We start from the raw sequence: 144,179 nt of genomic DNA on the forward strand, positions 1-144,179 counted from the left end.
CTCAACTGATGCACAAGTTCAAAACCTCTGAAAACATGAGAAAACAGGCAAACAAATCTCCCCCCAAAATAAAAAATCTCCAACAAAGAATCCCACTGATAGCAAGATGGACAAAACCCCAGAGAAAGATTATTAAATATTGATTATTAAAATGTTCAGTGAACCAAAAGAAGATCTAAGGAGGGAATTAAGAGAGCAATTGCAGGAGATGAAAGACCACTTTAATAAAGAAATAGAAATGGTGAAAAGAAACCAAGCAGAACTCCTAGAAATGAAAGAAACAATCAATAAAATTAAAAACTCATTTGAAGGCATAGCAAACAGACTGAATAGAATCTCATCCCTTGAACACAGAACTTTAGGTCTTGAAGACAGGCTATCTGACCTTTACTTCACAGAAGGAAATAAAGGAAAAAAAAATGTATAGAACATGACCAGAATATATAAGAACTCTGAGACAACTTTGAAAAACCAAATCTGAGAATCATTGGGATAAAAGAGAACATCAAAATGCAAACTAAGGGCCTAACGAACATTATTAATGAGATAGTTACAAAAAACTTTTCTACATCAGAAATGATTTAAAAATGATAAATCTATATTTAGGAGACTTACAAGACCCCAAATATACCTACTCAAATATAAAGTTCACCAGGACATATCATAAACAAAATTCTTAACATAGAAAATAAGAAAAGAATATTAAAAGCCACAAGAAACAAACATCGGATCACATTTAAAAGGAAATCAATAAGGCTTATTTCTAATTTATCAGCTCAGACCCTAACATCAAGGAGGCCTTGGAATGAGACATTCCAAGCCTTAAAAGAAAACAACTGTTAGCCAAGGTTACTATAACCATCAAAACTCGATTTCAAATTCAAGGTGGAAATAAAAAATAAAATAATAAAAATAAAGAATCCATGAGCACTAAATCAGCACTAAAAGACTACTCAATGATAAACGGCACACCAAGGAAATAAAAAACAATGCCCAAAGGTCCCAAACAGAAGTTCAATAGAAGAATAATCCACTAAATGAGAATCAAGATAGGATAAAATATAGCAAAAAAAATCAAAATGGCAGAAAACCACAAATACATATTCATACTAATGCTGAATGTTAATGGTCCCAACTCCTCAAATTAAAGACACAGATTAGCAGAATGAATTAAAAAACAAAATCCAATAACATGCTGTTTATAAGACTCATCTTATAGGGAAAGACATCCACCGGCTGAGGTAAAAGGATGGAAAATAATATTCCATGCATATGGTCCAAGAAAACAAAAAGGAGTAGCTATTCTCATATCTGACAAAGTAGATTTCAAGCAAAAAAATAATCAGAAAAGTAAAAGAAGGTCATTACATCCTAGATAAGGGAACAATTCAATAATAAGATATAAAAACATTTATGCCCCAAATGTCAATTCACCCAATTGCGTGGGAAAATACTCCATGAGATTAAATCCCACACAGACATCCAACACAATAATACTGGGTGATTTCAATACACCATTATTACAAATAGAAAAGTCATCAAAACATAAAATTAACAATGATATCTCCATCCTAAACAGTGCAATAAACCAAATGAACCTCAGAAATATCCAGAGACTATTCCATCCCAAAATATTGAATTTAATTTCTTCTTAGCTGCACATTGAACTTTTCTCAAAATAGATCATATTTTAGGCCACAAAGTAAATCTTAGCAAATACAAAAAAAAATACATGTAATACCATGTATCCTATCAGATCATAATGAAATGAAGCTAGAAATCAATATCAAGAAAAATAATAGAAACCACATAAACACATGGAAATTATAATACTCTATTAAATGAAGAATGGATCAAAAAAGAAATGAGAATAGCAAACAAGAAATTCTTAGAAACAAATGAGAGGAGAGATAAAAACATATCAAAATCTTTGGGACAGCATGAAAGCAGTTCTAAGAGGAAAATTTATAGCATGAATGAATATTTCACAAAATTAGAGAGATCCCAAATAAATAAGCATATGCTTCACCTCAATGCCTTAGAAAAAGAAGAACAAACTAATCTCCAAGACCATAGAAGGCAGGAAATCATTAAGATCAGAGCCAAAATCAATGAAATTGAGATGAAAAAACAATACACAGCATCAATGCAAAGGAGAGTTGGTTCTTTGAAAAGATAAATGAAAGAAAAAGTGAGAAGAAACAAATCTCTACAGATCCTTCTAAAATTCAGAGGATTAACAGAACCTATTTTGAAAATTTATACTCCAATGAGATGAAAAATCTGGAATACACTGACAAATTTCTACACATATAGGTTCTGGTCAAATTGAACCAGGAAGATATTATAAAACCTAAGCATACCAATAGTAATTAATAAAATTAGAACAGTAATTAAAAGTCTTCCAGAGTCATAAAGGCCATTTATAACAAACCCAAAGCCAATATCATACTAACTGGAGAAAAAGTAAAAGCATTTCCTCTAAAATCAGGAACAAGATAAGGCATCCATTCTTGCCACTCCTATTCAATATAGTCCTCAAATCATTAGCCATAGAGATCAGGCAAAAAAAAAATTATAGGAATACAAATAGGAAAAAAAGAAGTCAAACTCTATTTGCCAACAATGTGATCCTTTATCTAAAAGACCAAAAAAACTCCATCAGAAGACTTATAAATGAGTTTAGCAGAATAGCAGGATACAAGATCAGCACCCATTAAATCAATAATTTTCCTACACTCCTACATTATTCAGCCAAGGAAGAAATCAGGAAAACTATCCCATTTACAATAACCTCAAAAAAATTAAATACTTTGGAATTAATCTACCCAAAGAGGTAGAAAGGCTATACAATGAAAATTATAGAACACTGAAGAGGGGACCTTAGGAAATAGAAAGATATCCCATGTTCTTGGATAGGCAGACTTAACATTGTCAAAATGGCCATATTATCAAAAGCAATATATATATTCAATGCAATCCGCATCCAACTACCAGTAACAATCTTTACAGAATCAGAAAAAAAATTCTTAAATTTATTTTGAAGAAAAAGAGACCCAGAATAGCCAGAGTATTACTAAAAAAAGAAAAACAGGAGGCAATCAAAATACCTGATCTGAAATTATGCTACAGAGCTGCAGTAACAAAACAGCATGGTATGTCCATCAAAAGAGACACAAAGACCAAAGGAACAGAATAGAAGACATAGAGACAAATCCACATACCTATAACCATCCAATATTTGACAAAGTTGCCAAAAATATATCTTCAAGAAAATACAGGCTTTTTAACAAATGATGCTGGGAAAACTATTTAGCCATATGTAGAAAAATGAAATGAGACAACTCTCTCTCACCTTGCACAAAACTCAAATTGAAATGAATCAAAAACTTAGGAATGAGACCTGAAACTGTATAAGTGCTGAAGAAAACATAGGTCAACACTTGATTATAGGTACTGGCACCAACTTATTTAACAAGACCCAAAAAGCACAAGAAATAAAATCAAGTGATTTTATTTTATTAAGTTTATTTGGCATCTCAATAAGTGAGATGCCATCAAACTAAAAACCTTCTCCATAGCAAAGGAAATAATTAAAGTGTGAAGAGAGAGCCTACAGAATGGGAGAACATATAGGGCAGATATTCCTCTGAAAGGGGATTGATATTCAGAATACACAAAGAACTCAAAAAACTTAACTCAAAAAATCTAATCAATGAATGAGAAAAAAACTAAACAGAAACTTCTCAAAAAAAGAAGCACAAATGTCCAACAAATATATGAAAAAAAATGTTCAAAAATCTCTAGCAATCAGGAAAATGTAAATCAAAACTGCCATCTGAGTTTCTCTCACTCCAATCAAAATGTCAATGATCAAGAATACAACAAAAATAAATGCTGGAGAGGTTGTTGGGGAAAAGATACACTTGCAAATTGTTGGTGAAATTACAGACTAGTACAATCACTCTGGAAACCAGTATGGAGATTCCTCAAAAAACTAGGGATGGAACCATCATATGACCCAGTTGTCCCAGTCCTTGGTATTTTCCCAAAACATCTAACACGGCATACTACAGAGATACGGCCACATCAATGTTTACAGCAATGCAATTCATAATAGCTAAATTATGAAATCAACCTAGATGCCTATCAACAGATGAATGGATTGATAATTGTAGTATATGTGTGTGCATATATATATGTGTGTATATATATTACATATATGTATACATGCACACACACACATACAATGTAGTTCTACTCAGCCATAAAAAAAAAAGAATGAAATTACGGCATTTGCAAGTAAGTGGATGGAAATGGAAAACCTCATACTCAACAGATTTTTTTTCCTCATATGTGGAAGCTAGAATAAAATAAAGGTGGAGGGAAGGATAAGATAATATAAAAAACCAATCAAATATAAATTAGTAGAAAAACAAAAGGAAGTCTAATAGAGTAGAGGAAGGAGAATGGGATAGGGGAGGGAGGATGGGAAGAAAAGTGGAGGAGGGTTCATTAACTGAAATCCATTTCCATGCATGTGTGAGTTTGTCAAAATGAATCCAATTACTATGTATAACTATAAGCTCTAATGAAAAGTAAAAATAAAATAAAACAAGCCTTTTGTGCTGGAGATGCAGCTCAGTGGTAGAGCACTTGACTAACATGCCTGAGGTCCTGGGTTCAACCCCCAAACACCACCACCAAAAAAAAATGTGCTGGAGATGCAGCTCAGTGGTAGAGCACTTGACTAACATGCCTGAGGTCCTGGGTTTAACCCCCAAACACCACCACCAAAAAAAAAAGTGGGGGACTTTTGATTTTATTGGCTATATTCTTGATTTTGAAAACTTATATATATATATATATAGAAAACATATATATATATATATATATATATATATATATATATAAAATTGCATCTGATATGTCTTGCTTAAACTGAAAAAAAAAAAGTTTAGCTCTTGAAAAAGAGATCATATCATGAAAGAGAGGTAGGTATACTTATATCATACATCAGCCCCCAGGACTCAGTGATAACACAATGCTTAGTCTTGTATTGAGTATCCCACAACTTGGAGTATATCATTTTCAGTAAATTACCAAGGACATAAGTTTCCAAGGAAATAGCAAAAGTAGACACTCTTAAGAACATAGCATATTTTACAAACATTATGAAGCATCAAAGGTCATCACCTTAGCAAAACAAAATAAATTGGCTTCGATGTTCCTTAAATATGAAAATAAATAGATCCAAATGAAAAGAAAGATTCAATAGAAACAGCCTAACTAATAAGAAATGGCACAGAAATAAAGTAGAGGTTTCAAAATTAAAATGCATTTGGGATAGACTGAATCAAGGTGATGTTCAAATTAAATTAACATAGCCATGCACAAATGAGATAGGGAGATTTTCTAAGATAGATATTCATGAAAAAATACATTATATTTGAACGAGACCAATATCTCACATTATAATACATGCTTTCCTTTCCAAAGACTCATATACTGAGTATGTCATTTTTAGGGTCATAACATCTTTTCTCTATCTCATTCAAACATCTTCTTATATGTCACTTTCACTGACCACTCTATTTTGTAACCTTCCCCTGCCTTAGTTTTCACCATTGCACTTCTTACCATCTAACATATTTTGACTTGTTTAATTTTTGTTTTTTATCATTAGGATGCAAACTAGAGTTTGTATGTATTTTGTTCACTGATGTATTCCCAAGAGTCTAGAACAGTGCTGGGCACATAGGAGATTCACTGTGAACAAATGAACAAACAAATGAACCCATCAATCCAGTCATCCATACAGGGAGGGAGCAGATTGTATTACTATGTTTTTTTACTTTAAAGAGAAGAAGAATCACAGAGAAATTTTTGAAAAATAATTTGTTCTAAATATGAAGGATGGCAAAATTGTTGCCTCTCTGAAAATGAAAATCTTTAAAATCACTTGTCTATAAACTCATTTTTAGAAATTAAAATCACTAATAAAATATCTTGCAGCAGACCTGCTATCATAAACAGAGTGTTAGTACAGGACTGACATTACTGTTTTATAACTTAGGAGCCTCAATTCATTGCTCTCAGTGTACATCAAAAAATATAAAATAGGCATCTTAAAACAGACATTAGTATGGCTGTAATAAAAGACGGTTCTCATGTTAGATATTCATAACTTTTAATATTTATTAAATCTGAACACAAGCAACCAATGAAGAGCAAAAGCACATGGGAAAAACTTACTCAGCTGCAGTAAAAATGTGGGTAGAATTAACACATATGGCATTGATGGGACTATCATGACCCTTCATCTCTCCAACTGGCACAAAAGTATCCATGTTCCAGAGCTTCAAAATGCCCCCTCTGCAGCCACTGAGCAAAAGTGGGTGGCCTGGCACCACTCCCAGGGCACAGACCCAATCTTTATGAGCATTAGGAACTTGCTGAAAGGAAAAAGACAAATAAGGAGCTTAAGGGGCCCCTTCCAAACTGACATTTTCATACCAAAATAAGTTATACTTTTATTAATAAAACTCAATATTTACAATGCTAAGTGGTGTGAAAATTATAAAAGTCCATTTTCTAGGTAGTCACTGAGTGATGTAAAGAAATGAATTTGTAATTTGCTCCCAAATTTGCTCACTAATCTCCATAATTATTATCAGTATTGAAGACTTATAATGTTAATAATCTGTTGATTCTAAAAAAAAAAAAAACTCAGAATGCTTACAGGATTTTTCAAACATCACATCCTTCTCATGAGCAGTAAGTATCTCTTCTTTCTCCAAATTTATTATGTATCTAATAAAATGAGCTTGAAAACTACAATGTCCTATGTAGATTACAAGACCTACTTCATAAAAACATTGGTTCAAACCTTGGGTGGAGAATGTAGAGGCCTCAAGTTTTTTGCTGAAGATCATATGCAATCTACATATTTCATAATGAATAAATAACACTTACAAAAACAAGACTATATAGCCACAGTCTATGCATAAATATATTTATATGCACAATATGAAAATCAGAACCATGAATGTATATCTATAAAAGAAAAGCTTCTAATGCAGTATGTGCATCTGTTGTCAAGTTTTTCTATTAATATTCATGCTACTTGTTCTTTTTGTCTTCATCTGCTGGTTGCAAGCAAGAAAGTGCTAGCAACTGTAATGCATACATGTGTGTGTGTGCGTGAGCATATATATGGCATAAATATGTAAGGAAAAGCCTGAAATTGTAAACAACTTCATCTAATTTCTTCCTCTGTTAGAAAGATGCATAAATATTTGAATTTAACTGACAACAAACTATCCATTCTGTGGGAAATGAGAGCACCACTACTCCTGGATGCATGAGAATACTCCTATAGTTGAGAAATCATGGGTATTACTCTTAACCTTAACTAAACATGCTACTGTGGAATATATGTAGAAAAAGCAAAACAAAATGAGAAACTGCAACTGCTCTACTCCAGGGATTATTATATTTAACATATATGATGTATGTAGGGCAATTCCAGATCTTTCAACTCTTACCAGTATCTGATCTCTTATTTAGCAGGTATTAAGTGTTGAGTGATGCCCTTCTACCAATTAGTAACTGTGGTACTTGACAATAAACCATTTTTTAAGAGGGAGTCCTGATTAATGTTATTGTTAAACAATAAAAATCTATATAGAAGCTCTTTGAATTCTTATAATAGAGTACTGGGGGGTTTTGAAATGCTTACTTCACACCGTGAAAAAGTTCAGCATTACCTGAAGAAGGTCTTTTTGAGCTAAGTCCCATTTCTTGATTCCATTATCTCTGGACCCACTAAATAGATTATCCCCTTGAATGGTTAGCGCTTCTATGCCATCATAATGAGGGGGTTCAAAATTGTGTGTGGGACTCACAGTTCCAAGAGCCCCCTCAGTTACATCAAACATCTATTTTTAAAAGAAAGGCAGATAGAAAGCAGTTATTCCATTTAAGTTTTAAATAAGTATACGTGCACATTTATAGAAACACATATACATACACAAATCATACATAGTTTGTTGTAATATTTTACTAAGTTAAATGAATTAATCTGATATGAATGACTGAGGGTGAACTCAGCCTTATTCACACCAGTTTGGCCTGTATGTCACATGCTTTCAAAAAAAGCCAACCAGATTTTTTCACGTATAAGTAAACCACTTGAATCAAATGTATGAAATATGATGTCAAGAGCTATGTAATGTTTTGAACAACTAATAATAATAAAATAAATAAATAAATAAATAAATATTAAAATTCAAAAAAATAAAAATAAATGTATAAGTAAATAAATGACAAGTTCAGTAATTTAAAATACTACATTCAATCCAGTTGAAATTCAAAAAGCCATATGGCTGTTATTTAACCAATATTAGGTGATCTGCAGTCCTGGGGGCCATCTCTAGTTCCCCAAAGCTGCTGTTCAAAACCTCTGTGCTTTTCTGAGTTGCCTTTATCTCTTCTAGCAATGGCAGAGGCCTTCCTAAGAAGACTTGCATGATCCAAAACACTCTGGATTCTTCCCTCCGTGCTGTTTCTCTTCATCTTCACACATGCTCCTGCCCTTCCTTCTCCATCAGAGGCTGGCATGTGCTTACTGCTTTCCAAGGCTCACTTCTAGGCTCTGACTGGAACTCCTACCACTGTATCAATGGCCTCTCCTTCATCACTCTTTCCCTCTCAGCCCATTTCCTATGCACAGAGCTTTGAGCTACTCTCTCCCTTGGCTGTGTCATCAATGAGAATTCTTGGAATATCTGCTTCTACTTGAATGGCTCCCAAAACTACATCTTAGTCATTGCTTATCTGGAACTATGACTCGCTTTCTAATGGCCCCTTGGCTGCATATGGATGTCCTCTGTTGGGATCTCAAACCCAACACTTCTAGATAGAAACTATTTATCTATTAACATCTTATCTGTTAATTACATAAAATTCTAAAGGCTATAAATGTTCTACATAAAAGATGTTAATAATGAATTTAATTATTCATTGGAAGACTAAGCTAAAAGATCTTTGAAATCTCTCCCAATCTATATCCTATGAAAAATGAAGATATATGATTAAATAATAGTGAAATCAGTGACTGTGAATGAGGAAAAAATAGGAAGAAAAAAGCAAAGCCTAGAAAAAGGAAACAAGAAAATTTGTCAAGAGAAGGGAAGGGGGTCCTATAGGGCTGGGGATATAGCTCAGTTAGTAGAGTGCTTGCCTCACATGCACAAGGCTCTGGGTTTAATCCCCACCACCACAAAACAAACAAACAAACAAAGAGAGAAGGGGTTTCTACGTGAATTGGAGTACTTCAAACCTATCATTTAACTGGCAAATAAAGGGGTTGGGAATTTAGCTCAGTGGCAGAGCATACACCTGGCATGTGCAAGCCCTGAGTTTAGTCCTCGGCCCTGAAAAAAAGAGAAAAAAAATAGGAAAATATACTTCAGCAACACTCTAATACATACTTTGATGTAATGATCCTTAGAGCCAGTGATGATTAGATCTTGTCCACTGGAAATCTGTTCTACAGTAAGGCACATAACAGGGCCTAGGTGTCCTGTTAACTTTCCTGTAGACTGAAACCTTTAAAAAGAAAGAAAAATGATTTTATTTGAAAATATTTCTTAGCATGATGAGGCTAAGCCTCAACATAAATAACCTACATTTTCTCATAAAATTGTTCACTAATTTCCTTCCTTTCCTTCTTTTCTTCAATATGGGGAACTGAACCCAGGGCTTCTCACAAGTACTTTTCCACTAAGCTGCAACCCCAGCCCTTTTTATTTTTTTTTACTTTGAGACAGGATCTCACTACATTGCCTAGCCCACCTCAAATTTTTTGATCCTTTTGCCTCAGCCTGCCAAGTAACTGGGATTCCAAGTAAGTACCACCACACCTGGCCAAATAAATTTTCTTCTTGGTTTTAGTTCCATCTAAATGAAACTCTGTTCAAATCAGAAAAAAAAAAAAAAAAGCCAAACTAGAATATTCTATGATAGAAGTGGGAGAGTCCTATGCTAGCTATTTGAGAGTTGATTAATGTCATTTAGATAGTAAATAAAAAAGCAGAAAAATTTTGAAAGTTTGCTTAAGGTTGATTTGAACTCCCTCTAGGTAAATTTTAATCTGTTAAAAATCTGAACAGGTTATAGACATATAATTAATATTTTTAGGTACAATTTATATTTGAATAAAATAATACCAGCAATATAATCATGAAACCAGAAAGAATTAGGAGAAATTGAAATATTTTATTACATATATATACACATTTTCACATATACACATATATGCATACATATTATATATACATACATATATGTACATACATACAGACATATATACCAATGGACACACATATATGTATGTATGTGTATGTCAGAAAATAGATGGTCCACTTCAATTATTATAAAAATATGAAAATCACCAGGACAGATATCTGGCTAGTAGAAAAATATGTGATATAAACTGTCAGAGGGTGATAATGACCCTGTTTCACAGTCCTATCTCAAGTCAACCTTCTGGAACACAGGGACGTCTTTCTGTAGGAAGAGAAGCACTCTGTATTTCTGAATTGTGAGCCTCACTCTAGTATCCTGTCACAGTCTGTAAATAGCTTTATCCTTCATCACAACACAAACTCCAAGACAGTAGAACCCACAGTTGTCTTGCTCAGTATTTACTCCAAGGACCTACCATACTGTTGGTGCAATGCCTGCCATAATTAGTGTTGAATAAATATTTGTAAAGTAATAAATAAATGCACCCAGGTTGGGGATGTAGCTCAGCAGTAAAGCATCTGCCTAGCATACACAAGGCCCTGTGTTTATCCCCAGCACCACCAGAAAGAAAGGAAGAAAGAAATGAATGAAGGAAGGAAGGGAAGAGGGAAGGAGGGAGAGATGGAGCGGCGGAAGGAGGGAGGAGGAAGCAGAGCACCCCTCACAGATTTGGCATAAATAAATTAATGTTTGGTGGATAAGTGAATGAATAAAACAGGAGGACATGGTTTACAAGAAAGGAAGGATGAAAGGAATGAAGGAAGGAGGGGAGGAAGGGGTGGAGGGAGGGAAGGAGGAAGGAAGGAAGGGAGGGAGGAAGAGAAGAAGAAATAGGTTCCTTTCCTGCCAAAATTTCAAAAACTAGAAAAGAAGCTAAAACAAGCCCACAACTAATGGATAAAAGCTCACACATCATGGCAAATAAAAATTAAGTGGAAGACAAATGCCTTACATTTCAATTTATCATTTGTTTTCTTTTAAATCACTTTGTCTTCTTAACATTTTATCTTTCTATAATTTATTATTTTATATTCACAAAACCCATGAGAATTTATGATCCAAGTTATTAAATTGTATAAAATAAAAAAGTTGATATAAAGAATGTTTAATTCATGTTGCAAAAATAATTATTTCAAAGGTTCTGGTGGAACTTGGATGAGAATCCTCTCCTCAATTTAAACAGCTCAATTTAAAGACAAGTATCAAAAGACTGTAAAATAATTCTATCTTCCTCTCTAACATTTTTCCCAGTATGGAGACTTAAAAAAAAAAAAAGAAAGAAAGAAAGAAAGAAAACTGAGTTTGTAAATGAGGACAGAAGAGATATCTAAGACTGCTGTGCTGAATAAAAAAAAAAATGTATTATTTTACATTGTCTTAGGATATAAAATTAGATTTCACAAGTATAGTATTATTAATGTGTGAGGTTGCATGTGCCATATGCAAGAAGTGTGGTTTTGTTCGTTTGTTCATTTATTTGTTTTTTAATTCTACCTTTTAAGATCCCACATTCTGACAGCATTTCCAGAAGCTGCATAGAGGAATGTGCCAGATGGATTTAGTGCAATTTGATTGATCTGGTTCTCCCCAGAAGGAATAGCCACTGTCCGGCTGGTACTTGCAGAACAAGCATCTCCAAGGGTAACTTGACCTGACGACCTTAACACACACAAAAAAAACCAAAGATAGTCATGTTTCCAGACATGAGTTTGGCTTACAATTTCTTGAATTCCTAAGGAAATGGCTGTGGGCAAAGAGAACAAGGTGCTTTTCTCACTGTATGCATGATGCCTAACACAGCACCCCTCACAGTTTTGGTACAAATAAATTAATGTTTAGTGAGTAGTGAGTAAATGAACGAATGAAACAGGAGGACATGGTTTACAACTTTCACTTTAATGCCCATTATAACACTAGACAGTCTAAGTCCTGAGATAGGGATGACTATAAAATCATTCAGAAAAGACAAATGACATAATGCATAAAAATAATTCATTTGTCTGCAGGTTCCAGAAGTTGTCTGTGAACTAGTCTTACCAAATTTCTTTTGTGTGTAAAAGTTGCCATTTTGGATTAAAGGCACTGGGATCTTTTTAATTATTTGAGTTTTGCTTACTTTAATTCAATCATATATAGAGTATATGTGCTAAAAAATCAAAATTTGTTTCTATCTCTCCAGATAATTTCTAGATATTAATTTTTTTTTAAATTTTGAAACATTTTCTCAGCTAAATGCTAAATTAAGTTATAAACAATCTTTTCAAATATGAGTTTAGTGATTCAACTGTATTGGTAAGTTTTTAGCTTAAGAAATAGTGTTATTTTTCTATAAAACTTTCCTCAAGAGACTTGTATTCAGCACATAAAATAATTAGTAGTTCTCAAATTATAAATTAGCACCTAAAAGTTAATAAAATCTACTTACAAACTAGTAAAAATTAACCTTTCCAATGCTCCCTTCTCCTTTAAGCAATTGCAGAGGTAGCCTTAGTTTTAATTATGTAAAATAGTTCAATCTTAGGGCAAAATATCATTATCCAACACAAACTGCAGTTATAAAATTTGTACTAATACCAAAGTATGGGTGAGCTCATTTTCCAAGGATTAATATTTATTTGAAGTGAGTAATATAAATTATTCAATTTCATCAAGTAGTAAATAGTATGAAATGTAATTTCTTACTATTTGGAAGGGAAAAAACATGAAATATGTATTTGGTTATAAATAAATATTTTATCCTTTCCTGTTTAAAACCAGGATCTTATATTTTGTCAATCTATTTTCCCCTTATTTATATGTACTTTAATTATGAAAACTTTAACTTTCTCTGAGGAGTTGATAGATACATACAATTAAAATGCATTCATAGCCTTAAATTTTCTTGTCTTTTGTAAAAAAGAAAATAACTACTGCCCCTTAAGCTATTTTTAAGTTACTTACGTCAGTGTTCGGATGCACTTTGCTGAATCTCTGATATCCCACACCTTAATATAAGATGTTGACACAGTGAAGACCAAACTGGTATAATTACAGTATTTTACAGATACAACATTGTTGGGATGACCCCCAAGTGACATTATCTCTTGCCCAGTGACCAGATTCCATACTTTACAAGTACGATCTAAAACAAATAAAAAGAGGAAATACTGTTAATATGAACTACTTTAGGTTCTCTTAACAATAAAAATTATTTAAACAATTTCTCTTCTACAAGAAGAAGATGGGAAAGGAAATCTAATTATTCAATTAAACTGCAACAGGCATCCTAACTTCAATGTTAACCTTCTGTAGCAGTTTTATAGCAAGGTAGGTACAATAGATCAGATCAGAGTTTGGAACGTCCTGTTGTATGCATTACATGGTATTAAAAATATTTATGTAAAAATTTTAAATACCCATATTTAAATATTTTTAAATAGTCATAAGCACAATCTGAGTTGAGCTTCAGATTGCCCCTGAATTTAAAATTGCCATCTCCAACCAATATCTTCAAATCATACTGCTTTCTTTACTCTTACTGATCTTTCATATGCACATACCTTTCTTTTCCAGGCACTAGTGGATTTTATTTTTATTTTGACCCCAAAACATAATCCCAGAACTATTCCCCCTTGTTTTGCTGACATATTGAATATATAATTATCCTGGAGAGTTAAATTTAAGTCATCAGAAAAGTGTGATACTTTCAAATAACAGATTTTTTAACTGTAAAATTTCTTGCCATTATTTTCAATTCCTAAGTTCTAGCTAGATCCATATGCTTCCCTTATAGACAATGAACAATAATGTCTGCATGTTAAACTGAATCATGGAATGTCTCTAAATGCTAAGGAACTCTTACTGGCCCACCACACTCCTTGCACATGCTTCCTTTTTATCTCCCCTTTCTCACTGTCCACCACTTTTCTTATTTATATTCTACTTTCAACACTAAATTGGGACTAGGTTGCCAAACACAGCCCACTTCAACTGCTATGTCTGTGCTAATGTTGCCTTGTAATCTTAATTATCCTTCCTTCTATGCCAATATCCAAAGCATCCTATACATTTCATCCTAAATGCTTCTGGTCAAAGCCTTCCTTGGTTCTCATACCTAGGCATAATCTCCCCTTTCCTGAAACCCCAAAACATGGTCTGTAAGAGCATTTATAGCTAATGTCTAGTTGCTTGGAATTATACCAAATGGGTCAAAAGTGCAGAATGAGAGAGGAGTAGACCAGGTTTCTAATCCTGTTTTTTTTTTCCACTTTCTAGCTATATTTACACAGGAAAATAATTTAATCTCTTGAATCCTGAATTTCTTCATCTATAACATGAAGATATAATATGTATCCATTCAGGTGGCGAGAAATAAATGAGATATATTTATATAGTGGCTCACAGCCTCTGATAATATAGCTAGTATTCAAGAAATGATAGTTGCTATTGTCTTATTTCTTTTACCCCACTAGATATTTTAATGGCCTTTTATAAATGTGTATATTAACCTGCATTACAAAACCCAGAACCACCCAAACAATGAAGGGAGATGCATTCTCTCACCACCGGATTCCCAAACATCAACAGAGGTGTTATTCCTTCCCAATTATGCAATGGTTTTATATTTTATGTATTTGATGGTTGAACAGGATTGTCAGATCTTACTAGTCTGAAACATTTCGATATTTTTAGAGCCTGTTAAAAACTAAACCATTAAAAAAAACTATTAAATATCCACACTAAATAACTACTAGCACCTTTTGATCCAGTGAAGAGGAGATCATCAGTAGAATCCACACAGAGCACAGCTTTTGTATGCCCTTCAGCTATGTGAATACACTGAAGTGGAGATGCTCTGATTCCTTTCGAAGCAGGAAATGGGTTGATTATGCCCCTGAGTTTGGGGAAAAAACATACAAAGATTCACTTCAAGAGCTCTATCTCATGAGACTAAGTTATTTTTCCTTATTTTAAGAAGCCTTTATAAGGAATTAGTAATAAAATCTAGACTGCTTCCTTGCTTGTTTATAAGCAAAAAAATGAGGTGGAGAGGGGGGATAATACTAGTACTAATAGCAACTAATCAGGCTTCTGCTAGCAGCTGTGTTCTGCAAACAGCAAAGCCCATGATATATCTGGATTTTCTCATTAACAATTTCATCTCTGCAAAGTTTAAGGAAGCAATACTGGGAGCTGTTTGAGTGTATTTAGTTGTGACAAATAAGGAAGACTTAGAAATGAAGAATAACTCAAAGACGTGACTCAAGGTCATGTGGGAGAGTAATTCTAGGTCAAAAGGAGCATGCTGAAGAAAGAATAATACACAGTATGTCACCTTACATTAAGAAAGAAGTTTTCAAACAAAAACTGAGGGAAAAAGAGGAATGTCTGCATGAACAGAAATTGAAGGGAGGAGAATTCAAAAGATCAGAAAATTATGTAAGAAAATAATTCTAATAAGCTCAACACTTTTAAAATGAGAATTGTAAATAACAGTGAAGCTTTTTAGGGAGTTTCTCATAAGTTTAATATTTCTGGAGTTTCTCCTTTATGCCACTGGCTAAGCACTATGGAAATAAAAAGATTTATCAAAACACTTTTCCTATCTTAAAGAAGTTAAGCTAATCTGAGAATAAATTAAGATGTGATAAATCTATCAAATACTTAGCTCAGAGCAAGAAGAAAAATTGATAAAATATGTTCATTTAAAGCAGATGGTATAATATTAGGACAAATACAGATATAAAGAAAAACTTTAATTTCCATGTTCCTGAAAGAGAAAAATCTTCCAAGAGGTATAGAACAAAAGTGATTAAAAAGCAATGTAAGCCGAATACAAGAGAAAAACTGACAATGCAGATGTACTCAAAGAGTTCAGATATTTATGTTTTTAAATTACTATGTCATAAGGTTTTGAAATTATATGCCTTTGTGGAGGGAAAATCATTGTCAGTGTGCTTAGAAATCCCAAAGATTGATAAAGAAAACAAAACATATACACTTGATTATCCAAAAGAAGGTGGGAAAACAGGTTTCAGATACTATACATGGGTGAAATTTCTTGAAGAGTCTCACAAATGAAAATAGAAAATGAACCATTATATAAACACTTAAAAATAAATGTTCATCAATAAAAGAGAACATGAGCTCACAAATCTCCTGGGGGGAAATTCTTTGTAGGGTTAATAGGTGGCACACCAAGTCAGTGTCATATTTATTATGTATGTGGACTCCAAATAAAGCCATTTATCCAGGCTTTTAAGCAGTATCCCTGGTGACAAGGTAATCATGGAACTGAACTACTAAGGTAGTTCCAAGGACTGAAGAGTCACACTAAAGAGTCAATCTCAGAGATCTTTGGTACCTCATCAATCTTTCCCTAGCCATAAAGACAGAAATGGCTTATTAAATTGATGTATTAAAAAGCTGGGAGCTGCGGTTGGGCTCAGTGGTAGAGTGCTTGCCTCACACACATGTGAGGTACTGGGTTCAGTCCTCAGCACCACATAAAAACAAATAAAGATATATAAAAAGAAACAGAGCAACAATGCATTGCTATGCCTAATTGTGTTAATAATGCCTGAGCCAAAATAAAACTCATTTTTTAAAAAGGCTATTAGTATATTGTATTGCTTGGAAAAAAATCACTGAAAGAATTCATTTTTTTATGAACCTCCTTAGCAATAAAATAATCACTATATAAAATGTAAGCATAAAATTTAAGTCAAAGATAGAATAGAATGATATAAGTAGGAAAGACAATCATAGTAACTTAGGTTTAAACACCTAAATGGTTATATTTGTTGAATAAAAGATCAAAGAATTAACAATATGTGGTTCCCCTACCAACACTATCAATGATTCATTCAACAGAAGTAACTATTTCAGAAGAATGTAAGAGACCTAAGGTATTTCACCTAGGCCACATTTAGAATGAGGTTTAGTCTTAGATGCCACATTTTAAGAAGAACAAGAAAAAAAATGGGACTTTTCCAAAACAATAGAAGTACAAGAAAGACTTTATTACTTACAGAACGGGTGACGAAACTAGAACTATTAAACTAATAAAGAACATTTACTGAAGAGAGGATACAGTGGCACTGCAGAAAGACTAAACAGCAGCCACATACATATAAAAGTATTAAATTTGGTATAACTTAAGAGAGCTGATGAAAGACTAATGAGTAGAGATGTAAAGGAGATGAATTTGAGATCAGCTAAAAAAATACCTTATTTTTTAAGGACTAGCTATAATGATTTCAAAAGTGAAAGGACTGTCTTATCACTGGAAATACTACCAAGAAATGTCATCTCTGGGCATGTATTTTATGAAATCCAATGCAATTACTTGAATACATATGTCAGTTTCAGATTCTTGAAATTAATGCTCAGTAAATGTTTGTAATCTGACAATTTAAAGAGATTAAACCTGAAATGGCAGTGAAGTTTCCTCAAGAGTCTAAATCTGCTATTATGAAATCTTGCTGATGTCAAGTTCATAGCTACAAGCTGAAGCCATCAAACTTCAAATACTGAGAAGGTATAATTATAATGAAGAGTAGGCTACTATTGTTACTTCTCAAACAGCAAAGACTCATGTATATAAATCAAAAGATGATTATAAAGAAAAATTTATAGCATATTACCAACTTTATCCCCTAATGATATAACATCCAATAGAAATCTGTCACATCAAAGATCATACTGGGAAAGTACTCTAAATATTTGCCTCCTGGAAAGAAGGATGTCTCTTTTTCATTCTTAAGTATTTTAATATCATTGACTATTTAGTCTTCTAAAGAAAATTAATCCTGATATTAATAATTAATAACAGCACTTTATTAATTAGAAACTTTAATATTCTCAAATATTCAGAATATTAGGGTTAATAACATATATATATATATATATATATATATATATATATCCCTAAAACAAATACAATAGAAAAGCTCTGTGCAGTGGCTCATGCCTGTAATCTCAGCTAATCAGGAGGATGAGGCAGGAGGATCACAAGTTCAAGGTGAAACTCGGCAACTTAGTGAGACCCTGTCTCAAGATAAAACTAAAAAGGACTGGAGATGTGGCTCAGTGGTAAAGTGCCCCTAAATTCAATCCTCAGTAACACAAAGAAACAAACAAAAAGATAATAGAAAACAATACAGGCACTGGAAGAATATATCCACAGTATTTCTATTAGAATTAATCCATTCAAATTCTTAATATGAAAAATAAACATTAAAGTAATTCATTAAGTTAAGGTTAAATATTGCAAGTTTGTTCACGACACCTGATCTGAAGGGGAAAGGAAGCATTTATTTTTGTTCTATTCAAATCTGTAAAGTCTTATAATACTGTGGAATATTGATTTCCTCTCCCTTCCCCTGCCTACCTTTTGGAGGATCTGTTGATGATCAGCAAAATGGCAATAAAACAAGGGATACAAGTGGAACAAGGGAAGAGACAAAAGGACAAGTGGGGAGAGGAAATGAGAGAAAGAGAGAAAGAATTAAGACCTCCCAAAATCCATAACATGAAAAAATTCAAGTTATTTTAGAAACTACATCTATCAGTAAGGAAAAAAAAAAATTTTTTCAATAAAACCTCCTTTAGTTTCAAGTTTTTGTTCTTAATTTTTGGCACAATAGTATGTTTTTTCCACCTAGTATTCCTTTATCCTGTGACCTTTTTGTTTAAATTTGCTAAACCAATAAGAAAAAATATTTGATCCATACCACACACTGGGAAGCATTAGAACTAATCACTGAGGAGCAAACCTTCTTGACAATAATAACCATAAAGCTTTATTTCTTTTAAAAAACATTTCTACTACAGACATAAAACACACAAAAAAATACCACAACTTTTTAAGCTATCATATAAAAAGAGCTGGCCACTACTTTAAGGTATCATTGCAAAAAAAATACATTAAAAGTAATACATCTAAAAATATTAGTGCATTTACATGGTTTACAACAAGTCATGCATGCAACAAAAATGAGACTTGCTTAGGATTTCTAGGAAGGCATTTTAGAACATCAGTGAAATGCCAGAATGTAGGAAAGACAGAAAGAAAGTACCTGTGTACCTCCGACAGAGAGGAGTCACTTTCATCAGACCTATAGTGAAAGAGTTAGAATTATGAGCAGAAAGAATACGGATGTCAACAGTTAAAGACATTGACACTGGACTGAAAATCAACAGCACAAATAACAGACACAGCAAATGCTTCCTTTGGTGGCCTGCTCTTCTATTTGTCTGGATATCAGCAAGTTTAAAATATAGATAAGTCAGGCAAGAAACCTGACTCATGTTTTCTACCAACACTTAGGCAGGGAAGAAACTTTCTATTAATGATCCACAGAATCTATCCTCACTTCTAAAATTTAGGCCCAAGACAGGAATAATAACAAGTACGTGAATTAGGTTACTTCCAGGTTTATTCCATTTAACATGATTAGTACTTACAAAAAATTTTTCCATTTCAGTAGATTTAGACTCTTATGTGGAAGTTTCACAAATGCACTGTATGTTTCCATAAAAATTAAGTCAAAATTCTAATAATCCTTGGTTTTAACTCACCTCAAAAACACTGAGTTCCTTTGAGCAAGGAGACTCTCTAATAATTAGGGGACTTTAGTGGAATTTTAGAATTAGGCAAGCCACTACTGAAGGTCCTATCCAGAAGCCTTCAAGACTAGAGGTGAGTTCAGTCTTTATGAAAATCTAATATATTGTATAAGAGACTTTGGGACAACAAAGACAGGGGAGTGCTGGTGTGGAATGTGGTCAGATACAGCCTGTGGGATGCACATCTCACCGGGGAAGTGAAATGCTCTCAAAAAGAGCCCTGGGGAGAATGAGATGAAAGGTAGGAGTTTCTGAAATGCAAAAAGGATCAGTTATCCTAAGTTTTAGCTAATGGAATTATTTATAGTTCATACAATATTTAGTAAAAAATATAAAACTATGATTAGATTATCAAGGTCATCAAGACTGACAGAAAAATTTGTAACTCCTGTGAATGCATGGCAGATAAAACTTAGCAACTTCACCTAACTAGTGAAAACTGACTTCCCAAAGATTCCCAATGTTCTGTTTTCCTCAATAACTGAGAGAAATGATTTAACAATATTTTTTAAGTGTTGCTTAATAACACATAACATATTTACCTCTCTAGACTCTTTCTCATTTAAAGGACATGTCATTTACTGGTTTAACTATATAAAATATAATAATGAATACATAAAATTAAATGTATCCATAAATTAAGCAGATTAAAATTTTACTCAAAATGATGGATTGTTTAAGTATATAGAGCCATTTTAGCATAATCTAAACATGCCATAAAGATCTTAAATGACATCCTATATCTTTCAGAGACCTGTGATATGCAGAGGGATAATAGCATAGAAGGATAAATGTCAAGCACATACAGTCACGATGCTGTTATTCAAAATCCAAGCCGACAAGTCAGAGTTAATAAATGCCTCACAGCAATATTGTTAGTACTGAATTCTTGCAAGAGATTATGGTTCAGTGTAGGGAGACTTTCTCTTATCTAATTTAATGAAAGTAACATTTTCCACATCCTCTCCTTCCCCACAACCTCCTTCCAGTCCTCCTCCCCTACCTCCTCCAAGGTTCTCTTTTATCCAAGAAAACAAGTACTGAAGTTTTGTGGTGAATTTGTCTAGAATCACCAAATGATAGTAACAGGTTACACATATAAGAATGGTTTTTCAAGTTGTTGTATCTACCAAAGGTAAAAATCATGCCTATTTTCCATTCAGGAGACCAGGATTGGAAGCTTTTGTGGGCACAAAGAAGCTGAAGAATCCCAAGAAATTTAAACTTCAAATAGTCTCAGAGGTTTTTCATTTCTAATTTACTTGCAAAAGAAAAGGCAAGATAGTGTCAAAGTATAGCAATGCAAATCTACAACAGGGAATAATGTTCAGCAGGAAAATAATTTTCGCTCATTTAGATTATATGGTTCTTTCCCATTGGAAAAAATACATGTAATATGGCAAGAGTTCACAAGTCAGACACCATCTCCCACACAGAGATGTTTTTGCAGACTGTACTGAAAGATTCAAAAACTTGTATAAATAGTTGGGGCTCTTTTCCATAATGACTTACTTATCCTGCTGAACTGAGGTGTTTCCCTGAGAAACAGTAAGACGATTAAAGACATTCAGTTCATTACGGGGCCGGCTTGGTGGGGAAGAAGGAGGTGAGAGACTAGCTTCTGAAGTTCCAGAATCTGAGCTACAAGAAAAAAGAACATTAAACAGATGGCTTTAATTGGTTATGATTTGTTAGGAAAGTTATAGGAAACATGCGGGGTTTTTTTTAAAGCTTTTCATTAGAAAATTCCTTCTTTTCTTCCTCTCATTCACTTTTTTTTTTTTTGTAAAATAAAATGCATACTGAACAATTTAATTAAAATTTTTTAAAAAATTGTTACATTGGTTTTGTTACATGGACCACAAGGTGGCACTAATGAAAAGTTCTGCCTGCTGAAATCTGAAGTCCATAGCCATAAAGCAAGCCAAATTTAAAATCATCTGATTTTAGAGTTGAGACAAATTGCTCACTTTTTAGATAAGAAAACAGAGAGCTAGGGAACAATTTGCCTAGTTAGATGTTTCATTTGTTTATTTCAAAATTGTTTATTAACTCCAATTACCCATTTTCCAAATATTCTTGAGACATTTGATTCAATAGAATCAGGCAAATTGCAACTTTAAAAATATAGGAAGTTAGGACGATAAGAAGGAGAATTTCTATGACATTCAAGTCAGCTATATCAGTGTCAAAATAGAGAGTGTTTCTTAGCGCAAGGGAGAGGGGGTACTATAAGATTGTCCACTTAGATATAGAAAATGCATGAACACTTCTTTTCACATTTATTTTTATGATAAAGAAATTCAGAAAATGTATTTTATTAATATTTTAGTGTAGACTGGCATTGAGGCTCTCCCTCAACAACATGTCTGAGAGCTATCTGTCACACACAGAAAGTTAGATCATTTGAGGAAGGTGTGGCAAGGTAACCCTGGCTCTAATCCACTCAATTAATGCATGATATGGTGTTGCAATTTATAAATGCCCAGTTAAGTGCGTCATCAGATTGTATCATATAGTACTAAGTAAACTAAGCCTTCAAAAAACAAACTAACTAAACAAATGAGGATAATTCAATTTAAACATGAGAAAACAGCAAGATAATGGCACAAATAACACACCCTGTGATTAATACTAGTTTTTTACCAGCCACTCTAAAGAGGTAGTCAAGGTCTGTTTTATCAAATGATAGTCAAAATAATTTTAAATTTTTCTAGAACACTATTTGAAATATACATTTAATATGCCTCAGCCCACATGCATAAGAACTCTTTCAATGATAATACAAAAGTAACTGAAAAATCAGTTAGTGGACATGAAAGGGAATAAGTGCTAAGTATATGAACAGTTAAGTGGGCCAAAAAGTCACACAAGCTGACTTGATTGTCTTGATTGGTCAAATCGATCATAACCACAGAGCCAACCTAAATCTAGAAAATAAACACAGTACTGTCCTTCAGAATCTGGTTCAGCAGATGTATTGTACAGTCTTCTACATAAAATGCATTAATCACTTACTGTTTTTGTTCCTTGGACTTTGATTTTTCTGCTTTTTCATATGCCTTTCTCCGTGTTACAGGGGAAGGCTCTGGTAATTTCTTTTCTGACAGAGATGACTGTCTAGAACTAAAATAGGAAAAGATTCTTTAACTATCTTCTGTTATTTTAAATATATATATATAATAATAATTTTAAATATATAATAATTATTTATTATATATAATAATAATATATAATATATAATAATAATTTATTATATATAATAATTATTTTAAATATATATAAATATATAATAATAATTTTAGATTGATTGGTAGACAATCTAAAATTTTTAATAGATTATTACTTGAACACGAAAAACTAAACTAGAATAGGAAAATATTACATGAGTTATTTTTGATTGATGGAAGTTTCACAACTAGAAATTTTGAATTGGTAATCTTATTAAATATGTTCAAACCTATTATCATTACATGTCAACATCAACACTATACTGCTAAATAACTATAATAAACATTTTAAGTGTAAATGCCAAAGTTTTATTGTCAATTGCTTCAGCTGAAGGAAAATTATGTTTATAAAAGTTTTGTAAGAACAAGAATAATAGACTATCAGAATATGAGAAACAATGAGATTTAATAAATTAATATTTAGTCACAAAACAGTAATTCAGATAGACACAAAAATAATGACAATGATTTTACCAAACTAGTAATTAGGTATTAATTAGTAGTTATGTATATTTTAGTAATAAAATATCCTTCTCATAAGTTTTAAATGTTGAATGATTGCCATGTAATTAAATATTCAGGATTATGACTTTTATGTATGGTAGTAATGATTTTTATGTATGGTGACAAAAATTTATTCTTGGCTAGTTATATTAATAAGAAAAAATAAATAAACTAAGAATTTTCAGACCCCCAGAATGGGCTTACATGATTCTTATTTAAAAGTGATAAGTAAATATATTAAACTTTATATGTCTTGACTTTTCAAATCATTTTAGAAATTCTGTGTCATGTAAATCAAAAGGATTATAAAATAATTATTTTACTTCATGAAAGAATGTCATGCAGGAATGGCTTACAAGAGTTACTACACCAAGTAACTGGCAATTCTAAAATTTGTAAAGAATTTCAGATTTACACATATAAATTTCTGAATTTATGAAAACTTAAATCATATGAAGATAGAGTTCAAAATATATTTTCTACTATCTGTCTTAAAGGGTACATTTTTAAAATGAAAAACAAAAAAAAGTCAAAAGAAGGTATTACCTGAATCTGGATTCCAGGCCACAGATTTAATCTTGATGTTCCAAAACTCTCTACTCAACTGACAGACTAAATGATGAACACACGCAAGCCCTAAAACTTGTGCTTAGTTCTATATCACTATCTTCGCCAAAAACATTTCTTCTATTCTCTTCTTACCACAAATGCATTGAAGCCATAGCTATACTGGTTAGCACTATTCAACAGTTAATTACATTAGCCACCTCAAGCACATGCAAGAAAGTTCTGTCATCACTAAAATTAATTTTGGAACTAAAAGCACATGGGATTACTAAGTGGATGATAATGGAAATATCTTCATCAAATGAAGAATCTTATCGGAAACATATATTCAATTGTGGAAAGTTTGTGATTTTGTTTTATTTGCAGTCATACAGTATGTACCATTTTTGTGAGGGCAATATTCCTCAGTGCAGAGGTGGGTATTCCATAAACTGCTTTCTAGATTGTATGTGAGGATTATTTTGAAAATATTATTTAAAATCTTTACAAGTGAATGATCTAATTTTAATATAACTACCATAACATATACACAAGGTACATCCACATACTAACCTGTGTAGGGAAATATTTCTTTGTTCTCAAACTATTAATGAAAATATTCTGAGCAAAAAGACTTGTTTTGAGTAGAAAACTTTATTCCTAATATCATAGACAAGAGAGAGAATATTTTTCTTCAAATGTTTAATAACTCCAATAAAAATAACTTGTGCATACACTCATCCAAGAAATGAAATGTGCTTCAAGGTAAAGAATTAGAAAAGCTAAAAATGTAGTAAGTTTGCAATTCATATTTCTTTTTTTTTTTCTTTAAAATGGTCAGCAAAGATTTACCACCCTGACCAGGCTTGAAGAACTAGGAGATAGGTAATTCAGAGAAAATGTGGGTCTTTAAGTTTTTGTTTATATATGTTGGGTTCAAAGGTATAACTTTATCCCACTTTAGGTGTTTATATGTGAACTTTGTCTATAATTCATGACTTGACCTTTGTTAAAACTGTAACCCCTAAAATGACCCTACAGCTTAGTGATAAGGCAAAGCAATTCCACAAAGAACATCTCATCTTAAATTATTTGACCATAAAAAGATCAGGGGAAACAATACCTAACAGAAATGACTTTGAAGATCAAAGATCTTGTTTATACAAGATTTTTAAAAATAGAAATAGAAATAAGAAATTAGCAACATGCATATTAAAAAAAATAAATAAATAAAAGCTAGAAGAAAAGAAGTTAGTGTAGCTGGGCCAAACTTACATGCTGCCTATCTTAGAAGGTAAGCCAGATGGGGGAAGAAGCTCTTTATCCCTAGCAGAAGTACCACTGGTCTCTGTATTCATTCCAATCTCTTGCCCTTCTGCAACAGGTGTAAGAGGGCCAGGCAAGGAGGCATCTCCTGCACTAGTGTCTGAAGCTAGTTCACTGCTATCTGCATACAGCAATTCCATCTGAGTGGTGGTTCTCCTTCGGGCCTAGTTAGAGAATGGAAGGAAAAGCAATCAGGAGCAAACTTCTGCACAGAACTTGATTAGAGAACAGAGATTTATATTAGTTTGAAATAGGCAAAAACATTTAGCCTGTATTTCCCTGACAAGGGTGTCAAACAAAGCAAGTGAAATAAGTGACAAGCAGAGCTCTAGCCAGATAAGCTCTATGGAAGCCACAATAATTGCCTACATGTGCATTGTGCTTATGTGCAAGGCATAATTCTAAGTATATTGTCAAATTAACACATAGATGATAGGTCATGTCATCATCCCTATTCACAAATGAAGAAACTAAGATACAAAGAGACTAAATAATTTTCCCAGGGCCATGCAGATAGTAAGTGGCAAAGGCCAGACAATCTGCCTCCATTTATCACAAGTGGCCAGCTTCCTCAATATAAATTGGAAAGAGAAAGGAAGGAAGGAAATGGTGGGGAAGAAAGGAAGGAATAAATTAAGACAGAAGATAATTAATTTTAGGGATGCTCAACTAAATTCTCATTTTTCTCATACTTAAAAGATTTCTTAAATATACATTTTTAATATTTGTTTTCAATTTTTCTGACCCTTCTCTTCTTTCTAATGCCATAAATCTATGTTTCATATGTCTACTGGCTAATTCAATACCAGTCAGCACTAGCTTTAAGCAGCTTGGTGAAGTAGGTAAGTCATTTTCCTAGAATTCAGACTCGCTATAAGCATTCCTTTCCTTACTTTTTTTTTTTTTTTGGTGGGGGAGTACCAGGGATTGAACTCAGGGGCACTCAACCACTGGACAGCCCTATTTTACATTTTATTTAGAGACAGTCTCACTGAGTCGCTTAGCGCCTCAATATTGCTGAGGCTGGTTTTGAACTTACAATCCTCCTGTCTCAGCTATTGGGATTACAGGCATGAGCTACCAAGCCCAGGCCTTTCCTTACTTTTAAAAACCAAATAAACAGGGTTACCACTCAGAGTTGGTTTTGATATCCCTGAGATATTAACAGATAAACAAAAGGTCTACCAGATTTTATAACTCCAGAGGATAGGTACTTGTACCCCTGCACTTAGCACAGTGGTATAGACTTACATGATCGACTTTATTTTTTCAATGAGTGAAAAAAAATTATAGGATACCATTTTAGTATTTTGCAATTCAAAAGAAGTAGCAGGGAGCACTTGAGAAATGTTTAGAAAAGAGAAAGCCCTGCAGCCCTGATTTACACTCAATTCTCTCCACAACCAGGGACCCAGGGAAGATAGGAATCTTTGGGGGGTAATTTCCAACCACAGTGGTTCTTTCTGGAGAGAACCTTTAGGCTATCACTTCACATCTCTCTCTGACAACTCACAAGGACATAAGGAATGAGGCTTCCCCAGGACCTAAAAGTTACTTTATGAGATTCTCTTTCCTACTTAGAAATGGATCCAAGTCATATTGAGAATGTTTGCTTTGAGTTTTGGTAACCTGGTTGGTCAGTTTAATAAAACACAAACCATATGTCATCAAGTCAGTAGCTCAAGAAGCTACAGGAGTTTGGAGACATATTTTCATTAGTTTTTCTCAGTATTTTAAAAATAAGGAAATTCTCCATGAAAATCCATATTTAGGATTTCTTTTGAGAAAATAGGATCTGGTAAAATTAGTTCCATATTCCCAGATGGCAAAAATAAGCAAGATTTTATGGTGACTATCTTCTTTATGTAGGCAATTACAATGAACCCCTGGAACACACTATTTTACAACCTACCAATTATTCATTTACACTACCTGATTAACAATAGTTGGCCTTAAATCTATGCATTTGCATAGTATTATTCTTCCAGGTTGTGATTCTATGCATTTGTTCAACAAATACTTAAACACTATAAGAATTTTTTGTTTTCAAATGCCTTGAGATCATTAGTTAATTTATTTAGTATCAAATACAACCATTCACAATCTGAAATGTATCATGGTTTCTTACATATTTAACAGTATGTATGATTTATATTTTTTTAAAACACAATAAATACGCATTATAGATGCATAAGTTTTAAAACACTATAATTAAGGGTCAACATTATATAAGCTACCTCAAGACACCAATTAAATAAAATAAATAACACTTAAGAATATATGAAAATGCTGAAATTTCAAAATTCATCAATGATAATGATTTTAAACCTCCAATCTAAATGATTTACCTTGAAAGCCCCTACCTTGTATGTTGGTTTACATTTAGTTAACCAGTGGCTTAAGAATCGGTCTCCATAACCCATATCCAGTGGAAAATGTGCAAGAATAAAATAAAGCTCAAATTTTTTTTTTAAGATTGATGTGATTTTTTTAATACCTTACCTTTATTTTATTTATTTTTATGTGGTACTGAGGATCGAACCCAGAACCTTGCACATGCTAGGTAAGCACTCTACTGCTGAGCCACAGCCACAGCCCCTAAAGCTCAAATTTCAACAAACAAAACTGTTTCAAAATAATTATTTTTCAATTATCACTTACAGATATTATCACTTACAGATAAGTGATAATTTAAAAAAAAAACTAAACTAAATTCCTTACAAATGAGAGCGTGTTGGTAAAAGTATGCCTACTGGCTACTCTATGAAGAGCAAAATCTATAGCCTAAGATAACAATACCTGGTATTTTCAATTCTCCTTACCTTGTTCTTAGGTTTCACTTCACCACAAAGCTTCATAAGGTCTGAAGAGAGTGTGCTGTATGCAAATAAGGAATTAGCCACAGGATTAAGTGAGAACATAGTATAGAAAACTACATGTCTTTTATGATTATGAAAAATATATATCTATAGAAAACAGAAAACATTTAAAGTAAAAATGAATTTATTTTAAAAAGTCATTTTTCTTCCTTAAATATCCCACTACTTTTATTTTAAAATTTGTGAGGGTTAAGGATGACTTAGTTTGGTTTCTATATCATTGTTGGTGGTGGTTGTTTATTTTCCGGTTGGGGGGGTTGTTTTGTTTTTTAGTACTAGAAATTAAACACAGAGCCTCATGCATGCTTAGCAAGAGCTCCACCACTGAGTTATACGTCTATAGCCCCCATAATTACTGTTTCTAGTGCTATTCATCATAAAATTCAAAAAGTTTTATGTTTTATGATAATTGTTTAACACAAGATAAAAAATACTAAAAATATAGAAACAAGTCAAATCTATTCAGTCTCCTTAGGCTCTCTTACCTTCCTTCTGATCCTGGGCTGTTTAAAGGTGCATCCTCATCAGTACTATCCTCTACATTTTCTAAAAAAAAAAAAGAAAAAAGAAAAGTCCCCAAATGAAATGTTATCTAGATTAATTGATGTCCACAGTCCCTATTCTATATAAATATAAGCTCAATGTCTCAAGATGGGCACTTTGGTTTTAGTAGCTGAATCAAAATAGATAGAATTATGGACATATTCCTAAGAAACTCCTTATGTATGCCCTATAATGAGGAAAAACATGTTCAAAGTAAGAAAACCATACATTTGAATAATGAAACGTGGAAAAATATTGGACGGGAATTAGACCATATATTTATCTGAGGATATATAATTATATATATTTCTTTCAGAGTCATCTATTCTGCGTCAACCAAACACAAAAATCCACTGATTAATAATACAAGGTTAAGGTAGGCATGGTGGCACATACCTGTAATACCAGCAACTCAGGAGACTAATACAGGAGGATTACAAGGTAAAGCCAGCCTCACAAACTTAGTAAGGCCCTAGGCAAATTAGTGAGACCCTTCCCAAAATAAAAAATTAAAAACCAAAAAAGACCTAGGGATGTAGCTCAGTGGTAAAGCACACCCAGGTTCAATCCCCAGTATGAAAAAAAAATTTAAAAACAGAAGTTAAATAAATGCTATATGAGTTAGCTTTAATGAACTGAGTCCATTATTAACACTACATAAATGTAAATATACTTCTTATATTTTATCAGTTATGCCATCCTGTTTTTTAGTTTCTAGGTATTGAACCCAGGAATGCCCTACCTCTGAGGTATATTCCCAGCCCATTTAAAATTTTATTTTTGAAACAGGGCCTCTCTAAATTGTAGAGGCTGGCTTCAAACTTATAGTCCTTATAGACTCAGCCTCCCAAGTCATTGAGATTTCAGGTGTGCACTGCCACACCCTGAAGTTATGGGACCTTACTTAAATATTTTTCATTTAAAATTGTGTTTAATTTTTGCCTTCATGTAGAATAGAGTGTATGAAGATATTCAGAAGTCACAAACCAGCATGCAGTTCATTCACATGTACACAGAAGACAAAAAAAATAGCTGTGCATGCAACGGTTCTATAAACTAATACAAATAAACCACTGCTATTTCAGAACAACTGCAGCAGACTAGACAAAAAAAGGGAAAATCAAATATTTAAAACTAGTAGGAAACCAGTAAATAAAACAGCCACAGAAAGTAAACTAGCTAAAATATCAAAAAGCCCCTAATGTAAGTGCAGGTTTTAAAAACACATATATTATAAAATTATTCCATAAACTAAAGACAGTATTGTAAGCAACATATATTTTAATTAAAAATACATAGGAGTCACTTTCTTTTAATTTCTAATTATGTATCACACAGGTGGACTGTGACACCTGAGTCAACTATTTTCTGTCTCTCCACTGATACTCTCTTCCTTCCTGGTTTAGCAGACACCTTTGGAGAAGTTCAGTAATAATTGATAGCGGTATCTAAAATGAAACCACATAAAGGGCCCACACAAAGAGAGTTTACTTTCTGAAGTAAGAAAAGAGTGGTCTTGCAGGCAATGTGTATTTCAAAACCTGTCACTCAATGAAGGCTCAAGGACTTCTTTCAAAGACAGGATAATTGAGTGTTAAGGTGATTGAATGAGTAGATAATATAGAAAAAGAGGTCCCAAAGAAATGAGAAGCCTAGCCTCTGTTTTCCCGGGTATAATAGCAAGCTACAATTTGCTTGCCTTTTTCTTTCAGAGAGTGATGGAACCAAACAGAATGCAAACATCATGGGAGTGTTTGGTGAAAACCACTTCACCCCTGATTGTGCATGTACACCCTAGAGACAATTATGTCTTGACATAAACAACCTGGACAAAGAGATCCCCACCCATAGTCACAAAGAGAGGAGTCATCAGGACTAAAAATGGTCTGAAGCACTGAGTTATCTGAGCAGCAGGACACACCATCGCCTTTCTACTGCACTTCCAACTCTGAACTTAACCCTAACCCATAGCCAGCAGCTTTGCTCATCATCATAAACCTAAAGTCAGACAAAACTCCCACCTGTCCTAAGATTTATCAGTATCAGGGTAAAATTTCACAAACATCACTGGAAATAACCAAGCAGGATTTTTTTTTTTATTTCATTCTTTTTTTTTAAAGTTTTTTTTTTTAAATAAAAGATCTATATTTATAGTAAAACGTAGTTATGGAAAAAAGTCTATACAGCAACCCTGAGACTGCTACCTTTAGAAACACCTGTTTACAAGACTGCACTTGGGGTGACATTTGAAAACAGTTCTCAGAAAATCCCCAACAATGCTAAATAAACAAAGGCTGTTCACTATGCCTGAACTGTGCAAACAGCATGGCTGATGCTGAACACCTGCTTTCCTTCTGGAGGTTTGAATTCTAGGATGTGTTAGATAATACCAGAGATTAGAGGGTACTTTTAGATTAGATTAGAGGGTACATTACTAACAGCACTCTGGTGCTGAATGTCTAATGGACTTCCCTGGCATGACACACAGCTGCATTTTTGTTCCTTGGGGCTGGAGTCTGAGTGATGTCTCATGGGAGAGAGCATAAGGCAGCCTGCACATGGATCCCTATAGACCCATCTGTGTCTTTTCCCTTTTCCAGCTGTGCATCCTTACCACAATTGCTCTCCCAAATTTTAGTCACAAATACAACTACATGCTGAGTCTCATGAATCTTCTAACAAATCTCCAGAGACAGAAGTGACCTGTGGACCCTTATACAGGTTGGGTGGTAGTGGGTGGGAAATAAATGTTCTTCAAAGGCCCCTAAAATATTAGCCTAATAGTGTGGGGTGTTGGCTATGGTTCAGCCTAAAGTTGCATCATTACATGCCACATACTTGTTGCTCAAAAGCAACAATCTGTTTGTAGGCCTCATCTACATAATATCATGGCTATCTCTTCATGCTTGTGCTACCCCTCTTCCTGGAGTGACACTTCAATATTGTCTTTTGCCTGGATAACTTATTTTCTTCCTTTATGTTTCATCTGAAATGTCACCTCCTCCAGAAAGTCTTCATCAACACTGTCATTCTTTATGGATGGTCCCACTCTGTGCTCCCATAATTCCTCATATGTATCTCAACCACTGTCCTCACTGCAATGTGTCATAATTTGCTGATGGTCTGTCACTCTTAGCAGGGCATCAGGTCCATCAGATCAAGGTTAGTGTTTCACTCAGATCTCTGAGTCTAGCATCCAGTCCAAGGCTTGAGGTACAATTGGAGAGCTAAGTAAAGGCTAAGTAAGAGCTAAGTAAAGAGCTAAATAAAGTGTTGTTTTTTTTAAAAGCAAAGTATCAATGACTGTGACAACTTTCTTTTCTCTTTCTTCGCTTTTCCTTCAGATCCCCTAATCTAGATTATATCCTCAATCTCTTGACTCTGCCATGAGTCACAGGTTATATCAGCTGAATGGGTTTGCACTTGGTGCTTCTGACCCCTCTTCCAAGTATAATTAAAAGTGAGTCAAAGAAAAGCATTAGAAACAGAACAAGAAGAAAAGAGAAAGAAGAGCAAGAAATGAGAGAAGGAGGAAGAAGAGGAGAAAGGAAGGACAGGAGAGGAGAAGAAAGAGGGGATGAAATCACCTTTATTAACATATAGAATGGCAAGAATGCTGGATTTAATGCCAGGAACCTGAGTGGCCCAATATGGTTCTTTTAATCACTCCTAATTGGACCTTGTTGGTCTTGTCCCAATCCTTGTCATAGCTTGAGTAGCTTAAAATAATAGCTTTCCATACATATTATATTATGCAGTTGATCTTACTGATCTCAAGGAATATTATTTATATATTAACATGCTGTATATAAATCAAATATATATTTGTGACTTCATTTAAAATAAATACAGATTCATAGACTATGTTTATTCTAACAACATAGGGATGTAATGACATTTAATATTTCAGTTACTTTCTTCTCCTTTAAGTATCAACATTTAGAAAACATATAACAGTTATGTAATTAGGAAAAGATTATGATCAGATTTTTAAATAATTTTAAGCAAATAAAAACTACCCCAAATAATCATTCAGACACATCACCAGTAATAAAATTTCCCCAATATTCCTGGTCCTACATATATGTCATTAAAAGGAGGCACAGATGTTACCATCAGGTGGGCACAACTGTTGTGGATGTTAGAGAGGAAGGAGAAAAGGTTAAAAACCTCTGTACTCAATGATCTCTATTGCACATTCTAACTTGAAAATGTCCTTATGATTATAAATATGGCATCACCTTGCTGAAATAAAGTCTTTGATAGCTTTATTCACTTTTTAATATTAAAAATATGTGACTAATTGTACAAAAATAAAGAATAGATAAGAACATAGCAAATATATACCAAAGATTTATGCAAAACAAAGTTATTTGTGATGTTAAAACAATAGATGCATGTTAACAGGTACACTTAAAATTTTAAAAGAAACATATATGTCATGTTTTCCTACAAGAAAGAGAAAGCACTCAGAGGGTTTCTGAAACTGGAGCTATAAATGGAGCTCAAATAATAAAAGAGACAATTAACTAAAGCATACTTCTTTGAACATTTAAGAGTTTTAAAATCAGGAATGTTTAATAAAGACAAAAGACTTAGTATGTTTGTGGTCAAGGAAACATTTCAAAAATGATCATGCAACAACAACTTGACTGCCAATAAAAACTTCAAGATGTACCACAATTAGTGTACATGAACAATTAGTAATTCATGCAGCTGTAGGGTACATAGAAAGCTAAACATACTTACCTAATGGTACGCTATCTAGATCTGTGCAAATAACAGCAAAAAGGAAACAAAAAGCAATACTCCAATCAAAACAGATCCAGTGTTAAGAACGCTCACATAAAACAAGATTATGTACCATTTATAAGATATATAGAATAGATGCCATAGCAAACACTTACGAATTTATTTTTAGGGCAGTTAGATGCAGAATAAAGTAATGAAACTTAGTTAATCTTTTAAGTAATTTAAATAACCAATTCCAAAAGTTGGTTGGTGTTTTTATCCATAAAAACTAATTACATAATAAAGTTAGATAAGTCTTTTTAAGTTGACAATCACTTCTTCGAACAACAATAATTACTTCCCCCCAAATTTATACACACATGCAAATTAAAGACAGAATAGTTATTCAGAGCATAAGTATAGCATCTATTCAGTCAAGCCATAGAGGAAAGAGATAGAGTAGAGCATGTTCAAAGAGCAAAGCTACCATGCAACCATTCAATTAAAATGTAGTCCAAATTACCTTGTAAAGCATGGCCTAGTAAAGCATCTAGCTCAGGATTTAATTCTGCTTTCTCTTTCAACATATGAAATAAGAGCTGGTTTTGTGTAGCACTGGTTATTTCAGTTTGTTTGAGTTGACCTTCAAGAACTTTAATTTGAGCCTCTTTCTGGGCAGCCTGAAGACCCTGCAACAACAACAAATGATCTTGACTCACACAAAACAGAATCTACCAGTAAGGATCAGCAAATGCTTACGATACATAGACTTTGACATCAGACAGATTTGGGCAAGTTTACCTGTCCAGGAGACTGATTCTCAGTCTCCTCATGCATAAAATTATGTGAATAATACCTACTTCCTGGCACATTTTCAAGAGTAAGTGAGAGAACATAACATAAAGGGTCTAAAACAGTCCCAGTCAAAAACAAGCAAGTCAGAAGTCATAATCATCTTTACTGGTAACAAATTAGACAAGCTCTATATGACTGTTTCTTCTGTCTGAGTTTTGTTCTAGCTATAAAGAATCAATACTAAGCCAGTTATGATACCAAATTTGTTCACTCTGAGAACTTTTTTCTTGTGATAAAGTAAAATCGGAGTTATATCTTCTCTAATTTGTTTATCTGTTCTAAAAGACAAATATAATAGACAACAAGCTAATAAAATCGATCTAAGTATTCCTTACTTTTCTTAACTCTAAAAAAAGATTTACAAAATGCTTCCTATGCAACAACATGTAACAACATATCCCAATATTATGCATAATTATAAGTCACCAATACTTTTCTTTAAAAACAATGTTCTTTATTACAAAGAGAAGAGTTACTGGAGAGATAAACAACACTACAATGAATGGGTCAAAACTTACGTTTCAGTAATAGGGTAGCTAAATCTTACCTTATTGATGCCCATTGACAGGAAGTGATCTAGCAGGTATCGGGCTTCTGTAAGTGTGCAAGCATTAATGACTGCAGTGACATCCAAAGTCTCACCTTCTTCCTACATCAAACCAGCATATTCTGATTATGATTTTGACCTGAATCTTGTATATAAACATAAGGCAAAACCCTACTGTATTAGTTTGATAGTATTAGATTAGCCAGTGAGACTCCTCAGAAAAATATAACATTTGATCCCTTCACCAAGAAATATATTATCTATCTGAAAAAAGACACATGTGAGTGGTTAAGAATTCAAGGCAGGATATTATAAAAGATATATGCATTGCACAAACAAGAAACCATATCACAAAATCAGCAGAGAAATTGGGAGAGCAAGCAAGGAGTTGTTTACATGTAAAATCTGAAAATTAGATTAAACCAATAAATAGGAAATTCCTTCCTTTAAAAATTCAAAGTGCTTTTAAAGATAAATATAGTTCATCAAGCCATCTGACATCTTTTAAATTACCTTTGCTTCTTCCATCTGCATGATGTTGGCTTGACAATCAGAAATACTGTCATTGATATAATCTATGTTAGCAGTCAGTGATTCCATCTCTTCATTGATGTTAACCACATTTTTATCACCCTCTCCATTCTCCTTGACTATCTTTTCTCTTCTTTTTGAAAGTTTCTCTCGTCTTTTTGTGAGTTCTTCCCGTTGCTATTGAAAAAACAGGTTGGATTTTAAGAAATAACATTTATTTACTCATACACAGGACAATCAAAACAAAAACAAAAACTTAAATATACCCAAGGGAACAAATCTGGAAGAGTAAAATTAACAGTTGGCTAAGGGGAGCATGTCTAGTTTCTACTTTCTGTACCTTGAGGAGTCTGTCCATGTCGGCCTCCATGTTGGAAATAGTCATTTTCTGCATGATGATGTCAGTGACCCTGCGCTCTAAGAGCTGCCACTTCATGCGAGCTGTCTTAGAAGTAAACACTCGGCCAGTCAGTCCTTTCCTCAGATATTTTTTTCTATAATCATATAAAAACAGACAAATATAATTACTATGCATTTACATGACTGTGCATCTGCCAATAATAAGACTTGTTTAATTTATGCACAGTATTCAGTATTAACGCCCAAAAAGTTTATATAAGGAGCAAAAGAAGAATCATTTGGACCTGGTTCCATTTGTTGTGGGTGCTGGTAAGGCCTGGACTCTTGCCACAGGAATTCTCATTTTCTGCTGGGTGCCTGCCCTTGATGGATCTGCTTCCACAGCAGCTGCACTGGAACCTGCATCCTGAACAGGGGCATCAGATGAGCTAAGCTTCCGAGTGACTTTCCCAGCCACTTTATCTGACATGGGCCTCACTTGCCGACGAAGAGCTGTAACCTGAAATGGCAGAAGAGTTGTCTCAGTCTCTCAGTCTATAGAAAAACATCATTTATCTCAAGGTCAAAATGTTTCCTCCAAATGGTCAATTTGCTTACTGTACCTCTTCAGTTTTGCGGCGAAGAACCACCTCCTGGTTTCTTTTTTGGGCTTCCAGAAGTCTAAGTTGGTGCTATAAAATAATATTGAATGAACTGAAATATTAAACCAAAATATATGATACTTCCTATTCCCATACTGACATATTTCTCATGTCTCTGGAAACCTCCAGAGTTATTAGCACAATCTAAGTTAATAACCTTGTATCCATTACTACAGATATGGCTTTTTTATTTCAACAAACATAAACACATAGTGATATAGCCATCGCTGCCTAAAAACTGAAGTTATCTCTGTACCACTCACTTCTGTTTAACAAACACTATAGTGTTTGCAATATGCATGTACTTTTCTAAATGCTTTATTTACACCTCACCATTTTTGTAAGACATTTTGTTTGAATTGCTGGCTGAGGCATGAGCAGGAAGAAACAACTTATAATATTTGTAAAAGAGTCATCTTACTATACATATAATGATTATAAATTTTTAAATATAGTGAGACATTAATCATATTGGCATTTTATAGTAATTTTGCAATTTTATTATTATGAGTAAAATAAGTGAACAATAAACATGTTTTAAGTACTTTAGGTAATAAAGATAATTAGCAATGTGTTTCTAGGTACTTTAGACAATAAAGGTAACTAATTATAGATTAAGCTATTCTATATATAATTTAGGAAAGAATTCTGGCCCTAAAAAAGAACATAGATACCAGTTCTGGTTCTATCATTTATTCAACTCTGTGATCACTGGCAAAGCTTAGGAATTGGACTTGATTAAATGCATCCCTTCTAACACTTATAATCTCTTCTATAACAAACCCCCTCATGTTTATATCTCAATTCCAAACAGATCATTCACTTCATGTTTATGTATATGTTTTTCTCCTCAGAGGAGAATTCTTTGAGAAAAAGGATTCTATCTCATCACTACGACATTCACCTTGCCTACCATAATAACTGACATAGAAGCAAAGTTTTTAAATATTTTTAGAGCTGGGGATGTGGCTCAGTGGTAGATCGCTTGCCTAGCATGTGCAAGCTCTGGTTTCAATCAGTATTACAGAAAAAATTTTTTAAATGTATAAACTATCAAAAGCTAAAATTAACATATAGTTTGGAACTTATTTCTACATTAAATTTTTCCCTATTAAAAACCAAATCTCAAGACTATTCATATTTTTGCATTTTTACATAGACTATAACACTTGGATCTTTCTAAATGATGAAAGATGAAGATGATAAGGCATAATTTAGAAAGTGGTTCAACATGCACACAAAGCAACAAATAAGTAGGAGAGGAAGTCTATGTGATTAGCCAGCCTCATTTCTTTATAACAGAATACAGACATCATATTGTAATGGTTACTTCAAATTTTCCATCCCAGGAGATAACTGTTTGATATTTATACTTCATCTCAAATGAATTGATAATATATTGATAATTCATCTCAAATGAATTAGTAATAAAGAGATAGATGGCATATCTTGTAAGAAAATTATTATTGTCATCTGGAAGTTTTCAATAAAACCAAAATAAATAGCTAAAAAGTTGGAAACAACTCAAATGTCCAACAACTGGTGAATGGATGGAAAAAAAATGTACTATATCCGTATAGCCATGAAAAGGAATTTGAAGTATAGCTACATGCTACAACACGATGAACCTTGAAAATATCATGCTAAGTGAAATAAACCAGACACAAAAGACCACGTATGGAGCTGGAGAGGTAGCTCTACAGTAGAGCACCTGCCTAACATGGGTGAGGCCCAGGATTCAATCCTCACTTCCGGAAGAAAGGGGGAGGGTTACATATGGTAGGATTCCATTTATATGAAATATGCAGAATAGGCAAATTCATAAAGATAAAAAGTAAATTAGTGGTTGTCAGGGCCTAAGGGCAATGAGGAGTGACTGCTAATGGATATGGGATTTCTTTCTGAAGTAACAAAATGTCCTGGAATTAGTGGTAATTACTGTACAATTTTGTGAATATACTAAAAACTTGAATTGTACACTTTCAAATGATTTTTATGATATGTGAATTATATCTCTAAGTAAATTGTAGAAAAAAATAGACAATATGTTAGAATATACTTTTACTTGATTTCAGTAGGAACAAATTCTATTAACAAAATCTAAAGTGCCCAGGAATTGAGTCTGACAAATACAATGATTATTAAAATGTTGCTATACTGGGGAAAAAAGGAAATAAATATAGCCATAAATATGAGTCGTCTGACTAAAATATCAACTTTTCTATGTCATAACTCTTTCCACTCTATCTTCTTAAGTTTTCTCTTTCAATACTAAAATAGGTTTCCATTTTCTAAATATGCTGTATAACCTTATTTGTTTCCCAGGGAGGATTCAAATAAAAGCAAGAATAAAGGAGCAATGGGAAGGGGCTCTTCTTGTAAGAAAAAAAAATCATAAATATAATTTTTTATTCTAAAGAAATAATGATATTACCAAAGGTTTGAAAAGAAGAAGAAAGAATCAACCATGATCTATAAACGTAACACAACTACAGTTAGAATGTTGATATGTATCCTACAAATTTTTTCCCTCATTGCAATCAAGCATATATATGTATATATTAAATACTGTATTACACTTAATATTAAATTATAATCTTCTTTCCTATAACTATATTGTTTCCAAATCCTGATTTTTAATGGATGAATAATAATCCGTTAAACATCTATTAATCATTCCCTCCATTGCGAAGCAAACATTGCTGTTTTAACTTTTTTCACAATTGCAAATAATTCTAAAGTGAAGGCTTTAACAAATGTTTATTTTTCTGACTTTAGATATCTTTTTGTAATCTGAATTCATGAGAGTAGAATTCTTGAGTCAAAGTTTATGAAAATTTTTACAGTTCACAGGAGAGCCTGTTTTGGTGAGAAATGGTTATTATTCCAGAAACACATGCAGAATCACTGGTGACCAGACTGTCCTTAGAACATCCTGAAATTGCTAACCTATGTAATATTGAAACCAGCTCTTTGATCTTTTCCTGGAGATAACCTGTCATTCTTTGCCATTTACTTTTCTTTTTTAAATATTTTTTAGATGTTGATGAACCTTTATTTTATTCATTTATTCATATGCAGCACTGAGAATCAAACCCAGTGCCTCATACATGCTAAGCAAGTGCTCTAACAGTGAGCCACAACCCCAGCCCTGCCATTTACTTCTATCTCAACATTATCTCATTCTATAAGAAATAATCCTCAAATAAAACTTATAATATTTTTCATAAGTTTTTGTATTGAATTATTATAATACACATATGATAATAAATGTAATTTTACAAAGTGAATGTTTAGTGTTTTTAATCTACACTTACTAAAGTTAGAAATATTTCTTCTATTAAACAATCTTGTTCAACACAGAATATTCTTATATATTAACAGTTAAAGTTGACTCACATCTCTTTTACGTTGATCCTTTTTCAATTGAGCAATCTCTCTGTTTCTTCTAGATTCTGTCAGCCTGGCTTTCTCTTGTTCTTCTTTCATTTGTTTCATTAGGCGAACCTAAAATTAGGGATATACATCTCTTGGAATTATTCTCTCACGACATTCACTAAATCAATACATGTATGGAAATAAGTTCCCAAAATTCTGAATACACAACATGGAAACACATGGGTTTATGCTTCACACTTAAGAAAGTCAGTTCTTATTTTTGTAGGATAAATACATTTCTAAACATTCCTGCCAAGTTGCTTAGTGCTCTATGCTTTCCATATTCAATGTTCAGTTGTTCTGTAACCTAACTGAGATGTTGATACTTATTCTCAGTAGACAAGTAACCGTGAACAAGTTACTTTAATTTTCTCATCTATGAAGTGGAAATACTACTTCATAAGAACTGGACTAATGTGAGAATTCAATGAGTTAATAGTTGGTGATGTTCATAAGAGGGTCTAGTGAATAAGTAACACCTAAAATTTTTCAGCTATTGTTGTTGGTATTACCAACTGTACAACATTATGATCTAACTACTTCCTAAATAATTTTAATGTGAACTATTTTAAGGAAACTACACTGATTTTCAGACCAGACTTTATGAATAATCAATCCTATAAACCAAACAGATGAAAGATCAGGATTCACAGTCCCTTTGGTCAGGTGAAGAAAATGTGTACTTTTCCATATATGAGACTCATGAACATCAAATTCAAGACAGTTGTTTTCTCTTGGGCAATGGGGAACATGATTAGGAAGGGATGAACAAGAGGCATGTTGTCTATCTGTTCAAATATTTTGAACTAGATTATAGATATCATGTTTAATATTTTGAACTAGATAGTGGATATCATGTTTATTATGGTATTAAGTTTTCTGCATGTCTGAAATATTTTGCTTTTTGTTTACCTCGTACAAGAGGTTTATGAGAAATATGCAAAGTCTGCAAAGCTATGTTGACCCACATGATTTTCAGTTACTCTGGAGAAGGCTTTGATGAGGTACAACTATTGAAAACAAATTCTAATTGCTAAAGGAAAGTGCAACATTTGTAAGATTGGTTTACTTTTTATTGAATATGAAAAGAACCACAACAATTTCTTTGTCCCAAGTGACATAAGCATCCTTAAGATCAAACTTTAATGGAAAACATAATCAATACCTTTGTTTTTTTCATTTCCATCACATCCTGTTGCAATTTCTTCAACTGCTTTTCATACTGAGACTGATTTTTAAGCAACCTTGCATGTTCTTTTTGAGCTGTCTGAAGTCTCTGCAGTTCTTTATTCATAGCTTGTAGTTTCTTTTCATATTCAGACTTAACTTTTTTTGCCTTTTCTTCTGAGTAAGATTCCACTGAGCCTAAATCACCAAAGGATATTTGTATTTGTTTTTGTGAGTCATGCTTTATTTCAGACTTACAACTTATAACCCTAGGGAAGAGTTACCTCCCAAACACCCACATCTCAAGAAAACAGGGCATTTTCTATCGTCTACTTTTTTTTTAATCTACTCAATCTGTTTAACAATTATTGAAATAATATTTTTAAATTTCTCAATATTGAATCAAGATATTAAAATAATTTACCACACTTTGAATAAAATAATTAAACACCCTATGCAGATATCATCATGAAAAATAAAAATAAATAACAGTTTTTAACATAATGAGAAACATAACAAAGAAATGGTTGTAGGTAAAATACAATTTTTAAGTTAAAAAAATACAAATTTGACTTGCAAAAAATACAACAAACTTTGACTTGCACAAACTTTGACTTGTGAATTATAATTTTTTCTTCTAAAGTATAAGACTATAAATAACCATTCTGATGATTTTCTTTTTTCATCTGCATCAAATATACTTCTTACCTAAGTTTTGAAGTACTTGGTCTCTTTCAAGCTGAGTATCCCGGATTTTATGTTGTAGCATCATTAGCTTCTCTTCATACTGCCTTTTTAGCGTCTGCAGTCTTTTCTGGCTATTTTCTAGCTCATCAATCAGTTTTTGCTTAATTGCAATTTCACATGTAATGTTTGCTAAGTCTGCTTGATAATTGGCTATTTAAAAAAAGAAGAAAATAAAAATACTGGGAATAGGAAAAAATATAATTCTACCTATCAAACAAGAATGTAAAAACCATCATCTACTTGTAGGAATTCATTTGGCAGCTATAAGGAAATTTCTTAAATTAACCAAAATCTAAAAATGCGGAAGAAAGGGCTGAGGTTGTGGCTCAGAGGTACAGCGCTTGCCTAGCATGTGTGAGGCACTGGGTTCAATCCTCAGCACCACATAAAATAAAAAATAAAAATATGTGTCCACCTGTAACTAACAAATAAATATTAAAAAAATAAAAAGGCGAACAAGATAGTGTATTCATATTGGTCAGGACAATAGATACTATCTATACTAAAGAATAGAAGACACAATGACCAAATCCAATCAGGAAAGGAACTCATTTGCTCAGCCTTGGAGTGTGTATGTAGGTCAGCAGTCATAAAAGCCGCTTTCATCTAGGATGAAATAGAGACTGGGAAGAGTTTTCTATCCTAATTTAAATAACTACCCAAACAGAATTGCTGCCCTCGTACTAAAGGGCAAGTACCTTTTTCATCTGATTCAGAATCTGATTCATCAGAGCTTTCACCCCCTTCAATGTCATCTTCCTCCTCTTCCTCCTCCTCTTCCTCATCCTCATGATCACTCACTTCTTGACTCTCTTCCTGAAATGTGATTTGTGACCATTAAAAGTACAACACTGGCATAGCAAACTGATTGCCTCATTAATAGAAACGGCTTGAATACAATGTACAGAAGCACAAAAAAAAAAAAAGTCACTTTCATCAGCTCAAAAACCATCCCAAGATTTAAAAGTTATTATATAATAATTTTGTCTTTAATCAAGAAGTACTTTATCTCTCATAGTTTTCTATCTCCACACACATAGAATACTTTCACAACAGGCCAGGTTGAGAGTTGTCAATGACTTAGAACTCACACTTCTAAAGAAAAAAAGTCCTCAACACATGACAACCACTTCCTTTTCTACACACAAATAAGTATCAGCAACAAGAACAACCTCATCTGGGTATTACAATTTACAAGTTAATTCTTCCAAACTTACTACTTCTAAATCATTGCTTTCTCTTTCTGAAACACCCTTCTCTTCTTTCTTCTCCTGATCAGTGTCTGTGTTATCTTCTTTACCAGCCACACTAAAAAAAGGAACATTAGGGTGTAGTGTTAAAGTTCAAAACAAAATTGTTCACTTTTTCTCTCAATTTTTTTAATTATCATTTGTGAAAATGCACTAAAAAAGTTGGTCATTTGACTTAGCAAAGCTATCCTGTCTAATGCTTCAGAGAAAACTAGAAATCACTATTCACATCATTACAGGAGAGCTCATTTTCTAGAAACATTGATAAACAGATTATATCCTAAAGTATAAGATCTTATGAGATACTAAAATCTAGTCATAATAACTACCTATTAACTATAATGAACAAGGCAATTTAAATTCACAAGAAAGCAAAACACACATTTTGTTTTCTGGTCTGAATATATAAAACTTTTTCCCCCAAAATACAAAGCTATGAAAACTACACTTTTGTCAATGTCCTAATAAATTTGAGAATAAATTTAAAGACTTAAAATAAGTTTGTTGACAGTGTGTTAGTCTATGCTAGCTATATCCATCAGAGTATTCAGGTCTTTTAGGTCATTTCCACAGGACAGGGCTGTTATCACAGAATGGTTCTTTGCATATCAAAACTAGTTCGGGTTTCCGCAACAAGATTCCACATACAATAGGAAGCCCTCATTTTTCAGTGATCTAGTACCTACAGCCATTACTACACAATAGTGTCACATAATGTTTATAGCTGAACTAATTCAGTGGTCCTAGGAGAAGATATAAGACTGTGTTGAGCAAAGTTTTGCACATCCAAACTACTCTGATACTTTTTAGGGTTAGCAACCATGATCAAGTATGGATAGAAGTTATACTTCAGTTCACTAGACTTATACATTTAATCAAGTTAAATAATATTAAGAAAATGAACAGTAAATGAATTTATATGGTTGCTTCTACAGTAACAGTTTTAAATCATTAAGAATAAAGAGAATACTTGCATAAGCCAGTGTTCTCCAAATAATATTCCTCTAAAAAGAGCTTTTAAATTTTATCAGAATAGCTTCATAACAGCTTAATTTTTTTCAGATATTGTGCTAGATTGAATAATTTCCCTGCTACATGTACTGATTTTTGGACTATAGGCAAAACAAAAACAGTTTCATTTAGACCCTGTTATTATTTATTTAATTCAAAAGCTTAACCCTAGGTTCTTATCCCACAGATATTTCTGTACTCAGAACCATAGAAATATAAATATTTTCACCTTATAAATACTTTTCTGAGTTCATCATATATGTTCACTTGTGTGAGTTTTTTATTTGATGTCTTTCTTTCCCAATAGAATGACAGTCTCATGAAGGCAAAGAGGATGTGTGGCTCAGCTCTATATTCCCAGTACCCAGAAAGAGCACACAATAAATGTACTGAAGTATTGCTAAATAAGTCAATCCCTATGACTTTTCATGAGCACCTCTGTTTTAATAAGCCTATGTGTCTCACACTCTAGTTAAGTTGGAATAGAATGGTAAGGTTTGAAAACTGCACTTAGATGCATGGAAGACAGCACATCTCTGGAGTAAGAAAAAAAGTGCCAGTAAGAATAGCAGAAAAGGAATCTTAACTAGAGTCAAGTAAGTTGTTCACGGGTTTTGCTGAGTGTTATTAGAGAAAAATGAATTTGAAGAAACTTAGAAATCACCCAGAAAGAACCTTTCTGTCAAACAAGAAACAATTTTATGTGATATATTGAATACCTCTTTAGGTTGCTTATAATATACTAGGACTGCTGGTTACCACCATCATGCAGTTCAAGCTAAAAATCTAAAAGGAAATCACCCACCCCTCCATCCAACCATATTAAAAAGTCAGCAAAGTGGACTCAAATACTGTCATACTTGAAGTTTGTGACCAAGGCTTAGAGCTAGCAAAGGAGAACATGTTAGTAAGACATATGCCTCAGGTCTCCCTACCCCACCCCATGCAATATCACTATATCACCCACAACAATTGCAGCTTACAATTTTTCTTATTGTTGGTTCCTTCATTAGTTCAAGATCCATCCCAAAACCCTGTTTGCTCAGTTTGTAACCATAGGACCATTTTATTCCAAATATTTGATTGAATACACACTCCTGCTCTCCCCAAGTCACCAATATCCTGCTTAATAACTGTTATCTTTCACATATATATTAAATAATGAATTATAAGTTGTTTATGCCATTCTGATGCAGAAAAAAGAGCTGTCCTGATTTTACATGATTAATTCACCATTACAAATCACTTTGAAGAATTCAGGTTTTAAAATATAAGTTTTTCCTCATTTCCGTTTCAGAAGTTTTGTCGCTGATATACAGAAATGCCTTTGATTTATGTGTGTTGATTTTATATCCTGCCACTTTGCTGAATTCATTTATTAGTTCTAGTAGTTTTTTTGTAGACCCTTTTGGGTCTTCTAGGTATAGAATCATGTCATCTGCAAATAGTGATAATTTAAGTTCTTCCTTTCCTATTTTGATGCCTTTAATTTCTTTCGTCTGTCTAATTGCTCTGGCCAGTGTTTCGAGAACTATATTGAATAGAAGTGGTGATAGAGGGCATCCCTGTCTTGTTCCAGATTTTAGGGGGAATGCCTTCAATTTTTCTCCATTCAGAATGATGCTAGCCTGAGGCTTAGCATAGATAGCTTTTACAATGTCGAGGTAAGTTCCTGTTATCCCTAGTTTTTCTAATGTTTTGAACATAAAGGGATGCTGTACTTTGTCGAATGCTTTTTCTGCATCTATTGAGATGATCATATGGTTCGTATTTTTAAGTCTATTGATGTGGTGAATAACATTTATTGATTTCCGTATATTGAACCAGCCTTGCATCCCAGGGATGAATCCTACTTGATCATGGTGCACAATTTTTTTGATGTGCCTTTGTATCCGATTCGCCAGAATTTTATTGAGGATTTTTGCATCTAGGTTCATCAGAGATATTGGTCTGTAGTTTTCTTTCTTTGAGGTGTCTTTGTCTGGTTTCGGAATTTCGGTTTGGGAGTTCATAACCAACTTGAATCTAATGTATGAAATATGATATGTCAAGAGCTTTATAATGTTTTGAACAACCAATAAAAAAATAAAAAAAATAAAAGAAAAAAAAAGAAAAAAAATAAAATCATTCTGCTGGAATAAAATAAAATAAAATATAAGTTGATACTTAAAATTATTATACTCAAATATTCAAGTTTTTCTCAACAAATTTGCACTTCACATAGAATCAGAATCTTGGGAGCTAGAAGTAAAATTAGTAATGAACCCATTCATTTGGTAAATAAAAAAGAAACTGTGGCCTGGGGAGGTTAATGCCCTACAGGAAACTAAAACCAAGTGTTCTGACTCCCAGGCCAGTATTCTAGAAGCTTTCACTCAAAGCTCAGCTCACAGACCTGAAGCACGTGCATCACTAAGACCTTTTTAATATGCTGAATACAAGGCTCCACCTCAATCTTACTGAGTCAGAATCTTTATTTTTTTATCAAAATCCCCAGAGATATGTATTTATGGTTGAGAAATACTGTCTACCAAACTGCATAGCTTTTGATATCCTTCAAGGATCACATTAAAGTTGCAAGTAAACTATTTGCTAAGTACGTTTAAAGGATATTTTCAAGGTGGTAAAATGCTTCCACACATAACTTTAATGTTGCATCTTATTTCACCTTTTAAAAATAAAAGAAATTTCACAATTTTAATACTTTTATTTAATTCTAATGATAAATGTTATCCTAAATATATAATAATTCAGTGAGTTCTAGTGTGATCTACAGTCAATTAGAATTACATTCTAATTGTAGAAAACTTAAAGAAATTATAGACTAATGAAATATAAATTTAGAAATTTTAGAATACTTATAATGTATAGAATATAATTATGGAATATATATTATAAAATAATTTCAAGAAAATAAAGTTTTTAAGATAGGGATAGTTAGGGTGAAATATTCATTTAGTTGCACAGTAAAAATTCTCAAGTTCTTATCTTAAATAAGAAATAAATTTCTAAAGTGGTGTTTCTAAAATAATTAAATATTATTTTGAAAGTAGTTTATTTTCTTAATCAATTTGGATATATAACCTGGAGATCTGTTTAGAAAATCTACGAAGATAAGTACTAATAAGAAGTAAAATACTACTTGATCCTTATTTAAGTAATCATAATTCAAATTTTCATAATCCAACTTCAAGTAATCATAATCATAATGCAAATTTTCATTAAAGTTCAGCAATAAGCTTCTCCCTTTCTCAGATTCCGAACAGAAATAAGGAATCTATCCTGATTTTGATACTCACTTCCTAATACATTTTAAAAGCAAATTTTTGTTTTCTAGTTCAACCTTAAGAAAACCTCACAAATCTTATCTATAGTAAGGCCACAGTTTCCTTTTGCTTTTGTTGTCATGTTTTCTAACAGATTACACCAAATAAGGAAGAAAAGAGAAAGAGGACCACCCATGTGCATCGAAGTGCTACACCAAAAATTCCTGCCCAATCAATAATTACCACTCTGCTCACACGTTTCTGAAAGATACAAAATTACTGGCTTTTTTAAAAAAATAAATCCAGTGGTAGGGTATTGCTCATTTTTGTACTATAAAAGTTAAGTCATCATCATAATTATGACAGTTTATTCTAAAAATCCATAAAATTACCTGGATTTTAATTTAAGTAACTAGTGAAGTTTTTATTCTTAAAAATGTACCTTAAAAATGTTTTGGGTACCTTTGTTGTTTCTGTAAAAATCATCAATATTTTTAGGAGTATACAATTAATCTAGTCTGAAGCAATCTACAAATCTATAACACATTTCCTTGTTAATGGCAACTAAGTATTTAAACAACATTTTAATAAAAAACCTGGGAAATATTCCAACCTTCTTTCTTCTCGATTGCTTTCCTCAAGTTTCTGTAGCCTTCAAAATCACGAGGCACAGTATTGGAAGGCCAAGCCAATGAAGGACAAACCAGACAGTAAAAAGCGAAAGTGATAAGAAGGTAAAAATGATACATGAGCTTGAAGACTTTAAAATAAATTTTAAAAGATATCATCAAAGGACAATACACAGTAAAAAGGCAATACATTTTGTATGAATAAAAAATAAGCAGAAAATCAAGTAGCATTTTATCTAGGAAGAATAAACAGAGACTATCAGTTGAAATTATTCAGTAGTAAAATGTACAGTCTCAATTTATCTAAATTGATAAGTAGTATGAGTATGTAGATGCCGTTGCTTTTAAATTTTGAAATGGATCAATTTTCTCAATTTCCCCCCACAAAAAAAGCCCACTTTCAATGAGATAGTCTCTTTCTTTTAAATCTTTACAAAAGACCATTTAATGGCATCATTAAAAATCTTCACAAAGTAATGCCTTTATACCAGAATATGAAAATACTAATACTACATACTAGAATGCTACTTTTAAAAACTTGTTTTTTGTTTTAATATACTACATGTGAACATCACTAAATCTAAATTTTAAAATTCTCTATCAAAATTATACATGAAATGGTATACAGGCAAATGAATATGGTTGTTATGATATCAGTGAAAAACTATAATTTTATTAATTGAAAATAAAGTCTCATAACATTGGGATTAAGGATTTTACTGTACTATCATAAACTACCTACCAAAAGGGCATACCTAAGGCAAAGTGGAAATAAAATGGAAACTATAGTGCTTTCCATTAGTAAGTTTTTTAAGCAAAATGTATAAGAAAAAACATAAATTTGTAGATATAGACTTTGAAATATAACTCAAGGAATATTTCATACACAATCTTGCAGGGAAGGCACTATACTCAATGGAATATACTATATTTCATTATTTGTCATGTAGACAAAAAGTAGGTGCTAGGCTCTATTTAAGAATATAGCAATCTGAATGTAGTGCATTTCTGCCCAGAATTCCAAAATGATTCTTTGTTATCATCAATATTTAAAAATGAAGAGATTGAGCTTGGGGTAGGTATGATTTATTTCATTAAGCCAGTTCTTCTCATTTAAATTTTATCCTGTGTATGCTTGCATTTAATTTTTAATTTTTTGGTCTGTGATTTTTTTTTAACAATCAACATATACTGCTACTACAAGATAAGACTAGCAATCTTTCTAAAAGGAAAAGAAAAAAGTCTAGAATGATATTAACCAGGGATCAAATGGTTGAGTAGAACAGTTAGAAAAAGGAAAGTAAGCCATCATATAAGAAATCTGTGTGCTTTTAGAGTTTCAACCCAACACCACTAAATATGAATATAGTGCAGTCTGAAGGATGAGAGAAGTTTTCATTTTATTGCAAGTCATTTAAAGCTAGATATCCAAAAACATGGAACTAAATGTGTGAATGGTAATTTTTTATATACACAAAATTTTAAGTCTAAACTAGGCTTATACTGATGATAATGAGCTACAATGGCTAAAAAGATATGGTTCTCTAATTATAAGCCCAAATTTCCTACTCCAATATAAAGAATTTTTGTTTACCTTACAAAAGAGAACTATATTAAAATGTATAGACTGCATGAACCAAAAAGCAGATCAATTTTAAATGTCTCTCCAATTTGGCCTTTAAAAAACATTGCAATCAATATTTCAAAAAGACAGTGAAGAGGCAGAGATAAACTGATAATCCAACACCTTCTCCATATCTTAGAGGAGTTCAGTTTCTATTTTATTTGGTGCAAATACAATGCTGAAAGAGAAATTTTGCCAACAATTCTAACATTTACACAAGTGAAAAATGGGTAACATTGTCTATGCAATCATTCAGAGGCAAATAACCTAGTTAACAGCGCATCTATGAGCCTTGTTAGTCCCCTGTTTTTTTCTACATAAACCCCTGGTTTCTTTTTAGGTCCACAAAAACAAGGCCAAAGAATTAGAAGTGCACTTAAAACCCCACATATTAACTATCAGTTTCAGCTCTGGTAAGAATGATAACAGAAGAGGATATCTGCCTTTGTGTAGATCAATTAATTTTTGGCATCCTCCTTGAATACAAATTCAGCTTCTCACATAAAAATGCCACTCTTCCTACTAACTTTTACATTGTCAGAGAACTCGCAGCTACTAAAACCAAACCAGCAACACAAAACAGTAAATTCAAAGACAAGAACTTCTAAACAACATGCAGATCCAATGGTAAGCAGCTGTGACAGCCATGACAGCTCAGAACTGTCTATGCCAAAGCTCAAGCCCCAGACAGGTTTAGGAATTCTCAGCTGAAGGAGGATTAAAACATCCTCCCTACTTTGCTTGGTTTTCTTCTTCACTAGGCTCCACTGTCTGAAATTTCACTGGATTAATGTGTCCTCTCTTATCAACCATTTTCCCAGTATGAATTCTTTTAGTCAGCTTTGCTCCTGGGTTTGAATTCAAGGAGATGAGAAGAGAAAACCAGATGATTTTGAAATGTGGAGCACTTCTGGATAGGGCAGAATGATGTGAGAACTAGTGTGCACAAGAGAATGGACTGAGGCAGCAAGGGTACATAGGGAATCAGGAAAAATGAACAAGTAAAGCAGAAATTCACATTTTTCCCCCAAAGGCTGGCCTATACCCAAGACAGGGAAAGATTTTTTTTCTATTTTTGCTTTTTCCTGCTCCCATCTGAATTGCTCTTACCACACTACAAATTGGTCAAAAATTATTTCATACGAATATACCGAATACCATGCATTTATAAAAATTAGTCCCAACTTCTGAACAATTAATTTATCATTAAACTATCTGTGCAAATTGAAGCAGAGCCCAAATTTTGCAGTGTACTCTTTTGTAGACAAAATGGATGAACATGAGGTCTACAATGCAAATGATCCCAAATCAATAAATCCATGCAGGATCTATGGCCTCCAAGAAGCTCCAGAGGAAGACTAAACACTAGCTTTAGCACAGCTGCAATTATTCTGAACACTCTGGGGCTCTTGGCTCATTGTGTGTTTGTTTTGTTTCAATCCTTTGGCTAAAATGAGAGCTGATCAATGTTTTAAAATAGGAATTTATGTTACATACATCTAAAAGTTACTGAGATCTAAGAGTGATGAATGAAATGCTTTATCAACCTGAGTAAAATAATTGGTTTTCATTTTCAATCCATAACATTTGTCTACAGTGTAGTAAGACAACTTTCATTAAATTCTATAAATTTGTATATGTAATAATATGAATTCATAAAATTTATCTCCAGATAAATCTTCTATTTTCACAAATTATAAGAGTGTCACACTTATGTAAACATGGTCTATAAAGCACTCGGTAAGATAATAAATTTTAGGAAATATTAATTTGCTTTTCTCATTTTAAGTTTTCTTATCTGGCTTATTCTTTTGACTCACAAACATTTTATCTCCAATTATACCCCTATTTGTTAGGAAATAACTTATTTTCCTCATTTAGGTTTTATATTTAAATCCAGTCCTTCAGTGAGTTTATAATTATCAACACCTACTGTTTTCTTTATCATAAGAATTATTTTTACAAACTAACATACTTACTGAATTGTAATTGTTCAGCTTGAAGTAACTGCTATTTAATTTAAATTTTGCTTACCTTACAATGGATAGGAGTTCCAAAATAAAGAAACAAGGACATATCTTATTACTAAAGTATTTTCCCATTAGTAAAGTTTATCAGTCAAAAGTGCTTATTCCCATGCTTTATCACAAAACAACCTTAACCAGAGATATTGATTTTGAGTACATATCACCCACTATAAAAATATAAAAACCAGCATTTTTATTGGGATTCCTGTTTTTCACTATTCATAGTCACAAGCTATTAAAGCAATATCTCTTAACTTCAAAGGAAAAGGCTCATGACCTTGAAAAGTACACACTTGTTCAAACTTACTTACTTATTATTCATAAATACAAACTACCTTGGGTTTAAAAACAAGTCAAACCTTTTGACATTTTGACCACCTACAGATTGGATTTTACAAGTAAATGAAAAGTCATATGCCTAAGTCTCATGTTCATTCAAGTAGAATATTGAGTAACACTAGTTTCAATAATCCTATGATCATTATTACAGTTTTAATTGCCTTCCACAAGGGGAGAAGTAATCATTATATATTTCTTAATTCTGCCATAATCAGTCATCCATGAAAAGCACCTATTAAGCCATTAGTATCTTAAGATTCAATGCCTCCTAACCATAAAAGTGCAACTCCTTGCATTAATTATTTTAATCATTCTTTTTTAATACAAAAACAAAGCAGACTTAATCTGAAGAGTTTAAACTTCCTATAACTTTGTTCAAAGAAGAAATGCCTGGGTGCCTAAATAAAATTTCTAAATAAACTGAGCAAAGCAACAAATAGAATTGTATCAATGATAATTCTATAAAGCTCTCCCCCGTAAAAAAACATGTGGCAAATGAAATGGTCTTCGCCTGCTTTTGAATATCTAGCCCAAAATGATTAAATGTGACTGGCATGTTCAAAATATATTCACATTATTATCCATATTGACTGCACTATAGAATCAATGTGTGAACATATAAAAGAATTTGTGAGTACTATGAGAATTTAACCATTCACACACTATGAGTAGTCAAATTTTTATTTTATTCCTCTTCTTTACATGCAGTTGATTTCAGAGAGAAATGTCATGATGCAAAGAAGAAAAGGCCTAGAACAGTGGTGAAAAGCTGAGTAACTCCTTGTTGGAAGATTCAGACAGCCTGATATAGCATGGATAATGTTCACATGATCAAATTAGAAGCCCTGCAGAAAATACTTAAAAGACCAAATGACATTAAATGACATTTTGATGGATTAGTTTAGCCTTTAGTTAAACTAATCTAGACAGATATTAGAATATCCATGAGACTACTTAATTGTATTAGGAAACGGGGAAAAAAATGAAACACTGAATTGTAATGGTACAGTGAGCTTTGCAGAAAAGCAAAATGAATGGAATGCAAAAGCAGCTATTTGAAAATAAAAAAATTCTAATAGTAACATTATCTTGTCACAGTCTAAATAAAAATTCATTAACATACTGTTAAAATTAAATTTATTTTCCTTACATATAAGTAGAGATAATCCATTAATAAGTGTATAATTATCATTGTCAGCTAATTTAAATTGTTTCTTTAATATGGGAAAATACTTACTGTGTATACTCATTGCAATCACAAATTAAAATATCCTGAAAAGAAAAACAGGTATTCACATAACAGTGATTTTATAATACTACCTTTTTTTCTTCCTCTTTTCTTTCCTTTTCAGCTTCTCCAAATCTTTCTTAGCTAGATCTATAATTTCAATAGTTTCTTTGTCTGAAGATAATATAGTGGGAGAGAAAGCTGATGATCCACTGAAATATGGAGATCTTGATGTGGCTCTTGTCAAGTTTTTTCGAAGGTTCTCATTCACTGCTTCACTTTCTAATAATTTTGCCCTAACAAAAATATACTTAAATAAGGAACATGTTTTATTATAGTAAAACATATATAACATAAAATGTACCACCCCAACCATTTCTAAGTGTGCAGTTCTGCAACACCAAGCACATCCCTACCGTATGCAACTGTGGCCACCAACCAGCTCCAGAACTTTTTCATCCTCTCATACCAAAACTCTGTACCCATCAAACATTAACTCTCTCTTTCCCACCTTCTCTAGCCCCTGGCAACCAACCATTTACTTTTTTTCTATAAATTTGACTGCTTTAGAAATAAATAGGGAAAATTTTAAATAAGTTGTTTTGCATGCTAAAAATAATTCTGAAATTAATTTCAACATTGCTATAAGGTTGTTGAAGGTTTAGTTTTACAAAATAATTGTGCTTACAAATATTAATACTTAAGACATTTTAAAATTCCAACTGAATAAGTATAAATATCAATCTCAAATCACACTCTTCAGTGCTCAAAATAACTCTATACTTTCAGAAGCCAGTGGTAATTACTTGAATTCTGGCTTTACAAACTCATTATTTAAATTTAAAATATAGAAGCAGCATGGACCCCACAGTCTCAGTTGCTCATTCATCATATAATAATAGCACTTCCAAAACCTTACAAAGAATATTCAGTCAAATTTGCCCCTAACTGGTAGACTGACATCTGGTTCTGAATGTGGCGTGGGAAAAATGGTATCTCCAAGGAAACCCGAGTTTGATAATTGAAAACATGCTTTTGTCTGCTCAGGCATCCTAGTAACAACGGGAGTAATATACATACTGGCAGCAGTAAGTGAAAACACAGAATAATAAGATCCTAAAAGATCCTGAACTCTTAAAAAAAAGGATTCAGAGAGAACTCTAAGCCAATACCTTTACATGTATTGATTTAAACCATCAAGAACACAATTGTCTACTTCAATACAATAGAATTTCAAGGTTAATTTGGCACAATAGTGAGAAGAACATACTGCCTACCCCTGCCTTAACGCTATATTATTAAGCACATTTGCTTTACTCATATTTTTTTCAGAAGAAAATGCAAGATTATTTGCAATCTTTAAGCTCTGAAAGGAACAGTCAGCTCAGTGTTCTTTCACTACTAAAATTATTTATGATATTCTTGAAACCAGCTAGAAACAGAGTATACATATATCAGTGAACATATGTTTCACATCATTGTCCCACACATTTTTTAAGAACATTTTTTTGTTGTTTAATATATCTGGTGTCATGTAGGAGTAGAACAACAATTTTAGCATATTTAAGTGGTTAAATAGTGGTAGGGGTATAACCCAGTGGTACAGTGTGTGCTTAGCATGCATAAGGCCCTGGTTTCTATCCAGGACCAAAAAAAAAAAAAAAAGTTTTTAATTAAATTTTAAAATAAATGGTTAAATATCTATATATAAAGATTTCAAAGTTATTTTGAAGAAAATTCTGAATATAATACTGTTAATATTTTTTAATCAAGAAAGCAAGTACAAAAAATGTGCTGTGAATGGATAATTATGATTGTAATGCATTCCACTATTGTCTTGTATGTAATAAAAAAAAAAGACTCAGGTTAACTTTGGAAAAGCAAAATCAAGATTTATGATTATCAAACAACAGAAAACTACAAGCAATATTTTATGCTTTCCTAGATTTTCAATGTAGCACAAGGCCTGGATCCATATTAATGAATGCTAAGAATGAAAAACAATAAATCAGCAAAAAAATAATGACTTGTATATGAATTGTTTTGATTATTATGTGATGAAAGATGACTTGTGTTTTGTTGGGTTTTGCCTGATTTTAAAAGCTTGCATTGGTAGGGGCATATTCAATGCTTCTTTGGTTCTGGTGCTGCTGATAAACACTGAAAATGTTAGGGCTCACTTCCATAAACCCCAGACTACATTAACAGAAGCCACTTTTTGTACAGGCTATAGAGGGAACATATCTCTCTCTTTCCCCCTCCTTTTTCTTTCTCTCTCTTCCCACTCAGCTACCCTCACACTTGTTGCTTCCCACATTTCCTTTAATAGGAGATTAGACAATGATTCATGAGAGGAAGTAGACAGACATCCTTGAAAAGGGGCAGACAGGGTTTGCATCTCAGCTGCACTCCCTGGATCTTGGGCCATCAGTCTCTAAAAGCCCCTCTCTCCCCTTGATAAAATGGAGATAAAGGTAGATACTTTTCCTAGGATTGTTATGAGAATCTATGACATAATGAATCTAAAACTAGCCTTACTAATACTCTATTTAACAAATAATAAGAATTTATCAAAACTTTGGAAACAGTAATGATTTAGTAATAGGGGACTTAAAAACTCAATCACTATCACATGATAGTACTATATGGAGCCACATAAAAACAATTTCAGGAAAATAATTAATAACATTTGCTCATAATATCGTATCACATTTAAAAAAACAGAATAACACAGAGTAGCATATAAATTCTGACATTAATTTTATTAAAATATTGAAAAACTACTGAAGATATATACCAAAATATTAACATTAGTTCTTGGAATGGTGAGAATATGAGTAATTTTATCTTTTTATATTTTCCTACAGGTTCAAAAATCTCTACAAAAAATTTAATAACTCAAAAATACAAGGATTTAAAAAATAACATGATAGGCTGGGGCTGGGGCTCAGTAGTATAGTGCTCACCTAGCACACGCAAGGCCCTGGGTTTGATCTTCAGTGCCACATAAAAAATAAATAAATAAAATCAAGGTATTGTGTCCAACTATGACAAATAAATAAATAAATAACATGACATGACATGACATGGAAACTTATTTATAGATAACTACTATTATTTTATGATACAATGATAAGACTTAAAATAGAAATATTCCCAAGGGGCAATAGATCAATATAAATTTTCATGAAGTTTAAGCAGCTGTGAATAAAAGTCTTCATGAGACCAAGTTTTTGACAGAAATACGGATTGAAGTAGAATTTAGAAGGCAAAAACAGAATGTGAGAACTTGGACCTGAACAATAATAAAATTAGACCTTTACAATACCTTTCAATTTAAAAACCTTTAGATGTTTTTCTTTGATTTGAGCCCATAATAATTCTGTGAGGATAGCAGGTATTATGTCATTATTACAGATGAACAAAGTAAAGTGCAGAGATGTTAGGTAACTTGGCCAAGGTCATACACCTTATTAATAAATAAAATCTTAAATTTTAATCCAGGTAATCCAATTTGAATTCAAGTTTAACTTAAGCTTATCCCATATGTAAATTATTTTACATAGTAAATTATAATGCTGGGATTCTAGAAGATTACTCTCCAGGGTTGGGACACATCTAATTAAAGAGCCATCAAAGTTGGAAACCTGAAACAAGGTATTAACCTATACCAGGAAAGATCTGATCAACCCTTGAACTCAGGGCTCATGAGTCACATCTGTTCTCAAAATGGATTAAGAACTGGATTTAAAATCTTGAAGAAGGAAGAGGCTATATGCTGCTTTCAGCCACTAAAAGGAGTAGAAATGACTCAGGCAGTTTTCGAGGAAATAGAGATACTAGTCATGTCATTTGTTCAATAATGAGATCAAGCCTAGTACAACCTTAGAATAACAGGGTGGAGAAGAAGAAATAGACTACAAGAAGCAGAACATGCAATCAGCCCTAACAACTGTCCAGCACCAAGGAAACAAAGAGCTAAGGAGAAGCACTGATGGAAGAGGATCTTCAGAAATTTACAAAGATACCAGTTGTGTTTCAAGGAATGGTAAAGATAGGGTCTTCAAAATGAAAAAATGTTGGTCAAAGAATGAATTTTGAGCAGTAGCTATGGAAAAGCACAGTCAATGAAAGGTAGAAAATGCCAAGTCCAGTTTAACTTCTGAGCAGGACACAAGGCCCCAAAGTCCTCTGCCAAACAGAAAGTAAAAATTATATATATACACTCACACACATAAAATAAAAGTTATATTTATTTGAATAACTATCTATTGCCACATTAGGATATCTTCTCGTTTGGTTTTGATTTTTAAAACATTTAGGGGATCTGTCGTGCCCTATGGAGCCAGAAACAGAGGAGGCAATATTTATCACAATACCTCTAGAATAGCAAGAAGAAGAGAGGGGAAAGAGAAGACAAATGCAAGATGGGGACAAGTTAGGGCAGCTGCAAAAGATGATCTCCTCCTACCTGGTTACTTGATATGTAACCAAGGGAGATTTGAACTTAGATGCTTCCACATGGAGCTGACTAGAGTTTTACTTCAAGGGAAAATAGTTCAGTCATCAGGGCAAACCATGGAACCTAAAATCTTATGGAAAAATAATTAATTAATGTCCCTGACCTCCTTTTCCACCCTTATTTCCCCAATCTGGGTTTCTGGTCTTCTCAACATTCCCACACCATGCTTGGGTATCTTTTTTCTAAATTCTGTCATTCTATTTACTATGTGTTACTATTAGTATATGATGCCCTACCTAAACTGTTTATGTCATGGCATGGCATTGGTATATATATGTGAGCATGTACTCTACAACGCATGACATGTGAATGAATGTACCAAAGAGAAGCAGGCATAATTGATAGACAGGTAATGATTCACTCATATAAGAATGGCTAAAGAAGAGGGAACAAGACTAATAGAAAATTCAAAAATCTGGAGGTGACTTTGTAGACACTGATATTATGGAGAAAGAAGCATAGTCAGGAAAGACACCAAAGACAGCTTTATCAACATCTTTTATGCCTGTACTATATATCAGGTTAGGTAAGCAACCAGTGAAGGGAATAACAATAAGAATAGGAGGATAATATGGGAAGAGAGATGAGGACAGTAGCTTGAAATATGACATTGTGGGAAAGGCAAGTACCTAGTCCTCTAAGGTTAATATGTCCAAAGGGCTGAAATTTACCATGAACAGCTGCTGTACAATAAGCCAACAAATAGATATACCATAATATTGTAAAATCCAGTACCAACATGTGCATTATGCTTAGAAAAACTATACCTGAGATCTTCAATTTCTTTGATATAGCTATGAATCATATTACTGATCTCTTCATTTCCTTCACCTGCAAAATAAAATATGAAATTAAAATTTTATTTTAAATAAAGTTGTTTTTTTTTTTTCTGGTCAACAAAACAGGAGGGAAAAAAAGTTTGACGATAAAGCAACAGTAATGTAAAGCACAATTCTAAAGCAAATTTTCTATCCTAATTTAGATGAGCAGACCATAAGATAACATGATGCAAAGGACATATTTTGTTTGTAGAAGAATTTATTATTTTTTAAAATGAGGTATTTAACTTAAAATCACAGATTAGATACACACCATTTGGTATTTCTACTTCAACTACTCTAGGTAATTAACACAATGTTCCCTGCCATCCAGAAGTTAATCCCTCATTCATCCCTCTACACGCAAAGGCATACCTGCTCTGGCAAGAACTTGGTTGGCCTGATCACTAACAAGCTGTGTGATTCTTGACCTTAATGCATCAACCGTCTCTTGCATGGCTTTTATTCTTACACGCAGGTTGTTATTTTCAGTCTGTAGCATAGCATTCTCATGAAACATGTCATTGATGCTTTCCACACCCTCCTCGTCAATTATCCTTTTACCCTGGGAAAAAATATACATTTTCTTGTTTGTTGAGGAGCCTTAAATACACAAGAGTTTTGTTTAACTCCAGAACTGTACAATTCTATAACCAAGAGCTCTTTATCTTAGCAGCCCCAAGGCAAAAGATCCTTTCCCCTCTGCTACAACCCTTCATGGTGCATTAGTCACACACACACACACAAAAAAAAAAAAAAAAAACTGATTGGATAAGAAGTATTTTGAACAAATGGTTGGTTAGATTAGACCGAACATCATTAATACCAACCACAAGGAAAAGTAGCGAGTCCTACTTCTAGATACCTCCACTGTGAATCCAGAGTCATATCACAAAAAGCAAACCATCACAAAATGGCGTCCCTGTATACACACAAGCCAGCCCCAGATGTATCACAAAATGGAAGAACCCCATTTGCTTACCGTCTTATATTCCATGAGCTCCATCTGAAGTCGTGTGATCTCACTACGGAGAGCATTGATTTGCTGACTAGCTCTGTCCTGATTAACCATCACCTTGTTCTTGATATTTCTAGCCCGATTGGCATATTTCAGAGTGTTTAAGGTTTCCATAAAATCTCTGTCTGAAGGGCTGACACATGCTATCATGATTGTTTGACTGAAAGTTACAAATAGTAATTAGGTTTACATATAAAAGCAAATAAAATGCTGATATATTTATTTTTAAATAGTTTCTTTTCTTTGAAATACTAAAGGATTGATGCTACTAACTTAAAAATAAAATCAAGTTTAAAAGCCCCCATGCTTTAAAGCCATATTTAATCTTTAAAGGAAAAGATTTTGGTTTTTAGGTAATACTGGGGAAAATTAATTTGTATTATTCTTCTTTGACCCACATGCTTTGAGAAAGTACAAACACATGCATTTGTTTCTCACTTCTGTACAGAAACTTTCAGAAGCAATACGGGCAATAAGCTAACATTAATCTATCTACAAATATTAATAAGTTGAATATCAAAATAATTTTATTAATATGTCAATATTTTTGAAATTTCTTCCTTTTATTTGATCACTGATATCTTGACTTTTGAGTCAGCAAATAATTTTACACAACATTTAATCACACAAAAAGATAATATTATATCCTTATGTTTCACAGTATAATATATCTTTTGTGATTGAATGATCAAAGTTCCATAGTTTCCAACCAGATTATATTAGGGGAAAAAATGGAAAATATTACACTAGAAACATTAGTTTATGGTCATGATAAATTGCTTAGCTAACCAAAACATGGTCTAGTGAAATGCTTAGCCTGCCACAGCTATTTTTTCTGTCAATGAAACAAAAGGAGGTTCTGTTAGGCACTTGTATTTTCTAACTAAACAATGGATAGGAACTGTAGTTAAAGATCTAATTCACCTGTCCTGGTAGAAATCAGTGCCTTTCAATTCTAATCTGTAGCCTCCTAATATACAACACAATATTTGTACCATATTAGGTCATTAATAATTGTGGTGTGCATGTCTACCTAATATTTATTGCAGATAAGTTAGATGAAATAACTCCTGCCTCTCTCTCTTCTGATGAAGATAAAGTAATCAAATAAAAGGGAGGTTTTATGGATGTTAATTAGAACTCAAAGTATGGTTCCTAGTCCAGTGCCATTCTGCTATTTATTATTTTTCCACAATAAATACAGAAATTAAGAATAAGCATTTTAGAAACTTAACACTTGAACTTTCTGTAATCAATCCTGTAATCAATGAACTCATCTCACTGAATAGAGTGCAAACCAGTTTAAGTGTTTTCAAACTCACATGGTGAGTCATAAATGGGGTAAACAGTGCAGTCATGCACAATATTTATTAATCCACCACTAAATGGGGAGGGGTGAGGGACTTGCCCTTCACAAATATTTTGAGAAGCACTAAGATCTTGAAAAGTTTGATAAGAATGACAAAAATCAGGAATGTGAGGAACTGGCTAAAATCAATTGTATAGGGAAAAGTTGATATATTAAGCAAAACCAAAAGACACAAATTTCAAAACTGATTTTATTTAGGAAAAACTCAAAGAAAACTTTAAAGCTATTTATTTCTAAAGTTCAAACAATAATTTCAATTTTGTTTTAAAGGAAATGATATCATTTAAACATGCTATATTATATATGTCATATATTAATTTATAGTACACATCTGGAAGAAAATATATCACAATGTTAGCAGTGGTTACTTCTAGGCAACAGAAATATAGCTGATTTTTATCCATAATTTATATTTTTCTGTATATTCTAGAATCTTTGGTATAAACTTGTAATGCTAAACATTATAAATATGTAAAAGTCACTGGTGTTTAAAAAAATTGTAAGACACATAATTATTAACATAAATATATGAAGCTTATTTCCAATAAAAACACCTTGATTAAAATTTTCTTTTATTTGTATAAGCTTTAAAAAATGAAGATATTTTGCTTTCTGAAATTTAAATTAAGCACAATGCTTTTCAACTAGAAATTCAATCCTACCATTTTAAAGCAGAAATTGAGGCACACTAAAAGTAAAATTAGAAGGGTTCATCTCCCCAGACACATTACCATTCATTAAGGAAACAGGTGACGTCTGAGACTATTTGGCTATAGCCTGTCTAAAACTCAACAGGAATTCAAGATCTGCAGTAAAAAAATTTTAGAGTGCTTAAAGAGCAAGCAACCTTTCAAAGGAAGCAAAGTACTCAAAAGTATATATACTTGGAAAGTCATTTAACATCTCTGCTTTTTTTTTAAGTTAAGAAATAAATACAACAAATTACCACAATTTTTAAAAACTAGAAAAATGTGCATTTGGTTTAAAACAAAAATTTCTGTATAGTTATAATAAAAAATTTTGATCAGATTAATACTGAAATTCGGACTGAAAATGTACAACACTAAAAAGAAATATGCAACATGGATGCAAAACTGTGTCCACACATAGGATATACTATAAAAGAAATGACTTAAGACAATGCCAATATTACATAAAAGGAAAAAAATATAAAAATGCTGTTTATTTCTATAAAAACCTTTTTTCTAAAACAAACTGATCTCAAATCAAATACATTTAACATTATCCAAAATTCTTTGAATAATCGTTGTTCATAAAGAAAGTTTGAAGTTTAATTACCAGATTATTGTAGAGTATCTAATGATTTTTTTTCAGTAACTGAATCATTAGACCATCAAAACCACTGTAAAGGGCTGGGGATGTGGCTCAAGTGGTAGAGTGCTCGCCTGGCATGCGGGGCGCTGGGTTCAATCCTCAGCACCACATAAAAATAAAATAAAGATGTTGTGTCCACCAAAAAGTAAAAAATTAATATTTAAAAAAAATTCTCTCTCTCTCTCTCTCTCTCTCTCTCTCTTAAAAAAAAAAAAAACACTGTAAAATAGATTTGCTGTGCTTGTTTATCATTGCCTGAATTATACTATGATTGCCTTAAATGCAAAAATATTTCCAGTTGGGAAGTCAAAGTGTTGACATTTACAAGTGGAATGCTTTACCAAAAGGATGTGCTTAGTTAATGAACCATGTCAGAATGCAAAGGATTGGAAAGTTGAGAACCAGTAAACAATTCTATATTTCCTACAGTGGACATTTAAAAATTTTTTTCTGTATATAAAAAAAGTTTGAGTTTTGAGGAGATTCTTCAATAATATGTTCAACAAAAATACTCAAGAGTATTTAAAGATAACACTTAATTTTTAAACAAAATTTTATTTATTTTATTTACCATCTACTGTGTGCTAGGTACTTAAAACAGAAACAATGGTATAGTAGAAACAGCTCATATTGTAAACTTTGCTTACAAATTAAATGACTGATAAATTACTCAACCTCTCTGGATTTTAATTTCCTTATCTATAAATAGGAATAATAATCCCTTAAGGAATGTTATAAGGCTTATATGAAATAATAACATAATGACTCTCGCTTGTTACTTAACTACTAGTTTATTGTCCTGTTAATTTGCTTTATAATAAAAGAAGTTATTATAAATCACATTATAGATTTACTAAAAAATAACAAATAATTAAAATTTAGTAATATAGAAGATAGTCATTTATGCATACCTATTACCCCCAAGAGAATCCTGCAATAATCTTGTCAGCTTAGAATCTCTATAAGGGACATGGGTGGCCCTCTTGCTCTTGTCTCCCAATGCACTTATTACATTGCCAAGTGCCAACTAAAAGAGAAAGGAGAAAATCACATATGTTTACTAATTATAACACTTTTAAATAAAGAATGACTATAGAAAATAAAATGGAGACATGACAAATATGAGAACATCTGTTTTACATTTGTATTTTCAAGTACATATAAAGTAAACTTCAAAGTTTTCTATATTAAGTACTAATCACTGATAATATTCAAAATATATAAGTATTACTTTTCATATACATATAAATATTACCATAAAATATTAATTCATGTTGTAAATTCTTCTCAACTCAATTAAGAAACAAAATGTTTAGTTAGTAAACAGTCCTGTGAAACTTTCTTGTTGCAATATAGACTCCTTATGTGGCTAAAATATACTTTAACTACAATAAAAGTATCAGTATGATTTTTCTGAATTAGAAATTCATGTAAAAGTAAAACTACCCTTAGAAATAACAATGAAACTATATGCTATGCATTCATTTTTTAAAAAATAATATGAATAATGAGTCAAATTGCTGAAGTCTACAGTTACTCCTGCCACCCATACTGTTTTTCCTACTGTCTATGAGCTAGCATTTACAGGATAAGCATTATCTAAACCTGGCCACACTAGCCTTCAGTAATACAAATATCTATAACTATGTCGTTGCTATGACCAAAACATACAGTGAGGGGCATCAGGATTGTACTGTGTCTTGATCCTCCTTTTCTAGACAGGCTAGTTATAGTCTTAAGCACTGGTCACAATGAAACTATCAGATATGTCTCAACATGCCTCAACAGCCTAAACAGGAAAGCAGAGCAATGACTTTATCTTTCCCTGACAACCCACATGTAAATACCAACATAATTTTATCTCCTAAGAAATTTAAAACAATACACAAAGTCCAGGATCCAGGTCATGCCCTTTTACACAACATGCAAATATATGGTGGAGTATCATGGTATTGGGAGGGCTGCAGTGCCCCAACACCAGGGTCACATTGATATATGAGCAAAATGTTGAGCAAAGATTAAAAAAGGATGGGGGACATATTTTTGGAGACCCCACATCCAGGGTAGAAGAGAAGCAAAGCAGAAAGCACACAACCTGATGTTGTCAGCACCACAGAAATTTAGTGATGCTATTAGTTTTATGCAGGAACAAATGTCCAATTTTATAATGAAGACAATAAAGAAAAAATTTAGTAAGCAAAATTTGCTCTAAAATATTTTCTTCCACATAATGGAAGTCTTAAACCAACTCAAGCACAAGTGTTTTCCAATCAACATACCACTAGGTGGCATGGCATTAAAGTTAATTTCTAATATAATTATAAAAATTTCATTTTGAAAAAAAAAATCATTACTAAAATCATTTGACTCTAATTCTCAAAACCAATAAAATAACTGTCATTAAATGTTAGCAAAAAGCTTCTTTGAGTTTCATAAAATATCTAACATTTTTACTTTAAACATAGAAAAAAATTTAAATTATATGTGTGTGTGTATATATATATATGTTATATATATATATATATATATATATATATATATATATATATATATGTAAACACACCTTCTTCACATATTGTAAAATTTAACAACTAAATTTACACACATAAAGAAAACCTGCAATGTGAGGGGAAAAGGGGAAAAGTCTACATGTGATGTCAAAGATTCACTGAATCACTAATAAATTACTGCAACTTTTATTTCTCAGTTGTGTGCATGAAAAGATCTCCATAAGAGGGTATTATATATTGTAAAAAAAGGAAAGGACAAGAGTAAAGCCCTGATATATTCCAGGCACACAGCTTTATTCTTACAAGTCCACAGTTGATAGAAATGCCTTCTTTTGCCCTCTCGCCTGTAGCTCCAGTTCGCTTCAGTCTTTCTGATCCTGCCAGATCAACAAAATGGAATTTTGCAGTCAAAGTTTCAAATTCATTCATCTGTGATGATTCAGAAATCATCTTATTATCAGTTGCATTTTCCTGCAAGTAAGGTAAACAGTGAAAGTATTTTTATTAACATGACTATCCTCTAATTTCTCCTTGTCCTTATCCCATATACCTATATAAGCACAACCGAAAAAGAAGGCATGAAGCCAAATGAAAATAAATGCAAATGTGTCTGCTGGAAATTTGAAACCTAATATTGGAAAGAACTTACTTTCCAAATAGGTAAAACTCCAATATCAACATCTAAGGCTTTGCTTATGTTGAAGAAAGGAAACCTACAGCACATGGTTCTCAAAGCCAAAGTGTCTTGGGTAACTGCACTCATTACTCCATGCCCACATACTCTACTGAGATTCATGCAATGTTTAAATTATCAGAAAATAATTTTGAAAGTTTAAGAAATGAAAACTATCAAAACTCACAGCATCTAATTGAGGACACATTCTGGTTTGACACACATGAATGGTAAAAATGGCATGTGAACGAGAACTCTGAACATTCATCTGGGTGCTGGCTGTAGTGCGGGATAAAGCACCCAACTTCAGACACTGCATCATCTGGAAAAGAAAAGAAAGCTTCACCTGAGCTATATTTAAACACAATGCAGAGCAATTTTACATCTGAGCTAAAGGTTAAACCCCATTAACATTAAGGAATGTAAAAGATGCAGTTTTTCATATTTTCATTTTAGTTTCAGGCACTTTTTGAGCTGAACTTCTCAGAATAATGGTGTATTATTTTTTAAACAGAAGAAAACACTGAGATTCCATTGTTTGTCATTTGCTGACTTTTGCAGCTTCCATTCCAAAATGGTTACAGAAGAATACTTTGGCACAAAGTGAGCAATAACTTGAATTTACTCAATCTCTTCTTGTCTTCTGTTGAAATTTTTTTATGGATTTTGTAATTTTTCTTAAGTTTTCCTTTAGGAGTCAAGTCGCACTCTTATCTATATATGTTACACCAAAAGGTACAAATGGATTGTGGTCTCATCCTTCATCATCAATTGTTTAACCCTATCTGTGAAAGAAAACTATACATACAGTGCCTTGATGCTTTTGAAGTCATAAAGTCACTGCCTATATTATAACATTGACATTTTTATAGTATGTCCTGCTTTAAAAATATAAGGAAAAAAGATAAGATTTTAACTCCATACATATAAGGACACAAGTTTCAAATCTTTATCTTATGCAGGCTAAATAAAACAAACCAAAAGGGCTATATTTCAGCTACAACATAAACGTCACCTCTGATTCTGTATTCACAGTACGTGTTGTGACTCCCACAGTATAAATTCCTCCAGTCGAATCTTCATGAATTCTTATATTTGATTTTTTATTTTTTGCATCAATGTCACGAGTGGTATCAAACAAGTCAAGGACCTCTTCATTATAGAGCTATCATGAAGAAATATTAGAAGTTTGATTTTGGTAGAAATTGTTCCATGAGTGTCATAACATACACTCCATAATGTATGAACATAAGGAAGAACACTTTTTCTTTTTTCACTATTACCTACCTTTCTTTTGGTAGAAACACATACATGTATTCTCTATGGTTTTTAATTAAATTGGGGTGTCCATTAAAACTAGCAGTAAGATAAATGATATTAACTTGAATTAAGTTTTCTACTTTGTACTTAATACAGCTGAACAACATGTTCCACTGAGCAAAATGATTAGCTTATGGATCAGGTGATTTAGACCAAAACACACTCGACCAAGGACTCAGAATTATAATGCCAGGTTCAGTTCACTACACTGTTGCTCAAATCCTACATATTCTTCTGTCAAGCCCCTCACTGTCTTAAATTAATCAAAACTTGCCCCAACCTTAGGACTGAATTGACGCATCTGTCTTTGCAGAGACCAGCCTCTGCAGCCAGATTAGTGCTACTGCTGTAATCCTATTATTTTTCACATGCTCCCCCTCCCTTTTGGTCTTAGTTACTGAGTTTCCAACACTTTGTGATCCTTTCTAAATTATCACAGTAATTTTCATTTATATTTATCCTTGATAAAGAAAGATTCTGAAATAAACAATATTAATTGTACTCTTACGCTATGTGCATTGTTAAAGTGTTCATTATCTTAAATGCTAATATCATTGCCTATAAGTAAGGTGTACTTATTGCCAACTATCTAATATTAACTTACTTGAACAACATTTACTGGTACTATCTACAAAGCACTGTACTAGAAGCCAACAATATAAAGTCATACGGCTATGGCCTTAAGAATAAAATTTAAAGGAAATCAGTGACACAATTAGATTATTACCTCTAAGAATTGGGCATTCACTTTGAAGTCTGGAGGCGGAAGCCCATTTTTAATTGCTGTATGTTTTTTTTCTTCAATACTCTTGAAAAGATGTTTCACAGCACGAGAAATAATACCCTGTTCTCCTTCAGTGATGTTAACATCAAATCCTGTTCCCATTGTGTATGTTTTGCCAGCTCCAGTCTGAACAAAAGAAAAGAGAAAAATGTTCAACCTCAACATAACCTCAAGAAACAAAAATGAAAGTACAATTTAATTGACATTTCTGAAAAGGTACAACTCCTATGAAATTAACATGGAACTTACTTGTCCATAAGCAAAAACTGTAGCATTGTATCCTTCAAAACAACCTTCAATTAGTTTTTCAATACATTGAATGTAGATCTGCTCTTGCTGAGAGTCAATGTCAAACACATAGTCAAAAGTAAAAGCCTTATCCTTCCCTAGGAAGACCTGAGGTTCTCCTGGTGTGACAGATGTACAAATATGGCATCCTTCAATCTTTTCTTTGGCAAGCTGTGGTCTTATTCTGTGAAAAGCAATGAGTAAAAATAAAATTTAAAAAAGAAATCTTCAAATAATATGACTTAAAAACTCTTGGCCAAATCTTTTTTTAAAAAACTAATGTAATTATCCTCTGCTCGTTTAAGTGAAAAGTTTAAGTAAATTTTGAATTACTCTGAATAAATTTTAGTATATGAGATTACTTATTTAACAATTCCAATGAATTGCTTAACAATCACCAAAAGTCATGAAGAGTATAAAATTCATCTTAAATACTTATTCAGGTAAATAATTTTCCTTGATTTCTGTAAGCAATAGACAACTTGGTCAAATAAAATCTGCTACCAAAATGTTATTTTTGTAATTTTTTTTAATATATTTATTTTTAGTTGTGGATGAACCTTTATTTATTTACTTTTATGTGGTGCTGAGAATCGAACCCAGTGCCTCACATATGCTAGGCAAGTATTTACCAATGAGCCACAGCCCCAACCCCTGTTTTTGTTATTTTTATTTTAGGCTTCCTCTCTTTATTTCCAGTGATCATCATAAGCAAAAATGAAATTATTAAGAACATATTTATCTTGATACTCTGATGACCTTGACTCAGCTTTTTGCAAACTCTTTATCAGTGATTTCCAAGCTTATTTGACCATTATCTACCCTCAGCTTAACATGTTTAAGTACATGCTCATAATTTAAATATGCATATCCATTCATATACATATGTATGTACATCTGTATTTATTAGTTTTATATATATATATCTCCAGAATTTTATTAAAAAATAAATTAAAAATAAATACAAATAGAAGTTCTATTATTTTCTCTACAAAACCCAGTAATTTATCATGAGTTCTCCTCCCTTTACTTGGAAGACCATAGTACCACAGTCACCCCATATCCAAGGTACTGCTCCAAACTCCAGTACCTTTCTGTTCTGTCTTCTCTTTCTAACTTCAGGCCTATTTACAAAGGAAAGTAAATACAGTGATATGTTCGTAACAGCACAGACCAAAATCTGTCCCTATTCTATTCACTCTATAAACAGGACTATACTGGGCATGGATCATACTGGACATGCACACCAACAACTTACTAGACTTTTTAAAGAGATTCCTATTCGTTGTGGAGAAAAAGAGGCAGTTTAAAAATGGTAAATACAGAAAACCAAAGATGGAAAATATAAAATAATAAAGACAGTGTAAGGAATGGACTTTAAAGAAATCTATTCCCACATACTTGGGTTTTTTGTCTTTCATTTTATGGGCTTTTTTTTTTTTTTAATAAAACTCATGTCTATAGGGGAAGAATGAGTTCATCCACTTCGTAAAGATAAAGTCAAGCCTAAATCCAGATCTTTTGACTTTAAACTCTTTCCAGTTTATTGAAATGAAAGCCCAATAAACAGACAGGAAATAATTCTGAAAAATAAGTGAACTTCTGCAACCCTAGTAATCCATACTCCTAGAATTCCATACTCCCAAAAAATGTAAATAAAATAATGTTTTTATTTCAGCAAGGATTCCCTTTCTTCTGTGACATTGGTGTTTTTCTTTGACAAAGTCTTCAGCTGTGTTTGCTTTAATGTAGCATAATAATCAACATGGAGTGAGCCAGGTACTGTGGAAAGAGCAATGGAGTAGCCATCAGAAGGCTTGAAATGTATTACTTAATGTCACTCACAGACATCATGTGATCCTCTCTTAGAGCAACAATTTCTTCACTTCTGGGGGGAAACTATAATTTCTTCCAAGATTCCTGCTAGATCTAACACTAAGTGTAGGATACTGCATATAAAAAAGAAAAAGAAGGAAACAATATTTTTGTACTGTTGTAAAATGATAGTATAAAAAAATGAAACAATTCCTCATAATAAACTATGTTCTTACACTATATAAACAGCCCACAGCAGTAATGGCTTTAGCTTTTTGGCATCACATATTCTGGATAAGTGGTGTTTTTAAAAATTAATATTCTCTTCTTTCTAACTTTATTTTATCCAGTTATGCAGAACAAACGATATCAAAACCTTAATTCTTGCCAGACACAGTGGCATAAGCCATAATCCCAGCAGCTCAGAAAGCTGAGACAGGAGGATTATGAGTTCAAAGCCAGCCTCAGCAAAAGCAAGGGGCTAAACAACTCAGTGAGACCCTATCTCTAAATAAAATACTAAGTAGGGCTGGGGATGTGGCTAAGTGGGCAAATGTCCCTGAGTTCAATCCCTGGTACCACCCTCCCTCCCTTCCCCCCCAAAAAAGAAAAACAATTCTCTTTGGGAGAATGACCATCTTTATTGTTGCCAATCCCAAAATAACACAACCAATAACAATCTCAGCTAAATGATAACTTCTCCCTCTGTCCTATTCCACCTATCTGATCCATCTCCAAGAGCTATCAATTATCTCTGTAATAGCTCTCCAGTCCACCAAGTTCTCTTTCCTCATCTACATCATCCTAATTAAAGCCATCATTTTCTCTTACTTAGAATATTACAAAAGTCTCCTCATATATGCCTGTCAAATCTTGCCTCCAGCAATCTGTTCCATTCACTGTACAATCAGTGATATTTGTAAAATACAAAGTTGATCAGGTTCCTAAAACCCTTTGATGCAACACTGTGCTTTTGCAATGCTCCGTTTTTGCATTAAAGTATTTCCAATAATGGTTGTGGTGAGGTTTATTTTAACCAGGTTCACTAACCAGGTATGCATTGTGCTCTCTTGCTTCTATCCCTTCTATAAGACACTGCTTCCTTCTCAAAACTCTTCTCCAATCTCTCAATTTGCAACTCTTTTACAAGCCTAAATACCTTATGTTTTCAATCTCTATTCAGATATTAATTCATTTGGAAATTCCCATTACCCCTTTTCATTCCAATATAACATCAGTACATGAGCTCAGTGTTTTTCTCTGCTGAAAGCCACCTAATTAACCCCAGGCTGCTGCTCTCCTCTAGCTTTATAGCTGCTATACTATGAGAAGGTTAACAAACCCCGTGTAATAAGACAAATCAAAATAAACACAGTGGTCTAAATGAACATATGCACTAGACTACTCTTTGAAATATGTGCCTTAACAGTTTCAAATAAATTATTATAATCATCAGGTAACTTAGTTGACCATTAAAATACTTTTAATTTCAGACAAAGAAAACCTAGGTGCCATTTGAATTGCAGATCTCACAGCCAATTTTAGAATGCCAATATCTCTCTGCATGTCTTTAACCTTCACTTCCCAACCTATACTCATCTGGTTATTATACTTGCTAATGGCACGGAGGATCTGTTTGAAACATAGATGATGCCCAGTTCCACTTGTTTGCATGGGTGGAGGAAGTGGTTTTACTGTCATCAAGACATACTGAACTCTTTGCACTAGATGAAGGCGATGGCAATTTTCTAGCACAGGTCTGAGAAATTCCCACATGAGAGGGGATGGTCTTCCACACATGCATGCAACTGGACTAACTACACTTTTAAAGTTAGGGATGCATTTTGCTTTTCAATTCTTCTTCAAAAATTTAGGATTTTAAATTCTCCAAATCTCTAAATTTATACTTGTCAAAAATTTTCACATGAAGTACCAACCCAAGCCAATTCATTTGCTTAAAATGAAAAAGAGCTCAAATTTATCTAACTACAAGTCTCAATTTTGAAACTGTTATTCATTATTGGGATTACATAGAAATAAAATATAACAGTCCTTCTGAGAAATAGCAAATCAAAAAAAAAAAAAGAATCTGATGTTTACAACTCTGAATATTTCAAATATCTTCTTTTTTTAGTATTTTTATGTAGAAAATATGACTATTAAACATATTCATCTAGCCCCAACACTAAGAAATTATCAAGGTAAACAATTTGATTAATATTAATATAAATAAATCACAAAGCCTTGTAGAATTTTAATATTCCACAACTAGATATATTTGAAACTGCTTCTTTAAAAAATTCCATAAAATTTATGCCATAAATGTTTAGGACAGAGCATTCTAATATTACACAGAAATATTATATTTTAAAAAGATATTATTTATATATTTATGTAGATAACAACATATATCTATATATAACAGATAATTATAAATTATCTACCTGTAATTATTATATCTATATATCTAAGAATTATGGATAATTACAAATAAATATAGTGTGTAGATAATTACAAAGTTATAAAAAATGTAATTTGATGTACCTAGTTTGTGAAGATTGAAGGTTTGAAACAGAGTATGTTATAAACTGTTAATTAATTTTAAGATGAAGAAACAAATGCTGTCCTCATTTTCTCATATCTGAATCTTTCCCTCAGCACTTAGCAGCCATTTAGCTTCTCTACTCTCACGCTATTAAAACTACTCCCACAAATGGCACCAACAACTTACTTATTTCCAGTTACAGTGGACCATTCAGTCTTCAGAATTTGATCCTATATTTGATCCTAACCTCTTTTCAGAATTTTATCCTACATTCAATCCCATATTTCTTAAATCTCTACTGCAGTTGGCTCTTGTGATTTCCAACTTTTTTAGTGATTCTGATTTCTGAACAAATATTATACTTAATACCACAAGTAACTACCTACCTTAAAATGTCAGTCTTTCCCCAGGAAAAAAAAAATTCCACATTCTTAGCTTGTCATCTAAGAATTTCCCCAATCTGGATTCTTCCTGTCTTTCCATCCTCAAATCAAGTCACCTCCAGCTACATCTAACACTCCATCATTTCTTAGTCAACTTTTATACCTTAATTCATCATACATTGTACATAAATTCCCCCATATAGAATGGTGGTCCTCCATTTCTCTATCTAGAAACCTATTTGTAATTCTTTAAGACCCACCTCACACACGGGCACCTTTATAATTCTTTTCCTTTTCCCCAAGCTAACTTAATTACTTATTCTTCCGAGGACTTTGTTCATGATTTTATAATAGTAGATATCAAATTGAATTATTATTTCTCCACTAGCAAATAAGTCTTTGGAGACACAGTATATTATAAATTCATGAAATAAAGTAAATCAGAAAATGTACACTGATCCCCCTACATTATTACACTATGAGAAGAATGATTATAATAATCTCATACCACTTTATTCTTGTCACAAGAAAACTTGTTCTTGAACAAGCATTTACTCATTCTACCTCTCAATTTTCTAATCTATAAAATAAGGAAGCTAGATTCAATATTTCTAAAGTTCTCTACAAGTTAAAATTCTTTTTAATTAACCTTTCAATAAAAACAAAACAAAAGTTTCCTGTGCTGGCTTTTAAAAAGTGGCAACAAACTACTTATTTTCTTTCCTGCCATACACTATTCTCACCATTAGTTATACCATTTGTGCCTTATTTCTTCATAGTTCCTATTGTATACTTCACACTTTCTTATCATTACTGGGACAAGAAGTTTCATTTGTGAAAACATTATCAGGGCTCCTTGCAGTGGCATTAGCCAGTGAATATAGCAGGAGATTCTGAGGCTGAATCTACTAAGTTTCCCAAAATTGCGCCCTGCTTTCTGTTCTTTGAATTCATAATAACCAAACTACTTTTAATTAACTGAATATATCGAGTAAACCAAGAGGACTAGTTTCAACATAAACTAGAAGACAAAGATAAACATAATTTGGGGAAAGGCTTATACTTGCTAATTTTCAGCTAGAGTTTTAGTAATGAAACTCAGCAGAACTGAGCATACACTTAATTCTGCCACATACTGTTGTTAAACTGGAAATGCACCACGGGACTTCAGCAACCCTGGACATTCTTGCTGGCATGCCAAGAATGTAAGACCCTGACTGCTCTTTCATGGATTATTTCTCAAGGTTGTTTGCAACAAGTAACCTTTCAGGATAAGTAATGTCTTCTACCTGACAGAGCTGGCTTGCTTCTGCTTACTATAAAATCAGTGAATCCCCCCTCTTGATGAATCTTGATGCTCCACTGCTTGCACAGCATCCACGTAACAGATGTCCTGATGTTAGGAGGGAATGAGGAATCAGTTTAAATCAACGTGAAACTTATGGTGCTTACTATACTGTGAATAATATAAATCCTTAGTCCAGTCACTTTCCATAGCCTTCTTATGGTTTGATATGATTTGAAAACTGTCTTTTGAACTTTTCTGTGTAATAAAATCTACCAGGGTAGTTTAAAAAGTCTTTAGCCTCCAACTTAGGAGTCTTGTGTCTTCTGCCACTATCCTTGGGATAGCAAGCATGAAAAGGTGTGCTGCCTATAAGTAGAGTAAAAATCTCAGACTCTTCACAGGTCTTAACACATACTAGCTGTGACCTTTGACAAGTCACTCTCTCAGCTTCAATTACCTTATCCATAAAACATCTATAAAATATTATGTCACATCCTGATTGTAGCATCTTGAACAATGAGATAATATGTGTCGATGAAAGCCCATCAAGTATTGTTATACCATTTTAAAATTCTTTAAGTCAGTTCCCCCATAAAGCACCATAACACCTTACATCAATTTAGGCCTTCTAACATATAAAAGAATACTCTTTGGGTCCCCAAACTATTGTTATATATAAAAAAAAAAACCTCTGAGCCAGGCACAGTGGTGTACCCTTGTAATCCCAGCTATTTGGGAAGCTGAGGCAAGAGGATCATAAGCTCATGGCCAGCATCAGAAACTTAGTAAGACCCTGTCTCAAAAAAAAAAAAAAAAAACTGAAGATATGGTTCAATAGTAAAGTGCCCCTGGGTTCAAATCACCTATACTACAAAACAATAATATAAAATAAAAGGGCAGGGGATATAACTCAGCAGTAGAGCACCCCCAGGTTCAAATCCCAGAACCAAAAAATAAGCTATAATTTGGATTTTAGGAAAATTCGGTATGAAACTACTCTGGAAAGAATAGAAGTATAATAGAACACTGAACATTACTTGCATGTGTATGTACATATACATACAAATCTATACATACATACATTGCTAAACAAAGATAATCAAGCTAAATATTTCTATACCTCCATTTAAAAAAAAACATAATCCCAAATTAGTCTTCTCATAATACTAATTAATCAAGCTTTAGTCATCCCACTATTCATACCAATATAGGGTACAATAGGTGTCAATAGGAGTCAAAATGAGAATTCTTTTTTGTGTGTGTGGTGTTAGGCATTAAACCCAGAGACTCATGTATGTGAGGCAAGCAAGCACTCTACAACTGAGGAACACACCCAGCTCCCAAAAATGGGTATTTTCATTCTTTCGACATTATTATCATTTTTTTCCTATCTCCATATAGCTGGTAATAGAATTGCATTCAGAAATAAACAGAACTAAGTTTCTAAATAACAGGTTTACTTAAAAGGGGGGATTAAATTATTATGGTACAATTTTTCCCTATAGCTAATTAAGTTGAATTAAATGCTAGAGACTAGAATGTTGACACATAACTAAGCAATAATTTGTAGTTACTGAAAAAATTCTGACTTGAGGAAAACAAATAAACCCATGCCATCATAATTTATAACTTCCCACTATGTGTGCAAACAATTTTTTTTTCAAAATTAAAAGAGTAGCATTAATATCAATAATGTAAGCCCATGGATGTAGACAACAAACCTGCATTTTTAGATGTGATTTTTGAAGTACTTTCAGACTTACACCTCCACCTCCACCTCTCCTATCCCTCTGTCCCCCATTTTATTAAAAACATCTCAAGGGATAAATACACCTTTCTTTTGTGAAAATGTGGGTTGTTATTTTTCCCCACAAGTAGAAATAGAACAGCACATAAAATTGTCCCCCTTTTTGCCATTGGCCATTGCTGGCTTCTTGTCCTGTTGGAAAGTAACATTGTCCTTCCTCCATGGTTTCACAGATGGGGCGAACTTTTCCATCACCTACACGTCTTTGTAAACTGCCTCTTCTTTTTTTGCTTGAGTTATTCTGATCTCATCCCCACACGACTGTGGCTGTTCTCCAGTTTACACAATAATCTGACCTCATTCCCACTTTGTGCAGCTCTTTTACTCACACCTGTCTGTGACTAGCCTGCTTGGCACACTGTTAACGCCTTTGTTCTCGCTACATAACAATAAATCTATCCCTTGTACAGATCTATTGCCTTTATCTCATTTGTTAGTGTCTTGGGTGATCATCATTATTGGCTGCTACTTACTAGTGCTCCATTTAATTTCTTAATGTTAATTATATCCTACTAGTGTCCTCCCTTCTGTTTCCAAAAATTTAGTGCAATTATCATTTTGTCACATCCGAGCCAACAGAGTTTCTTTTTTAACATTCCTATAGATCATTCCTGTAAGTAGACACTACCTCAAAGAAGCATCTGCTGTTGTTTAAGCCTCCACCTTCTGTTCTAGAAAAGTTTCTAGCACACCAGAAGAACTTGTTAGGCCAACGGTGGCCTTGCTGAATTGTCTCCCAAGAGACTAGGCCACACAAAAGGAAGTCCTCTCCCCCAGATGGATCTTTAATTACAATGATGGCTGACTGAAAGAAAGGTATGTCTTTTAAGACATTCAAGAAAGAAACATCCCTCAATAATTTCATTTTTTAAAAATCATCTGCTCAGTAAAAGTCCAAAAATAATAAAATACCACCACATGCTCCACGGACCAGGAAGCATACACTTCTAAAAATGACAGAAAGGTGAACCTCACTTTCTAATCCACTAATGATAAGCCAGTGTGAAAAACTATACACCAGTCTTGTCCTAATCTAAGTAATGAGTTATGTATCCTTCCGCCTCATCTCCATGTGATGGAGCTGATCAAGTTTATTTTTACCCAATAACATGAAAAGATCTCCATCAACATATTGCTGTTCAATTGAAATGATTAATACAGTGTAGAGTTAACATTTGAAGCTTCAATCCTCAGCTGTTACTTGGTCTCTGGTTTGCAACACCATTTGGAAAAACAAAGATTTATTTCCCCCAAGTGCAGTAGCTAACTGCACTTCCATGTAGCTAACTCGGGAAAGGAGGCAGGGGAAATAGATGATGGAATATTGTACCAACTTCTTCTGACTTTTACTCAAATGTCTCCTACCTTTTTATCCTCCCAGTTTATCTAAGGACATGGCACATTGAGAAAAGCTCTCTTAAGTAAGGAAACTAGTTCCTTTCATAGGGAGTGGCACTGTGCAACTTCCTCTGTTAAACACCAGATACTCAAAGAAATACATTGAAATACTGCACATAGTCTGACAAAATAAAGAATAAATTAACCAAATTCCGGATTTAGAGAAAAGCCCAATCCTCTTTCATCATTATAATTAATTCTTTTGGAAAATGAGTCTGTCTTCTTTAGTCTTCCTTGAAGAAACAGAAAACCTTCTACTTAAAATAACAACAACATACGGAGAGAAGAAAGTACTTTAAGAGACAGAGTGACCCACCTACCTGTTTTCCAAAGTGCTCATAAGATTCCTGCCTTGGCTGGCCCTTCATGTGATGGCATATCTATAACCAAAGTCCTTCAGAAAACCAATTTAGTCAACCAAATCCCATGGAGCACCTACTACACACAGACTTGACAGTCAAAGATTTAAAAAACAAAATATATGAGGGATGTAGCCATGTGGGTGAGGGCTACAAGAAAAGTAAACATATGTTCAATGGAATATTATAGGAGAAATACTTGGCCAGAAGTGAATAAGCAAGAAACAGGAAAAACTACACACAAGAAATTATATTTGACCTGGGTTCGGAGGGTGGTTAGAATTCTTTAGACTAAGAAGAGAGAAAAGTCAGTTCAGGCATTTAAAAAAAGGCATAAAAGCAAAGATGCATAAAGTATGTTTCTTTGCTGGTTATGACATAGTCCTCTTCAGCAGAAGCAATAACATTAAAGTTGGTAAAATTTAGAGAAGATTTATAAATATCAGGACACCACCTAATTAGATATCCCAGCTAGGACACTGTCTTCTAAAATGATCATCCTGGTTTCTACAAGATGAAAGATGGCACCAAAACACATATTTGAGTCCTCTGCCAAATAGTTTCCCCCTCCAGATTGATTCTTGACCATCTTCAAATTGCTTTATGCCCTGGGAGACTGACTTTCATGGGCTGCAACAAGGGGACCCTTGAGTACCCATGAGGATCACAGTGAGGAGAGTAGGCACCAATAGGACATTGCAGGGTAGGAGAAGAATGAGGTCAGGTTACTTATTTTACTGGTTCCTTCCCCACCAGGTACGGGTGATAGACTATGGCCCTTTTTCAAATGCCATAGGAAGCTCCTATTAGGCAGTCATTTCCTATACCCATAGCTAGAAGCATGATGTGGCAGTACTATTTTTATCGCTTATCTCTCTAATGTTGCCTGTCTTATACCACACTCTCCCCAGTTATCTTGTTTGAATGGGTCACACCTGATCCCTACCAACTAACTGATTCAGGGTTAACCTCAGGAAATGGCAAAAAAAAACAAAAACTTTTTCAGCATTACATTGTTACCATCCATTTTACTCCCATTTCTGAAATCAGCATTGACCTACAATACAAAGCCACCAAATTCCCTGAAATTCTCCAGCTCTTCACAAGCAAATAATTGACCTTTCTTTTTCCTGGGCAAAGCTGGAGCTTAAAATATATGTAACAAGCTTTATTATATAATATGCTACAAGTGATAATGCAAAACTTAAAAAAAATCATTGTTTTTGTCAATAGAATGATTTTATATATTCTTATAATGAGAAGAATTAATTAGGAGCCAGGGCTATGGCTCAGTGGTAGAGCGCTTGCCTAGCATGCGTGAGGAACTGAGTTCAATCCCGGGCACCACATAAAAATAAACAAATAAAATAAAGGTATTGTGTCCATCTACAACTAAAAAAAAGGGTTTTTTAAAAATAATTAATTTTAAACACGTTTTTAAAACGTGTTTCAAAAACTTGAATGAAAGATGGGAACAGGTTCCTGAGGAGAGGAGGATCATAACAACAGGATGAAAATCAAGTCTCAAGTACCATCAATAAGTTTCTAATACTTTCTACTTTTTTTTCTTATTACATTCCTATCCCAATTTTATACAGATTTTTCAAAAGTTCTTTCTAAATGAAACCTTTGGGGAGAGGCAACTATTTTATGCTACTGCCTAATAATACTATATGTTTTTTAAACTATATAATTATGAGAAAAACTAATTACATCCTAAAATGATAGTAATATGTCCTTGATCCCATATGTATATTATCCGTTCTTATAGTCACTTCATCTCTGCTTCCTAGAAATACAAACAACCTTTTAAAAGCATGGACAATACAGTACAGGTTAGGATTCTGGTTCTGAAGTAATTAATATAAGTCATTGATACCAATTTTTACCATCAAGGAAAAATAACTCCTACCACAAACATCAAAATAAATTGTAATTCTGTCATCTCATAATATCATGCATGTGACAGGCCAAAGCCAAAGCTTGAAACTACAAGAAACACTTTTTGCAAATGTATGAGATTCAGCATTTTAATAAGATCCTCAATGGCCAATGATACACACCCACATGTATTTCCTGCTCCTTGAGTGTGAATGGAACTTATAAATATGACAAGATGCCACTTCCAAATCAGTTACTAACCAATGAATGTGGAGTTAATCAAAGAGAGACTATCCTGGATGAGCCTGATCTAATTAGGCAGGTGTGCCACTGCTCTGCTGGGCTGCAGGAAGAAAGCAAGCATCCTATGGTAAAGTGCCTAAAGAGAGACACCTTTAGGCACTGACAGCAATCCCCTGACACCAGCTAGTAAGAAAACAGGACCGTAGGCACACAACCACAAGGAAAGGATCTGCCAACAGCCTGTGTAAAGTTTATAAGACAACAGCAAGCCCAGATGAGAACTGCAACCCTAAGTGACACATTGACTTCAGCCTCCGGAGGCCTGAACAGAAGATCCAGTGGAAGGTTCTTGGACTCTTGATGTATGGAAACTAAGACATAGCAAACATGTTGTTATAGTTTGGAATGAGGTGTGCCCCAAAAGCTCCTATGTCAATACAAGAGTGACCTGATGACACTATGAGAGCTAAAACCTAATCAGTCCATCCTATTTTGAATGGAATAACTGGATGGTAAATGTAGGCAGATGGAAATGGGTCACTGCGGGTGTGCCCTAGAAGGGTTCATCTTCCCTGTGGCCCCTTGCTCTCTCTGCTTCCAGGTCTCCATGAATGCTCCATGAATGCTCCATGAATGGAGCAGCACTTCTCCATCACACTCTTCCACCATGTTGTTCTGCCTTATCTTGGGCCAGAACAATGGAGCCAGCCCACCATGGACTGAACCTCTAAAAGCATGAGCCAAAATAAACTTTTCATCCTCTAAGTTGTTCTTGTCTGGTATTTTGGTCACAGCAAAGTAAAGTTCATCAACTATACATGTGTTATTTGTTTTAAGTTGCTGAATATGTGACAGTTTGTTACATGGCAATAGATAACTAATACAGAAAGATACCTTACGAACTTTATAACATTAGACCTTATTGTTTCAAGACCATAATCTTCAAAAGGACTGTGTATAAAATTTTGAACTTGGTCTAGTGACGAGTCACATTTGGCATATTTTGATGACAAGACTAAATAGATCAAAGGAGTTTCATTCACAACACCATTAATCTATTTGTCTTTTGCAGAAAAAAATGAATTCATTTTCCTTCTAAGTTATTAATCTTTACATACCTGCCTGTAAACTTATTTTCTTGATTTCAGAATCCCTGAATCAAATGTTTGAGAATAGTTACATTTCCTGTGTCCTCAAAAATTAAAAAAAAAAAAATGCTGATAAAAAAAATTAACTCAATAAGAAACATGGTTTCCTTTCAAACATAGTACTTTTTGATCCTTTAATTCAGAAGACATTACATAATAAGACAGTAATTGTAATAAGTACTTTTATATTTTCTAAGCTTCCTCAGCAATCAGCCTGGGGTCCCATTTTTTTGTTGTTGTTGTTTTTTTTTTTACTAGGAATCTGTGATATTTTTCTTCTGGTAGCAGTTCCTGCTATGTACAAGTACAAAGTATAAAAAGAGAATGGAATATATTGCGTCCTTTGGCTAGCTAAATAATAGTCCCAAATCCCTGAAACCATGAAGGTATTACCATACTTGGTAAAGGGGATTCTACAGAGGTGATTAAGAATCTTGATATTATTCAGGTAGCCTGATGTAATTACAAGTGTCCTTATAAGAGAAAGTAAGATATACTTCAGCAGAGGCATATCAAAGTGCTGCAGTGTGAGAAAGACTTGACTAGCCTTTGCTGGCTTTGAAGATGGAAGAGGGAGCCAAAGGTCAAAGAACACAAGTGGCTTCTATAAGCAAGAAAAGGCAAGAAAAAAGGTTCTTATTATGGAGTGAGCCTCCAGAAGGAATACACTCTTCCCAGATCATTTTAGGATTTTTGACCTCCAGAATTATAAAAGGGGAAGTTCCTGTGTTTTTTTTTTTAAAACCACCAAATTTGTAATAATTTGTTATAGCAACAATGGGAAATTAATATTTGCTCTTCAGCTTCATATAAATGGTTTGGTTCTAAAAATATTAGTCATAGTCAGAATGATCATATAATCTACTGATCAATCTAGGATAACTCCAAAAGCAAAAGGAATACTATTAATAATTGTTCCAAAATAACTGTTATAAGTTAAAAAGTCACAGTAAATTGAGATGTATGCTCAGTCTACTCATAGTACACTCATAGCAGAGAATTCAAATAAAGTTACAGAGATGAATATTTCAGCCAAAATGAGGAAATAAATTTTTAACAATTAATACATCAAAATTAGGTTGATTGTCTTAGGAGATAGGAGGGTCCCCACACTGGCTACTGATAACAATAGAGTAGTAATAAGTAGTAATAAGAGTAGTATCAGTTCTCAAACCTGGCTACATGGGAGAATCACCTGGTAAGTTCAATGTGTTTATTTATTTTGTTTAGTTATATTTTAATTTATATTCTCAGGCCCCACCCCAGACCTATTGAGTCAGAATTTCCATAGGTGGGGCACAGAATCCGTATTTTAAATTAGCTCTCACTTGGATTCTAACGCAGTGCTAGCCCAACACCAGACTATGGAAGCAGTGGTGGGCAGTACCATTTATGCTTCATTTTAGAAGTGGACCTTAACACTGTAGGATAAGGTTCCCTGCCACACAACACAAATAACAACGTCACTATTTCCACCATTTTTTTCCTCCCAAACAAAATCTTAGTCCTGAGGCCTAATATGTTTAAAAAAAAAAAAAAAAAACACACACACACACACATAAAAAATGAGTAACTCTACTGGCGCTGCCCAGGGATTCCTCACTACTAGGTTCCCCACCCCCAGTAGCTTTTAATACACTCCATGAAATACCAAAAGCTCCTGTGAAAACCAAGGCCTCGCAACATCAGAAGTAAGGAGGTTCATCATGTCCATAGTTTGTTGTGACTTTCAAGAGCAGTGTTTCAGAATTTGGATTATTGCAGATTTTGGAATATTTGTATTTACATAATAAGCTATCTTAGGAATGGGACCCATGTCCAAACATGAAATTCATTTATGTCTCACATGCACCTTATACACAGAAGTAATTTTACATAATATTTTTAATAATTGTTGTGCATTTTGATTGCTATCTATCTATCACAGGAGGTCAGGTATGGAATTTTCTACTTGTGCATCATGTCAGCTTTCAGAAAGTTTCACATTTCAGATTTCAAAATTCTGGATAAGGAATGTTCAACCTATATTTTAAAATTGTTTTAATTAATGTAAATCTTGATTTGTCATCCAATTTATTTTATGAAAATTACTTTTCCTTGATTTTCCAGCTCTTCTGCCTGAAGGTACCTCAAGTTAAAGGGCTGGAAGTAGGAAGTAGAGGTAGAGAACTTATCTGTCTTTTATCACTCTCTTAATGCATAGCAGATTCAGCTTCTTATTTATTTATATGATTTTATATTAAGAAAGAATGATTTGCAGTTCAAAAAAGAAGTCTGAGAATCTTGTCATAGAATATAATATTTTAAAATATAAATTAAAAAATAATTTATACTTATATAGTTTATAAATTAAAATATAACTAAACAACCCCTGTGTCTGGTAAGAAGTCACATAAATAATATTAGATTTCCTGAGGTGTTACCTCTAAAATTTTAGAAACTTCATATGCTGATGAATAATTACAATCTAGTTATCAAAAAACTAAAAACATGAATTATGTTTGAGAGGGTAAGGTTGCCTACAAATTTTAATTTCCCACATCACCATTTATTTAATTTGGTGGGAAAAAAAGAAAGATTATACTATGGGGTATTTTTAACAGGTAAGTAGACAGTTTTTTTAATTATTGTTCATACTGTATTGGCTTCACTATATAAAATAATATGATAGTATAATATTTCATACTATCCTACTTGCTAAGTGCAGTGGGGCAGAGCTGAACATGAAAGAGCATCAACGGGGCTCAGCATACTAGTAGAATTGTTGTTATTGTTGTTGTTGTTTTGTTTTTGTGGTGCTAGGGATAGAACCCAGGGCCTTGTGCATGAGAGTCAAGCACTCTACCAATGGAGCTATATCACCAGCCCCTAGATTTTTTTTTTTTTTAGGTTTTTAAAAATTATTATTTATTTATTTTTATGTGGTGCTGAAGCAAGTATTCTATCACTGAGCCAGAACCCCAGTCTCACTAGTAAATTTTTAAATAATAATTGCAGAAGGTCCCTCACATACAAAATACTCCATATTTTTCTAAACACACAAAAACATACATGGATCATACAAGAGCATGTAAAATGAAATTACCTGTCAATGAAACTGGCTCTCTAATGGCTAAACTTTCATAAACTTTCTCTTTTTTTTTTTCTTTTTTTAACTGACTGTCCTTTGTGCTGAATATCATTCATGGGGCTTTATATTACTTCATGAAACATCAGAAAGGGAGAATGTGAATAGCAGTTCCCATACAATTCTCACCAGTTTAACTTGGCCTATTACCTTAACCTGAGATCAGAGTTCGGAAGTGAAAAGATCCCTGGCAAATGTGCAAGCTGGCTTTCACTCTTAGACTTTTTAGCTCATGAATGTACTAGAGAAACACTAGAGAACAAAGTATCTTTGATAAATGCACAGAATGCACTTAATCCTTTTTCTTGGAATTGAAGGTCAGAGGAAATAGATAAATGTCATTCATTAGCATGGATACTAAAAGAGTTAGGAGTTACATTGTACATTCTGAGAAAACAATCTGAGTCTCCGGAATTGAATAAAAATGCCATTAACAATTTTTGAACCACAAAGATCTGTCTAAGCCATTAGCTTTCCCTTTCAGGACAAGGTTTAATGTCTACAAATAGATTATGGAGGTTTCTGCTTTATCAAAATAGTGTTGACTACACTACAGACATTTGAGGTTAATTACAAGAACTAAAGGTTTCCAGAAAATAGGAAGAAGTCTTCCTAGATTTGATTCGATTTAACAAATAACTTATTGTGCCTCTATTTGTAAGACGCTATGGTAGTCATTGCAAGAAAAATGAAGAACAAACTATAAGTTTCTGACACCTGGGAATTTATCATCTAGTATAGAAATGAGGCAAATACAAAAATAACTGTAACTCAACATGATATACTATTACACACAAAAGAATCTTAAAGCGGCACTTCCAAGCTTCAGTGTATACATGAATAACAGGGGGAGCTGATAAAAATACACATTCTGATGTGGATATTCAGGTGGGATAAAAATCTGCATTTCCAACAAACTACAGGTAATGCTAATGCTCTTTTGGGGGTTTGAAAGTCAAAGGAAGAATAGGTGGAAGACATCAGGCCAGGTCAGAAGAGGGGAGAATAGTATCATTATGTCAGAAAAAAAAAAGATGATATTTCAGAAGGATTTTAGGTAGATAGGATCTGGAAGAAAAAGAAATGAAGTGGAAAAGAAATAAACCAAAGAAACATGTGCTTTGTTCCTTACACTGTGTTTTTCACCTATGAAAAATCCTAATAATGACTGTTAGAGCTATTGTTTTAAAATAGCTATCTCATATCTCATTATTATATATACAGAATTTTATTAAAGTGCCAAATCCTAGTAACATTGTTTCTAGGCATTGCAAAGTCAAACCAACTACAGTATTTAAATCAGTGATTCAAAGATGAGCTCAGACAAGAAAGCTCAACAGAACATGAAACTTGTAGGCAAGATTCTGGGTTTTATCCTCACTCCACCACCCTTGGGCAAGATTGCCCCAAATATTTGCAGTCACATCCAAGAAGAAGGAAAGTAAGATAAGGAATATGGGCTATTTTGTTTTGTGTTCCTCAAGCAGCACAGGACTCTTGAAACCTGCATTTGTTTTCTATTGCACTGTACCAAATTACTATAAACTTGGGACCTATGACAACATATTTTCTACAAAACAGAAGTCCAGGCATGGCATAGCTAGGGCCTCTGCTCAAAGTCCTAGGAGGATGAAATCAGGGCAAGAGCTGGGAGTTGTTCCCAGTGGGAGTTCAGGGTCTTCTAAGCACATTTAAGTTGTTGGCAGAATTCAGGTGTTAACAGTTCTGAAGTAAGGTCCTTGTTTTCTTGCTGGCAGATGGCCTCTTTCAGCTCTTAGATACTGCCATGTGGCCCTCTCACAATATGGCAGCTTATTACTTCAAAACCATCAGGATAATCTCACTCCTATCTCCTAAAACCTAGTCCATATAAAGCAATTATGGGAGTAGTATCCCATCACTTTTTCCATATTCTGCTGATTAGAAACAAGTCACAAGTATTATCCAACTCAAGCCAAGAAAACTACACGAAGTAAGGAACGATAGGACCCAGGGGTCATTGGGTCTTTAAGGTCCATGTGTCACAAAGTTCTTCCTCAGAAAATGTGACATTTTATTAGAGACTTGAAGAATGAGGAGTCAATTATATTAGAGCAGTGGACTGAGAAGGCAACCACTGAGGAAACAGGGAAGGAAAGAAAGCACCCTTTAAAATGCATGCCACCTATGGCCACATTGAATATCTTTTAGTTTCATAACTGGATGGAAGTGAATATGAATAAAACATATTGTGTGAGTTTTATATACCCAAATACCCAATCTTCTCAATTATTTTAATCATACTCAGAGTTATGATTCAACGTGGAACAAAGAAAAAATATTGCATATCTTCCTGGAATATTAACTTTACATTTGATAAAATTAATTAGTACTTAATACATTTTTAATAATGAGAAAATATTTCTAGAATGCATATACAAAATGTAGTACAATATAAAATTTAAATCAATTTTTTTAGATAATACTTGAGAATTTGAAGAAATTTCTAATTGAATAGTACATTACACATTTTTCTCTCACTGTGGTGAGGGGAATTTTGAGCGAAAAGCTTGAGACCCAATGCTATTTTGGGTATACACAGTACTTTATACCTCATTAAGTATTAATGAGGAGAAAAGCCTCACAGGTGAAGAAATAAATTTTTAAACACACAGTTTCAAATGTAATGCAAATAAGCATATTCACTATAGTCTCTGAAAGGCAAATTGCAGATTAAATTGTTCCAAAGGCAATTAAATTTATAAGTCATGCAGTCAGGTGTTGATGCGTAGGTTACTATACTTTAAAATCATCCTTCCCAAACATTAATTTCAGTGTGGTGATAAAAGCTTTGTGTTTGACTTGGGTTTTGTTTTTGCTTGTGTTCTTTAAAATCCAAATGTGTATTTGCATTTTGTGGCATAATACTAATGGTACTCCAAAACCCATCCTTTTTTCCTTATTAATAAAAATGTTCACTATTAGTAACATGTTTGCCTGAATACTCTGCACATTTTAGCCTCCTTGTGGCTATATGTAGTCACATGGCCAGGTTCTAGTCAATGCCAACACTAGAGTCTTTAAATTGTAAAGATGGGTCTTGGCCTTTTTTCTTGCCTTCAAGCTCACTAGAATACAATGGTGGTCGTGCCATGCTGACCTGTGTGAACAGAGGTAACACTAAGAGTCATATAGAAGAATCCTGGGCCCCCAACACAGTGTATCTTATCAGTCCTGGACCGTTTATATACCACCTATAATGTGGAAGAGATGTAAACTTCTTTTTGTAATTTGGGGTCTTTGTTCAAACAGCTCAACCCATACCCTAACTGAATAGCTGTAAGAAGATACCACCCTAACAGAACTTGTGATATGTGGCACTGACAAAGAATGAACAGCAGGTGAGCACACAGTCCGAAGAAAAGTCGCTGGCTCTTATTATGTCATGCCAAAATGTTCAGTTAAATGTCATCTTGAAAGTTAAGTACCTTGAAGGGATAAAGCCTCTAACTTGAAGGAAAGTTACTTGAAAAATCAAGAATGTTAGTAGGTATTGACTTCTTGCTGCTTTCAACAAAGTGCTTCCAAGATATATAAACTCAGCCTAAATCAAACAGTCTCAAGTAGATGTGGAAGGAAATTTGGCTCTACTGAGGAAAATTCACACCATACACAGCCTGAAATCTAAGTTGGCTGAATGTCTCATAAAGTGGGCTTCACTGGGTTGAAAAGTTGTTCCTCTACACCCCATACCAACACAATGAAAACAGAATGTTCAGAAGTCACTCCTTAGGTCAGTAGAATCCTGGGCCCCAACAGCTCCCAATCAGACAGTGGGAGCTAGCCAGCAATTAAGAAGATATGGAAGCTATAACGTATTCACCCAAGCCTCAAGAAATAGGGGTTTGCAGAGTACAATAGTCAGCGATTAAAATCCAGATTTTTCCCCCTATGCTGGGGCTTGGACCCGGGGGTGCTTTACAATTGAGCTGCATCTCTGGTCCTTTTTATTTTTTTATTTTGAAGCAAGATCTTGCTAAGTTCCTGGGGCCAGTCTAGAACTTGCAATCCTCCTCCTTCAGCCTCCCAAGTTGCTGAGAATTCAGGTGTGCACCACCATGCACAGATAAAATTTAACATTTAGCTGGGGGAAATAACTAATTATGTTAACTTTGACTTGTAGCCAATCAGCTCAAATAGGTTTAAAGTTCAGTGAGTTTTAAGAGGATGTAGTACTTAAACATACAGAGATACACAAGCCTGGACTGCTCAACACAAAGCCCCTTAGACTCCCTTACCTGCACCATCAGGAAGTGAGTTTGAAAGCTATCTATCCCCAGAATAACAATATACTTTCCAATATCCACTTTATATCTGGCCATGGAGAATAATAAAGTATCTCCCAAAGGACAAAGTCAGGAACCAGGGAGAACAAGTGATTTCCTCCCTGAGAACAATGGGGCCAGCTTGTCAGCAGGGCTAACAAAGACCTTTTTCAACTGCCAACATAAAAGTCTTCATGATTTCTATGCACAGAATTTAACAGGTGCTAAGTAAGGATCAGTGACTTTTGGGTTTCCATTATTCCCCTTTTCCAAATGGAGTGTCTCACCCAGCTTTTCCTCTATCACTGTCTATTGGATGTGTTATACTACCCCTACTTTTATTGTACATTGGACATGTTATTTCATACAACAGACAAGTTGGCTTTCCAAGTAAATGGGCCAATCACAAGAAGCTATAATAGAACGTAAGAACAGACTTCCCATTATCCAGGTATAATATACTATAAGATGGGTGAGATTTGGTGAAAGAATAAATATGTTTCATGGATAAGAAATAAAGTGCACATGCAGAAACTGTTAGATGTCTCCCCAAATCCAAGTTCTCCTTCCAGAAGAACAGGAATTCTGGGTAGGTATTTGGAACTCTACATTTCCTGCTCTGCTACTGCATGTGGTGATATGACTGAGTTCTGACTAAAAGATTGCAAGATGACTGATGTGTGCTACTTCCTGGTTAATTCCTTTAAAAAAAAAAAAAAAAGGACCATGTCCTCCCTGTTCCTCTTCCTGCTAGAATGTGAACATGCTATTTTCCATCCATGCACATGAGATCAATATCCTAGGGACAGCCAAATTACAAGACAGAGGAGCCTACACCCCTACACTCTACCACTCTACCATTGAGCCATATTACCATTCCTCTCAATTAAAAATAAATAAACATATAAATGTAAATGAAAAAAATATAAATTTGTCAGAGAGATTAATATTTGCTTTCTTTAGTTCCTTAAAATTGATTCAGTAAAAACTTATATACATAAAGATGTCACCTGAAAATCAGAGAACAAAAAAAAAAATAGCTAACAGAATGTTTTATATTTCATGTGCTTTTCATATATCTCTAACATACATAAATTTGCTTTGTCCATTAAAGAGCTAGATATCAATAAGTAAAAATATTGTATATATTGTATCATCCAAAACACAGGCTTCAAAGGAGCAATGTGTGATATAAATTGATGAGTAATACTCCCCATGGTACATTACCTGTATGCCTAGTTGGCCACTAACAATAGCTTTAGACCTAGTTTCACTGGAGTTTTCTTGCCATTGCTACTACTGCAGAATCCCCCCAAACCAAATATTATTAGTAAGCAATTTAAACCCTAAAAGAATTTCAGGAGTAAGACACATTTACCTTAATCAGCCTCCAGGACATGCTAAGATTCTAGGATCAGCTGAAAAAAAAAAATGAGCACACTTTGCTAGGAGCAGTATATTCCTAGTACATTCTTAGCTGTTGTACTCTTAAGAGAACAAAGCACCACCACCCCCCATCTCAGGTATCCATTGTTATAAAACTGGAAATCCTTTAAAATTTTAATTTAACAGTTTAAATAACTTAATCCAATTCCCATTTACTTTGAGTTAATGCTTTGAAGTTTCATGTGTGGTTTTGACCCTCTTCTCCTAGATAAATTGGTGTTCTGTAATCTGCAATCTGAGGGCTTAGCATCTTTCTCGTCTCTCCTCTACTACCCATATACTACACACCTTAACATCATTTGGTACATTTGTCTTTCTCCCCCCACACAATTCTAACCCTAGCTGTATTTTAGGGAACTGCAAATGAGTCTCTATTTCATCTCTTTGTATCTCTTCTCCCATATATTTAACCTCCTTTGTTTAGCACTACTCTTTCCACCTGTCAGTGTCTTGGGAGGATGAAGGAGGTAAGGTTATGAAAAGTATTCAAAGTGCAAAAATCACCTCTTCCAGTTGTGCAATCTACTCACTGTATAATCTTTACAAATTATGAGTATTCAAACCATACCTATTACATTCTCACATAAGCAAGTTGTTATGATTTGGATTTGAAGTCCCAAAATAGTAGTAACAATTTGATTATTACACTTGGGTAATCATGATTACAATAATTGAATGTAATTATTATATTGGAACCAGGATAGAAGGAACCATAGCTACAGTCTCAGTGGAACACATGCTGATTTCATCAATGAAACACAGCATGAATCTGGAAAGACAAGTATCCTATGTTCTAAAAATAAAAGATCCCTGAACTTGAATAAAGAGTTCTAAAAGCAAGCTCCCATAGCAATGAATTTCAGTCTTCTTGGTTCTTAAATTTTAGATGGCAAATAGCAGAAATCTGGATACTGAAGGATTCATTCAAATATCGTCAGAATGTTTTTTCAGTTCCCAAGCTCAGATACCTAGAGTTCACTTGTTAAGAGACACCATCTGAATAGGTTTCCCAGTGAGCTTGCTATGGGTCCTGCAATAAATTCAGTGGGGGATACAGAAGAGATCTAAACATGAATTCTGGTTGGCAAAGACTTGCCATCTACTTGGAGAAAAAAGTCTGTAGTGATACATGCATACCCATATTTACAGCAGCACCATATATAATAGCCTATAATAGCCAAATTATGGAACTAGCTTAAGTGTCCATCAACAGATGAATGAGTTTTTTTTTAAAAAAATGTGGTACATAATGTTGAGTACATGTATGAAGACATGAATTGGTGTCAACATACTTCATATAGAACTAGAGATATGAAAAATTGTGCTGTATATGTGTAATAAGAATTGTAGTACATTCTGCTGTCATTTATTTTTTAAAAAATCAATTAAAAAAATTTAAATGTGGTATATATACACAATGGAGTTTTAGTCAACCATAAAGAAGAATGAAATTATGCCATTTTCAGGAAAATAGATGGAACTTGAGAGCATAATTGTAAGTAAAATAAGCCAAAATAAGCAAGTCAAGGGTCATATAATTTCTCTCATATTTCATACTAGAGAGAAAAAAAAATAGGGGTTTGGGAATTAACATCCATAATTTAAATTGTGTTCCTATCCATCAGTGATGATTCCACTAAACAAGAAATTAAGAAAACTACCCAACTTACAATAGGTGAAAAAAATAAAATATTTGGGAATCAATCTAACTAAAGAGGTGAAAGATCTCCACAAAAAAAACTACAGAACACTAAAAAAAGAAATTGAAGAACACCTTAGAAGATGGAAAGATCTCCCATGTTCTTAGATAGGCAGAATTAACATTATCATTATGGCCATATAACCAAAAGCATTATATATATTTAATGCAATTCCTATTAAAATCCCAATGACATTCTTCATAGAAATAGAAAAAACAATCTTGAAATTCATTTGGCAAAATAAGAGACCCAGAATAGCCAAAGCAATCCTTAGCAAGAAAAGTGAAGCAGGAGGTATCACAATACCATCACAATACACTACAGAGTCATAGTAACAAAAATGGCATGGTATTGGCACAAAAACAGATAGATACCTAGACCAAAGATACAGAATAGAAGAGACAGAGACAAACCCTCATAAATACAGTTATGTCATACTAAAGAAAGATGAAAAAAAAAACTACATTGGAGAAAAGATAGCTTCTTCAACAAATGGTGCTAGGAAAACTGGAAATCTATACATAGCAAAATCAAATTAAATCACTCTCTCGCATCCTGAACAAAAATCAATTCAAAGTGGATCAAGGACTTAGCCACTAGAACAGAGACCCTGCACCTAATAGAAGAAAAAGTAGGTCCAAATCTCCATCATGTCAGCTTAGGAACTGACTTCCTTAACAAGACTCCCAAAGCACAAGAAGTAAAACCAAGAATCAATAAATAGGATATAATCAAACTAAAAAAGCTTCTTCACAGAAAAAAAATAAATAAATAACATGAAGACAGAACCTACAGAATGGGAGAAAATCTTTATCACCTGCACCTCAGATAGAGCATTAATCTCCAGGATATAAAAAACTCAAAAAACTTAACACAAAAATAAATAAATAAACCAACCAATTAATGGGCTAAGAAACTGAACAGACACTTCACGGAATTAAGGAAATGCAATTCAAAACTACACTGAGATTCCATCTCACTCCAGTCAGAATGGTAAATATCAAGAATACGAGTAACAATAAATGTTAGTGAGGATGGGGGGATAAAGGTACACTCATTCATTGCTGGTGGGATTGCAAAGTGGTGTAACCACTATGGAAAGCAGTATGGAGATTCCTTAGAAAACATGGAATGGAACCACTATTTAATCCAGTCATCCCACTCCTAGGTTTATACCCAAAGGACTTAAAATCACCATACTACAGTGACACATCCACATCAAAGCTCAATTCACATTAACTAAACTATAGAGCAAACCTAGGTGCCCTTCAACAGATTGATAAAGAAAATGTTATATTTATATACAACGGAATATTATTCCACCTTAAAGAAGAATGGTATTTGTAGGTAAATGGATGGAACTGTAAAATATTATGCTAAGCAAAATAAGCCAATCCTAAAAAACTAAAGGCTGAATGTTTCTCTGATATGTGATGCTAATTCACAATAAGTGGGGTGGGGGGAATAGAGGTACTTTGAACTAGACAGAGGGGTGTGAAAGGAGGGGAGGGGGTATGGGAGTAGGAATAATAGTAGACTGCATTGAACATTATTACCCTATGTGCATATATGATTACATGAACGGTGTAAGTCTACATCATGTACAACCAGAAGAATGAGAAGTAATGTATGATGTATCAAATACATTCTACTTTCATATATAACTAATTAGAAAAAAAATAAGAATTAATTTTAAAAATGGGGGTGGGAAGCATGGATTGGATCTCATGCAACCAAAAAGGAGGCAAATAGAATAGAGAAAGGGGACTAAAGAGTGGTATTGGAAAGAGAAAGGGGAAATACTGGAGAACAAAACTGATCAAATTATATTGTTGTATTGTATGCATGAGGAAATATGTAACAATGTATTCTACTATTATGTATACTTACAATGCACTAGTAAAAGGAAACTAGGTTCAATATGCAGAATATAAAGCTATTTATTTTGAAACATTTTTTCTTGTAAAATGTTGAATCTTATTTATATAAAATCTAGCATAGTTCCTTTATGGTATATATTCTCACACAATCAGAGTTTTATTTACTCTATGACTAGTGAGATCCAATTCAGTAGACAGTGCTGAATTCTCCCAGCCTTGAACATGAGTGTGCTGTGCTGTAAATGCTCTCAGCTGTTAAGTGCACCAACTGCCTCCTTGTCCTAAGCTGAGTGAGCTCTGTCCAGCACTTAACTGTGGTTTTTCCACTGCCATTTATGTTCTTGCAAACATAAATGATTTCCCAAAAAAAAAAAAAAAATGTGCAAGTGCTGAGTTTGTCACAAAGGAATAACCATTGAATTGTAAATGCAAATGTTCCTGTGAGACATCCATCAAGGAAATGCTGAATGAACCAGGGGTAAACTCCTTTATGTACTGCACAGGCATCTTACACACCACTATAGCGGGAGGGCACTGGCCAACCCCTGTGTGAAGAAGGAGTTGTGAGGAATGCTGCTTGAGGCACACTGTGGCTGAAGGCAGTGTGAAATGTCCAAGGATTCCCTTTACTGTTCATGCATACACTCTGCTCACTCCCAGCTTTAATGATGCTCCCTCCTTGCTGGAAATATCCTTTATTTTAAGACCTCAGGTCCTGCTGATTATTGCTTTAGGATCTACTGTCTCTTACCCTCACCCTCACCCCAAATTTTGTGATTATTTCTGTCTTTATCAATCTCTGCCTCTCTGCTTTGCTTCATGTTTTCCCTTTCTCTTGCTACACTGGGATTGTACTCCTGGTAGAGCATTAGTTTCTGGGCTCAGTTGTCTAGAAAACTCAGACTTATTTAAGCACTGTTAAACTAACTGAGGTAATTTCTTGATACTTTCCACAAAGTGTTAAAGAAGAAGAAACAAGGTTCTAACCATTACTGTTCCTGAAGTAGAGTGAGGAGAAAGGAAACTTGCACGTTGAGCGTTTATAATGTGCCAGGCACACTACTGGGTTTTCATGTCATTTGATGTAATATCAGTTCATTCTCACAATAAACCATCCATCCAACTTTGCTGATGAAAAACAAGGAAATATAAGAGAAGTGAGTGAGCTTTCAACTTGCATAACATTGAGCTCAACACAACAGTACATGCATCATAGCTTGGGGGTAGGGTTATTGTGGGTCAGATCAGTTCAGGCATATTCCAGAACTTGAGTGTCTAAATACTAAAACAATCTGCAGGAAATCCATCAGTCCTCATTTTGAATGCTTGGTTTCATCTCTTTTTCATTCTGCCATTCAGATGCTAATCAAAGCAGAGGCGCCAGGCAGTGCTTCTCCAAGCCAATTCTTCACAGAGCATGCAAAACAGATGTCATCCTCACATCAAATGTTATAGTCTTTGTCTACACGTTTTTAAGTAGAAATATGTTAAAATTTGTCTAATTTAAACTTCATTCTCTTTAATCAGATCTTTAAAGAAACTACATGTGGTTTCATCTAGGTAATCACTTTTATCACTTTTGGCAAATCACTTTACAAAAACTAAATAAAAAATGGTCTGCATTTTTAATTTTACTATTTCCACATGTTTGACAAACTAACAATATTGCTATATCTAAAGACTATTAGTATCCAAAATCAACAAAAAATGTCAAAGATTCTATAGATTTTAATCACAAACACTTGTATAATATACACTATATGCCTAGTACAGTTTTACACTTGTTATTCCATTCAATCAAATTAGCAAAAAATGCTAAAATCAAATTTACCAAAAATGCTAACTTTCCTGTCATGTTAAACTCTTAAACACCCTACCACCTTCAAAACTAGGTTGAGCTATTTCTATCCTCAAATACTCTGGGTCCTTCTCCCTCCTTTGCTCTAGAAATGTCCTGTCCTCTGCCTGAAAAGTCCATCCTCAGGATATCACCCAGCATTATTTCCTGTAGGAGGCCAGTCTTATCTCCTTAGGATTAAGTGTTCCTTCATGTTTCCATAGCACCCTGTGCATAGTACTTTTATTAGGATTATCTGTCTAGATGTGTTTTTTCTATGACCATGAAATCTCCAAGGGCATATTTAGTACAAAGCAATGGTAAAAAAAAATCAGTAAGCATGCAATTAAATTAAGTGAAATCAGCAATTCAACAACTTATCTTACTCAACAAAACTTTATATTTTGAAATCCCTAAATAGTAAACAAACATTTTCCTCAAATCATGACTTATAATGATAAAAGAATAATTGCATGGACAAACATGCATATACACATGTACAATGAATTATATAATAGAATTGTAAGAGACCTGAAAGATTATTTATTCTAACTTTCTCATTTTATAGAGAAGAAAATTCAAACCAGGAGAAGGTAAGTGACTTGTCTAAGTTCTCCAAACTGGACTCCTTCCAGTGATATGTTGAAATGATATTTAATCTGCACACTTTGGTAAACAATTCCTGAAATCCTGGAGTCTCTAGAATAAGTGTCCTTTGTATCCCAGGGAGATCATTGGTGACTGAGGGACTCCAGATAGCTTCAGGATGAGGGCTGATCACAGGAAGACCAAGGCATAACTGGATAACTTTGTGACTTTCCAGTCCAACCCCTCCACCAACTCCTGGGAGAGGAGAGGTGCTGAAGGGTTAGTTGATCATCACCGGCCAATGATACAATCAATTATGCTATACAATCAATCCTCCCTAAAATTCCAAAAGGACTGGACTCAGAGGACTTCTGGATAACTAACCACACACAGCAAATGGTGGCATGAGAAGCTCTTTACCCCTTCCCAACATACCTTGCCCAATGCATCTGTTTATTTGTATCCTTTGTAATACCCTTTTTAATTCCCTTTATAATAAATGGGTAAACATAAGAGAAGTATTTCCCCAAGTTCTTTTAACTGCTCTGGCAAATTAATAAAAGCTGAAGAGGAACAGGAACAAGAACCTTCAATTTATGTCTAGTTTGTCAGGAGTACAATGACAACATACCACTTGGCAATTGGCTCCTGCAGAGGAGAGGTGAGAGCAGTCTTGTGGGATAGAGCCCTTAAACTCTGAAACCCGATCACCAAGTAGAAAGTGTTATAATTAAATTGAATTAGAACACGCAGCTGGTATCCATTGAAGAAGTGCTTATTATGTGAGGAAATACCCTCACACACCTGATGTCAAAATTATTGAAACTGATATGTGAAAGTGATACGTTGTGTTGTTTTTAATATTACAGGAGTCCAGGGTCAGATTTCTTTTGTAACAGGTTTGCACCTTCTTTGGGGGATTGTGGCTTGCTACATTTAGTAAGAACACCACTGTTCTAGTTTAATATAAGTAGCATGATGACATTATTTCCATTACCACTTAATTAGAAGAATAAAAAAGGGTTGATATAAGAAAAAAATTTAGTCTTAAAATAACTTCAGAAATTGTAAATGAGACTCTTACAAAAGTGATGCACATTTGTTACATTGCTACAAAATCATTATCTGATGATGATTAATATAGGGTGTTTCTGTTGCTATTGCCACTGTAACAATTACTACGAATTCTGTGGCTTAAAACAACACAAATTTATAATATTATTATTCTGTAGTTCAGAAGTCTGAAATGAGTATCACTGAGCTAAAAATCAACACATGTCATCAGGGCTACATTCCTTTCTGGAGGCTCTGGTAGAGAATCCATTTCCTTGTCCTATTGAGCTTCTAGAGGCTGCCCACATTCCTAGGCTCATGGAAACTTCCTCCCTCTTCAAAGACAGCAACAGTAATCACCTTCTTCCCAAGCACATGGCTCTGACCTCTTCTGTTTCCCTCTTCCCTATGTAAGGACCCTTGTAATCTCTTGGGCCAACTCAGATAATCTAGGTTAATCTCCGTATATTAAGGTCAGTTAATAAGCAACCCTGATTCCATCTGCTTCTTCAATTCCCTTTGCCATCTTATGGAACATATTCACAGGTTCTGAGGATTAGGACTTGGACATTTTAGGTTTTGGAGGCCATTATTCTGCCTATCATAGAAAAGGAAAAATGCATATGTATATGTGTATATACATACATATTCACATACACATACACACACCACACATACATGTGTGTGCATGTATGAAATCTCCACATCAACTAATTTTCTATTAATGGAAAAATGGAATATCAAGAAAGAAAGAAAAAAATCCTTCAACTGATGAATGGGTGAAGTGCAAAACATGTACATAGTACTCTGCAGTGAAAAGGAATGATACATGCAACAGTGTGAATGAATCTCAAAAACAGCCTGTGAAAGACACTAGACTCAAAATAGCAGATTCCATTTTCTAAAAAATTTCTGGAAAACTGTAGGGACAGAAAGCAGGATTAGTCTAAAGCTGGGGAGGAGAGGAGGTTCTGATTGTAAATAAGCGCAAAGTAAATTTTTGGAAAGTGATGGAAGTTCTTTAAAACTGGACCATGACAATGGTGTCACAAGTGCATAAATGCACTAAAAATTATTTAACTTTACATTTACACTGGTCAAATCTTATGCTCTATAAATTATAACCAAATAAAACTGCTAAAAGGTTATCTTTTGGTTCTAACAGCATTATGTTTGTGCTCAAAAGATTTTCTTTTTAGTTTGAAGAACAAAATTGAAAGGAATTCAAATCACCATTTTAAATTTTAATGTCTAAAGTAATGTTTTTGAAGGTACAGTCAAATACACATCAGAATAATATTAAGAGCTAGTAAAATTGTACTCCTACTTCCACCTCCCACCCCTAACCCCTCCACACACTATTCCTCACACTATGGATCCAACTTTACCAATTTTTTTTCCATAGCACTTATCAAACCTCTAACATACTATACAATTATTTATTATTATTGCCTTTTTCCCACAAGTGACCCTAACACTCACATAGTCATACACATACAATGGTAAGACAGCTCCAAAAGAGCAGGGACTGACATCTTCCTATCACCTAGAATAGTTCCTAGCTGAAATTGTTGGTACTTATCTGCTGAATGTGAGAAGTTTAGGATTCTGGGCCTCACTGCAGGGGGTGCAAATAGACCATGTGAACTAGGCCCCTGGGTTCCACATCTTGACCAAAATAATGGGACGCTAACATTTGAAGTTCACTGGCCCACAGGGAGCCCAGCTCATCACACATGGCCATAGCAACTGAAATGCATGGCAAAAATAATCTAACACCAGCCACTGTCCAGAAAAATATAAATAGCTGAGTATGGTGCTTACAGACTTAACACAATGTTGGATGAAGAGGGGAACAAATTCCTCAGTTTCTGAGTATGAAATAGAAAGTTTTGCCTCCAACACAGCCACTTATACAAATCAAACATAATACTCTTGCCAGACTTTTAAATTGTATACCAAGAGAATTTTATGTAACCACAAGTCAAATAAACAACTAAAAAGGATTCTTCTAACTGTAATTTTAGCTATAAAGTAATGGAAACATTCTCATTATCTGTGGTACCAACAATGTTGTATGCATTATCCTAAATAAGCACTTTAGAGTATACTTCATACTCTAGATTTAAAAAATTATCATAGGGAGAAAAAGTCAATGAATGTTAGTGTAATGTGGTCATCTTAAGTATCAGTGACTAAGATCATCAGATGGTACTTAAAAGAGTTCAAAGAAATACTTATTTTGTATCTATTATATGAATGTTTTTCTTGTCTCTCAGACTTCTTGTACTCAATTTCTTTCTAATCATTGCTCTGAAATCACAGGTGTTTACCAAAGAGCTAGCCTATGGGCTCTCCATAGAGCTAGTGAAGAAATATTTTTGGTAGACTAAGAGTTCTGTGTCAAAATATTATAAATGTTTTTTCCTCTGTACTAGAAGCTAGCCTTTATTTCATTATTTTTACACTTCATAATTTTATATTTTGCTCATTTAAGCACTCTCCATATAAATTATTTCATTTCATCATGATAACCAAGATAGATAAAATGAAATAATGCACAAATAAACTACCAAAGAAGTAGATCAGACATGCCTCAGAGAGTTGAAATGTGGGGCTCTGCCTTATAGAAACTATTAAGATGAAATTTTTATTTTGTGCCAATCACTAAACCACAACCATATTTTATGAACAGGTATTGACCATCCCCCAATTTAAGACTAGAATATTCTGAGGGCTCAATTTAAGAAGGAAAACAGCTTGTATACAGCCCAAGCTAATCAAACATTTTAGAAGTTCATTAATTAGTTTAATTTCTTCTTATATTTTCTGAGCACTGAATTAGATGCCTGGTACACAAGATGATTACAAACTAGTAGGGAATAAAAGCCTGAAAAATAATTGTGATATTCTATAATACATGCAATAACAAGGACCTATGAGAAGCGTATTGGTAGGGAAAAGGAAAGTAAAAAATTAAACAAACATTAAAAAAATGGTAACCAAAACAATACAACAAAAAAATCCCATTGACTCAGTTTGAGTCCAGAACACCATCATCTCTTATATGACAAGCTTTCTTTACCTTTATTCCAGAGGGAACCATTACCTCTTGCCCAGTACATTTTCCAAATATCACCCATTATTTTATTTCTAAAACATTTACCTGATCATGTCACAGTTTCCATTTAAACCTTTAACAGTTTACCACCAACTTAATAAGATAGAAACCAAATGCTTTTTCATGTTATGCATGCCTTCTGCATCTTTTTTCCTTCATCCGTTAGATAAACACTTCCCCTTTCTACTAATCCAATCTATCCCACAAAGTCCAGATGGTGACTTCCCCAGCATTCCAGCCCACAATGACCTTTTTCTTCTCTGAAATCCCACTGCATTTATTAGCTTTATGACTTAATCTGTGCAGAATCCTATCTTGGCACACATTGCCTTTTCTTGTTTATTAAATATATCTGTTTTCCCACATAAAATGTAAACACTGTAAGCCAGGCACAGTGGCACATGCCTGTAATCTCAGCAACTCAAGAAGCTGAGGCAGGAGAATCCCAAATTCAAGGCCAGCCTCAGCAACTTATTGAGGCCCTAAACAATTTAGGGAGACTCCATCTCAAAAAATAAAAATAAATTTAAAAAGGACTAGGGATATAGTTTGGTGGTAAAGCACCCCTGGGTTTAATCCCCAGTACCAAAAACTAAATAAGTAAAAATTAATAAAATGTAAGTACTTTAATCCCAAAATCATTCTTTGTACTTCTGTTAGAAAGTCCATAAATTCCATAAACACTTGTTGCAATACATAAACTACTACAAAAATTATTCTTTACTTGATTTATCATGGAACCACAGGTTCAGAAATGGCAACTAATGTTAATTATCTTTCTTCTCTCAGATAAACTTTTAAGAAAATGCATTTATTATATTCTCCACTCTCCCATATGATAGACACAATGTTCCCTGACAACAAGTTCCACACTTTTCGGAGCGCTTCAGGGGCAAAAATTTTCCTTATGCCTACACTGCTTTTTAAAGACAGTCTCACTATTTTAAGTATATCCCTGAGGAATTATTTGGATTCTCATTCATTCACTTATTAGCAAATATTTACTCAACAATGCTCTGTATGGAGCCCTAGAGGAGGAGCACTGCATGAAGTGACAAAGTGCCTGTCCTCAAGGAGCTCAATTCTAGTGAGTCAGTACACAGTGTGTCCAGTGGTCCTAAGTGACAACAACCAAGGCAGAAGAGAAATAGAGGTCAGGGAGAAAAATTAGGTCACTATCAGTTAGATATTTGAGGTGATATTTGAGCAAAGTTTTGAAGAAAGAGAAGGAACCATGCAAATATATAGAGGAAGAGTATTATGGACCAAGAAGGGACAGCGAATGCAAAGGCCTTATAATGTCCATTTGCTTTTGCAGATGAATAAATGTGTGGTTTATAAGAAACAGGTGAAAAGTTTAAGATGTGCTAAGCATATAAAAGTAGCTAGTAAGCATATTATTTGTGAAACATAAGCAGAATTCATAAGACATATTAAGGATAAATGGAAGTAGTTTAGTAATTATAGCATCTATCCCTAAATATAAATAGAAATAAATGGACCAAGAGAAACCCAGATTCATGCATTCAATATACAAGAAGCACCTACTATTCATGAAGCAGTAAATATAATGAGACATCTGAGGCACTGAATATTTATAACATACTAAATAAACAAGAGGCACCTAAAGCACTCTAAATGCATGAGAACTTAATTTTGGTTATCTCACATGGTCTCTGCCCAAGTAGCACATAAAACCCAAAGCAACTCAGCAGGGTACCTGGCAAGTTTCAGCTGAGGCGAGGCATACTTGCCCCTATGTCCCTCTGATAGAGCAAGTTTATGGCCCTGCATCTTTCATGTGATCAGGCCCCTCACTCACCTCAGTTCCGTTCCTTGCTGCTGACATGGCAGACAGAGAAAAGACATATGAATATTGTACACAATGATTCAGGGAATGTGATCCTCAGTCACTTGTGCACTATCCTAAATGTGTAAATTCTGTCCCATTTTCCCCTCCTCCTCCCCATGGTGAGCTTTAAGTCAATTTAATAAACTTCTTAATTTAGTGTCCGAGGCTTTCTATTCCTCCCTCTGTGGTAAGATTACCTGGTATGGTACTTAGAGACTACCACTTACCAAGTAACAGGTCCTCAGGCTAGGCACTCCTGGCAGGTTTGAACAGTCAGAAGCAAGTCGAGCAGGAAAAGGAGTAGGAGTTCAACAAATCTTTAGAGACTATATCACGTAGGGCCTTGTAAGCTACTCTAGAAAACTTGGCTTCAAGATGGAAGGCTACTGGAGGATACTGAGCAGAAGAGTAACAGGATGGGATGTCCATTTTTAAAGTATCATACTAATCTCTGTATAGAAAATTCAGTGTAGAGGATCACAAACAATGAGGTGAATTAAAAAGCAGGATGTACAGTCTTCTAGGCAAGTGACAGCAGTGACTTGGACCAAGGCAACAGCAGTGGAAGTAAAGAGATATTATTTGTTTTATGTATTTTAGAAGTTCTATTGAGCTATGGAATGAAAATAGGAATGTCATAAAACAAGAGAATTTGGTCTTAAAATACTGAATAAGAATATATGAAGTCCATTTAAGATATTGTTCATGTAAATGGAAATACTTGTTTCAAAAAAAGGAATAAAAATAGTATATCTACTTAATTACCTTAATTGAGTTAAAATATGACACTAGAGTGTATATATATGGTACATTATACATGTATACTTGTGTGTCTAAAGTCTGAAGTCTGTATATGTGCTTCTAAAGGTAACAAGTGACATTCTCTGGGCTGGGATATAGACCCTTCTGATCTCTTTAAAATTTTTGTATCTTCTTAAGGTTCCATAATATATAATAACAAGTTATAAGAAATTAATACAATTGTACACTTTTGAATGTATTCTATGTTCCTTAGGTTAGGAAACAGGTATGGGAATCTTGATCTTACAAGCTCCAGCTGATTCACCTCAATAATATGGGCCAGTAAAGAGGACTTGAGAGTCAGAGCAGGAGGAAACCCTTCAGTCATGGAGTCTTCTTTAAGAAGGTAATTAGAATAGTCAGGCAACACTTTAGGAAATTTACTAGAGACTCAATCAAAATTTAGGTATTAATCTACACTAGATTATTTGATGGGGGGAGAAAAAGGCATAGAAAATCCAGATACAGTCACTATGCAAGCACTCAGCAGACCCAGGCTTTGTGCATAGTCAATCAATACAGCATATGATAACAAACACAGATTTCAGAGTCAGATTAAATGGTCAGGATATGAATCTTGGCTCTGCTACTTCATAAATCAGTGAACTTGTGCAAATAACTGGGACTCATTCTGCCTCAGTTTCCTTGTCTCTAAATAAGATAAGAGCACCCACCTCCTGTGATTCTCAAGAGGATTCTTTGCATGTGCATAATCAATATTAAACTGGCTTGGATTCAGGGTCAGGAACTGCCTAAGGCAACATATAAAGCAGGCAAAAAAGATACAAATGCTGAGAACTTCAACTGCAAAGGCAGCCAGGCTTAGCCCACATATGTAGTCTGTAATGTGTGGTGCCACAGGAGGGTCCGGGGGCACCAGCAGCTAGAGGACAATTTAATCCTAACCTACTCTGCACAGGATGGGAATAGGACAAGATACAAAAATAGGCTGGTTAAGAAATAGGTGTGCCTATAGGAGATGTCACTGGGGCCAACCAAGAAAGTTGGGAAACTAATCTAGGCTAGGAAAAATAGGCAGGTCCTATAAGGAACTAAATCAGGATGTCCCAATTTACTAATGAAGTAACTGAAACACTACTCCACACAGCCAGCAAGGATTGTATCTGTGAAGTGGAGATACACTTGAAAGCTGCAATAAATTTAGCAATAAGAACTCATATTTGGGTTGAGGTTGTGGCTCAGTGGTAAAGCGCTCACCTAGCACATGCAAGTCCCTGGGTTTGATCCTCAGTACCACATAAAAATAAATAAAATAAAGGTATAAAAATAGAAAAAGAGACCTCAAATTTTCTATTATGACAAAACTAGGCTTAGATACTTGATGTATGAAAGGCAAAAGGAATCATACTATTTTTCTTAAGAACCATCTATAAGCCATAATTGACACACCTAAAAAGACAGATTTTATATCTCTGGCAACCACAAGTGCAAAGCATTTACTTTGTATAAGTTAAAAGAATTTAAATGTATTTGATGAGATTTCACCTCAATTACTTTATTCCAAATCTTACTGGAATCGAAGGCAAAGAAAGAGGGTGAATTAGCCTCATGTGCATATTTATTGCATTTAACCCTGTGTCTCTAGTCCACAATAGTGACATAGAGTTCTTCTGCTAATGAATAAAAATGATAATTTAGAAACAAAGCAGAATAAACATAATACAAAAAATATTTTTTTCCTGGTTGCAGGAAAACCCCAGACTCAGAGTGGACAATATTCATGTCACCCTCTAAGTGATGAGCACAGTTGTGAGTCCAAGTTCTTTGAAAGTGAGAAGAGGAAGGTCTTTTTAACTACTGCTACATTTTTGCTATCATCATCAGTATGCTGACAGTGCCAAGCACTATCACTAGGTACAAAAATACAGAAAAGGTGATTTAACATAAAGCTCTCATGGTCATTTACATGAACAAAAACCAAGAGAGAAATGTACCACCAAGATGTGTAGCTATGATAGTGCATCAGAAATCAGCACACACACAAAAAAATCTAAAGCAGAAAATAGCCAATTCCAGGCTGAGATTGTGCCTCAGCTGTAGAGCGCTCTGCCTAGCACAGGTGGGACCCGGGTTCGATCCTCAGTACCACATAAAAATAAAGGCATTGTCTTGTGTCCATCTACACCTAAAAAAAAATAAATAAATTTTTTTTTAAAAAAAAGAAAATAGCCAATTCTACAAAAGAAGAAAGCCACCTTCTGCCTAGGTTTTATAAAGTTTCCTAAGACAAGTAACCTTTTTAGCATTATATTAATATCAAGTAGGCTAAAACATTAACCCTTGAGAACAAACATTTATGGAGCAACCAATTGCTGGAAAGCCCCACGCTTAGAATTTGTTGAGAGACAAAGGTAAGACAAAAGAGTTTACCCTCACAGAGTACACTTCACAGAGAATACAGCTGTGTTGCTTTAAAAATGCAAGATAAATGATAAGTACTACAAAGGGGACTCACAAAAGGTATAGGAATGCAAAGGGAACCATAAATTGTCAAAACCAAATCAGGAAAGGACCAGACCACATAGCAAGGAAGAAAACAGAGACCACATAGCAAGGAAGAAAACACAGATTATTTATACAGAACAATTACTAGAGTAGACAGCTTTCAGAAGAAGCAAAAAGTTTTCAGAATAGCTAAAAGGATAGCAAAGAGAAGAGCTTGTTTCCAGATCAAAACTAATAGAAATAATAGATGGAAAATGGAGTAGTCAGTAAACAAAATGTTCAAAGTAAAATCATTACCCAGTTGCCTTGTCTTAAAAAAAATGATTTTTGAAAAACATTTTTTTAGACTGAAAACTGCTTTAGACAAAATTTTTAATATAACAGTGATTAAAGGGTATTCATAATAAAATGTTATCAACAACAGTAAAAGGCCAAGTTCCCATGAGTCTACAGATACTTACTAAGGCAAATTCAAAGTGAGACCAGAAAGAACTCAAAAGTGCATGGGAGGAACTGTTGGGTAAGCACCAAACACTGAATCAAAACCAGTGCCCACAATACAAACTGAAGGCATGTCATCATGACAAGTGTATAAAGCACTTCCTTCTCCTAAATTAGTCTCAAATATTTTTCAAGAAAAAAAATGTTTTGATAGACTCTTTCAAGAAATGAGATTTCAGGATTAGTAATGAATGTACTTATTATATGAGCTATAAAAAAGAAAAACTATACAAATATACAAAAACCACTATTTATCTAAAACTTCATTTGAACCATTAATTTAATGTACTTTTTTGTCAAGCTGGTAATGAGTTAAAATTATGCATATATATAAACTAAGTGGATTTTATTTATTTATTCTACTTCTGAAAGGGAGAAAATTACATATATTGATTTTAAAAAACTAGTAGCCTACCAAAACTGCACATTTGGACAATCTGAATAATTGGCAAGGGAATAATCTCATTCTAGGAAAGAAAGGCAACTGTGCCTTTTAGAAATTTCATAAAAGGAAACCAGAAAAATTTTATTTACCACATAAAAATAAATAAATGAATAAAATAAAGGCCCAATGATATATAAAAGTTTTGTTAGCTTTAGACAGTCACAGTGGTACATGCCTGTAACCCCAAGGTATTGGGAGTCAGGAGGCTGAGATAGGAGAATTGCAAGTTCAAGGCCAGTCTTCATGATTCAGTGAGACCCTGCCTCAAAAATGAAAAGCTTGGGAATATAGCTCAATGGTAGAGCACACCTGGGTCCAGTCTCCAGTAACACACACACACACACACACACACACACACAATAGTTTTAGAAACATTTTCTTTAGAAATTCTCTAAAGGATTCTGAGACATTTCTAAAATAAGAGAAATCCCTTTCACTTCTTAAAATTTAATTCTACCCTATAAACATTATATTTACTCATGGATAAAAGTGTATATATGACCTAAAAACTAAAATCTTTTGTAATTCAATACAAGAACAAAATCATTATCATCAGATGATTATTATGCTCCTTCATGAAGCAGTATTTGGCATCTGCTTGTGAGAACTGGCACTACATGTAATTGTGATTCAAAAATGTGTGTCATCCCTACTTAAAAATCAAGAGCCCAATAATGAGTCTTTCCCATTTTGAGACAAGAATACACATCAAAAACTTTCAATCACTCCTTCTTGACACAATAACCTGAAGGTTATTCACTCACCCATTCATTCATTCATTCATTACACTTATTGAATACCTGGTACCCTGCAAAAGAACAGATCAAGCAATGAGAAAACAAAGATATGTATAAGACAAAGATATGTAAGATATGCTAAAATCACCCTAGTGCCCTAATTTAAAACTTTTAAAATGCTAAAATCTAATCAGCATACTAACTTCTAATTAGACAATTTTTTCCAGGTCTGATGATACGTGTGTGTATGTGTGTGTGTGTATGTGTGTGTATGTCTGTGTGTGTGTACACAAATACTTTTTAATTCTCCAATTTTAAGTAACTTATATGGAGGTCACACCATGGAAACAGCATTGGTCTATGTGTCAGGACTTAAATTCTAGTCAAGCTCAGCTGCTTATTAGCTACGTGACCTAAGACAGGTCATTTAACTTCTATTGACCTGTTTCACAATACATAAAATGAAGATCATAATACCTGTTTTACCTACCTCACAGGCTTGTGAAGATAAAAGGGCAATAGATGTAATAGTATCTGTTAAACTATAGAATTCAATACAAAAGCATAATGTTATTATAATCTGAAACATGAGAACTCATTATTTTAACTTTCAAAGCTACACTAAAATAGCTAAAATGCTTTTATGTAAGTTAAGTAAAACAATGCCAACTTAATAGCAAAGTCTTACTCTTTTTAAGACTACTGTTGTAGATTTACTGAAAATTGAGTATGTTAAATATTAATAAAAATTAAGATAATGTTTAAGAAATACCATCTAGCAAAAAAATTCTCAAAGGGCCAGATTCATCCTAGTCACCTGGAAGCTTTTTAAACATGTTGACTTATAAGCATGAATTTTTAGACAGCTAGGTATAGAAATCCAGAAGATTTTTTCTCATTCTTAAAATGTAAGGGCCACTGACCTGTTGTGAAAGACCACCATATTCTTCTGACTTTATTAGCAAATCATATCAGAAAAAAAAGGCTTGGTTAGAAAAATAATCATGTGAAATAATTACTGCTCTCTCAAGTTCCTTTATATATATTTTAATTAATGAAGGGTAACACGGGCTGGGGTTGTGGCTCAGCAGTAGAGCGCTCGCCTAGCACATGCGAGGCCCTGGGTTCGATCTTCAGAATCACATAAAAATACATAAACAAAAAAAAAAGGTATTATGTCTAACTATAACTAAAAAATAAAATATTAAAAAAATAAAAAGAAAGGATAACACATTTTAGGTATTACTTTTACTACCTTAAGTAGTGTTAAAAAGTAATCTGAATTGTTATTCTTTATTATAACTAGAAAGACAATCAAAGTTTGTTGGGGAATTTTTAATAGATGTTTGGGATCATTAAATATAAGAGTTCTCCTTTCCCTTGGGATAAATACCATCTACTCCTTGAAATGTAACACTACCATCACATTTCATCAAGAAATTGACAAAATTTGAGTTCTTTTTCTCAGCAAATTAATACAAAATTAGCTATAGTTTCATATTACTTCAGAAATATCTATACTATTCCACATATTTTACATTACTTACTGAGTCAATTCAAATTTCAAATGTGTAGCATTAAATGAATTCTACCCATTGAAAAACTTTTTGTTTTCCCAATTAAATATACAGTGGGTACCCCTTAAAATACGTAATAGAAAATTTAAAGCTATTTATGTAGTAAAAATAAAGATGATAATTTATTTTTTAAATTTTCTTTAACATTAAATGCTATTTTGAAAAGTAAGAGATTAATTAGAAAAAATACACAATTTTTAAAAACCTCTATTGAGGAAAATCATTGTGACCTTTGCAAGAATGCCTAGTTTTTAAAGAAATTATTTGGTGCATGCCTGTAATTCGAGCTACTGAGATTTTGTCTCAAAATGAAAGAAGGGTTGGGGATGTAGCTGAGAAGCAGAATACTCTCAGGTTCTATCCCCAATATCATGAAAGAAAGGAAAAGAAGGGCAGGAAGGGCAGCAGAAGGAAGATAGGGAAGGTGAGAGAAGAAAAAAATAGAGAAAGAAAGGGGGAGGTATGTTTATGTTAATTAAATTTAGGATCTTCTCTAAATCTGTAGCCCTCTAATTAAACTATAGTACAGGAAATACTTAAATAGTAACAGTCAAATAAAACACTGTTGAAAAGCTTCATGCAGTTCTTTAAATATTCCTTACATTAACATTTAAGAAACAAAAACCTACACACGCTTTTCCATGCAGCTGCTTTATGAAAATGTATATAAAGTTTCAAAACAAACTACTGAAAAAGTCCCACATTATTGTTCCATATTTCTTACTAACAGACGTTCCTCTGTTTGAAACAGAAGGTTGCCTGTTCCCTGAAATGACTGAAAACACAAAGTTGGTCATTCTTATAGACCACAAGAAAAAAAATATGCAATAAGAAAAAATGATAAATTCACTCAGTAATGACCATAAGAGTCACAGGACAGTTACAAACCTATCATTATATGTGTAACCATCATTACATGTGTGACCATTTTATTTTCTATACAAATTTTAAAAATTAAAAAAAAAATTCCTTCCTCAGCTCATATGTAAAGCATGACTTTACATATTTCTTTCCTGGACACTTTTCATGTTTAAGTCAAAGAAAGCTGACAGCACCAAAACACTTCTCTAAATTCTAACAGAAACTTGAAGTTACAGAACATATCCTGTTTAATAAAACATACACACACACTATTACTCCATTCCCTAACCACATATCCTCCCTACAAAAATAATAATAATAATAATAATAATAATAATATTTCCAATTTTCAACACTATTTAAGCAATACATTTGATACACAAAAAAATTAAGGCATTTCAAGGTCATTACAGTGTAATTATGCCTGCTTTAAGAGTAACTATAGCATTGTGTTATCTTCAGATGGATCCAACTCCAACTCCACAGGATATAGACTCAAAAGATAAGGAACTCAAAGACTTAAAAGCATAGTGTTGAATCCCAGGAGATGATGAATAATTGTTCTTTTGGTACCTGCATATGCTTTAATGCCACATCAATGTTCACTCCCATTCGTGCCACTCCCTCCTCTGCAGGGACAAAACCTGAGTTGTAGGTGATCCATTTCTTTTATGCATCTTTTTAGGCTTATATTTATTGCTTAAGCATGTAGACTTTAAACTTCAAGGAAAAAAGCTGTTTTCTTTCTTTCGAGGCTTCATCACATTAATTGGTCTTTTTCCTACTCAAAAATCTCCCTACCTCCCTTTTCTGTTTATGATCATAAAATCAAAAGGGCCCACAGTACTTATCAAAATACTCATCATATCTTAAATTCACTCAGCCACTTTCCAAAATATCTAATTCCTGCTTCTCCTCTAATATACCCAAACTCACTCTCAGCTAACTCCCTTATTTCTTACTTCAATGAGAAATCATAAGCTGTCAAAATAAAATTTTATTTTCCCTTTCCTAAATCCACTCATACAGTTTGCTTCCATACTGTTAAAATGAATGTACATTCTCTCGTGTTACCAAAGATTAATCTCTCACTTGTAAGCTATATTCCATCATTTCTCACCCATTTGAGAACTTTGCTCCTAGAATTATCCCTTCCCTTCCTTCTAGGTCATTCTTGGCATTCAAACATTTATGATTGAATTTCTTTCTGTATGCCTCAGATTTCTCATTTTTGCAGTGAGGGTAAATATATTACCTACTCTACAGAGATTCAGAGTTATATATAATTACTTTATAGATTAATATAATTATAATTATTATTATTATCATGCCTTAAATCTACCCCTTAACCTCCTGTGCTTCTCTGGTTATCACAGTTCTCTAATCCTCTTTGTAGCAGTCTCAAAACAACAGCCTATTCTTACTCTCTCTAATTCCTCAGTCACTCCAGAACCTCCTTGAAAAGTTACTATCACAGACGCTAATTACTGTCAGGTAACTAAATCCAATAGTCTATTCTCAGTCCTCCGTAAATAAATAGCAGCCAACACACAGAGAACACTTGCTTTGCTGCCAGACATGTTCATATAATTCTCACCTTATCTCTGTGGGATAGATACTATAATTATCTAATTTAGGGAAGAGGAAACTGAGGCATCAAGAGGTTAAATAAGTAGCTAAAGATTTTACAGCTTTCTCAATTTCCCAAAAAGTTCTAGAGAAAATTCCAAAATTTGGCCACATTCTGGCAATTGTTTTAACAAACATTCCCCTGATTAATTCCTTCACAAGCAAAAAGCTGGTGTCCTTATGTCCATACTATCTTATTTACAGTGATTTTCAATTCTCATAATCCATACCCTATTCCACAAACAAATAAAAATCCCCCTCTGTGAAACTTTTACACATTATAACTAGTATAAAATCAATGACCAAAAAAAAAACATTCAAACAGAGAAAGGAAAACATGACCAATAATCAGGAGGGAAAAAATATAGTTAATGGAAACAAATCAACAAAAGATCAAGATGTTATAATTAGTTAATGAAGATTCTGAAATAATTATTACAGGGGCTGAGATGGTAGCTCAGTGGTAAAGACTTGCCTAACATGTGTGAGGTCCTGTGTTTTATCCCCAATGCTGCATAATGTATGTAAATAAAATAAAAACAACTTAAATATACTAAGGAAAAGAAAACATATACAGAAAGGATAAAAAGAATTAAGAGAGAATTTTAATCTAGATATAATTAAATGAATATCCTAAAATGGCAAAATATAATATCTGAAATCAAAAATTCACTTAGTAAGATTAATAACAGCTTGGACAAAGAAGACATCTCTGACTAGCTCAAAACCAGATCAACAGAAAATATCTAATTTGAACCACAGAAAGAAAAAGTAATTGAGAAGAAAACAAAGCGTATGGAGATATAGGACTCTCTCAAAATGTAACATAGGCATAACTTTAGTCCCAGAACAAGAGAATGAAGCAGAAACAGGATCTGAAAGGATAGTGGCCCAAGAAATTTCCAAAATTGACGAACAACACACCTCAAAGATTTAAGAACCTCAATGAACTTTAGGTGAAGAGTTAAGTTTATAGCAAGAAATATTACTAAAGATGCAGAGAAATAGTTCATAATGATGAGATTTTGACAAAACAATATCCCCCCTAAATGCCCACATTCTAATCCTTGAAACCTATGAATGTTACCTTACATGGAAAAAAAAAATTTGCAGATGTAACCATGATAAGGATCTTGAGATGGGGGATAACACATTAGCCCTTCACAAGAATCCTTATAATAGAAAAGATAATGTTAAGATGGAAATAAAAATTAAAGATGCTACTTGACTGCTTTGAAGAAGAAAGATGGCCCCATGAGCAAGAAGTGCAAGTATTATAGAGCAAAGAGCTAGAAATTCTAAGGCAGGGAGAGAGGTTCTCCTCAAAGCCTCTGGAGTACATTGATCTGGACCCAATGAAGCCTATTTTAAACTTCTTATCTCCAGAACCAAAAAATTAATAAATGTTTATGCATTACAAGCCACTAAGTTTGTAGTAACTTGTTGCAGCAGCAGTAGTGGTAGGGGAAAGACAAAGTGAGACTTGTTATCAAACAGAGAACAATGAGTTCCTGACAATTAACCTATGGGTTCTTGCTCCCAGTCACATATACAGGGAAGAAATTGAAAACAATGATTAAAGAGGTTGGTTCTGGGTCTATGAGAAAGTAAGTTTTACCCCCTTACCACTGGCTTTTGGCTCTGAGGCCCCTTCCTCTTTGCAGGGAGTCTATCCTGTATTACTTTCTTAAATAAAATTTTCAAGCAATATCAGGTGCTTATTCTTCAACACCAGGGGAACAAGAGCCCATTCCCAATCTCCATTGGACCGGTATCAGTAGGACACTAATATAAGTTTCAATAAAACAGGAAAATACAACATTCCTGAGTTTACCTCTACTAAACCATCCAACTTCAAAACTGAAAACAGGGACTGGAGCTCAGTGGGAGAGTACTTCCCTAGCATATGTGAGACACCAGGTTCATTGGATCCTGAGCACCATATAAAATTAAATTAAATAAAGGTATTATGTCCACCTACAACTAAAAATATTTTTTTAAAAAACAAAAATCGGCAGAAAAGGAAAAAAAGTCCACTAACATATTTGGAGAATGTTAACTCATTTCTCCCAGTAACTAATAAAGCAAAAACCAAAAATAAATCATTAGAAATATAGAAGATTTAATCATACCATTAACTATCTTGACCTAGTTGACATTCATAGAACACTAAACACAAGCACTATAGAACATGCACTGTTTTCTAGAGTTCATGTAACATTTACCAAAACATATTATATTCTGGGTCATAAATCTGCAACAAATTCAGAGAACTGAAATATACTAAGTGTATCTTCTGACCACAGTGGAATTAAACTCAAAACGAACCAAAATTAAAAACAACAACTTTCTACATATTGGAAAACTAACCAAATTACATAGCTACCTTTTTCTCCCTCAAAGTCCCCAAAAATTCTTACACCCTGGAGGCATGAGGGAAAGGGAAAGAATGGTCCTCCCTGCCCTGAAAACACTGCTCTCATTCAGATTCCTGTTTGTCTTTGACACTGCTCCCCTTCTTTGTAAAGTTTCTTTCACCCTTCCTCCAATTCCCACCTCTCTTCAAGGCCTGCCTTAAACCCTACCCTTGCTATGAAGCAGTCCCCAATCCCTTTTGTGCAAAATAATCTTAACTTCACATCAACTTTTAGATGAGATATTTTCTATACCTCTTTTAGCTCTCAATCACCTCTTATCTTGAAGCTTTGAATATTTCATGTGTGTAAATAGTAATTTTTCAATATGAATGTCAGCTATTAAATGATATAATTTATACCTTACCATCTTGCTCTTTATGGACCTGTACTAACTAAGGGGCCTGTTAGACATGCAGTCTCAAACCCCACCCCAAATTTACTAAATCAAAATTTCCATTTTTTACAAGAATTACAGGTGACAGGACTACATACTGAAGTTTGAAATATTATGCCTGACAAGGTTTCTCATTAATTCAACACAATATATTGTATATAGAACAATTCAATAACTACCATTCAAATTGATCTAAAAATATGACACAATATCTAAAGAACACACAGTGAGGGCTGGAGCTGTGGCTGAGTGGTAGCTCACTTTCCTAGAATGTGTGATGCACTGAGTTCGATTTTCAGCACTGCATATAAATAAATAAAATAAAGATCTGTCAACACTAAAAATATTTTTTAAAAAGAACACAGTAAATTTGAGGTCAAAAAATATATTTTCAGGAAGTGCAATGGTATACTGGTAAACACATCTAAACTACAGGTTCATGGCTAAACAATATGTCCATAAAAATCGAGGTTTATATTTCTCCTAGCTATTGTCTAGATATTCTACACGAAATACTGAAATATTTAGTCAGTCACTAGGGATGATGACCCATGATAAAAAATAAAAACTGGATGGTTATGTAGGCCTCCTCTATCATCAAACAGATGAAAAAACTGGAAAATAAATTGGCCAACTATGTACCATAACTCTTGAATCCAACATAATTAGAGTAGTATTTTTCACATATACCTACATCCAAACTTCCTCAAGAAGCTCCTCAAGCTCTCAAATAATGATACTTAATTTTTATAAAGTAAGAAAAAATTAATATCTCATTTAAAACAAACATGAATTTACTTTTCTGTCATTTTGGAGCCCATATATAATGGTTTTAACAGTTGAAAGAACCCATTGACTATATTCCGCTAATTTAGCAAATATTTTAGGAGTCCATCTCTATTTTCCAGGGCAAACACAAATCTTAATTACCTATCTGAACTTTTTCTTAAAAAAAAAAAAGAATATAACATTAAAAAAGATGTGCTCAAGAATAAGTAAAATTTCATTATGTTGACACTGTAACTGTAAAAAAAAAAATCTTTGTTTCTAGTTCAAACAGATTACATTAGTAGCTTATATTGCATGCCCAGTTTCTTATCCCCATTCTGAAAACAATTGGTCAATTCTTCCCTCTTGCTCCTATCTATTCAATGCTATTCCACTTAAACAAAACATCAACACCTAATCCTTGAGTCCCTTTGACTGGACAGAGTACTTAAAACAGGTCCCTCCAGGACAAGTAGAAAGTGTGTCCAAATAGGTACCTAATGTCATACCTCATTTCTTTGTTCTAAGAAAACAAAACCAATTCTGACAGACAATAATTTTAAAGTCTTACAAGGAATCATTAATTCAAATCACTCTAAAGCTGATTGTACCTTCAAATCACCCCCAAATTAAACATATATATGTTTATTATATTTATATTAATAAATATTTAATACTTAGTAAAAACTAAAAAATACATTTAAGATACAAAAAGAATGTATTTAGGCAGCCTCCTCTTTTTGTGCCATAATGATAAATAATACCATTAAATGTAACATGTAGCATTAGAATTATATTAAAGTGCAATCATTTTCCTTATAATTTTTTTCCTTTAGTAAGATGCAATATTTCAGGTTAAACTCTGATAAACAAGATCAATGAAATACAGATAAACCAAACAATAAACCTAGTTGTTGAAGTAAATAAAGGTTTTATACCAACACCCATAAATGGTCAGAAACATACTATAAGTTTAGATTTCAAAAATGGTTCAAATGTACCCTAGTTTTGTTTGTTTGGTGATAGGGATTGAACCCAGGACATTGTACATGCTAAGTATGTATCTACCACTGAGCTACAATCCCAGCCCCTGTACTCTAGTTTAAATAATTCTCCATAAGAAAATTAACAGCACACTAACATGGTATACACAACAAATTTACTATGGTCTAGAAGCATAGTAGCTCATTGGTAAAGCAGTTGCCAAGCATTCATGAGGCCCTATGTTTGCTCCCCAGTACTAAAAAAAAAAAATTGCCCAAAATTTTAATAAGCTATCTATCATTTATTTTTTTTTACCACCCAAAACCTATCATCATTTTGGAGGACTAGCTTGAAAGTTTCAACCTCCTTTGAAATAAAAAGCATAGAATAAAAACCATAGAAATTTGAATTAATATCTTCTTTTTCCTCTATTAGCAGAAACATAAATCATTTTACTCAACCATTTAGACATAAATATTATTTCTGTTGCTAGGGATAGTAATAAAGAGATTATATTTTAACCATCATCCATTATTACTCTCTCTTCCTCCAGTTATTCAATGACAAAAGTGCAGTTGTACAGAAAGCAGACCAAAAAATGTTCACTATGAGACCACTACCTACTGTTATATAACTGCCTTTGATACTTTACATAATGTAGAGAGACAGTGCCTTTGATACTTGACTGTTAAAAGATTTGCTTGATATTGGTCAATATTTATATACTACAAACATAGTCAGAAAATCACTTTAAAAAAAAAAAAAAAAAACATACATCCAAGTAGCTCTTGAAGAATTCTACATGGGCTTGGAAAACATCTCATCCAATCTAATGTAAGACCTAAAAACCAAACAGACCCACAGGAACTTGACAATGAGTGGATCCCAGCAGCATTGCAAAACAGAAAGAAATTTGCTTATGTAGGAAGATCTTAGTGGGTAGGAGGCACAGGATAGGGCAGAGGACATCAGGAATCTAGGATCACACAGCAGGCAGAAGTCTAAGCAAATATACAGTCAGCCTCAGGCACATAATGTCCGCAGATTTTAGAGACTCACTTACAAAGGTCTATTCTGATTTATAACAAAAATTTACAGAGTTAATCAACAAATATTTATTGAAGGTACCTTATGAATTAACCACTGTCCTGTGTACTGAGGAACTAGTTATAAATAAAATAAAGATTGCTACCATATACAAGGGTCTGTGCTAAACAGTGTATGAATACAAGTGTTGTTCTGTTGTTCATATTAGCTCAAGGGAAAGTTCAGTGATGAACTGAGCAGTAAACAAAGGTGGTAACTAAGGCACAGGGATCAACAACAGTGCAAATTATTAGAATAGTGATACAAGGCAGGGCCAAAAGTTCCTGGAATCAAGCTACTGAAGGGCTGGTAATAAAGGTTTAATTCATTCAGCAAAATCAGTTTATTCCCATGCTAAGTACCAAAAATGAAAACAATAAAAACAAATAAGACAACGCTGACCTTATAAACCTCTGAAGTTTAGGATAGCCCAATATTTAAGAACAGGCTCTACCCTAAAGAAATCTGCAAGTATTTGGTGGCCTAACTTCAAAAGGTAGAGATATACAAGGGCAAGAAAACAAAGAGATCAGTAGAGATGTGTTCAAAGTGATACTTTAGGAAAAAACACCTGATAGCAATGAAATAGAGAATTGAAGAAGACCTAAGACAAGGCAGAGGGGCATAATAGAACATGTGATTGGCAGTCAGAAGACCTGGTTCAAGTCTCTGCTGTTTTAATTATTAGTCTCATATTCTCAAAGTCCATTTGTCATCTTTAAAACAGGAATAACAAGTTGATTAAAAGAGTTGAATAAAAACATACAAGGATTTACTCCCTAGCCTGTAAGAAGCCATACGAATGTTATTTCTATCATTAGTTAACAAATTATGGCAGTAGTTCAGCAATTCAATAGTAAAGACCAAAGCTGGAATGAAGAAAATGTGAATGGCTAGGGTGGGGAGAAAAGAAAAGTGAAATATATAAAACATGAATGAGAAACAAACAGCAGGATTTGGCAAAGAGCGGTACGTGGAAAAGGTGGAAATTTTAAAAACATAAGTATCAGAAGACATGTGTTTAGGGAAAGAGAAATGAAAAAAATATTACAGTACTAAATTATTTGTGAAAAAATAAGTTGAAAAATTTTAAGTATGAATATAATATCTCAGAGTTCCAAAATCATGTGAAGAGGACAGAAAATTCTCTCAAGTGAATAGTCTTGTTTGGTCTGACTATACTTTCTAATATCAAAAATATTGGCAATTGCCTAAATTTCACTAAACTTTTCTCAATATACATTTAATTTATATTATACTAATTTATGTTATGTTATATCATAAATGAGCAAAGAATGGAAATGAATTAGCTGGTTACTTTTTAATCAGTAAGGGTACCATTGTGAGATGTTTCTTTGTATAACTTTGCAATGTAGTAAACAAAGAAAATACATTGCTTCCTTTGTTACCTTTAAAGTTCTAGAGAGGTTACAGCTAACAAAACAGTCTTAACAACTGGATTCCATGGTCAGATCATCCTGGAAGTAGGGTTTGCTCTTTGTAATACCTTACTAGTCCACATCATTAATGACACTATTATAATCAATGAGGCATTAAATAATCTGAGACCTGAACCAGGATGATGACATGTTGAATGCAGGGGAAATGGCATAAACATAAAAGACAGTAACAATGCACCTACACCATGAATATGAAATGACAAGCTCTCCAACTCAATTATGCCGGTGGGAATCCAATTTGGTCCCTCTTCTAAGCAATGTCTAATTCTATCCTTCAAATAAGCAAAAGGTAGCTAAAGACAGAAAAGCATCCAGAAAGCTTTGATTTTGCAAGGTCTAATCTGTATCTGGACAGAGATGATTAGTAACAGTTTTGAGACCTGCCCAGTTAGTAATTTTGCAGGAATGACCCACATACATGAAGTGACATGTTCAGTGATGAAAACGAGCACATATTGTTGTGCAGTCAGTCTCCTCCAACAACTGCAAATGCCTCTTCTCTCATTTGGATAACTGATGTATGAAAACAACACAAGGCTTCCTAGCTTTTTATAAGAAAATTAGTTTTCTAAGAAAAATGGTTGTTGCTCTGTAAGCTCTATAAATCTGTTGATGTTGATATCTAATATTTGACTGTGACACCTCACCTGGATACATAAATATTGGGGTATTTGATAAATACCAGGAAACTACAGAAGCAACAGAAATTATGAATTGAAGTTATCTAATTCAGAATATTCCTTAATGACTGATGCATGCTCAAGCATCTACCACAGCAGCAGTGAGAATTATCCATTAATGAGGTAAAGGAAGGCTTGGTTTTGCAACATGAGGATATTGCTAAATGCCTGTGACAAATGATGATGTTACATGATTATATTACATTGATAATACACTAAGATTACCTACAAATCACCAAAAATTTAGCATTAACATGACACAATTAGTGTGATCCCCAGGACATGTTAAAAGGGCTTCACTGACTTTTGTTTCAATAGGGAATTAATATTTCTTAAGAAACTGCTATGCACCAGGAACTGTATACTTAGAATTGATATTTGTTATTTAATTTGCTACTTACTCAATTAGGGTTTCTAGAACTGTTTTGTTTGTTGTAGTTATTGTTGTTTTGTTTTGTTTTCAGAGCAAGAGGAACAGTGTGGAGAGCAGGCTGTGCTCTGCTCTGAGTTACTCCATGTTGTATAGAACAGCAGCTTTCAGGTTGTGCCTAGCCCTGAGTTTCTTCATTTCAATAACAACCTCTGAGGCAAAGGGACTTGTCAGGACAAGTAGATAACCACCAAATGTTGGACACACAGAACTTATCAAAAAGAACAACCCCCAGCCACACAGAATAATCAATCAGAAAGCACAAAGTTATAAATAACTGATCTGTGCTGATTTTAAAAAATTACCACCTGCAAATTTATCTAATTATATCAGGAGCACAAGGCATATCTAATTCTACCAGAGAAACTAGAAACACACATTTATCAAACATATCAAATACAACCCCCTCACCTAGGACCTATAAAAGGAGGAGCCCCCCAAACTGCAACCCAATACACTGACCTGGTCACTACTCACAAGCCTGGCCCAGGAAAATCACAATGAACTGCCAACTCTCTGTCCCCAGGCTTCATTCAGCTCAGCAGTTTTTTCCAGTCCATGACATTGCTCACTTAGAAACTGACTTCCAGACCTTCATTTTGCCACTCTATGCCTTATAAGCTCTACCAGCTTGGTTAGTTGGCTTCAGTGACTCTCTTCTCAATACTGAGATTGGAATGAATTAAAAGAACTGTGATTTCCAGAGTCACAATTACCAAGTGAAACTAAGAGTACTTGGTTGTTAATTAAAACAGATGTAATCAATGTAGCTTATGGATTTATTGGGATTCAATAAATTATGACATTGTGGAAAGACAGATGTGTTCTATACCAATAGCATGGCTCACTCATGACAAATGGCATCTTCCTTGCATGAGAACTTGGTGTAATGGCTGGATACATACTAGTAAACAGAGTAGTATTTGTTGAGTGAATGAATTAGTAGTTTCAAAAAAAAAAAAATCGGGCTGGGGTTGTAGCTCAGTGGTAGAGTGCTCACCTAGCATGTGCAAGGCCCTGAGTTCGATCCTCAGCACCACATAAAAATAAATGAAACAAACGTACTGTGTACAACTAAAAGAAATAAATATTTTTAAAAAATCAATGAATAGTATGACATGGGATGGAGTGGTATATCACTGAAATCTGAAAGCTGTATTTCCTTGAATAACAGGTGGACAAGTTCCTAGAGTAGTGTAGGAATGTCTTGAAAACTGATTCAGAAATGTTAGAGCCAGAGGAATCTTGGAGGAGATCCTTTATCTAATTCTCATTTTAAAGATTAGGCCAAGAGAAAATATAGGATTTGCCTGAAGTAACTTTCTAGTTACTGGCAGAAGTATGGCTAGGCCCTAGGACTTTGAACTCCCTTTCTGTAGTGTAAACAATTCTTTTGCAGCTTCCCTTGAGGGTTGATAGGAGCTCCTTTGTGAAGGAACCATATTGCCCAGCAATATTAACTACAAAATCACATGAGCTATTAACTCATATAGTAAAATACTCGAGTTATGACAAGATAAGGAAGATATTTTTCTTGTCATCTTATAATGTCAACTAAAAACCTCAAGAAAAACCTGCAGACACATCCCAAGGATTTCCCAAGAGGTGGCCAACTGGCCTTTCTATTATCAGCCCTTATCTTTTATCCTCAGGCCATATGAGGTAAGGTTAAAGATACAATGTGGGAATATTTTGAAGGAACTGGGTTTAGAGAACACTATTTTTTTCTTCTCCAAAGCATAGGGATATAGAATGTCTCTCCTCTGCTAAACCAAGTGAGGGGGAAGCCCAAAGTTTTCTTTATTTAAAACGATAGAAGAACAAAACAAGACAATTATGGCATCTCACTTCTCAAGAGTAAACCATCTTAGAATGTCCATCTCACAGAAAGCTTGCCCATCCCAGAGTAGCCATCCAGGAGGATGGGTGACTACTTGATAAAATCTGAGGTGTGGCTTCTGGAATCTAGCCATGTAAACACACACACACACACACACACACACACACACACAGAGGCATTTGCTGCCTACTTGGAAAAGTCTGAAGATAGAAAGTCAAGAAAAACAAAAGTATAGTAACTAAGCCAGTAAGCAGCACTCCCACTGTTTGACAAATCATAGATATGTGTTATTTCTCATTTCCCAAGTGGACAAAGAAGAAAATGGCATTTTGCCCATAAAAACTGACTCTAGGGGAAATGGACATTTGTTGTAAGAGGCCATAGGTATTATGAGGGAACAAGAGCCAGGGAATTCCCAACAGGACAGGCCAAGAGTAGAATGCTCCAGTACTCTCAGTGATAACAGAAATTACCTCAAAATTTTCATTAACCACTTTTTCCCAGTTAGTAAAACATCTCCAGTCCCCAGCAAAACTAGCCATCTCAGATCTGCAAGTTGCTCTTGTCTGAAATATTGAATGGCAATGGTATTGAAGAGTTCAAGGAACTGTGAGAGTATAGTGTTGGGAAAATTACCTATGGCAACTTTAAGTTGCCAAATTGCCAAAAATGCTAATAGGATGACTAATGATGAATGGAAGACCTGGCCATGAGATCAGTGGATGAGGCCTTGTGTCAAAGATAGCAGTAAAGGACTCTGAAGTTGATGTGAGATTTGGAGGAGGAAAGAGGAGAGTCAGATTAGAAACTTCACTAGGAAGCAAGGAGAAAACTCCTATCCAGGCACTGAGTTACATGTGATGTCGGATATTTTTGAAAAGCCTAACTACTTACTACTTTTTTCTTACCTCACTGATCTCCAGTTTCCTTGGCTGGATCTTCTCTTAGTCTCTAAATTTGAGAGTGTCCCTGGGCTCTTTCCTAACAAGCCTTCTCTAAATTTTCTTTCTTCATGGGTAAATGTATCCAATTCCATCACTTCAGCCAACTAAATGTTGTTGACTCTCAAAAGTTTATCCTCAGACCAGACATGGTTATAAGTTATCCTTATGACTCAAACTCATATATTAAATAATCAACTTGACATCCTTTTTAGGATGTTCAATGTGCACAGCAATCTCAAAATAAAATTCAAAGTAGAATGATGAATCCCATCCCCCCCAAAAAAAATCAATTTCCCCTCAAAGCCCCAAATACAATATATTTGATTCTTCTCTTTTCATCACACCCTTTATCAGCAAGGCCTCACAGCTCTGTCTCCCCAAATCTGATTCTCATTCTCTATACTCTGGTTATTAGTTCGTCCAAGCCACCTCCATCTCTCTCCTGGAACACAGCAGCTTTCTCACTTGCTGTCACCTCCATGTTTAACTCTTATAATACAGGCCATCCTGTATATAGCAATCAGAGTTGTCTTTCTAATATGTAAATCAATCCGTGTCACAGTTCCACATGACATTTTCTAATAAAGTTAAAATGAAGTCCAAAATTTCCTCTCTGAACTGCAAGGTTCCTCCCTCCCTATCTGATCTTATCTGTATCCATCCTCTTCTCTATGTGTTGTATCTGGCTAGACTGCCCTTCTACCCTAGTCCACTAACATGCCAGTTTATTTATCAATGCTTTTTCATGTGATTTGCTTGGAATACTCGTCTCTCAGATCTCACATGGTTCTTTTCTCAACATCCAAGTCTCAACTCAAATGTTTCCTCATAATAAAGCCAAATAACTAGAAAGTATGTCATTGTATCCCCTCCATAGTACATCTCAGTATCTGAATTAAAAAAAAAAAAAGTCTCCATCCTCACTCAATGTCAGCCCCTTCAGGGTTAAAATTCTTGTCTTGCTCACATCTGTATCCCCAACACCCCAAACACTCTTCCTGGCACATCAGTAGAAGTATTTTTTTTAACTGATTTACTAAAGCCTCCCTAACGCTAAATCTGAAATATACTATATTTTCCTCTTCTGATGTTGAATATTAGAGCTGACATGCCTGTCAAGTACATGAGAAGGACAATGAAGAAATAAAAAAGCATATCTCCTTACTCTTGAATAACTCACAATTCATGTGAGAAAAAAAAAGTCAAAAGAAATCAACCCCAAATACAATGGTTTATGTAGCAACCTACAAATAAACCTTCTATCATAGAATATAAATTATAGTTACATCTGATGAGGAGATGTAGGGTTAGCAATGTGGTAGACTTGGTCAGGTTAGGAACAAATAATTGTATGAGGTATGTATTATCAATATCTTTTTACAGATGAGGAAAAAATTCACCCAAGATCAAAAACTAGAAAAGAAAAAAAGCTCAAACAAGTCTTCTGATGTTATGGCCCACCTTCTCCTTAGTCAATCATTATTACTGCAACTTCCTTATAACAAGAACTGGCTACTCCAAAAGATACATATAATAGAAGTAAGATTAGATACTAAAAAACAGAGCTATTGATGGCATCTAAAAGTCTACCAAAGATTTAAGAGCTATCCAACAACAATATTAAAAGTTCAACAGTCCTTGGGTTTTGAGCCTTTCAAAATACAGATCATCAGCTTACTGAGAAAAAAAAAAAAAAACATAGTCTGGTACCCACAGGAAATTGGGATTGATGAAATAAATACAGAACCACCAGGCACAGTGGTACAGGCCTGTAATTCCAGCAATTAGAGAAGCAGAGGTAGGAGGATAGCAAGTTTGAGGCTGGCCTGGGCAACTTAGTGAGACTCCCACCGACTTAGGGACACCCTGTCTGAAAAGTAAAAAGGATTACGATATAGCTCAGTGGTAAAGTGCCCCTGGGTACAGTACTTAGTACAAAAAGAAGAAGAAAGAGAAAAAGGGAGAGAGGAAGAGAAATAGATACATAAGAAAAAAATATGAGTTAACAAAGGAGTTTTCTGTATTCAAAATATTCTTAGAAATGGTATATTTTAAGAAATTTCTATAAAGGCTTCCTACATTACTCAGACCAAAGTTGACCACTCAATGAATGTTAATAACCAGCTTTGTGGGAAAAGGGAACATAGATATGTGTGCGTATGCACACACATACACATATGATGTGCTTACTCATGTCCTGGTATGTGTGGATGAGCAGTCGTCAGAATATCTTTGCAATGAAAATATATCTGGTGAGAATAGGATGAAATTCACAGAAAGGGAATAAAAAAACTGAATGAGCACAGAAATTAGAAAAGCATTAGAAAGGATAAGTATAGAAGAGAAAGCTAATAAACCAGTGGGATTATGGTAAAGATTAGGAGATTGCAAAGATTAGATTTCACAGTACTTAATTATTAAGAAGCATTTACGTTACTATTATGGAAAATACTAAGTTGCTTTTGTATTTAAAAGGGGCTAATGTGATTACAATTGCTTTAGGGGACTATTCAGATAGCTTGTACCTATAGTGTTCAGACTCATTTTTGGTATGTTTTTAAGGGAAAGCCATCATATCTTGTATAGAATAAGATTCTCCCAACTGGACTGAGTTCTTAAAGGGCAAAATCCATACCTGATTTCTCTTGCATCTCCCCAGCAAAGTATGTTGAGTGTATTTGATCTCAATAACTAAAAAATTCAATTTCACTACTTGCAATGCATTGAATTAATCTGAGGAAAATTTCATTGGAATGGTCAAAGATGTGAGCTACTTATTATACTTACAAATTAATTCCTTTAGCTAGCAAAATATACTTAATTAAGTAATTTCTTCCATAGTTATAATGGCTTGGAGTAGCTTTTTTAAGTATTTTTACTAAGGCTGTGATGTAAGCCACAGAAGTATTATCCATGTTACACATAGGATCTGAGTCACAGAGAAGTGACACGCTATTTTTCCACAAGGTTACTTTTACATCACCACCACCTGAAAATGAGTCAGTGGCACAAAGGATTTGAATTCAAAGTTCAGCAGCATTACTTTCATCACCAAAGTTCATTTTAAAAGACTGCATTGTAAAAGGAAAATTATGTAATATGCATATAAAATAAACATATTTAATAGTCCACAAAAGTCATACAGATGATTGCTTTTGAAAACAGAAATTCCTGTTATTGAATCTTTCATTTTTTTCAGGTAAATAGAGAATATGGTTCTCTTCAGAATGTATAGGAAACAATACAAATTTGTAAACATCTGTTTTACAGCACGAGCATAGGAAATTTAACTATGATTGTGAAGGATATTTATCCTTAGTTGTATTACTCTGTTTCTATCAGTTTTATTCATCATTTTAGGAGCTTATATTTGGATAAGGATGATTCTTCTGCTTTTCAAAGCCAGCAAACAATTCAATTTTACCACTTAATGATCTACCAGTATATTATAGGTTCATCTGTCATTGCAATGTTTCATTGCATAGCAAGTCAACTTGTGAAAGACACAAAAGGTATCTGTTTCAATAGTTCAATCACAGGTTGGTGATGCAGCTTAGTGGTAGACTGCATGCACCTGTGGGGCCCTGCATCAAAAAGAAAAGAAGGTAATCCAGTTTGTTTTCTAAACAGGTTTTTTAAAAAGTGAAATCTCCTCCCCCACCATGATTTAAGTTTCAGGCTTCATTTGTAGATACCTTATCACTCAGAAACTTGTTTTCAATGCAAACAAAACTAGTCATCAAGTCAAAGGTTTAGGGAACTAATATTAAATAAACAATGAAGATTCAATTATTGAGTAAGGTCCAAAGAAGAAAAGGAAATCACAATACTTGTTTATTGATTTTTTCTTATTTAACCAAAGTAATTAAAATTAAAAATAAGCAAAATGATTTCTCTCATCATACAAAAAGGAAAATTTAATCAAATATCTTTTTTAAGTTAGCAAAAAAAAACTGTCACCTACATCAATCTTTAAAAATTACTTCAAATTAGATATGCCATATAGAAATAGTGAGACGGCCACTATTTATTGATATGCCACATGGAAATAGTGAGATGGTAGTTTCTGTAGAAAAAAAATTGGGGGTCTTAATTTTAAAAAAAAATTGTTGGCATAAGTAGAGGTGTGCTTAGGTTAATAATAAACTAAGTGATATATTTCAGAGGTTTAAGGATTAACATGCCAGTCAGCTCACCTTTCCAGGTAAGCAGTTAGAAATCAAAAAGCAGCCCCCATGTGCTTAGAGATAAATAGAAAATTCCAGTAGTGTACATGCCAAGGAAGACAAAATTCAGATGACATGGTATTCAAACTGGTTCAGAAAAGTATGATCATCTCAGTCTTGACTTTGCAAATCAGCACAGTCAGTAAAAGCAAGCCAAGGCAGTGTTCTACCATATAAACACAATGATGATATCTTCCGATGGTGATATCAAGGTCATGTATATGATCTAATATAAATGCACTGTAATCATCCCTTTTCTTCTTCATTAGAGACAGACACAGTAACTTTAACTGAAGACCTGTGAGAGGTTCTATTATAGAAATTGTTTTTTGTAATTTAATCCAAATACTTTTATTGAGGCTTACTGTATGCCAGGCATTTTTCAGTAGGCCTTATAAATATGTCAATCAATTCTCATAACAATCCTATTATGCTAGGTTTGGATTTGGAGTGCTGCCCAAGCTGATGGCACTATTGGGAGGCAGTGGAAACATTAGGAGGTGGGGCCTAGTGGAAGGAAGTATGCCATTAGAGGTGGGCACTCAACAGGGACATTAGAACTCTGGCACCTTCCTCTCTTTCTGCTTCCTGGCTACCAGTAGATGAGCAGTTTTCCACATCATGCTTCAACCATAATGTTCTGCCTTGCACAAGTCGAAAGGAAAGAAGCCAAGTGACAAGGGATTGAAATCATGGGACTGTGAGCCAAAATACATCTATTCTCCTTTACTTTTATTTTTTTTCCAATATTGGGGATTGAACCCAAGGGTTCTCTACCACTGAGCTATGACCCCCATCCTATAGGGCCTCTGATCTCACTAAGGGCCCAAGCTAACCTTAAACATACAATCCTTCTGCCTTAGCCTCCTGAGTAGCTGGGATAACAGGGATGAGCCACCTAGCTCTTTCTTTTAAGTTGATTTGATCAGGTAATTTATCACCAAGACAAAAAACTAATGAACACAGCTAGTACCCTTATTATCTCTACATTTCTACTTCATAGATGAAAGTGCCTAGATAAAACTAAAGTTTTATAAACAAGAGCTCACCAAAGAAATAATCCCTACCTTGAATGGGGTCAGAAAAGAAATTATGGTTAGTTACTAGACATTACCTAGAAGAGGAAAAGAGGAAAAACATTCCTAGTGCAAGTCATTTACAGCACTCTGTACACTAAGATTGTTATATACTTAACAATCCTATAGATTGGCACTAACTCCATTTTATAAATGAGAAAACTAAGGCTCACAAAAGTTAAGTGGTTGTCCTAAAATTTTGAACTCATATATTTTTGACTCTAAAGTCTATGCTATTTTCAATAAGCCATGCTACAAAAGAAAATAAAATTAAGGAAGAGGTGGGAATGAGAAGATGAAACAAAATTAATAAGGAAAACGTCAATAGAAGAAGACAGCAGAACAGAAATCACTAGAGACTAGGAAAGGTAGGGGACAGTAGGGAGAGTGAAGAAGGTACATCACGGGTACCACAACACCCGGTAGGGTGACAACATGCTCTGGAATTGATGGCACATAGAGATTTAAAGTCTGTGACAATTAGTTATACATTTCAAAACAATTAGAGAAGTTTTGAAAGTTCCCAGCGCATAGAAATAATAGTATTTGAGAAGATGGAAAAACTAATTACCCTGATTTGTTCATTACATATTGTTTACATGTATCAAATTACAATACTGTATCTCATAAAAAGTGTAAATATTATGTCAATAAAAAATAAATAAGGAGGAGCTGGGGTTGTGGCTCAGCAGCAAAGCACTCGCCTAGTACATGCGAGGCCCTGGGTTCGATCCTCAGCACCACAGAAACAAAAATAAATAAAATGAAGGTATTTAAAAAAGAAAGAAAGAATAAATAAATAAGGAACATAAAGTTAGAAAAAGAAAGGGGAGATCAACCAGCTCTTAGAAACTACTTGATAGATATTGAGTAAGATAATACTGTTGCCACAAAGCCCCAATGCTTTGTACCCTACAAGACAGGGCTGCCAGGAGTAGAGAACCAAAAAGCCAGGATGGCTACTTGATTTCAAAAATGAATATGCATAATTCCTTCTCATATTCTTTTTCTTCCCTACTTTCACCCCATTTTCAGTGATGCTGCTGTGAGAAAAAACATGCCTGACTCACCTAGATGTGCCAGTCCCATATAGAACAATTTCAGTGCGTATACCAGTAGGTTGGCCTAGACTAGCACACAGTCTATGGGCTACTTTAGCAAAATAAGATGCCAAACTGTCACTGTATATATATTGTAAGGACACAGCAGAATCCAATAGGACATTTTGATATTAATGCAACATTAGGCACAATTCAGGACTGACCAAGAAGTTCCATTTCAAAGTGACAATCAACAGAGCTTTAGATATGGATTTAAAACTTCAAAGCTTCTTGACAAACTCATATATCTCTTTTGACCAAAATGTCATAGGAACACCTTGAGAATCTTTTTCATCAACTTAAATTTGGGGAAAATATCAATTTATTTTTGTTCATTACACGTCTTATACAATATTAGCTAAGTTCATTCAACTTCTTAGTGAATTTTATGTGTTGGGGTGCATGCTCATATATGTATATGTCAATTAATCTCATATCAAAATCACAGTTTCTTTTTTTTTTTAAATATTTATTTATTTATTTTTTAGTTTTCGGCAGACACAACATCTTTGTTTGTATGTGGTGCTGAGGATCGAACCCGGGCCGCATGCATGCCAGACGAGCACGCTACCGCTTGAGCCACATCTCCAGCCCCAAAATCACAGTTTCTTAATCTCAGGTGACTTTAGTCTCAAAACATACTGGAGTCTCCTCAGGTGACTTTAGTCTCAAAACATACTGGAGTCTCCTGGTGAAGAAGAGAGTAGTGCAATTAGCCTGTCCGGAGGCTGGGGTGACAAGGAAGTGAAGTGAGGTCCACAGGTAACCTAGACTAGATCAATGACAGCACATGTATATTAGTGGTAACTCTCAGTTTTGAAGGGTTCACATTAGTTGAAGGAGATCCCAGATTGAAATAAAAGAGGACAATTCTAGCCACAGAAAAGGGGCTTTTCATAATTCCACTTAATCAAATGTGTTTGGAATCTAGATAGGGGGAAAGGGACATAAGTCAGGAAACTAAGACAGAGGCCAAGTCTAGACAAATAAAATAAAACAAGAGATTAAAGGGAACGCTATGACCCAAAAGCACAGGCAAAATCAATAGTAAGTTAGCAGCAAAACAAATTTTAGAGTAATAGGTCGTTGAGGCAAAAAACACTGCTGTTATTTACTTGTAGCTTTATATAGGTCTGACTCAAAAAACTCAGAGGAACTAAGTCTGCCCATTTAGGGCACCAATGACTCCATCTGAAAAAAGATAAGGAAAACAGAAATTCAAATGTAACATATAAAGAAGTCTCCCGATTTAGATAGTGATATTCAACACTGTCATAGATTAGAATCACTCATGATAGTTCTTTAAAAAATGCTAATGACAATTATTTAACTAAAGACCAATGAACTCAGATTTTCTACAGTGGGGCAAGGCAGAGGCAGACACAATGCTTCAGTTTTTGCCTTTGTTTTTACTTATCCTATGATCTACTTAACCAGAGTTCAGAGTCAATGATGTCATTTTGATAAGTTACCTCTTCTTCTAGACAAAAAAATGGTAACATCAAAAAAATGACAGTAATAATTATCATTTGGAAAAAGTTTACTAAGTGCCAATAATATAAGGGTTTTAACGCATTTCATTTAATTCTTACAACATATTAAGTAGGTATTATTTTCACTTATTTAGCTCATATAAGTTTTCAATATTTGTTCAGCTCCTATAGACATTGAATTAAGCATTATTTTCATTCATAATGATGTACTAAATGGGATGAAAATTTTGGAACATGGTTGGAGATAACTTTTACCACTATTAACAAATTTATACTGATTCATCCTCATGAATATCCAGTCCCTGCTTCTAAACAGCAACATTTATAGTAACTATAAAGGTTATAATAAAAAGTAGGAAAGCTGAGAAGTCCATCCAGGGACCAAACTCACAACTTTGTCCTTACTAGCAGCACACTGAAATCAAATGGACTTACATATCATACTATTCACAAGATCCAATAACATATAATATCTTTATGACAATTTTTAAACAGAATGAGGTAGGATTCTAATATTGAAAGATATCAGACAAGCCAGTCACAGGTGACCCACACCTGTACTCCAAGCAACCCAGCAGACTGAGGCAAGAGGATCACAATTTCAAGACTAGCCTCAGCAACTTAGTAAATCTATGTCTCAAAAGCTAAAATGGGGCTAGGGATATAGTTCAGTGGTTAAGTCCCCCTGGATCCAGTCCCTAGTACCAAAAGAATAAAATAAAGATATAAAATAGACCACAAAAGTGGTATCAAAACATGCTCAAATTTAAAAGTGCAAAATCATCAAAAGCCCTTGAGTTACTCTGTTGAGAGCTACAATAACAGAACACATATAACATGTAAATTAAAAATTATGATGATTAATAGCATGCTAATATAAAATTAAGAACCAACTAAAGAACTCTGTCTCAAAGACAGCTGAATCTACTACAAAGGTAACAGAAGGTCCAATTATGCTTATGTAGCAAAGTAGATAAGAATATAATCAAGGGCATTTGTTTTTTAGGGATTGGCTGGCTTCACTTAGCATAATCTGCTCTAATGCCATCCATTTCCCTGTAAATTCTATGATTTTGTCATTTTTTAATGCGGAGTAATACTCCATTGTGTATAAATGCCACATTTTTTTTATCCATTCGTCTATTGAAGGGCATCTAGGTTGGTTCCACAGTCTTGCTATTGTGAACTGTGCTGCTATGAACATCTTTGATATAAGGAGAGTAACTAAGAACAGAGTAGGGACGAAGAGCAGGAGAAGAAGATTAACATTAAACAGGGACGAAAGGTGGGAGGGAAAGGGAGAGAGAAGGGAAATTGCATGGTAATAGAAGGAGACCCTCAGGGTTATACAGTGGAGGAGGTAGAGAGAGAGGAGGGGAGGGGNTGGATGTGAAACTGATGTGATTCTGCTATCTGTGTATGGGGTGAGGGGGGGGAGTTCATAACCCACTTGAATCAAAGTGTGGAATATGATATGTCAAGAAATTTGTAATGTTTTTAGAACACCCACAATAAAAAAAATTAAAAAAAAAAAAAAAGAATATAATCAAGGAAAAATGGAATCTCTTGCCAATCTAAGGACAAGTTGGCAAACTAAAATTCAAAAGTATCATACTGTATTGACTAAATTGACACCCAAAGTGTCACAGATGTCACATTTAAATTAAGGAAACTTAAATGGCAGGCCAAATAACCAAGAATTAAATTTGTAATTTCAACTTTAATCAGCAGTTGACAACTTCCATTTTAGGGTAGGACAGATACAGACTAAATGACCAACAGGCAACCCAAACAAAAGAGCTTTAGATTGAACAGAGGGAAAAAAGAAAGCAAGCAAGCACCAATTTTCAAAGGTCATGGAATGATTATGGACCTGTGTTTGCTGTGTTTGGCTTACCATCTGTTGGTCAAATGTCTATAAAATTCTAATACATTATATCCTAATATAGATATAGGTAGTGAAAAGTTAATACTCAATATCAATGCAATACCAATGCTTTCTGAAAAGCATCCTCAGTACCACAACACTTGGTGAGCAACACTATCCCTCATTTTTTGATTCCAGGAAATAGTCGTTTACAGTCAGTGCTCATCAGTGCAAATGAGAACATTATCCAGAGTTGTAGGAGACAGCACATGTCTTAGAATAATAAAATTAGTGTGCTTATTAAATAATAAAGGCTAGCCAATTATATTACTATTTGATATACTGAATTTAATACATAAAGTACAGAATCATAGAAATAAAGCATATGATATACAATATTTAGCACATTACTCAAAATTTCTGTATGCATAAAGTAGTGAACATTAGGCTACAATAGGGCATACATATATATGTATGTATATTGCTGTGTCATTCATAGTGGCTCAAATAATAGACACTCAAAAAAAAGAATAAATAACAAGTACGTTTAAAGCATTTTACAGATTCAAGTTATGGGTTACACATTAGAGAATGACTAATCCAATCGCTGGAGTCTGGAACATAACCAACATGCCCATGGTTGATTATACAAATTCATCTCTAATCGTATTACTACCAGGGTTTGTAAAATAAAAGGATTTTCCAATGCTTTCACATGGTTGTCTCTTTTGATCCTTTCCCAAATGCACTGAAGTAGGTGAAGAACTGCCTAGCCAAGACCAAGTTCATCAGGGTAAGAATCCTGATTAAAACAGTTTTGTGACCATCCCGTGCTCATTGTATTACATCTCACTACCCTTAATAACTTTAATACCTCCAGTTTCTGTAATACTAGCACATAGTGTAAATTTAATAATTATGAAAAAATAAATAAATTCTGATCCAAAAAAGTAAATAAAATTAGAAGGAATACAAGTTCCAGATGCCCTATGCCTCATTAGTACTTTATATGATCACATCACTTAATTAACTATAGCTTGACTCTCCAAAGCCTCTTACTCCTCTTTGCTAAAAGAAAAAAAAGAACAAACTTATTTAGACAACCTCTGACATTGTAGCCATATAAGAGAATGTGAATATCTACTCTGAAAAACATATAATTTCCTTCATCGTGTTCAGAGATTTGTGATACTGTCATGACAAAGTGACAGACACAACTCTCCAAAGTTAAGAAAAATGTCAAATCCAATTTCAAAAACTAAAATCTTAACTAAACAATAAGAGATCCAAAAGTAAGAAATAAATTGTCCTTGATTTTTTTAGCCTCTGCTAGGGTCTCATGATGCTTACCTTTCCACAACCACACTTGAACATTTTTCTTTGTTTTTTCCCTTTTACTGAAGAAACAGATGGAGTTGAAGAGTCATCCAAGAACACTGACTCTGTGGTTAATTCTTGAATGACTGTCAGTCTAATCTGGACATGTAGATATCTACTTGGTTCATGTCATAACCCCAATTTCCTTCATATGTTCTACTGTAATACTGCTGTCAATACATTATTACCTTCTTTTAAAAAAGAATATTCTATTTCAGAGACAAGAAGAATCATATAAGGAAGGGCTGTGCCCTGCTCCTCAAAGGCAAAAATTTCATGGGAAAAGTTTTTAAAAGCTCTGTGTAGAGTTGGAACATAGAAGACTTTTTGTATGACAGGCCTCTGCTACAATTAAAATGTGTCATAATCTTTATTCTCTCTGAAATAAAGAAAGAAAAGGAGGAGATGATTTAAAAATATAAGAACCACTAGTGAAGTAACATGGAAAAGAAGGTCATTTTATATATTTTTTAAAATTTTTACTGTTGGTTGTTCAAAACATTACATAGTTCTTGACATATCATATAAACCACCCAGATTTCTATGTCAAATTCCACTCTAGATTCTCATAAGCAGGCTTCACCCACCCCCACTTCCCAGCCACCTTCCCTATAGTGAGACCATTTTTACTGGCAGTGAGAGCATTAGAACTCATCTGTTAAATGAAACTTTTATGACTGTTTAAGGAATTCAAACCGTAGTTTCCCTCCCACACACTCTCCTTTTCTTTTTATTTTTCCTTCAATATTAAAGGGATTCTATTTCTGGGATGCCTGCTAGCAAAACATGAAGTCCTAGAAAATACAAAGCACTTATCAACAGAAAACAGGAGCTGCTAGTTTTGTAACCTCAAGCAATTCCTTCTACTTCTTCAGACCTCCATTGTCACCACTATCTCAAAAAAAGGGTGTGGGTGGGACCTTGACCAGCTAGTTCTTTCAAGGTGCCTTTTAGTTTTAAAACTATTTTGTCAATAATTACAGGGGTACTAAAAATTATGTTGACTATATAAATTTATTAAGTTTAAAAAAAAACACATTTGAGGACAAAGGAACCTCGAATATAATTCTTAAACATCCAGAAAGATCTTATAATAATCATAGAGTGTCATAAAAGAGTGTCATAAAAATTGTCCCCTTTGCTTGGCTGTCATTTGCTTCAAACAAAGCCTCAGCCATGAGAAAACTATTTTAATACTCTGAGAAGATTAAATAGTTAATCCACTAGGAAACTAGGATGAAAGACAGAATTCATAGATCTCGTTTTCAGAAGGAAATACTGAATAGAATAACAAACAAATTTGTCATGCCTAAAAATTATTCCAATGATACATAGTATACAAACACTGTCTGTTATCTGGCATGCATCTTCACTTTTCCTTCCTAATCTGAAACTTATACTATCAGGTAACATCTAATTTTGACAGAAAATAACCATTTCTAAGTGAAATTCTTACAGGTGAGTTGTATGTTACACATCTTGGGGGGAAACATCCATAATAACAAATATTCCAAGTCAATTTCTTTCAGAAAAAATGATGAGAATTGGAAGATTATAGTATTAACTAGATACTAAGATAATTTCTGCTTTCATGGCTTCACTAAACTGGAATTTCTAGTGCATCATTCACTACCCCATAATTATGCATCAAAATATTAACCAATTAGAAGGTAAGATGGCAAGAGCTCAAGGGGCAGTAATAATTAAACATGAAACCTTGCAGTTCCATGCAGTTCCAAATAATAAACAGATCCACCACACTTTTTAAACTTATTAAACCATATTTGAAGAAAAAGAATCATCTCATGTTTTATAATTAAATAATTTCATTGACTTCAACTCACATCATCTGCCAGCTCTTTGTCTCCTCTCTTTTATCTCTATTATGTTTAGAGCCTGATACAAAGGCATACAGGTAAAATATGGATATCAAGTAGGACATAATGTCCTTATCCTCCTAATGCATAGGCTGTGGAGTTCAATTATTGTATGAAATATATTTGAAAGCAGGGCACAATTTAAAAAAAAAAAAAATGTTTGAGCCGGGTGCAGTGGCACATGCCTGTAATCCCAGTGTCTGGGAAGACTTAGGAGGATCATGAGTTCAAAGCCAGCCTCAAAAATGACAAGGTGCTAAGCAACTCAGCGAGACCCTGTGTCTAAATAAAATACAAAATAGCGCCGGGAATGTGGCTCAGTGATTGAGTGCCCCTGAGTTCAATCCCTGGTACCCACCCCCCAAAAAATAAATCAATCAATAAATAAAAGTTTGAACAACATCAAAAAATGCTAGCTGGGTACAATAGCGCATACCTGTAATCCCAGCAACTAGGGAGGTTAAGACAGGAGGATTCCAAGTTCAAAGCCAGCCTCAGCAATTCAGCAAGGCCCTAAGCACATTAGCAAGGCCCTGTCTCAAAATAAAACACACACACAAAAGGGCTGGAGAGGTGGCTCAATGGTTAAGCGCCCCTGGGTTCAATCCCTGGTACCAGAAAACAAAACAACAACAAAATGCTGTTGCAAAACAATAAGAAAGCCAAGAGCAGCGGGGAACACCTATAGTCCCAGTGACTTGAGGGGCTGAAGCAGGAGGACCTCAAGTTCCAGACTAGCTAACTTAGTGAAACCTTAGGTAACTTAATGATCTTTTCTCAAAATCAAAAATAAAAACAGCTGGGGATGTAGCTTTGTGAGAAAGAGTCCCTGGGTTCAATCCTCAATGCCAAAATGAAAAAGAGAAACATTAAAAAAACAAACTATTACATTTCATTTCTAGTTTGTGCTGTTGGTTCTATTTTGTGTTAGTTCTAACACGTTTTGTGCATTTAAACAGCCTTGTTCTGTTAGGTATAAGCTCTGTTGAAGCAAGGACCATGTGTGTCATGTGTTTGGCAGTAGGAAAGGGTCTAGTTCACAGTATGCACTTCATAAATATTTGATACATGAAGGAACAAACAAATAGCCAAACACCAAATAACCATCTGTTTCCATGAACTAAATGTTACCTGGAAGCCTTGCTCATCTACATTTTCTAAACATTACATTGTTTCAAATGACTTTCTTCACATGTATAGTTAATGTTTCAGTCTGAAATGTTTAGTAAGTAAAATGTTTTTAAAACATTTGGAAATACATTTGAGAACATAGTAACAGATTTCAGAAACCTAAGTTTGAGTTCCAATTCCAATACTTAGTGATGCAGAAGCCCTGAAGAGATCGATCACCCAGTGTATTTGAGACTCAATTTTTCCTCTGTGAAATAAAGATAGTATCTGTCCAGGCTACCTCATAGGATTTTAGTAAAAATTAAATAAAAAATCATTCATTATCACAAACAGAATGAGAAAGGGATCATAACCACCTTAATATTTCTTTCCTAGTAACAAAAGAAGCTCAAGCCAAAATAGGAAAAATCCAGTTGGAAGTGTTAAAATAATTCCCTCCTGGTCAACAGTGAGGTATCATCAGCACCAACAGTTAGACTAACAACAACAATTATAATTGCACTTAATACATGGCATGCACAAAGATCTGATAACCTTTCTTAGCTTTAGGATGCCATCACAGCATGGAAGAAAGCACAGGGAGGTCACATTGAAAATGAGTGCCAATGACAGATCTAAAACAGCTTCTGATGGTCCAACCAGATCTTAAGGTTGTTGAGCAGTGCTACTTCTTAAAAGTGCTTCAGTAAGGTAAAAATACAGCAAACTGAAACACACACTAGATTACATTATACACTAACCAAAACCCACCTTCAAGGATACATAGTTGTGCCAAAGCCAAGCAAGGAAATTTTTGTTACCCGACACAATAACGTGTAAACACAATGGTACTTCCTGTGTCTTCATTTTTAGCCAGCTCTCAACATATTTTGCAACCTAAAGATCTTGAAAAAATTTACAAATTTGTTGTGTCAGGCTTCACAGAAAGGGGAACGAACATGTCATCCCATGTCTTAGATTTTCAACTCAAAATGTTTAATTGATTTTATCACTTTGAGTTGACTAGTTCTAAAGTCAGTATGCTTCGATAATGAGAATATACACTATACTTCATTGTTCACTGTTGTTCATGATGTCCATCTAAGCATCTGTTCAGCTTATTTTCTAGGAAATCAGCCACCATATTGAGTCTACAATCAATGCCTTTGTAATCCTATTCACCTTAAGAAAAAACTATTGCTATTAAGTCTATTTTGCATATATGTACATACATATATATATTACATATATGTATATTTGGAGGGGTAACAGGGATTGAACTCAGGGGCACTCAACCAGTGAGCCACATTTTCAGCCTTACTTTGTATTTTATTTAGACACAGGGTTCCACTGAGTTGCTTAGCACCTTGCCATTGTTGAGGTTGCCTTTGAACTCGTGATCCTACTGTCTAAGCCTCCTTCAGAATGCCTTTGAAATCCAGTGTATGTGTTAAAATAAGAGCACATGTCAAATTAGAGATAAAATTTTCTTGAGAAATATGTTATCAGCATTTAGATTTCATGAACTTTACAACTGAAAAAGTAAAATCAGAGATTGGGATGGTAGCTCAGTGGTAGAGTGCTCACCTAGCATGTATGAGTCACTGAGTTTGACTCTCAGCACCGCATATAAATAAATAAAAATAAAGGTCCACCAACAACTAAAAAAGAAAAGTTTTTTTTTTTTTTTTTAAAGTAAAACCACATAAACCAATTTATTTCAAGCATACTTAAAAGTTTGTAGTAACTGGGGCTGGGGCTAGGGCTGATTGTACAGCAGTAGCCTAGTACAAGTGAGGCCCTGGGTTCCATCCTCAGCACCACATAAAAATAAATAAATAAAATAAAGGTATTGTGTCCAACTACAACTAAAAAATAAAATATTAAAAAAAATTCTAGTAACTGGATTAAAGAATAGTTTTTAATTTTAAATTAAATTAAATTAAATTTTTAGTTCCTTAATCATAATTCAGGAGCTCAACAGCCACATGATGTTGGACAACAGGACTGTATTCTGAATCCATACCTACTGCAATGAAAGATGTCATGCAGAACACCTGAAATATACTCTGCAAAATATATTTTCAGAAATTCAATTCAAAATGTTCTCCTTGGTTTGGTGCAGTGGTGCAGGTCTATAATCCCAGTGATTCAGGAAGCTGAAGCAGAAGGATTCCAAGTTCAAGTCCATATGTTCAACTGGGCAACTTAATAAGATCCTGTCTCAAATCAAAAAAATAAAAAGAACTGGGGATGTAGCTCAGTGGTAGAGTATTTCTGGGTTCAATCACTGGTACCACAATAGGGGAAAAAATATGTTCTCCCTAAATGAGAAATGTCTTAATGTCTTTTTCCTAAAATCTTATATGATCCAAGCACTTACTTTGAAAAACTCATACTAGAGTCATCAGCTTTAACATACTGGTAAGTCTCTACATCTAATAAAATACAAGCCTTCATGACATTCAGTGCATATAAACAGTCAACTGTTATTACATTATTCACTGATGGCAAAGGGTAAGTCAAATATCTCGTTGATAATGTGCATAGATAGAAAATTTTGTGTTCATTTATTTATCCTTCTGTCAAAGCTTGCCACAAATTAGAGAGAAGGATTGGAAGATGTTAGAAAGATTCTGAGGGAATATTTCAATTGATTTAAGTTCAGGTCCTCTCTTTTTTGAGCTCTACCTTTTCTAGTAATGTCAAGATATGAATAATGTGTCAAAGCCACTCATTTGTAATTGAACTAATACAGTTCCAGGAAAAAGCACTTGACCTTAAGCTAAATAAAATTTTGCAACACAGGTTCTTGCTTCTCACCTATACAGGGTTAATGATTAAGAACTTGGGCTATAGAGTCAAGCCCTTTGGGTTGGAACCCTATGTCTTCCATTTGCTACCATTTTGACTTGATTATCTTTCTGTGCCCCATGAGTAAAATGGCCATACAAATAACAGGACCTAAGTCATATAGTATTATGATAAATTAATAAGATTTTTACATGATATAAAACATCTCAATAAACTTTTGTTCTTCGCAGTACAAGGAATTGAACCCAGGGGTGCTCTACTACTAAGCTACATCATTCCCAGTCCTTTTCATTTTTTATTTTGAAACAAATCAAGATAAGTTCCAGAGGCAGACCTCCTTCTTGTGATCCTCTTGCCTCAGCCTCCTAAATAGCTGAGATTACAGGCATTAACCACCATGCCCAATTACAATATAAAATACCATAACATACATCCTGATTCTAATACATGGTATATGTGCAATTACTATTACTATTTTAGCTTAGAACTCAGAATAACAGAGATGGGATATATGTTCAATAAATATTTAAGTGAATAACATATGTCCAAGCACTTTATAAATAGTAAAATGCTAGGTAAGCATAAACAAAAAAAAAATTTATCCTATATAAAGTAAGTTTAGAGAATAGCTCTGTTCAGACCAAAGAACAATGTATTTAATGGAAAAATATCCCCAATTTTGCCAAAGTGAATCTTCACAATGTGGCTTACTAAGTTCTGTTAAAGTTTTGATAAAATCTTTTCCCCAAAATCAGATCCATACTCATTTGTCTAAAAAGTGCTAACATACCAAAGCCAAATATAAGTTATTTATTAGTTAATATTACTTTAGGTTCATCCATGGCTCTGCTCACCTCTGCCAGAAGGCATACCAGAATATACACATAAAAAGCTCAAGTCTCTAAATATGTTTTTTCTCAAGGATAAATTTTCTGTTTTTATTAATATTCCATGACCAGATCTTTTAACAAAACTGCCTATTACTGGCATTCCAGTCTTTTTTCCCCAGCAGGGTACAGTCATTAATCTGTATTATAAGGCCAAAAGAAAGGTAGTAACTGTGAAGAGGAGAAACAAGCTAACAATGGATAAGTAGCCCTGGAATAACCAAAAGGCTGACTTAAAACTTCAAAGCTTTGTAACAGGTGATTCTAAACAGTCATAAAACTGTCACCTCCATGGGTGGTAATTTCCTCCTATGTAAAATAAGGATATATTTTTTAAATCTTTCAAATTCATGCTATTATTTAAGTTGAATAAGATACAAAGTATATAAAACTGCCATTTCTATGCGTAATGAAGATCTGTCACCAAAAATTTGTCGCTAAAATGACAACTATAGAAATGTTTACATGATGAAATTTTAAAAATGATTTTCCAGAAAGGTACAAGAGTGGAAGATTTTTAGTGAATTCTGAATTTCCTGGGGGTATATAATCCAGAAAGTACAAATAAAGAGAAATGAATTAACAATGGGATACCAGAGCAGTGAAAGCCACGCACTTGCTCTATGATGAATGCTTCATTAATTTTTTAAACACTGTGATGATGTTGCAATTTTCCAAGAGCAACTGTCAGAGGTCTTTCCTTTTGATATGTATCACAACAGTCTAAATTACATTGAATACTAGTGTATCTGTCATTGACCAAAATGCAATTTTGATGTATCTAGTGTTTCAAAGTTCACACCCACGCATGTATAATGTTACTGTTATATTGTACCTGCTATGCTTACCTGCAGGATATTTCACCCAGTCACCCATTTAACCCGTGATCTTGCTGAATAATTTTCTTCCCTGTATAGATGTATCACGGGTGAATTTTACCTTAAATACGACTCCTATTCCAACACCTAAGAGGCCAGATCTGTCTCAGGCCCACATACTGTGTGCATCTAGTTCCCTGGGATGCTTACTAAGATGTTCCATTTGCACGGACTTCCAGAACCCGAGTGGGCTCACCGCGGGCTCCGCGATCTCAAGCCCTGTCAGTCTGATGCTTTGTCTCCTGCCTCAGAAGGCCAGAGCTGCAAGCACACGTATGACAGACACTCTATAATAATAAAAAGAACACCACAGTCCAGCAGAGAGGCAGCTCCTCCAGGCAACGCCAAGCAGGCGATCGCCCGAGGAGGCCAAACCTGAGGCGATTGTTCCTCTGGTGCCGGACCCAGCTGCGCCCGCTTCTTCCCCGGAGGGGTCAGGACGCCCCCGGGGACCCGCGCCACACAGCCGCCGACCACCTGCAAACGCCCACCTCATGACGGCGGCCAAGCGCACCNATGGGTTTAGATCATAACACTTCTTTTTTGTCCCAAGGTGTGCTGCCTCCTCTGACCCACGCTGCTGTAACGCTGAGTAGGACGATGAGGTATATGATTTTATGTACTTGGGCAGTGACTTTATTTGAATAGTGCCATTTAAACTGTTATACTGTTTTGTGTGAACCCACATGTTTATTTATAGATATGTATGGGGCAGTCTACAAAAGATATTCTGTGGCAAAGCTAATAAAGGCTGTTTCCACAGAGCTATGTAAAGGCATGTGGAAGGACAATAGTGACAAGGAGAAACCACAATTGAACAGTGTGGATAGAATCCTGGGATTGGGAGGCGCTTTTTGAGGTCCAACAGGGAAAGAAAATCAGCTCGGAAGGATTTACTACACAGTTGTTTTGATGGATATTCAGTTATGGGAACACTTGGCAGTACCAGGGTGTAGTTCATTTACCAGTGCACAGATGATTGAACAGAAACGCATTCAGGAATCTGAGAGTAAATCATTTCCATATTCCACACGAGCTGGTAAATGGGCGCTGGGCTGCAAAACAGCCCAGCTGTCCAGAGACAGGGGACAGACCAGGGAGCCAGTTTAGCATGAATGACTGACTCCAGGGAGGGAGGGTGTCCAGTGTGGGGCTGGGGAAGGGGGTCAAAGTCCAAGATGAAAAGAAGACAATAGGACTACGGTGGAAACAAAGCAGATCTAGAGCAGCAGCTGGTTGGTTCCTGGCGCGCGGGTGAATCCAGCTTTGGTTTTAGAAAAGACACAGGCGCCAGGACGTGCACTGGCTGCTTCACAGAAGAGCCTGGAAGGGCGCACCGGCCGGTCGCCCTTCCAGGCTCTTCTGTGAAGCAGCCAGTGCACGTCCTGGCGCCTGTGTCTTTTCTAAAACCAAAGCTGGATTCACCCGCGCGCCAGGAACCAACCAGCTGCTGCTCTAGATCTGCTTTGTTTCCACCGTAGTCCTATTGTCTTCTTTTCATCTTGGACTTTGACCCCCTTCCCCAGCCCCACACTGGACACCCTCCCTCCCTGGAGTCAGTCATTCATGCTAAACTGGCTCCCTGGTCTGTCCCCTGTCTCTGGACAGCTGGGCTGTTTTGCAGCCCAGCGCCCATTTACCAGCTCGTGTGGAATATGGAAATGATTTACTCTCAGATTCCTGAATGCGTTTCTGTTCAATCATCTGTGCACTGGTAAATGAACTACACCCTGGTACTGCCAAGTGTTCCCATAACTGAATATCCATCAAAACAACTGTGTAGTAAATCCTTCCGAGCTGATTTTCTTTCCCTGTTGGACCTCAAAAAGCGCCTCCCAATCCCAGGATTCTATCCACACTGTTCAATTGTGGTTTCTCCTTGTCACTATTGTCCTTCCACATGCCTTTACATAGCTCTGTGGAAACAGCCTTTATTAGCTTTGCCACAGAATATCTTTTGTAGACTGCCCCATACATATCTATAAATAAACATGTGGGTTCACACAAAACAGTATAACAGTTTAAATGGCACTATTCAAATAAAGTCACTGCCCAAGTACATAAAATCATATACCTCATCGTCCTACTCAGCGTTACAGCAGCGTGGGTCAGAGGAGGCAGCACACCTTGGGACAAAAAAGAAGTGTTATGATCTAAACCCATGGAAAGGTCCATGGGGTGTATAATTATAGATAGTTTTAATTTTATTCTGTCCCTTATTCTTGCTATCCTTAAATTATAACAGACACATAAATGGGAAGTAAAGAGAGCAGTGATGGTGAATATCCTTTTATAGACCAAATTGGTGACAAAAACTCTCCTCTGGCTACCCTCTGGAGAGCCTTCCCTAGCCTCAATATTTATCCATCAACACATCAGAGCCTCATTTCACCCTGCCCTGGCAAGTCCATGTCAGGGTGGATCTGGACAGGCCACTTTGTCTCTTGGATTGGTATAAGGAAGGCAAGAAGAGCAGAGGACATTTATCAAGAAAACTAAAAGAAATGTGTATAATTTAAAATGTTTTAAAGTTCCTATTAAAATGGCACTATTACATATCTATCTCAGAAAAATCTGTCACAAACAGATGTCTGCAGGAACTGGGCAGGTGAAGCAGGCAAAGACGAGAATCGCCTTCCAAAGGCAGTGGCCATTCTCAGTTGTGGCTGAGCATTGCTGAAAGGTGAACCCTGTCCTGTGCTGCCACATTTTTTGTTTGTTTACTGTGCTTATTGCTCCTCAAGTGAGAAAGAAAAATCAAATCTTTACATGAAAACTCCATTTTAAACATCCACAACTAATTCAGCAAAATATTTAAATATCATGTAAACCATTCAAAATATATCTGAGGTCAATTTCATTCCCAAGTCACCAGGCTGAAAATTTGGCCAAAACATTAGTACTGATAATAGCTGTGGCTTTGAGTTCATATTGTGCATGGTTTCAGCAAGAGGCAGTGTAAAAATTCTGATTCAGTGATTTTCTCCCAAATGTCAAAAGTTGTAAAGTTAACAACCCATATTGCATTATTTATTCCAGATTCCTTTACAGTTGCTATAACACCTTTCCTTATGGTTCATCTAATTAATTAATTATCTTAATTTGAAGAAAATTCCAAGGACAGAGCTTTCACTACAGTCATTCATACACACACACACACACACACACACACACACACACACACACTACAGTCTGATTCAGTCAATGGAAGTTATGATAGAAGGATGATGAGTTCAAGCTCGAAGGGTAAGGAATTCAGCTATATACTGCCCAGGATGGTCTGTCTCGAGTCCACTCTTGCCTCCACACTGAAGGATAAAGCAAGTCATTTCCTTGCCTTAAACTTTTCAATGGCTACCTAACACAAGCAGAATAAATTCCTCCAAACTTTAAGGCCCCTTGTACTCTGGCCCCTCCCAACTCTGACCTCATCTCTTCACACTCTAATCCTTACCCACCACCCTTTGGTGATACTGGTATTTTACTTCTAGAACACACCAATTTCTATCCTTCCTAGAATCTTTTTACTAGTTTTCCCTGTATCTGGAATGTTCCTTTTCCTGACCTTCTCATGATGTACTCATATTGGTCTTTTTGGTATCAAATTAAATGCTGTATCCTCAGGGAGGCCTCTCCTGATCACTAGTTGAAAGCATCACCCCAACAAAGGCCAGCTACACAAATTGCACTACCCAGTTGAAAA

The 144,179-nt window shown here is 34.1% G+C and overlaps 1 protein-coding gene across 1 annotated transcript; it reads right to left on the bottom strand.

The window, feature by feature from the left end:
* Positions 1–6,225: 6,225 nt before the first annotated feature.
* On the bottom strand, positions 6,226–68,183 carry Kif21a (kinesin family member 21A; the record flags this gene model as incomplete). Its single annotated transcript, XM_048802440.1, has 36 exons — positions 6,226–6,455; positions 7,770–7,940; positions 9,495–9,612; positions 11,806–11,970; positions 13,252–13,432; positions 15,048–15,184; positions 18,683–18,694; positions 19,371–19,409; positions 21,433–21,561; positions 22,939–23,046; positions 25,476–25,690; positions 28,349–28,403; positions 28,891–28,951; positions 33,698–33,718; positions 34,203–34,368; positions 35,082–35,183; positions 35,595–35,789; positions 35,953–36,106; positions 36,257–36,471; positions 36,575–36,643; positions 40,013–40,120; positions 41,217–41,416; positions 41,927–42,115; positions 42,664–42,781; positions 43,183–43,273; positions 48,106–48,144; positions 53,432–53,635; positions 58,629–58,692; positions 59,055–59,244; positions 59,662–59,857; positions 63,313–63,428; positions 65,215–65,382; positions 65,772–65,906; positions 66,600–66,749; positions 67,632–67,814; positions 67,938–68,183. Coding segments are annotated over 36 exons (4,914 nt in total), but the record flags the coding sequence as incomplete, so codon positions are not given.
* Positions 68,184–144,179: the final 75,996 nt, after the last annotated feature.

The sequence above is a fragment of the Marmota marmota genome, unplaced genomic scaffold, assembly GCF_001458135.2.
Source record: "Marmota marmota marmota unplaced genomic scaffold, marMar, whole genome shotgun sequence".
Lineage (NCBI taxonomy): Eukaryota > Metazoa > Chordata > Mammalia > Rodentia > Sciuridae > Marmota > Marmota marmota.